This window comes from Platalea leucorodia, assembly GCF_965183815.1.
Source record: "Platalea leucorodia genome assembly, chromosome: W".
Lineage (NCBI taxonomy): Eukaryota > Metazoa > Chordata > Aves > Pelecaniformes > Threskiornithidae > Platalea > Platalea leucorodia.
In genome coordinates, this window is record NC_138859.1 from 33507715 (window position 1) to 33651893 (window position 144179).

The window sequence follows — 144179 nt, forward strand, 5'->3', positions numbered from 1 at the left end:
GCAAATCCATAGGGTTTAGTCAAAAAGGAATGGACTTTGCATAAAACAGACTTATACTGTATTTATTAGATCTGGTTTTGTATTCATTAGAATTTTGGAACATATTTTCACTTGACAAGTGACCAATGAATATATCTGAGAAAAAGACTAGTTAAATGTAGTTGCCTACTGGCTTGAATAAGCACGTGGAAGCTACCATTTTAAAAAAAGTTAATTATTGTCAAGCCCACTGAATTTCAGATTATTCAGTGGCAAGTTTCACACCATACTGAAAATGTTTCCTAAAGCTTTTGCACTAAAATTGTCACAACTGTATCTGTTTAAAATCAAAGTGCAAATGTGGTCAGCAAAGTGACCATGTAAAAACAGACTTCTAACAGACTTACTCCCAGTATGCACTGAGTCATAGCTGCTTTTCCTTCTTTTTTTTTTCCTGTGATTAAAAAATATTTCTTGCCACTTTTAATTCCCGATAGTTGTGCAGAATCAACAGAACTGTGGGAGATTAAGCTAGATACTTTTCCATTATTTTAAGATAAGCAGATTTATTAGCTAACTTCTGATTCTTTATGTCATATGGTGTGATTAGAAAAAAAAAAAACCAACACAAACAAAACAGCTTTACTTTTAGAGCACAGATTAGGTTTTCAGGACTGGCTGTATTGAAGCCCCTCAAAAGAACAAACGTGATACAGAAAAATCTAAGAGACACTGAAATACAGAAGCCTTCATTACATTATAGTTACAGTCACGCAAAAGCCATGTTTTAAGCATTTTCCCATGTAATGTCAGTTGAAAAATCAATAGCACTTGATAACTTGAGTGCTTGATTACTGCACTTATCTCAAATATATTTTTGATTAAATATACCAATAATATTTCATACATTCTTCTAGTTGCGCGACTTGTGTATAAAATCTCTGGGAAACAATGACCCAAGAAGAATGGAATTAAGTTTTCATTTTTCTAACCTTACAAGACTGGAAGGGTATGTCTTCTCTTTTGTGATTCCAATTTCTACTTGAGGAAAGGCAGATCGCTTATTGGAATATCCCAGATAATTTCAAAATATTCTGGAGAATTGATGTAGACATTAAGAGGGCTTGACTATATAAAACATTTAAGATAATCTAATCTACAAAGAGGAATGAATCAGTATTTTTGGCAGCCTTTTCAAGAAATACAACTCCAATTGATTTCAAATGTAACCAAAAAGGGACTGAGAATACTACCTATTAGGAGTTTACAAGATAAGAGTTGCTAAAAAAGGGCATTTGATTTATGAGGCAGGAATACCTTGAGCAAGTCTAAAGTCATCAGTGAAGAATGAAAATAAGAAAACTGGATGCAATTCTTTTCTGGAACCAATGACTAGCAATTTAGTTTTACATGTCTCAGTTTTACATTTCAAGAAGACCTGAGCAAAAACCCTGTGCTAATAGACACAGCTCTGACAAATGAAGTGATAACACCTGAATACCCAAGCAGACCTGCCAGACTATATACCATTAAATTACATCAGGGAAAATGAACATCCAGTTGACTGTGCTATACAAATAAAATGTCCTAGACTTGAACCCTTTGTGAAGAACATACAAGATTTGCACTGAAACAGACAGAGACTAAAAGAAGCAGAAATTAAGTCAATAATCCTGTTTAAATCCTGAATAGAGAGCAAAAAACTGTATCATACAAATAGGTTGAGACAGGATGATTGAAAAAATCGTGAGACTTGAGTAACGATTCCCCTTTGGTGATGATACTATATGCCAGTAACTTGGTTTCTGTTTCCAGCCCAGCTACTGTCCCAAATCATATAATGGACCAACTTCCCTGTCTGCAACTAGTATCTCTGTAGAGATATTAGTTCTTACCTTTGTAAAAAGCTTTTATACCTTCAGATGAAAAGTAGTGCAAATGATAGATAGCAAATCTGTTAGTTAAAGCACAGTGAATTAACCTACACATTGGCCAGGAGAGACAACTGCTAATCTTCAAACCACTTCTGCTTGCCTGCTTTGCGCTGTGTTATGTACAAGACACTCTTGAGTGTGTGTGCCTGTGAATATATGTGTGAGAGAGAGGGGAAAGAAAAATACAGAATGACTATGTGCATAATAGATCTCAATGAAAACAAAAGCTAAATCAGTCTAGGTTACCAAGAAACCTAATATTCTATTAATTATGATCAAAATAATGCCAAAAGAAACAGAGAGGTCAAGAAGCAGTAACAAAAAAATCATCATCAGTCAGGGTATGAAGATCAAAATAAAGTCTTAGGAGTGTTGTTTCACAGTGCAGAGGACAAGATCCACCCTGAGAGGAAACTGAGAGATCTTGCTTTGAAAAATATTGCCAAAGTTGCAATGTGTTACAATTACTAAAAAAAAGAATGAAGATTGAATATTAGATGGCAACATGCTGAATCTTCAATTGGTAATAGATTTTTTTTTTCTTAAATATTGGACCAATAGTTGTTTTACTTAATGGCATTATTAAAAAGTTGCCCACCGTCAAAGACAGATTAACAATGGGAGAACCCAGAGGGATTAGAGAATCAAGAAAAACTGTAACTATTTAGAGCAAAGATTTGGCAAAACATAATAGCGCTCTGAGGTGTTAGAGCATAAAAAGCCAAAAGTATTTGTAGCTTGAGAATGGTGACAGGCACAGGATTTGGAATTACAGAATTGTCAGTGTTGGCAGCTTTGTTAAAGGACACCTGACTCCCAATGATCTTAATTTTGCTCTCAAAGCAAGATGTGAACAGTTTACAAAGCTCTGTTGTTGGAGGAAGAGCCAGATTACAGAGTTTCCCTGCAATGTAAAGTTACAAGAGAGTAGGGTAGTCTGCCCATTCAGCAATTAAGTTGGAATGATAAGCAGATTTGGCTTGTTTCAAAACATCTGATCCTTATGGGATCCAACTTGAGATATTCTATGATTCTATGATCTCTGTACACATTTATACGGTCCAAACTTGTAAGTGTGCGTGCAGTTAAAAAGTAATAGTATCATAGAATCATTTAGGTTGGAAAAGACCCTTAAGATCATCAAGTCCAACCGTTAACCTAGCACTGCCAAGTCCACCACTAAACCATGTCCCTAAGCACCACGTCTACCTGTCTTTTAAATACCTCCAGGGATGGAGACTCAACCACTTCCCTGGGCAGCCTGTTCCAATGCTTGACAACCCTTTTGGTGAAGAAATTTTTCCTAATTCCCAATCTAAATCTCCCCTGGTGCAACTTGAGGCCTTTTCCTCTCGTCCTATCGCTTGCTACTTGGGAAGGAGACCGACCCCCACCTCACTACAACCTCCTTTCAGGTAGTTGTAGAGAGCGATAAGGTCTCCCCTCAGCCTCCTGTTCTCCAGGCTAAACAACCCCAGTTCCCTCAGCCACTCCTCATAAGACTTGTGCTCTAGACCCTTCACCAACTTTGTTGCCCTTCTCTGGACATGCTCCAGCACCTCAATGTCCTTCTTGTAGTGAGGGGCCCAAAAATGAACACAGTACTCGAGGTGTGGCCTCACCAGTGCCGAGTACAAGGGGACAACCACCTCCCTGGTCCTGCTGGCCACACTATTCTTGATACAAGCCAGGATGCCATTGGCCCTCTTGGCCACCTGAGCACACTGCTGGCTCATGTTCAGCCAGCTGTCCACCAACACCCCCAGGTCCTTTTCCACCAGGCAGCTCTCCAGCCACTCTTCCCCAAGCCTGTAGTGTTGCATGGGGTTGTTGTGAGCCAGGTGCTAGACCCTGCACTTAGCCTTGTTGAACCTCATACAGTTGGCCTCGGCCCATTGATCCAGCCTGTCCAGATCCCTCTGTAGGGCCTTCCTACCCTCCAGCAGATCAACACTCCTGCCCAGCTTGGTGTCGTCTGCAAACTTACTGAGGGTGCACTCGATCCCCTCATCCAGATCATCAATGAAGATATTAAACAGAGCTGGCCCCACTACTGAGCCCTGGGGAACACCACTTCTGACCGGCTGCCAACTGGATTTGACTCCATTCACCACAACTCTTTGGGCCCAGCCATCCAGCCAGTTTTTTACCCAGCAAATAGTACGCCCATCCAAGCCACGAGCAGCCAGTTTCTCCAGGAGAATGCTGTGGGAAATGGTGTCAAAGGCCTTACTAAAGTCCAGGTAGACAACATCCACAGCCTTTCCCTCATCCACTAAGCGGGTCACCTTGTCATAGAAGGAGATCAGGTTAGTGAAGCAGGACTTGCCTTTCACAAACCCATGCTGACTGGGCCTGATCCCCCGATTGTCCCATATGTGCCGCTTGATGGCACTCAGGATGATCTGCTCCATGACCTTCCCTGGCACCGAGGTCAGGCTAACAGGCCTGTAGTTCCCCGGATCCTCCTTCTGCCCCTTCTTGTAGATGGGCGCCACATTTGCTAACCTCCAGTCCACTGGGACCTCCCTGGTTAGCCAGGACTGCTGATAGATGATGGAAAGTGGTTTGGTGAGCACTTCCGCCAGCTCCCTCAGTGCCCTCAGGTGGATCCCATCTGGCCCCATAGACTTGTGTGTGTCTAAGTGGTGTAGCAGGTCGCTAACCATTTCCCCTTGGATTATGGGGGCTTCATTCTGCTCCCCGACCCTGTCTTCCAGCAAACAGTCCTCAAACTCCTTTTAACTTAATGGCAAAGAACCTTCACTTTTGAGTGCATCTGCCAAAGAGAAGTCTACAGAAGTGGTATGTCATTTAGGACATTATGAGGGTGGTTCAGCTATTATATATTTAAGAAAAAATAGGGAATTTCATGAGGTATTCAGTAATATAATAGAAAGCCTTATTTGTCTGGTAGATGACTCTATTCAGTTAAACCGAATAGAAAGGTATCAAAAACCTTATTTAGGTTTTACTCAGACTTTATTCCGCAAATATTTGGGGGGATTTGCCCAAGAATAAATGGTAGGAACAAGTAACAAGAAATAGTGGCAATTAGCACCTTTGTCACAATTTTTATCTACAAAACTGCTTGTGAACATCATTAACATTGCAGACAGCTGTCCTCCAGATGAAGAAACCAAGTCAGTGGAAGAAATAAGTCTTAATCCTACATGGAGTAAGTATGGGTTTAGACTTCATACATAAAAATATATTCTGTGAAATCAACGGAACAAATGTCACGTGCACTGCTAAACATATGTGCAGTATTTTGGGGACTTTTGTTATTTGTCCCAGGATACAAACACAATGACTATGAAACAGAATTAAGACACTGGAATCTTCCAACTCCTCTGCCTTTTACACCCAACCGCAAATAGAGATTGCACTGTCATGTTTCATTCCCAGCAGCTGAAGAAAAGATATCTTTATAAAGTGCTGAGCACAGCTCTGGCACTTTTGAGGTGACAACTTATGACAGAACAGCTTTATTTCATATTCTTTTCCTTCAAGCGGGCTGTCTCAGAGTTATTTAACTGATGTTAGAACAGTGTTAAACTTTAAAAAAAAAAAACAACAGAGATGAGAATTAAGAAGTACAAAGGTTTTTCAGGTTTACGTGGCAAGGTTTTGGTAGCAGGGGGCTGCAGGGGTGGCCTCTGTGAGAAGAAACCAGGGGCTGTTCCCATGTCGGACAGAGCCAGTTCCAGCTGGCTCCAAAATGGGCCCACTGCTGCCCAAAGCTGGTGCCTCTGTGATAACATATTTAAGATAGGGTAAAAAACGCTGTGCGGCAGTGTCGTGGTTTAACCCCAGCCAGCAACTAAGCACCACACAGCCACTCGCTCACTCCCCCTCCGGTGGGATGGGGGAGAGAATCAGAAGAGTAAAAGGGAGAAAACTCGTGGGTTCAGATAAAGAGAGTTTAATAGGGAAAGCAAAAGCCGCGCACGCAAGCAAAGCAAAGCAAAGCAAGGAATTCATTCACTACTTCCCATCGCCAGGCAGGTGTTCAGCCATCCCCAGGAAAGCAGGGCTCCATCATGCGTAACGGTTACTTGGGAAGACAAACACCATCACGCCGAACGTCCCCCCCTTCCTTCTTCTTCCCCCAGCTTATATACTGAGCATGATGTCATATGGTATGGAATAGCCCTTTGGCCAGTCTGGGTCAGCTGTTCTGGCTATGCTCCCTCCCAGCTACTTGTGCACCTGGCAGAGCATGGGAAGCTGAAAAGTCCTTGACTAGTGTAAGCACTATTTAGCAACTACTTACTTAGCAACAACTAAAACATCAGTGTGTTATCAAAATTCTCATACTAAATCCAAAACACAGCACTATACCAGCTACTAGGAAGAAAATTAACTCTATCCCAGTCGCAACCAGGACAGGTGATCACTCAGGACAGGAGAGGTGGTGTGTTGCATGGAGTTACTGAGCACCAAAACCAGCTCAGGTCGGGTCACTGCTGCACTTGCACTGCTTCTTGAGGTTCATCCTCCATTGGTTCGGGTGTTTTCTGCTGTAGTACTTCCTATAACATGCATCTCAAATCATGGGTTACAACAATGTAAAGGTATTTCTGTTATAATCTCAGCCCCTGGTCCCTTTGGAACAGGCCATAAGGTTTAACATTGCAATGAATTCCTCCCCTTACTTCTAGCCTGGCTAGTGGCAAGGGGTTCCTGCTATACTACCTTTGACATATGGCAGCCACAGCAGTGGTGACATACAGCATCATAAAACACTGGCATCATACAACTCAAATCACAGGTTATTTTCACCCAGGATTAAATCCCCTTGAGGTACACACTGGACTTCCCCATCCTTCTGCATTATCCACCAAGTGCACCCAGGTCCTTGAGCAAAAGCAATCCCACAAATGGGTTTGCCTTTTCCCGAGGAAGGAATAACCAAGACTGTTTTTCCCAGCCAGTTCCTTATATGTACTATGGGGACCTTATCTCCTTCCACAGTACGCAGGAGTTTTGACTGGGCAGGGCAGGTCGACTGTCAGATCCTCTAGTATTAACCAGCCAAGTGGCTTCTGTTAAATGTGTATCCCAATGTTTGAATGTCCCACCACCCATTGCTCTCAGTGTAGTCTTTAACAGTCCACTGTATTGTTGAACTTTCCCGGAGGCTAGTGCATGATAGGGGATGTTATACACCCACTCAATGCCATGCTCCTTGGCCCAGGTGTCTATGAGGTTGTTTCGGAAATGAGTCCCGTTGTCTGACTCAATTCTTTCTGGGGTGCCATGTCGCCATAGGACTTCTTTTTCAAGACCCAAGATAGCATTCCAGGCAGTGGCATGGGTCACAGGGTATGTTTCCAACCATCCAGTAGTCACTTCCACCATTGTAAGCACATGGTGCTTGCTGTGGCAGGTTCGTGGTAATGTGATAAAGCAATCTGCCAGGCTTCCCCATATTGATATTTCAGCCATCGTCCTCCATACCAAAAAGGCTTTAGCTGCTTGGCATGTTTGATTATGGCATATTTTTTGCAATCATGGATAACCTGTGCGATAGCATCAATAGTCAAGTCCACCCCTCAATCACAAGCCCTTCCCTTCCTAGATATATGTTGCATCTCTTCCTTGATGGCCTGAGGTGTCATGGGCCCACAGAGCTAGAAATAGTTCACCCTTATGTTGCCAGTCCAGATCCACCTGAGCCACTTCAATCTTAGCAGCCTGACCCAGCTGCTGGTTGTTTTGATGTTCTTCAGTGGCCTGACTCTTGGGTACGTGAGCATCTACATGATGTACTTTTACAACCAGGTTCTCTACCTGGGCAGCATTATCTTGCTACAATGCGACAGCCCAGATGGGTTTGCCTCTGCGCTGCCAGTTGCTCTGCTTCCATTGCTGTAACCACCCCCACAGGGCATTTGCCTCCATCCACGAGTCAGTATAGAGACAAATTACTGGCCATTTTTCTTTTTCAGCAATATCCAAAGCCAGCTGGATGACTTTCACCTCTGCAAACTGACTCGATTCACCTTCGCCTTCAGCAGTTTCTGCAACTTGTCGTACAGGATTCCAGACAGCAGCTATCCACCTCTGATGTTTTCCCACAATATGACAAGACCCATCTTTAAACAGGGCATATTGCTTCTCATTTTCTGGTAATTTATTATACAGCAGGACCTCTTCAGCACAAGTCACCTCCTCAGGTGACACTCAAGTTTTGGCCTTCTGGCCAGTCCATGACCACTTCCAGGATTCCCGGGCAATCGAGGTTTCCTATTCGAGCCCAATGCGTGATCAGCACGGCCCACTTACTCCACGTAGCATCAGTTGCAGGATGTGTAGAGGGGACCCTCCCTTTGAACATTACTTGATTTTTGTAACTGCAAACCAGAAGTCACTTCATCAGGGTCAGAAGTAAGATCAGCCCTTCTACTCTGCCCAATAGAAACTAGAGCAGTAATTCTCCTGTATGGACGCCTTTTGGCTGTTATGGGCAAAACAGACTCGACTTGAGGAATTTAACTTAAACATTTAATTACTGATTTGGGTATTGGGGAAAAAAAGAAGGCAAACACTTAAGGAAAACACTTTTCTTCTCCCTTTGCCAGGCTCAACTTCAGTCCAGACACCTCTCATCCCTCCTTCATAGTCTCTACTCCCCTTGTTATCGGTGCATCTTACACTCAGTCCCTTCACAGTGAGGCCACAGGTGGTGCAGGAGGTTGGGGTCAGGACACAGCAGTTTCTTTCTGCCACTCCTTGTTCCTTACTCTTATCTTCCGCTGCTCTTTCCTTTTACTTGTTTCCTCTGCCCCGGCATGGGTTCCTCCACAGTCTGCAGTCCCTTCAGGGGTGTACCTCCTCCGGCGTGGCGTTCCCCTACTGCTCTGGCCTTGTTTCTTTTTTCTCTTGATATTTACCACTCTTTCTTAAATATGTTTTCATAGAGGCACCACAAACTTCTCTGTCTCAGCTTTGGCCTGTGGTGGGTCCATTGTTAAGCTGGCTGGAACCAGCTGTGACCGGCATAGGGTGACGGGTGCACTTGTCCTGTTTGAACTAACTGAACTTTGGTCCAGGCAGATGCTCAACAAGTAGGCCTAACCAAACTTAATCCTATTGTGCAAGGCTATCGGCAAGAACCCAGCACCAAAACCACAAAAATGGTTTGGCTAGAGACTGGGCTATAAATATCTGCATCCATCAGGGTCCATTGAGCTCTCCCTCCATAGCAGCTGGCTGCATGGCGGTGATCTCTCCTTGATTAGGGATGCCTTTCAAGGTTACCCCTCGAGGCTGAGAGATCCCTTACCCGGCATCTGATGTCTACAGTGAAGTAAGCGACATTTTTTACACATCGAACTATAGCTTAATTATTAGATGTGTAGTAAGTAGTAGAGTGCTTGACTGCCATTTAATCATCATTTAATCATTGCTTAATAAAACCTTTTGGTTAACCCCACGATGATGACTTGTCTCAACAATTCTCCTGCAACAGTGCCCCAGGCTAATGCATGGAGGACCCCAATAAAAAGGAAACCGGGGTTTCTATATGTAACAATATAGTTGTGTAGACCAATCAAATTGTTCATGTTAAGGGGTGGGCTAATCAGTTACTATTGCTTGCATAATCTGTATGTACTTGTCCCATGCAGGTGGCATGGACATATGGTCAGTGGTGTGTTCATCTTCATTGTTCTAAACAGATGTCCTGTGCAGGTGTGGAGGGGTTTATCCTGGCTTCTGGTCGAGTACAGTTTTGGCCATGGTTATATGTCTGGTTTCATTGAAGGGTAAATCTTCTGTTGTTTTATTGTTGGTATGGGGTGTTCTCAGCCAGTGAGAGCTGGCTTAGGTTGGGTCTTTCGGTCACATTGACCCTGAGGTAAAAGCTCATAGTCTCAGGTAGTGTTCATTCTTCTAAGCAAGTCATATTGCAGTTAGTGCCTTGCCTTTCACAGCTTTTTACTTTATTCTGCTTCTGTAGCATAGTCGGTGTGACAGATGACTACTTAAAGGTATTTCAGAGAGTCAATTTATAGTCTAGCCATATGAACATTAGAGATGGGTGTGAATCTTGATGAAGTCAAAAAACTAGTCAGTCTAGTGGAAAACCATTAAACACCTAAGTGCTATGCTAAATTAGTACACTTGCCAGAAATTTAAAGAATATAGTATATATTATTTGATCTTCCTAATCACAGCAACTAAAATTATGATGAGATATTTTAATGGTTTAATGTCAAAGGGTACACAATTATTCCCAAAGTGGTTGAATCATAATTTCTAGATAAAATTTTATGTGCCAGTTATTTGAGAAGCTTCCAGAAACAGAATAGCAAAACAGGAATACTACAAAAAATTAGAAAGTCAGTAAGGATGTAACGATAGAGCCATCCACAAAAACCATAGAGGCCAGAGAACTATGCTTCTGGATGAAAAATGTTTGTGTATTTGGAATAGATTATTTCAGTTTCTTAGTCTACATTTTTACATCTTAAAAAGAACTCTGAAAATTATTTAGAGATATAATAAAGAGCAATGGGTTGAGTTTAAGAACAGAGTAAAAATGAGAATAGAGTATAATTCATCGCATATCTACACAACCTAAGCGTCACTACTATTTTTATTTTGTGAAGAAAAAGGAAACATGGATATGCTGGAAAATGTCCCATTCCCAAGAAACTTAAAAATACTATCACATCTGATAAATGAGAAGCAAGCTATTAGATCTTACAGTAACAGTGTTATTGTAGCTATGTTGGTCTCAAGATACATCTTTTATTAGAGTAGTGGACAACTTTTTCAGACCTGATGAAATACCCAAAAGCTTGCCTGTTCCTTTTCCATCTACATTTATTAGTCTAAGAAGAGATATTGTCCCTTTTGTTAGAACTTTTGATGTCATAAATCTTTTTTTATTTGAAAACTTCTTTGTTATTTACAATTGGTAATCAGGGTTCCAAAACACAAATTTAGTGAGTGGCAGATTTGTAAGGTCTCACTCAATGACCTCCTGCCAAGAAATGAGGCCTGAAACTTCCTTAGATGTCAGCAGGAACGAGAGACATTCTTTCTAAACTGAGCAGTCAGAATCTCCAAGGAGAGAACTCTCCACAACAACTTCTTATATCTCAAGCTTGAGCAGTACAGATAAAATTATGCATAACATTTCCATGGTTTCAAGATGACACAGATTTCTATTGATATATTTATGACTTTCTCATGATGGAAAGAGGCTGAAAGAAAACAGTATGTATGACTGTATCCTTTCTTTTTAGTCTTTATTAGGCACTTTGCAAATGCTGGAGAGATGCAGCCTTTGCCCCAAAGAGCTCGCAGTCTGTAGAACAAGACTCATTCTTCCTATTCTCCATTGGACAAAGTTTAGAAATTAACTTTAATACAGCAAATATTAACAAAGTCCTCACAAAGTGCTGAGTGGATGAATGCTGTACTTTGACCAAATTGAAACTCAAAAGATACTTTTAAAAACTTGTCTTCAATATAACAGAAACAACAATAACAGTTCAAATGAAGTATAGGTATATTAGCTAATGCTTACTATCTAGACACTAATGACATCTGACTTTTTGGAAGAATTTAAGAATTTGTGAGCTAAGTCACAGAGAGAAAAAGAAAAGCAATTTAGAAATAGTAATATAGGGAGATGGCCTGCAAATACTTTACTTACATGAGAAATACTGCTTTAGTGATTGTGAATACTACTGCACTTGGTTAAATGACTGGTCTGCAAGAATAGGGCATAATACTTCTAATCCTCACTCCCTGAGAAAGATCTTATCTTAAACCACGTAAGCAGCTGCGCTTTATCCATTTGAGTTCTGTTGAAAGAAATGAGATTACTCAGGATAATGTTAGGAAAATCTCATTCCCTAACTATTGTACCAATTAGTCTTTATAGTATGGAATTGTACAAACTTTCTTAAGATATATATATATAGTTTACATTGTATACTGCACAGTCACGGTTAAGTAAGCATGACTAAAGAACCCCAGCTCATTGCAAAGAGGAGGACAGCCCTCACCCTGAAGAATAAAGGATACCCCTGGACTACCAAGAGAGAACGCCAGCATCTTAGCCCCTCTAATGCCTCTGTGAAACCCTCCCATTATCTGGCATCATAGATAAGTAACCATAGCAAGACCAACTCCAGGGATGTTTAGATCAAGAAAGAAGCAGATGGATGATGATGCTATAGAATTATAGTTGCTTTGCAAAACAGCAGTATGTGTGTTAAGTAGTGATTGGTCAAATCACGTTGTACCTGAATGCTTGAAATATATAAGGACCATATGTAAAACCACATTCGGGGGGCCCCAATGGAATGGGACACCTCATGCACACAAATAAAAGAATTACTCTTGTAATTCTATACTTTGTGTCCTAGCCTCTCTCTCCTCAGTTAGCACAGGCCAGTTTCAAAATTTTTGTGACAATAACAACCATATATAAATATATCAATGAGATACCTGAAATACAAATATTTTGGAACACAGACTTTGTGTTTTATGAGAAGGAAGACTTTGTTGGATTTAAACAAAAATGACCAGCCTTATTAAACTATTTTATCACAGTAACAATTTCAAATCACAGCTACCAGCAAACATCCAGATTCTCAACTTATCTAGATGCCCTAACATGGTGCACCTACAGCTGTCTCCTTTCATAGGAAGGGGAGGGGAGGGAAACCAAAAGCTGGGCAAGTTGCGTGTAGTGATGTACTGTTAATGATGCCACCCAAATGATGGAGGAATTTACATCTACAGGTTTGCTCATACCAGGCAAGTCAATCCCAGCCAGGCCTAGGCAGGTACACAGCCACCCCCGTACTTCCACAGAGCCCACCCTGGGCAAGGTCGAAAGGTTGCTCCTCCCAAGGGCAGGCAGCCTTCGGTGGGCGCTGGCACTCGCGGCATCGCAACCCTCACCCTCTCCCTCTCGTTCTCCGTTCCCGTCTTGCCCTACGAGGAGAGACCGCGGGGGAGGGGCAAACACACACAACCTCGACAATGCGAGAGATTAGCACCACCCCAGTTTAACTACAGCGATACTCACCCGCAGCAGGAAAAAAGCGAGCTGCAGCGATGCGCGCGCGCGCGTACTACCCCTTTTCCCCCCGCCTCCCTTCCTAGCTCTTCCAATCACGTGGCGCGAGGAGGCGAGGGTCGGGGTATCACGTGAGAGCAGGAGGCTGGGACTGGTGACCCAGACTGGAGGGGAAGATGGCGGCGGAGAGAGAGCCTCCGCTATTGGCGGATATACAGCCCGCTGACTTCGAGGTGCTGGAGGATAGCAAGAACGTCTTTGCTAACCCTGTGTTCATCTTGGAGGTGAGAGTCCGCCCGCCCTGCAGCCGCCCTCTCTCCTTCCCTGGTGCACTCTGTTACAGCCGTTGCCCAGACCCCTGCGGTAGAGTGTAACGGTGCCGGTGCCCATCGGGCCCTTACTGACTACCAGGGGTCCCTTCCCACCCCTATCTCGTCCTTGAGCTGCGGCACTCGCCGCTCTCGTCTTCTCTAGGAGCGGCGGCTCCTTGGCCTTTGCCTTTTGGTGGGGAGAGGGGCCCTCGCCAGGGCCTCGCCCCCTCGCCAGGGGCCCTCCGGGGCCCTCAGCCCCGCGCGGACTCAGTCGTTCCCCTGAAGTCTTTCTCATGTCAAAAAAACCTACGGAAAAGTCTTTCTCCAAGTATCACACCTGCAGTTGTTCAGAAAAATCAAGAGTCGGAAAGATCTAAAAATGTGTGGTGAATACATCTATAAACTACTCTTGCTTTCCATGTCAGGAGTCTAATAAAAAAACCCCACTACAACTGAATGTGTAAATACTTCCTAGTTTTGAAAAATGCTCATGTATTCATTAAAGTGGGAACTTTTTTCTTAGTTGTGACCATGTTTTACCTGTGCTAGTCTCTTATGGAAAAACTTTGTTCTCCCTGTACACAGTTATCCGTTTAAAAAGAAAATTGTTTATGGTCCTCTTTTGCTGAAGTTTCCTGTCCCTGACTTTTACAGTAATAGGGTCAGTGCGTATTTCTTTGTTTTGTTCTGACTGTTGCCTGTCCTTAAAAAGGTCAGTAAGTAAAGAGGCTCTTAAATGTGTTTTTTTAAAGACACTTGCCTTATATGAAGTAGCTTAAAAAGTTTTGTTTATTTTTTTCTTTTTATATATAATCTGTGCAATGCTACAAAAAAAAATTGTGGAAAATACTGTGAAGGAATAACAAATGATGTGATTTGTGAACCTGCAGTTGTCAAGAACTATTTTAATAGACCTCTGTACATCTGTGTGTGGTACAGTGTGTATTATTGGAGTTTTGTTTTGTACTTTCAGAAAAACTGCAATAAAACATAAATAATTTCTTTATTGATGTGCTCTAGAATTAAACCTCCAAGAGGTGTGATAGAATTAATGCCTAAAACACAGTCTAACAATGAAAAGTCCTCATCTTAATGATTAAAAATAGTTACTGAAAACTTGTATAGCTGGAAAAACTGGTGAAGAAATGCACTTTCTCTGTATTGAGTGGTTTGGTTGACAGTTCTGTTGTGCTGCTTTGTTTTTGTAGTCAGTTTATTTGGAAGAAAGTAGTTAAGTAGCAAAGGGAAGCCTCATTACTTAAAGAGAAACTTTGAAGACAAAGCTTTTTTTTTTTTTTTTTTTTTTTTTTTTTACTTTTAATCAACTAGAGTGCTTAGGAAAGAACCCTGCTCTTGTGAATTTCTAGCAAATTTGGAAGGAAGAGATCACAAAAATTGAGTTTGAACTTCTCCCTAGCTTAAAGCTAGATTGTTTAAGTGTACAGGACACCTTAGTCCACAGAAGAATGATTATGTCATGGTGTGGGTCTAATTAAACTTATGTATTTGAGTGTTGTTGTAGTGATGTTGTAGTCCTATAATATTCATGAAGTAGCCGTTTCTAAATGGCAATGGCAGCTCTATTAAAATAAAAACAGCTGACTTAATCCTGATCATGTTTGTTTGCTGATTAACTAGAGAGGAGAGCATGGCAGGTGACAGTGAGATCCAAAGCCAGTTTATGTGAAGGTTATGGTGCTTTGAGAGGGTTCCTAACTGTTTTAATCTTGGAGCTGTCTCCCTGCTTTTTGTGTGATTAATTTCTGTTCTTGCCTCCCTCCTTTTTTTTTTTTTTTCCCCCCCACTATTTTTTCTTGCTTTCATTCTTTTTGCATCTCACAGAAGACATGCTGTTCTGTTTTTACCTATAATTTGGCTAAGCTAAGCAGTGGAAAAGCTGTAAGATTGCTAATAATTCTTCCAAATAGCTTCAGTGTTAGCATTTCTTTTATAAGAGGAGATTTTGTTAACTCACCTAACTTTGTTCCAACAAAATATAAATTTCATGTATATTATGAACAGTAAAAATAAATGAAACTTTGAAATTTCTTATGGCTGCAAGCAGCTGTGTATTGTTTGAATGGAGTTAACTTGTTCTCTTAATCTCTGAAAAACTGGTATGGAGTGCTTGGAGACTTTTTTTCTACATAGAAAAAATTACTAAACAAAATCTAAATATAAGCCTTTCCAAAAGGACCTTCATAATCAAACTACATTCAGAATGCTAACAAACTTATTCTAAATATTTCTGTAGCAGTTTTTCATTAAACTTGAGGAAATGGGTATTTTTTTTTTTTTTTTCTGACAGAAATGAAAAGAGCTGCTGACTAGTTTGTATCCTTTGTTCATTGTTATCCCACTAGGAGTAGGAAATGGAAATAGCTGACTGGGCTTCCTTTCTGTACATCTTGCTTTGTTTCTTTGCAATGAAAGAACGTTTATTGCAATACTTATATACTGATATGAGACAACTGCTTCTTTGCTATTTCACTTTTTTTTTTTTTTTTAAAAAAACAAACAAACAAACAAAAAACAGTCAAGTCCTCCATCTCCAGAGCCAGCAAGTCTTCCTGCAGAAGACCTCAGCACAAATTCTAATGGTCCAAAGCCAGCAGAAGTCATGCCAGCTGATGATAGAGAAGACCTCTTTGCTGGTAACTGCTTTTTTTTTTTTCTAATGTGGCTTCATAGATTCTTTTCCTCCTGAACTTAAAAGGGTGTGCTTTTGTGAGGAGGAGGAGGAGGAAAACCTTTTTATGCTGTAAAAGATAATTTCCATGTCTGTAAGGAAATATGAAGCAGTACCCTTGCAATGGAAACTGATTTTAAGCTTAAGCAATTTAATATTGTTGTAAATCTTAACCATTGTTCAACCTGTTGAAGATATACTTTCTGGAAAATTCATTAAGTAACATTTTCCTTTGGATATTAGGAGTATCACTAGTCTTTGTCGATCATTCTTTATTGGATTCAATGATCACCTGTTTAATTGAAGTCCTATGATCTTCTGCAATATACTGTCAAATTTATGAACTTGAAATAATTTGCAAGAAAAGTGACACACTATAAAAGGAAAAACAGCTGAAGTTCTTTGCGCAAAGTTTGTTCTACTGTTAACACATCTAGCTACTGTTTGAATGTTATTGTATAACTGTTTTGAAGTGTAGCCTTTTCTTTTTGAACTGCAAGTAGAAGACTTAATCTTGCTTATTAGCGAAAATAAAGTGATATGTGACTTCTCTTTAGGGGTAGATGAGTCTTGTTTAAATTTCAATAGTAAATTAAAATTGGGGATTTTTTTCACCAAATTTGTGTGTTGTTGTCTCAGAAGTAAACGCTTTATTACACTCACTCTTGACAATACATATTTTTGTAACGGAACTGTTAAGAATTACATACTGAAGTAATGGCACTTTGAGAAGCTTATTTGATAGAAAAGTTAAATTTAAATGTCTTAAGAGCTTGACAGTGATGTACAGGATTTTTTCTTGTGGGACTCTACTTAAGTTTGATTACTAAATACAGGTTTCTCTGTGATATGTACTATCACTGCATAGTGTAGTAGTGTTAGCTAGTTAATAACTTGTTCTGCTGATGGTAATACAGCATGTCTTGTTATGTAATAATATTCAACTTTGTGTGTGTAAAAACATGAGGCAAGTTAAAGCTTGTTTTCTACTGTATAACCATTTATAGCTGTCCCAGTCCTTTTTTCCAATTATGAAGACTGATAATTCAGATCACATTGCAAGCTGGAGGGTATTTCTACTTATTAAAAGACCTTTATTATAATAAAAAGGTGAGAAACTGACATATGGGATCAGTCCTAGCATTTCACTAGTGTAAGATTTGGTTTCTAATATTTGACAGTACTGGATGTTTTAGAGAGAGATGTATGAAAGTTTTGGTAAGTAATCAGTCAATGACACTTATTTTTAATCCTTGGTCAGTCACTACTTTGATGTTGGTTAATTACAGGTGTAGGAGCATTTACTAATCAAGAAAGCAGATGTAATGTTTAGAATATATTGTGTGTCAAAAGATGGTTCTAAATGCTTCTTCTCAATGCTAACACTTTTCCTATTAGTGAGTCAGTTGTCAGTCTGCTTTGAATACACTCCTAATCTTATCTTTGTTTGTACCCTGATGTAATCATTTTTAAATAAAGTTTATAGCATTTATTTCTGGGCTGTTTTATATAGATAAGTGTACACATGTGCCCATTACCTTTGTTCTCAACTTATCAAACTTATATTTGCATATATTTGAACTTACATTCTAACAGTGTCATAAGCAAATGTATCGATTAGTTTGCAAACTCTCTGAAACAGTCTTAAGAGAAATGAAGAATAATTAAGAATTCGGTGATAATCCTAGTAGTTTTGTATTTATATTACCTGATCTTATGACCTACAAAGACTGAGAACACTTTACTAGTACAAGAAAGCTTTATTTTTAATTTGGTTATATAGCTTCGGTATATAAAGCCAGCTTTTTGTAGCTGTAGGGCCATCTGGAATAGATATTTTAGGAAAGCAGATTATCCTTTGACTGGAAAATATTAAATTAAGAAAAAAGGTGGCTGGACTAAATATTGATGGGATCCAGACAGAAGTAACATGTTAGCAGACAGACTGTTGCAAGTGAATGGAACACTGAGAAAAGACAGAGAAATGATTTATTGAGTTTCAGTTTTACTATGGAAGACATTTTTTTAAATGCAAGCAGCATTCAGCTGTGAAAGCATCTGATGTGCTTCAGGTCTAATACAACTAAAAGTGATTTTTAAAAGGTCAGTTCATATACAGACTAAGGCTAGTACAAACTCTCAAATGGGGGAGAAAAAAGACTGATTTATAGAGCGTAACACAACTTGCAGAAACATGACAACTTTAACAGTAGCCTGTTCTAAACAGGAATTTTGCATAATACAGTTCTGTCCTAGTGGTGAACTTCTAACTTTGTATCACTGTCAGCATATGTGTTCTCAAAAACAATGTCTAATTTGTGTTCCAGTGCTATGTACTCATGAGGATAACTTTTTTTTTCCTTAGCACTGTTTTGCTAGACAGTGATGGTCATCCAGCCTTTCTGACACTGATTTGCGATGAACAGAAACAGTGTGAGGCGGCTACATGAGATATCTATTTCCTTGCTTTCAGCTTGATTGCGTAAGCCTTGTTTTCTATGAAAGCAAGACTCAAGTTTTAAAAAAATAAAAATTGAATGCAACTTTTTTTCCCAATATGCTGAAATTCCAAATAAATCTTATCTTTACAAAGATTATAGGGACATTTAACTGGAGGGGAAGAGAATGAAGTTTCACAACTTTCTAGCTTGTGTTGGTCCTTCACGTTGAATTATTAGACACTATAAAACTCGGGTAAAAGGAAGTCCTATGAATGGCTCCTGAAAGGAGGGACTCTGACTTTGGGGGGGGCATTAAAAAAATGTGGTTTTCTAGGCTTATTTGTAAAAACGTGATGATATTCCTCTCTAGCTACTGTAGGCTTGATAAATCTTTTTCATTGTTCATCTAATAATGCAACCTAATGAAAAAGGAAGTGAGGGAGAACAAATTAGAAAATGTCCTGTACTGTCTTAATGCAGTTCAGAATCTGGAATTTTTGTAGGCTTTATTGACTATACTTAAAAACTCTTTGCTGCTGTGTTTTTAGGACTGCTATAAGGTATATCTGCAATAAATTGTTTTTAGATATTCCTTACCTCATCTCTGATGAATCATAAGTGCTTTGACTGAACTGTTAAAGCTGAGTTGTGAAGGTGGAAGAAAATGAGATTTTTTCCATCTGTTACTGGAGACCTGTAAACTTTGCTGTTCGATTTATTAGTGTTGTGATTCTCAGTTCTGCAACTAAGAAAACTATCTTGATAAAACCATTTAAGAACTTTTTCCCTTAGGATAAAAGTAAAAATGTTGATCATTTTGGCCAATAAAAGCTTAGCTTTGCTTAGCTTGCTCCAAATCATGTAGTATTAAGAGTATCTTGGAGGACTTTGGTGGCGTGTATTTTATGGTGGTTGTTGAGGGGGGAGCGCATGAGTGCGCACACAGGTTTGGATATCAGTAAGGCAGGCCCAACGACAAATGGCTTAATAAAATAGCCGTTTTAATAAGACAGAATAAGAAGAGTAAATCTTATGTCCCTTCAGATGGTGGGAACCCCACGATCATGCAGCATCAGACGGACCCCAGATGGGTTTCTCCCACGGCATGCTGCGCAGATTCTGTCCGTGGAGGGAAGCTCCTCCTTTTTGGTCATTCGAGCTATTATATAATTTTCTTAGAAGAAAATAACTCTGTTCCTAAAGGATGTTCTCATGAGAACTTCTTGCTGCACCCTTAGATAAAGGCAAGGCCATGCAGGTGGCATAATCACCAGTACCAAGGGGGAGCTGCCTGCATGCTCCTCTGTTACAATGAGCTGCTGAGTTTATCCTGCGGCCAAGGGATTTGTGCAGCACAACACAGGCCAGAAGGCCAAGCTGGATGTGCAGCCCAGCACAGGCCTGGGCCTCCTCAAGTTAACTGTTATGTGGATCACCGACTCCTCAGTGTGCAATGGTCTCCCGGTCAGGATCACTACATTCCACCCCTTGATCCACATACAGTTCACCTTTCCCAAAGATATATTTTAAGTTACAGATTATATTAATAACATACAGGCTTCTCAAGACCTAAGTATGAGGCCCAATAGAGTAGATATGGCCTGTTCTAGATCACTAACTCCTTGAATACAATGTCTTCTGCAAAGCTCCCAATGCGGGGGGGGATGATAATGTTGGGTTTTTGTTTGTGGTTTTTTTGGTCAAGAGAATACTGTAGGAACATCTGTTCAGATGATTGCTATCTTAAAACCTGGTCATCCATAAACTTCTTATATAGGGTTAAGAACTAAATCTTGAATGACTGTTCTAAAATGTTGGCCTAAAGTTCAATGTATAGCTGAAGCTGAAGAAATGTGTGTCATGGACTGCCTGTGCAGGACATAGCTATGCCTTCTGCTTCTAATGCTCATAGGTGGTGAGAGTAAGGCTGTGAAATTTTATCAGTGCTCTGTCACCTTTTTCAGAAAAATAACAATTTATTCCAATTCTCTAGTCTGGTAAAAGATGATTGCTTTTTATGTGTTTTAGGAATGGATCCTCTCATGCAAGCTTCTAGCTTCTGGGGAAAAGTAAACATGTTTTTGTTGTTGTTGTTTTTGATTTTTTTTAGCTTCAGATCCAGATGGATTTGTTTTAGGCCTTTATTTCTCAGAGTTCATACAGAAAAGATTATGCTAATTCTGTGGAGCTGTCCTGGTTTCAGCTGGGATAGAGTTGATTTTTTTCTTCCTAGTAGCTGGTATAGTGCTGTGTTTTGGATTTAGTATGAGAATAATGTTGATAACACACTGATGTTTTAGTTGTTGCTAAGTAGTGCTTACACCAGTCAAGGACTTTTTAGCTTCCCATGCTCTGCCAGGTGCACAAGAAGCTGGGAGGGAGCATAGCCAGAACAGCTGACCCAAACTGGCCAAAGGGCTATTCCATACCATATGATGTCATGCTCAGTATATAAACTGGGGGGAGTTGGCTGGGGGGCAGCGATCGCTGCTCGGGAACGGGCTGGGCATCGGTCGGTGGGTGGTGAGCGATTGCATCGTGTATCGCTTGCTTTGTATATTATTATTGTATTATATTATTACTACTACTACTACTATTCTATTTTGTTTTACTTCAATTATTAAACTGTTCTTATCTCAACCCACGAGTTTTCTCACTTTCACCCTTCCAATTCTCTCCCCCATCCCACTGCAGGGGGAGTGAGTGAGCGGCTGTGTGGTGCTTTGTTGCCAGCTGGGGTTAAACCACGACAGGAGCAAACAAAACATGTACTTGAAGTCCAGTTGAACAGCAAAAGTTCTAGCTGATAGTGTCTGTCAGGCTGTTGTCATGTGAAATGTCTAATCAGAGTAGTTGTGTAGATGCTTGGCTGCTTTTTAGAAGCTGGTTAATCAGTTCCAGGTTTGTTCTGGAAGAAAGAAAAACACAAAGGGATTTGAACCTACAGTTTTGAAGTCAGAAGAAAGCCTTATTGGTGGCTGTCCTGTTAATACTATTTATGTTTTAATTAAGATTATTCTTAGCCCTCCTATTATAATGGTAAGTGTCATGGGTTCTGACTTGGGCATAGTAGTTCTCTCAGTTCTGTTAGGATATCTGTCTCTAAAATAGCACTAAACACTGCCTTTTTTAGTAACTTGTCCTCTCTTCTGGACAACAGTTTATACTTCAGTTTACTTCCAAATTTGTGTGATAATCTTAGTAAACTTTGAGCAATAATAAGCCATTTTAAATACTCAAGTGATGTCAGGATGTTAGAGGTCTATGACATTTAGAAGTGTGATAAGTAAAAATAACTTATTCAGCTGAAGTGACGCTGCTTGTGAGGAATTGCAAACTTGTACTTTCTAAGATGATGATGTTTGGCGAATACTAGTGGTGAGCTGTAAAGAAACAATAGGTATCTAATGCTGAAATTGAGTTCCAAGCTTAAGTGCTGAAGAGTGCTGATAGAAACTTGGTACAGTTTCCTGTGGAATGTTAATTAAGCATAAATAGTCATCTTCTGCAGCAGGCTGAGAGGTTTTCATGTTCTGTTGGAATTGAGCATCGTGACAGTGATCTTCTATCAAAGACTGTTTATGGATTGTAAAGTAGGTATTATTGTATACAAGTCTTATGGCATTAGATTGGTGGGAGTGCTTAATGTGCTGATAACTGCCATGACTGATGTGACTGTTGGTTTTGATGGTTTTTTTTTCTCCTAAAAGTTGGACAAAGCAGCTGCATCTCTTTATGCAAGAAGACCTTGTGCTTTTGAGCACTTTCCAGGAAAGCAGGAGAACTAGATTTAATTTTTCATGTAAATATTAATACAGAGTTTAAAAAAAAGCCTTAAAAACACAAAAAAAAAACCCCAACCAACCAACCAAATACTTAAATTTTCATTGGAAAATCTAAACCGAATAACTTAAGCAAATGTTTCTGAAAATACCATAGTTCCTACTCTGAAACCTACCAAATTCATCTTTCCATGAAAAAGCAAAAGAATTGTCAACGGAACTTCTTAATCTGTAACATGCCATCTGATTTCTTAAAGTGAAAGTAGAGTATGTAAGAAACATAAATGTCAATGTTCTTTGGAAAAAAGACTTTCTTGGGAAATAGATTCTCAGATTATTTACTACTTTAAGACTTCATTTTTGAGGGGAAAATAATACCTAGACAGATGTATTGGGTTTGCGTGGCAAGGTTTTGGTAGTGGGGGGGCTACAGGGGTAGCCTCTGTGAGAAGATGCCGGAAGCTTCCCCTACGTCTGATAGAGCCAATGCCAGCTGGCTCCAAGACGGACCTGCCGCTGGCCAAAGCTGAGCCAATCAGCAGCGGTGGTAGCGCCTCTGTGATAACATATTTAAGAAGGGGAAAGAAAAAAACCTGCTGCACAACAGCAGCCAGAAGAGAGGAGTGAGAATATGTGAGAGGAACAACCCTGCAGAGTCCAAGGTCAAGTGAAGAAGGAGGGGGAGGAGGTGCTCCAGGTGCCAGAGCAGAGATTCCCCTGCAACCTGTGAAGATGACCATGGTGAGGCAGGTTGTCCCCCTGCAGCCCATGGAGGTCCACAGTGGAGCAGATATCCACACTGCAGCCTGTGGAGGACCCCATGCAGGAGCAGGTGGATGCCTGCAGGAGGCTGTGACCCTGTGGGAAGCCCGTGCTGGAGCAGGTTTGCTGGCAGGACTTGTGACCCTTTAGGGGACCCACACTGGAGCAGTCTGTTCCTGAAGGATTGCACCCCATGGGAAGGACCCATGCTGGAGCAGTTTGTGAAGAACTGCAGCCCGTGGGAAGGACTCACGTTGGAGAAGTTTGTGAAGAACTGTCTCCCGTGGGAGAGACCCCACCCTGGAGCAGGGGAAGAGAGTGAAGAGTCCTCCCCCTGAGGAGGAAGAAGCGGCAGAGACAATGTGTGATGAACTGACCGCAACCCCAATTCCCCGTCCCCCTGCGCCACTTGGGGGGAGGAGGTAGAGAAAAATCAGGAGTGAAGTTAAGCCCGGGAAGAAGGGAGGGGTGGGGGGAAGGTGTTTTAAGATTTGGTTTTACTTCTCATTACCCTACTCTGATTTCGATTAGTAATAAACTAATTTCCCTGAGTCAAGTCTGTTTTGCCCGTGACGGTAATTGGTGAGTGATCTCTCCTTGTCCTTATCTCGAGCCATGAGCCTTTCGTTATATTTTTCTCCCCCTGTCCAGTTGAGGAGGGGGAGTGATAGAGTGGCTTGGTGGGCACCTGGTGTCCAGCCAGGGTCAACCCACCACAACAGTGCAGTAGCCTTCAGTTTTTATTATAGAGCTAGTACAGACTTCTTTTCCCCTTTAGAATCTGAGTCTTGAATGATAATAGCCTACTTCTGAAAATAAGTTTTAATGCTTTGATTCTAAACAAAAAGTATAACATCCTTTTCTCTTTCCCCTTACCCCTTTCCACTGTCTCTTCTGTTTCACTCATCTAGATTTATTTAATGTGTTGGATGCATGCAAACTTGTGAGTGAGAGGTAAGAGGAGGGAGGATGGCATAAATTACCCTTTATTCTCTCCTAAAATAACTGAACTGCTGCTATCAATCAGAAACAATTAATGTTTCCCTGGTTAGTATAAACTGTCTGTAGTCATTTATCTCCTCTAGTTAGGAAACTGGAAAAGGAGGGTTAGTAGGCAGCAGCTTTAAAAATTTGGTAATGCCCAAAGAACCTGGGGTCACGCAGCTTGAGAAATATTGGTTCAGATGAAGTCTAATGTTATGTCAGTTGTAATCCTGAAGTTGCAAGTTGGTATTCCTGCTGAAAGGAAGCCGCCTTCTATTTTCATCTGCTTGTTCCTGCCTCTTTGTCTCTTGCAGAAGTAATGCACCAGCATAGTTTCAGCCATCTGCTGAACAGCAGCAGGTAGCTGATCCTTTTTGGAGTTCATGTCAAAAATAACCTAGATCAGGTCATGGTATTAATCCATGTGTGGATACAGGTCTGAAAAGGAGGAATGGTGGGAGAGAGTGTGCTACTGTTTCATCTTATAGTGCGGGTTTGTTACTTTGAATTCATGCTGTTTTTATGAGGCCGTACTTTCACAGTAATGGGAATTTTTCTCAACTGAAGGTGGGAAATATGTGTGGTCTGAACAGTTTCATGACTTGTATTAAGCCTGTCTAAAATTTGAAGATATAGCAAATTGCTGAATGGTGATTAATGGTTTGTTTCCCAAATGTGTGCAGGAAAATAGCTATGACAGAAAAAGAAATAATTTGAGTGGCTTTATATGTATTTTTTTCTTTCTGTGAAATAGTTGTATAGCTTCTCTCATTTGGTGGCTAACAGCAATAAGGACTACCTCTTTTCTATATCTAAATATTGTTCTTCTAAGATCTCAGTCTAAAAGCTTCTTTACGACTCTCTTGTCATGTCTTCCCACCTGATCTGAAATTTTTAATTAAACTTTATTGGTCTAAGATGCAGTATCCTTCCTGTGGCATTTGAGAGTAGGAAGCCATCAGTAGGATCCTTCAAAAAGATGTAGCAGTAAAAGTAAAGCAATGGTAAGAAAATAAATCTTTTTCAGAGAAAGCTTTTTAGATAATCTTTGATCATATTAAAAAATGAAGAATAAAAAGCTGATTGCTTTTAAGCTGATTTTGCAAATACTATGGAAATTTCTAATCTGAAATTAGGAAGAGCATTGTCAGCAGGTTGAGGGAGGTGACTGTACTCTACTCAGCCCTGGCAAGACACATCAGTAGTGCTGAGTCTAGTTCTGGGCTCCCCAGTACAAGAGAAGAGAAGGCTGGAGGGGGGGAATCTTATCTATTTATATAAATACCTGACTGGGGGGGGGGGGGGGGGGGTAAAGAAGACTGAGCCAGACTCTTCTCAGTAGTATCCAGTGACAGGATAAGAGGCAGTGGGCACAAACTGAAATACAAGAATTTCCATGTAAACATAAGGGAAAACTTTCTTACAGTGAGGGTGGTCAGGCACTGGCACAGGTTGCCCAGTGAGGTTGTAGAGTCTTCCTCCTTGGAGATACTCAAAACCTGACTGGATACAGTCCTGGGTAACCTGCTCTAGTTGACCTTGCTTGAACATGGGGGTTGGACTAGATAATCTCAAGAGGCCCCTTCCAACCTCAGCAATTCTGTGGTTTTATGAAATACCCCAAAACAAAGTAGTGACATGTACTGGTTTTGGCTGGGATAGAGTTAATTTTATTCACAGTAGCTCATATGGCGCTATGTTTTGGTTTTGTGATGAAAACAGTGTTGATACACACACTGATGTTTTAGTTGTTGTTGACAGTGCTTACACAGAGTCAAGGCCTTTTCTGCTTCTCACACTGCCCCGACAGCAAGTAGGCTGGGGGTTCACAAGAAGTTGGGAGGGGACACAGCTGGGACATCTGACCCCAACTGACCAAAGGGATATTCCATACCATATGACATCGTGCTCAGCAATAAAAGCTGCGGGGAGGAAGGGGGGGATGTTTGGAGTTATGGCATTTGTCTTTCCAAGTAACTGTTTAAGTGTGATGAATCATAGAATGGTTTGGGTTGGAAGGGACCTTTTAAAATCATCTAGTCCAACCCCTCTGCCATGGACAGGGGCATCTTTCACTAGATCAGGTTGCTCAAAGCCCCATTCAACCTGACCTTGAACACTTCTGAAGTCCTGCTTTCCTGGAAGCCCTGCTTTCCTGGAAATGGCTGAACACCTGCCTGCCAATGGGAAGTAGTGAATGAATTCCTTACTTTGCTTTGCTTGCGCACGCAGCTTTGCTTTATCTATTAAACTGTCTTCATCTTGACCCATGAGTTTTCTCACTTCTACCCTTCTGATTTTCTTCCCCATCCCACTGCAGGGGGAGAGAGCTAGCGGCTGTGTGGTGCTTAGCTGCCTACTGGGGTTAACCCACAACATGACAGCAAGCTTGCAAAGACTTGCAATCTTTTGCATCCCTGAAATAGAGAAGGGTGGTTTTGTTCATTTATGAAAAAATTAAGGATTGGCAAAAAGTGTTATGGAAGAATGGAAAACATAATTGACTAGCAGAATGTCTCTAAGTAGCAGCAGGGGTGAAGTTGTGTGGTTTTGATTGATTATGAAAGATCATAATATCACTTTTTTGTGGTAATAATTGATTGGATTCACTTGCTCAGGAGGCTTTTTCCAGTTCTGTTTTTTAGACTGCTAATAGGTTGCAAGTTGTTCTGGAGAGGTACACAGTGCTGTGGGGCATAAAAATGAGACTTTTTTTTTTTTTTTAACAGTGGAACTATTCTCACAAATTTTAAAATAGATCTGGTCTTTAAAGTTGAATAAGGGTTTTTTATGTTCATTATATATGCTGAACTTTAAAAAGGTTGGAAGCTGGCTTATTTTGCTTTGAAAATTAAACTGTTCATCTAGACAGAAGGTGCAAGAACAGCTCTTCTCAAAATTACATGGTAAACTATTTTGGTAATTTTGTGTAAGTTGGAGTAGATCTGCATTAGTGCCTGAAGCTATGTTTGGTTAAGTACTTGGAACTTGCCACAGGAAGTCTAGTTTGTAACAAGTCTTGTAATCAGTTGTGACATCAGTTTACATATCAAATGAATGTTCTGTGGTCAATATTATCTTTGAAGAACTAAAGTTCTTTAAAACGCACATTTAGTGAGAACCACAGCATTAGTTACTTAAACTAGAACAGAAACTTCTGTATACCCAGGAAATTGCAATGGACGCCACACGAGGGATACACGTGGACAAGTAGAGGCTTGTCTGAACAGGGGGTGTTCCCGGAGCAACTGACCCTGGACCCGCTGATTGGAAGAGACAGCAAGGGGCGGAGCCTGCACCCGGCAGCGCAGGAGATTTAAGCAGGCAAAACCAATCAGCTCAGCCGATTGCAACGGGCGAGTGTATATATTCCCAGCGGGCAGGTGCGCAGCAGCATGGTGACCACCCGGCAAAAAGCAGTCCTCTGCTTCTCCTCAGCTTCTAGCACCTGGTAGAACCAATACAGCCACACAGACAGAGCTTCTGTTCAAGCATGCAACCACCCAGGTTTCTGGCTGTGGGATGTATGAAGGGATATTCCTAGAGGTGGAAAGTGATTGCAAGCAAGCCTGTGGGAGGTGTGACCAGATTGATGAACTGCTCTGCTTGGTGGCCGAGCTGCAGGAGAAGGAGAGCAGACTGAGGAGTATTCGAGAGTCTGAGAGGGGGATTGATCAATGGAGATGTACTCTGCCATCTATGATGCATAGAAGCCAACTCAGCATGGCCACTACAGAGGCAGGTCCTGGATCTGCTTTGTGCCAGAAGGAAGGCAGCATCACAAGGGATAAGGAGGGGTGGAAGAAGGTTACAGCATGAAGTGGTAAAAGATACCCCTCCTTACCCTCCAAGATACCCTTACAGAACAGGTATGTGGCCCTGGGTACATTAGATGAAGTGCATAATGAGAAAGAGGAGGAACCTGCGGAAGCAGTCTTGCCAAGATCAGAGACTGACCCCTTGCAACAGACTGACCCCTCGACCAGCACCGTGCAGAATAGAAGCACCCGTTTGCAGACCAGACACGCTTTTCGGGGAAGCTGGCTCCCTCCCTGGGGCCTGAATTAGGGACGTCACCACAAGACTGAAGAGCCTAGTACAACCTTCAGACTACTAGCCATTCCTGCTCTTTCACGTGGGTACAAATGATGTCACAACAAAAAGTCTGAGGTCAATCAAAAGAGACTTCAGAGCCCTGGGAAGAATGCTAAAAAATTCAGGAGCACAGGTAGTGTTTTCCTCAATCCTCCCAGTAATGGCGGGAGAGTTTGGAAGAAACAGGCAAGCCCAGGATATCAATACCTGGCTCCAGGACTGGTGCCTCCACCAAAACTTTAGGTTTCTAAACCATGGAGGAGCCTTTGAGAGACAAGGTATGCTGGGGCCTGACAGGATCCACCTGTCCCAACGGGGAAAATGTGTCTTTGGGTTTAAGCTGATTGAAAGCTTTAAACTAGAATCAATGGGGGAAGGGGATACCAACAGGATTGCAGTAGGTAAGCCAAGGGTTGGCATGGCATCTCCTGAGGGTGGCAATGCTAGTGGGAATATTTACATTGCTCCTGGGAGCACGGAGGGCTCAGGAATGTATCTGAAATGCATGTGCACCAATGCACACAGTATGAGAAATAAACACGATGAACTAGAAGTGTTGGTCAGTTCCCAGAGCTACGATATCATTGGTATTAGTGAGACTTGGTGGAATGAGTCCCATGATTGGAGTGCTGGGATGGAGGGCTACAGGCTGTTCAGGAGGGATAGGCAGGCCAGGCAGGGTGGAGGTGTCACACTATACATAAGGGAGAGGTTTGATTGTACAGCCCTTACAGTTAGGGATGATGTGGTTGAGAGCCTCTAGGTGATGATTAGGGGGATGGAAAACAAAGGAGATGTTGTAGTGGGTGTCTACTACCGATTGCCCAGCCAGGATGTAAGCACCAATGAGTTATTCTATAGGCAATTAGGAGAGATCTCTAGATCAGTAGCCCTTGTCCTCATGGGAGATTTCAACTTCCCAGACATCAACTGGGAATATCATACTGCTGTGATGAGCAGGTCTTGGAAATTCTTGAAGTTTGTGGAAGATAACTTCTTGTCACAGTTACTCAGTGAGCCAACAAGGAAAGATGCTGTATTGGGTTTGCGTGGCAAGGTTTTGGTAGTGGGGGGGCTACAGGGGTGGCCTCTGTGAGAAGATGCCAGAAGCTTCCCCTATGTCCAGTAGAGCCAATGCCAGCCGGCTCCAAGACGGACCCATCACTGGCCAAAGCTGAGCCAATCGGTGATGGTGGTAGTGCTTCTGCAGTAACATATTTAAGAAGGGGGAAAAAAGTTCTGCACAACGGCAACTGCATCCGGAGAGAGGAGTGAGAATATGCGAGAGGAACAACTCTGCAGACAGCAAGGTCAGTGAAGAAGAAGAGGGAAGAGGTGCTCCAGGCGCCAGAGCAGAGATTCCCCTGAAGCCCATGGTGAAGACCATGGTGAGGCAGGTTGTCCCCCTGCAGCCCATGGAGGTCCACAGTGGAGCAGATATCCACCTGCAGCCCCTGGAGGACCCCACACCAGAGCAGGTAGATGTGCCCGAAGGAGGCTGTGACCCCGTGGGAAGCCTGTGCTGGAGCAGGTTTGCTGGCAGGACTTGTGGCCCTGTGGGGGACCCATGCTGGAGCAGTCTGTTCCTGAAGGACTGCACCCTATGGAAAGGACCCATGCTGGAGCAGTTTGTGAAGAACTGCAGCCCGTGGGAAGGACCCACATTGGAGAAGCTTGTGGAGGACTGTCTCCCGTGGGAGGGACCCCACCCTGGAGCAGGGGAAGAGTGTGAGGAGTCCTTCCCCTGAGGATGAAGGAGCGGCAGAGACAATGTGTGATGAACTGACTGCAACCCCCATTTCCTGTCCCCCTGTGCTGCTCAGGGGGAGGAGGTAGAGAACTCGGGAGTAAAGTTAAGCCCGGGAAGAAGGGAGGGGTAGGGGGAAGGTGTTTTAAGATTTAGTTTTTATTTTCTCAGTAACTTACTCTGATTTGATTGGTAATAAATTAAACTAATTTCCCCAAGTTGAGTCTGTTTTGCCTGTGACAATAATTGGTGAATGATGTCTCCCTGTCCTTATCTCGACCCACGAGCCTTTTGTTATATTTTCTCTCCCCTGTCCAGCTGAGGAGGGGGAGTAATAGAGCAGCTTTGGTGGGCACCTGGTGTCCAGCCAGGATCAACCCACCACAGATGCTCTCCTAGACTTGCTATTTGTGAATAGAGAAGGACTTGTGGGGAATGTGATGGTAGGTGGCTGTCTTGGCCACAGTGATCATGAAATGGTTGAGTTTAAAATTTTCAGTGTAATGAGAATAAAGGACAGCAGAGTTGCTACCCTGGACTTCAGGAGAGCAAACTTTAAGCTACTCAGGGAGCTATTTAGCAGAGTACCCCTGGGAATCTGCTTTTGAGGGCTTAGGAGTCCACGAGTGCTGGTCAGTCTTTAAGAAGCACCTTTTAGACGCACAGGAGCAGGCATACCCATTGTGTCGCAAGTCAAGCAAGCAGGGCAGAAGGCCAGCTTGGCTGAACAGGGAATGCCTCATGGAGCTCAAGAGGAAAAAGAAATTGTATGATCTCTGGAAGCAAGATCAGGCTTCACAGGAAGATTACAGAGATGTGGTTCATAGAATCATAGAATTGTTAAGGTTGGAAAAGACCGTTAAGATCATCGAGTCCAACTGTTAACCTAGCACTGCCAAGTCTACCACTAAACCATGTCCCTAAGCACCACGTCTACCTGTCTTTTAAATACCTCCAGGGATGGAGACTCAACCACTTCCCTGGGCAGCCTGTTCCAGTGCCTGACTACCCTTTCAGTGAAGAAATTTTTCCTAATATCCAACCTAAACCTCCCCTGGTGCAGCTTGAGGCCGTTTCCTCTTGTCCTGTCACTTGGGAGAAGAGACTGACCCGCACCTCGCTACAACCTCCTTTCAGGTAGTTGTAGAGAGCAATAAGGTCTCCCCTCAGCCTCCTGTTCTCCAGGCTAAACAACCCCAGTTCCCTCAGCCGCTCCTCATAAGACTTGTGCTCTAGACCTTTCACCAACTTCGTTGCCCTTCTTTGGACACTCTCCAGCACCTCAATGTCCTTCTTGTAGTGAGGGGCCCAAAAATGAACACAGTATTCGAGGTGCGGCCCCACCAGTGCCGAGTACAGGGGCACTGTCACCTCCCTGGTCCTGCTGGCCACGCTATTTCTGATACAGGCCAGGATGCCATTGGCCCTCTTGGCCACCTGAGCACACTGCTGGCTCATGTTCAGCCAGCTGTCCACCAACACCCCCAGGTCCTTTTCTGCCAGGCAGCTCTCCAGCCACTCCTCCCCAAGCCTGTAGCGTTGCATGGGGTTGTTGTGACCCAAGTGCAGGACCCGGCACTTGGCCTTATTGAATCTCATCCATTTGGCCCCAGCCCAATGATCCAGCCTGTCCAGGTCCCTCTGTAGGGCCTTCCTGCCCTCCAGCAGATCAACACTTCCACCCAACTTGGTGTCATCTGCAAACTTTCTGAGGGTGCACTCAATCCCCTCATCCAGATCATCAATGAAGATATTGAACAGGACCGGCCCCAGTACTGAGCCCTGGGGAACACCACTCGTGACTGTCTGCCAACTGGATTTGACTCCATTCACTACCACTCTCTGGGCTTGGCCATCCAGCCAGTTTTTAACCCAGTGGAGAGTGCACTTATCCAAGCCATGAGCAGTCAGTTTCTCCAGGAGAATGCTGTGGGAAACTGTGTGAAAAGCTTTACTAAAGTCCAGGTAGACAACATCCACAGCCTTCCCCTCATCCACTAAGCGGGTCACCTTGTCATAGAAGGAGATCAGGTTGGTCAAGCAGGATCTTCCCTTCATTAACCCATGCTGGCTGGGCCTGATCCCCTGGTTGTCCTGCACATGCCACGTAATGGCACTCAAGATGATCTGCTCCATGACCTTCCCCGGCACCGAGGTCAGGCTGACAGGCCTGTAGTTCCCGGGATCCTCCTTCTGACCCTTCTTGTAGAGGGGCATCACATTAGCTAACTTCCAGTCCACTGGGACCTCCCTGGTTGACCAGGACTGCTGATAAATGATGGAGAGTGACTTGGCAAGCTCCTCTGCCAGCTCCCTCAGTATCCTCGGGTGGATCCCATCTGGCCCCAGAGACTTGTGGGCATCCAGGTGGAGGAGCAGGTCGCTGACTGTTACCTCTTTGATAATTGGGGCTTCATTCTGCATCCTATCTCCATCTCCCAGCTCAGGGGCCTGAATACCCTGAGGATAACCAGTTATTAGCTATTAAAGACTGAGGCAAAGAAGGCATTAAGTACCTCAGCCTTCTCCTCATCCTTTGTGGCAATGTTTCCCTTTGCATCCAACAAAGGATGGAGATTCTCCTTGGCCCTCTTTGGTTCATATATGCAGGGAGAAGACACAAAAGGCCAAAGCTCACCTAGAGCTGAAACTGGCCAGTTTTGTATCAGATAACAAGAAGGGCTTTTTTAAGTACATTAATAGCAAGAGGAGGTCTAAAGAAAACATTGGTCCGATACTTGTTGAAGATGGTCACCTGACAAATAGGGATGAAGAAAAAGCGGAAGCATTCAATGTTTTTTGCTTCAGTCTTTAATATCAGTGATAGACCTTGGGCTGCTGTCACATCCCACCTGGGGAGGAGGTGGGAGGAGTGACTAAGATTTGCAAATCCTCTCGGTGTGGATTAAGGTGGGCCAACACTCAAGTTCTGTACTCAAACACCAGCTTTAATAGAAAGCTTCTATAGAGACAAATAGTGAGTACAAATATTTGATACCCGCCAACCCTCTCACGGTTATATCCACCCCAGCTGTGTGGCTTTATGGAAAGTCAAGGTAGGCCATGCAGTACTTGACTACAGTTTAACAACTTTAACAACTTAATCACCTTAGGAAAAGTGAAAGAGAGAGAGAGAAGGAAAAGAGAATCACCAGTCCTGGATCCAGCGTTGGTCCTGCCAACAAGGGTATTTGGTGAGGAAAGAAGGAGAAGAGTGAGGAGAAGTGAAGGTTCTTATAGAGGGGTTGATTCTGCGCAGCGTGCTCGGTGATGATAATTCCACAAATCACGCACACACAAGCACGCACAAGCATGAGCACCGTCATACAAACTACAGCACATTTATCAGGCTACATGATTAGTATAAACCTGCCTAAATTTACACTTATTGGTTAGTGATTAACATTTCATACACTATTGGTTTACTGTATTTAAATTAGCCTCGCTTGCTATGTAAATTAGCACGCATGCTCCTTTCAGGTGGGGGGGGGGGGCAAGTCTTTTTGGTCCTGATTTGAGTCGGTGGTCGTGATCTCCCCTCGCCACATTTACCTTTCACCTACTTTCTGCAGTTTTATCTTCTCTGGCCACCGTCCAGTCTTTGGTGCCAAGATGTTCACTTTTATCGGCTTGTTAGCTCTTCTTCAAGGTTAGAGCTGTTAGTTTTCCACAGTTTGTTATCTTTTAGCTCCCTCCCAAATTCCTTTCCCAAGGCACAAGTGGTTAGTAGTTTTGCTAATTGAAAAATTACATCAGCGACCAGTCAAACCAAGAGAAATAATACCAGGACTGTCCCCCAGGCAGTAGGTGTGGGGAGGGGGGAATAAGACGCTTCACAGACCGCGGGGAACTGGGCCGAGGCAAGGCCGCCCTGTCTCCACAGGGCTCCCTCCCTCACCCTCGCTCCAGGGTACTGTCCGGTCCTGGGTCCTAGCGACTGTCGCTCTGCATTGTGGTTTTAGCACCCAGGCTGTTTGAGACATCTTGTTGTTTTACACTAGCAGTTCTCTACAGCTTCCCAGTCCCCTGAGTCAGAGGACCATGACTGTGGGAACAGTGACTTTCCATTTGTGAACACTGATATTGTAAGGAAGGGACCAGCTGTATCAGCTGGATGTTCACAAGTCCATGAAGCCTGATGGGATTCATCCCAGAGTACTGAAGGAGCTAGCAGATGTTATGGCAGGACCCCTCTTGATCATCTACCAAAGGTCTTGGGAGTCTGGGGAGGTCCCTGCTGACTGGAAGCTAGCCAACGTTATTCCAATTTACAAGAAGGGTGTGAGGGAAGACCCAGGGAACTACAGACCTGTTAGTCTAACCTCAGTTCCTGGGAAAATTATGGAGAAGATCATACTGGGTACTACTGAAAGACATTTAAAGGACAATGCAATCCTCAGGCACAGTCAACATGGGTTCACAAAGGGAAAATCCTGTTTAGCTAATTTGATATCCTTCTATGATAAGGTCGCCCACCTAGTGGATGAAGGGAAGGTGATGGATGTAGTTTTTCTGGACTTTAGTAAGGCTTTTGATACTGTCCCTCACAGCATCCTTCTGGACAAGTTGTCCAACTGTGGGATGAGCGAGTTCACAGTGCGCTGGGTGAAGAACTGGCTGAAGGGTAGGTCTCAAAGGGTTGTAGTGAATGGGGCTACATCTGGCTGGTGACCGGTCACCAGCTGTGTTCCTCAGGGTTCAATTCTAGGGCCAGTTCTGTTCAATATATTGATCAATGATCTGGATGCAGGAGTTGAATGCACCCTTAGCAAGTTTGCTGATGGTACCAAACTGGGAGGTGCTGTTGACTCTCTTGAGGGACTGGAGGCCTTGCAGAGGGATCTAGATAGATTGGAACATTGGGCAATCAATAATGGCATGAAATTTAACAAGACAAAATGCCGGATTCTGCACCTAGGATGGAGTAACACTGGGCACAAGTATAGATTGGGAGAGGAGTGGCTGGAGAGCAGCCCTGCAGAAAGGGATCTGGGGGTGCTGGTTGACAGCAGGCTCAATAGGAGTCAGCAGTGTGCCCTGGCAGCCAAGAGGGCACACTGCATTCTGGGGTGCATCAAACACAGTATAACCAGCCAGTCAAGAGAGGTGATGATCCCTCTGTATTCAGCGTTGGTGCAGCCTCACCTTGAGTATTCTGTGCAGTTCTGGTCCCCAGAATTTAAGAAGGATGTGAAGGTCCTTGAATGCGTCCAGAGGAGGGTAACAAAGCTGGTGAAAGGGCTGGAAGGCACGTCCTATGAGGAGCGGCTAAGGACTTTGGGCTTGTCTAGTTTGGAGAAAAGGAGGCTGAGGGGCGACCTCATTGCTCTCTACAGCTTCCTGAGGAGGGGAAGTGGAGCGGGAGGTGCTGATCTCTTCTCCCTGGTATCCAGTGACAGGACGCGTGGGAATGGTTCAAAGCTGCGCCAGGGGAGGTTTAGACTGGACATTTGGAAGCATTTCTTTACCAAGATGGTGGTCAAACACTGGAACAGACTTCTTCGAGAGGTGGTTGATGCCCCAAGCCTGTCAGTGTTTAAGAGGCATTTGGACAATGCCCTTAATAACATGCTTTAACTTGGTCATCCCTGAAGTGGTCAGGCAGTTGGACTAGATGATCGTTGTAGGTCCCTTCCAACTGAAATAGTCTATTCTAAATGTATGGTTTGCTGGTGGTCAAAATCAATTAGTAGAGGAAAGAAAGCATGAAGGGTTTGCAGAGCAGAGATATACATCCTCTTTAAATATAGATGAACTATATACAGTCTGAAGAAAGTAAAAATAAGTAGTTAGTCTTACTGGTCAGAATGCCTCATTTACTAATATTTGTTTTTTATGAGTTGTGGGCTTTTGGTAGGGGGTGTATGTATATAACTTCTCTTGGTATGCTCAGTTATCATCCTGTATGACTTAATCAGCTGTTGTTCAGAGTGCAAAAACTACATTTGGCATAGGCGCTGAAAAAGAGCAGTCTGTGGTGGAAAAAAAAAGTCATTAGTTTTCATGATGTATAGAAATGAATGATTTAGCAGCTTTGTGACTACTTTAAAAGACTTTACCTGGCGGCATAAAAAAAAAAAATTGCATACTTAATTTTACTTTAAGCTGTTATTCACTAGAAACTCGGATGTCACCTCTAGTTTTACTGACATATTTAGAGAAATTATCTGAGAGACAAATGGATGTTATTTATAGATGTTCTTATTAAACTTATGTATTATCACTTTTTAATGTGCATGCTTGGTATCTTTTGTGGTGCACATCTATATTGTACAAAAACTTTTTTTGTGAACTCAAAATCTTTATCTAGAAGCCACAGAAGAAGTTTCATTGGACAGTCCAGAAAGGGATTCAGTACTTTCAGCAGAACCTACTCCTTCCATCACTTCTGTAACACCTACTACATCAGTAGCTCCCAGAATGGAATCGAAAAGTGTAACAGCCCCTGTGATTTTTGATAGATCCGGAAAAGAGGTACTGAGAAAATTTTTAAGTTATATTTTTACAACTATGGAAATGTCTTGTTGGGGGGGTGTGGTGTGGTGTAGTGCGTGTTTGTTATTTTTGGTTTTGTGTTTTTTTTTTTTTAATGCAGTTCCTAAATTACTCACAGGATCATTCTTTGGTAAAAGGAAGTATGCAAGAGAACAATTGTTCTGTTTATTTTGTGTTTAATATGTATTTGACTCAATATCATGAGTATTCATTGCTTAGGTGATGAGAGATCTGTAGCGTGAGGAGTAACATGCTCCATTCCTACAGGACAGGTATTGTAAAAGGGTGTGAAGGGAGCAATTGTTGAGCTAGATGGAGGAGAAATGTTTAAGATGTGTATTAATTCATACTAGCATGTTACAGGTTTTAACTTGGATTTCTGAAGGTGGTGTTAATGAGGAAATGGAGGAAACAGTTGTTAGCACTATTCTGTATACTAACAAACAGCTGAGGCTGGTCATAGTTTTACCATTTAATTTGCTATTTACATTTGGCATTCCATTCAAAGTCTGTGCATTGGCAAATACCATTCATTCTAGAATACGCTCCTAGAAAATGTCACTGGTGAATGAGGTTTGGCAAACAAGACTTGCCTGGAACTCGATGATGGCTGCTTCCCCAGATGTCCTAAGCTGACATTTCATTCTGATTTTCTTCCTCTTCAACCTTGGCACACTGTCTGTTCTGCCATGGTGTTTCTTAACTACTTCTGTTCTATCAAACTTATGTATATTGCATGAAAGATTAGGAAATTCTGTGATCACAGAATTTCAAGTATCTGAAAATTCTATAGTTGTTGCTTTCCCTATCCCCAACTCTTCAACTACAGATACCATTAATAATGAGGAATATATCTGTCTTTTGATTAGAAGCTTATAGAAACATTGCAAGTGAGAGCATTTTTTAACCTCTGTGCCTGCTGGAATTGGAGGAGATAAAATGAGTATTTCCCCAAGATAAATGTTTACTAAAACTCTGAGGCCAACAAGTCTGAAGAAGAGGTTGCCACACTAAAAAAAAAATTCAGGAAGGCTCAAAATTAAAAACCAAGATGTGAAATTATGTCCACTTAAAATTGGATGGTGGGTCTAGAAGAGCTTTTTAGTCATTGAGACATACTGACTCTTCCTTCCCCTATATCCTTATCTTTGTACCCATACATAGTATGAATGCATATTAACTTGTTAAATATGGCATACGTTCTTTTCTAGATTGAAGAGGAAGCAAATGGAGATTTGCTTGATATAGAAATCAATGTATCAGACCCAGAGAAAGTTGGTAAGTTACTTGAACCTAATAAGTCATATGTTAGGCTGTCTTACCTCTTAGAGACTATTCTGAGATTTTAGTGTAATTCCTTATTCAGTTATCTTTTGATAGTTTTTAGTATGTAAATAAAAAGCTATTTAATGTGTATTTTGGAAAACAAAAAGTGTGTGGAGGGATTAAAGTAACTTGCCTTAGGATAAGTATTTTAATTTTCTTACAGGGGATGGCATGAATGCTTATATGGCATACAGAGTAACAACAAAGGTAACTAGTGCAACAAATACATTTACAAATAACTATATCACAGCTGAGGACATGTATCAGTAAGTCATAGCTAAAATGACTTTTTTTTTTTTAGACATCCCTTTCCATGTTTCACAAAAATGAATTCTCTGTTAAAAGAAGATTCAGTGATTTCCTTGGCTTGCACAGCAAATTAGCAACGAAGTACATGCATATTGGTTACATTGTGCCTCCTGCTCCAGAAAAAAGTATTGTAGGTAAGTCTACTTTCTGTAAGGTTGAATGTATGCATGTGATTTCAGTACTATAATATAAATTAAATATTTTAATACCAGTTCTGCTTGTAAAATAAATATACATGGAACTTGGTAAAATGGTGGGACTTACTGTTATGTAAGCAAGCTTTGGGTGTGACTTAAGGTCCTAGTGTAGAGACTTTCTTTGGCTACGGATAAGTTGGGAAAACTCACGGACCCTGTAGGACCTTTCTCCAAAGAGCACAAAGCTCCCACTTTAAACTTGAACTGCCTACCCTTCAGTGCTTGGGTGGTATTTAGTCCCATCTAAAAGCGTATAGTCCACATGCTTATAATTTTGGAGAGAAGAAGGAAAAATATAGTTTTCTAGGCTGAGGCATCTTAAAGCAGAGAAGTGGCAAAACAGCTGGAAGTAGATGACATGCATTTATACTACACACGTTTATTTTATTTTACTTTTTAAGTCTGAAGTCTTAATATGTAATGTCCTACTGTCATGGTTTAACCCTGGTAGGCAGCTAAGCATCACACAGCTGCTTGCTCGCTCCCCCTGCCGAGAGAATCAGAAGGGTAAGAGTGAGAAAACTTGTGGGTTGAGATGATAAAGACAATTTAATAAGAAAAAAAGAAAGGGGGGGGAACCCACAAAAAAACAACACATAAATAAAATCAAAACCAAGATAAACAAGTGATGCAAAAAAACCAAACGGCTCACCACCGACTGACCAGTGTCCAGCCAGTCCCTGAGCAATGGCAGCCCTGGCAACACACACTCCACCCCTGCCCCAGTTTTTATTGCTGAGCGTGATGTCATATGGTATGGAATATCCCTTTGGTCAGTTGGGGTCAGCTGTCCCAGCTGTGTTCCCTCCCAACTTGTTGTGTACTCCCAGCCTACTCGCTGGCAGGGCAGTGTGAGAAACAGAGAAGTCCTTGATGCTGAGTTAAGCACTGCTCAGCAATAACGAAAACATCAGTGTGTTATCAAGGCTGTTTCCAGCGCAAATCCAAAACATAGCACCATACTAGCTACTATGAAGAAAATTAACTCCATCCCAGCCAGACCCAGTACAATCTCCGCCCCTTATTCCATACCGTTTACATCATGCTCAGGTCTCACGCTATCCAATCCATCATTAACTACCACCACCCTTCCCATCCTTTGATATATACACAGATATCGTTCCCTTAGTCTATGGGCCATCCCTGTAAAATGTCCATAAAATGCCGATAAAAATTTCCGTTGAGTTCATTTACTCCATGACTTTGGGGTCCATCTGTTATGGTGGTCACTCAGGACAGGAGGGATGGTGTGTTGTGTTGGATTGTTGTCTAACAAATCCAGCTCAGGTTGCGTCACTGCTGCACTTGCCTGGTTCCTCACGAGATTCATTCTTCATTGGTTTGGGTGACTCCTGCTGTAATACCTTTGACATATGGCAGCCACAGCAGTGGTGACATACAGCATCATAAAACACTGGCATCATACAGCAAGCCCACAATGGAGGGATCTTCCGAGAGTCCAGGCAGAGTAGATAGCTGTTTAATCTTCTCCGTACTCAAGGTAGCTATACCAAAAGCCCACCTTGAAGTACCCTCTCCTGAGGTAGTCTATGCCAAGGATGCATCTGCCTTCCTGGCCAATCACAATAGGATGCTTTTGTCACTCATTCACAGGCTTACCTCAGCCTCCAACACAGACAGCTGTTTGGATCCCCCTGTCACTCCAGAAATACAGATGGGTTGTGTCCCTTTGTAACCTGATGGCATTACGGTACACTGTGCACTGGTGTCAACCGCAGACTTGTACTCCTTTGGGTCTGGTGTACCAGGCCATTGAACCCACACAGTCCAGTAAACCCGATTGTTGCTTTCCTCCACCTGGCCGGAGGCAGGGCCCATTTATTCCTGTTCAGAGGAATTCATTACTTGATTTTTGTAACTGCAAACCAGAAGTCCCTTCATCAGGGTCAGAAGTAAGATCAGCCCTTCTACTCTGCCCAATAGAAACTGATTTGGGTATTGGGAAAAAAAGAAGACAAACACTTAAGGAAAACACTTTTCTTCTCCCTTTGCCAGGCTCAACTTCAGTCCAGACACCTCTCATCCCTCCTTCATAGTCTCTACTCCCCTTGTTATCGGTGCATCTTACACTCAGTCCCTTCACAGTGAGGCCACAGGTGGTGCAGGAGGTTGGGGTCAGGACACAGCAGTTTCTTTCTGCCACTCCTTGTTCCTTACTCTTATCTTCCGCTGCTCTTTCCTTTTACTTGTTTCCTCTGCCCCGGCATGGGTTCCTCCACAGTCTGCAGTCCCTTCAGGGGTGTACCTCCTCCGGCGTGGCGTTCCCCTACTGCTCTGGCCTTGTTTCTTTTTTCTCTTGATATTTACCACCCTTTCTTAAATATGTTTTCATAGAGGCACCACAAACTTCTCTGTCTCAGCTTTGGCCTGTGGTGGGTCCATTGTTAAGTCGGCTGGAACCAGCTGTGACCAGCATAGGGTAGCCTCTGACCTCCTCCCACAGAGATCACCCCTGCAGGGACTTCCCCCCCCCAAACCTTGCCATTTATATCCAATATATTAATTAAAAAGAAAAAAACCCTAAAATCAACCCAAAACAAAAAAATCCCCCACACTTTCTTTAGAAATTAGAAAATACTAGAATAAAAGTATTACTTATGAGTATACCAAACAATAGAGTTATAAACTAAGATTTAATTTCTTCTTCTGCTTTATTAGAGTAACTGTTTTCTTCTGAACACAAGTGACCAGTAAGACTGTGACCTTTATTTAGATTGTCTTCATAAATGCAAATTCAACTAGTTTTTTAATAACTTTGATCACAATAGATGTATTACAGGAAATTGCACATTTCATGGATCTGTTTCCTACAAAAGTGCGCAGCATGCGGTGTTTGTGTTCTTTGTATTCTTCTGTGGCGCTTTTCATTGTAATTTGGCTTAAACTTAGCTGAGCTTAATCTTCTAATCATATCAGTTACGTTAATGATTTCTTTATGATAATGTAAAATCAATATGATGCCATTTTCTTCAAAGGCATGACCAAGGTTAAAGTAGGCAAGGAGGATTCTTCATCTGCTGAATTTGTAGAAAAAAGAAGAGCATCATTAGAAAGGTAATGTATGTATCTAACTAAAACTTGTTTAGCATCAAAATGAATTTTAATATACTACATGGGCTCTGTAACTGGGATCTGGACCATCTGTACTTAGGTGGATTCTGGAGTCTGTATACAGCTGCCCAATTTTTGTGTAGAAATGGAATAATTCCTGTTAATAATAGGAAATTTAGACTTATTCATAGGGAGAATTATAGTTACCTCTTTTCAAACAGGTCACTTCTCAAAATTGAGGTTGCAGAGATCCAGTAAGCAAAACTTTCTTCATCAGCTTACTTACACATTGTGATTTTAAGGCATTAAATCACTTCAGTGCAACTATTTCATATAAAATTGACTGTTGGGCAGGTGGAAGGATGAAAGAAACCTTTAGTCAGTTGAAACTATAACGGCCTTCTGATGACTTATAATGCATTAGTGTGACTAGCTGTATTTTGATGTAAGACATAGCAGATCTCTGTCACCCAGCACTGGCATACAACTAGTATTGTTCAAATACCTTTGCTATGGAAGGGGTTCACAGGAGAAGAGTCAGAGATCACTTTGATCTAGTAGTTAGTTTATTGAGTTCTAATCAGTAAATTTAGGTATGTAAAATATTTAATAAGTACAGATGGATTGGTGGTCAATACTCTACTACACTTAAAGTTAGTATGGGATACAAAGGTCATTGTGTAAACTTACTATATGTATCTAAATGTTACATGCATGCAAAAAATGTCACTTACCAACCCATCGATGCCTGGTGTCAGGTAAGGGATCTCTCAGTCTTGAGGGGTAACTTCGAGAGGCATCCTTACTCAAGGGGAGATTGCCGCACAGCCAGCTGCTATGGAGGGAGAGCTCAATGGACCCTGATGGATGCAGATATTTATAGTGTTAAGTGGTTGGCTTGTAGTCAGGTTTTCTGCTGTATTCATGCAATTTCTGCTGCTTATCAGCCCAGTCTCCAGCCAAACCATTTTTGTGGTTTTGGTGCTGGGTTCTTGCTGATAGCCTTGCACAATAGGATTAACCTTGGTTAGGCCTATTTGTTGAGCATCTGCCTGGACCAAAGTTCAGTTAGTTCAAACAGGACGAGTGCACCCATCACAAAGGGTACTGTCACTGATGTGCTGCATCATCCCTTCCTGTTGACATGGCTGGTAAAGCCTTTCAAAAGCAACTAGTAAAACTTCTATAACTTATGGTCACATACAGCTGAGTCAAGTATACAGACTTAATTTTGGTATGATTTTATAATATGCCCGTTGCTGTGATGTGATTCTATGTGATTATTACATCATATGAAAACAATACACCATTTAGCAGTTGCAGTTAAACTAGAAAATTAATAGAAATCAAAGGGTTTTGATTGTATATCAAAGACCATATCTAACATAATATATGAAGCTCTTGAGCTTTTGGAGTTCCAGAAACAATCTTAATTGGAAAAATATCTCTTCAGAATCTTGTTGCTACCATCCTTCCATTTCTTAACTAATAGAAGAACATCTGAACTGATATTGACCTTCAAAATACTGATAGGTTGTCCTGTCTTACAGCTGTCCATCACTAAAGATTGGTATACAGCTTAATGTTTGCTACTTAAAATTGCACCCTGAAGTTACTGATGTAGTTCTGTCACTTGGAGCAGAACTCTGAAACACATCCTGGCTATACAACAAGCCTGTTGCTGAAAGAGTGGTGTTATGAAGACTTGGAATAACAGCTGGGATTGGAGTAATTAGACTTAGACAACTGAACAACCACTTCCAGACAACTTTAGGTCTCTGTCTGTGATAGAGATGACTGGTTTCCTCCTTGGTTGGTCACTTGAACAACAGAACTCAGATTAGGAAAAGTTTAATTCACATATTTGTGTGCGTGCTTTAAGTGTTGCTTTTTCATTTATTTGTTAAAGGAGTTAAACTAGTATACCACTTTCAGTGGATGTTAAGCACTCTTCCCATACTGGGGAAGGGACTCCTCAGTACTTTTGACAGTGTTGGGAAGGCTTCACGGTATATTCCGTTTCTTTTTTCAGAAAGACCGTGAAAGTCTTATCTGGCAACGAGCAACTTTTTCATCATGTTCCTAAGCCAATTTTAGCTAGCTTTTCCATTCAGAACCAAAAAGTCACCTACCTACTGAGGTGTTCAAAAGGTGTTTAGAGGCAACGGTTATGTTGCTGTTTCCTGAAGCCGAGGAAAACATTAATGTGCCCCAGAAAGACCAAAGAAATCTGTTCTAGGTTGCTCTTTCTAGATTGCCCAGAGCTATAGGGAAAGTGGACAGGAAAGCAATGTGCCTTTTTTATTGAGTTCACTGAAGTTTATGCCTTAGAATAGTGAACTTAAGTACTACAAGTCTGACAGGTGCCTTCAAGCATACCTCTAGTTGTATCCAGTGAAGATGTTTGTTATCTCCCTTGGAGTAAGTGCTATTCTCTAGCAGCAAAGTTCTAAAGAAAAAGCTCTTTGCCGCGTCAACTTTAACTTGTACTTGCTATTGACTGTTAGAACAAGCAAGGAAAAGTTGAGCAATATCTAATGTATGAAATAGTTTCACTGCAACTCTTAGCTTATTTAGGAAGAAAAATAAGGATCTGGTGGCTATATCTAATGGAGGATGGAGAAAACACATTGTGTTTACAATATCAATGTATTCAAACTTTCAGTTAAGTCCCAGTCTATATAACTCTCTAGGACAGTTTCCAAGCAATTTGTGACTGTAATGGGGCAGTTCTGGTACTTTACAGCTGAGGCTTGAGCTAAACTAAAGCTTTGCAAAAAGTACAAATACTGTTAATGGTGTTCTGTTAGTACATCTTAATTGGCAATATTGCATACTTTCTCATGCTCCCATGATCTTTTGAGGTATTAAGTTTCTGTAAAGCATTCTTGTAAATATCAGACACTTTCCGTTAATGCATAATATTAAAATCAGTTATGACAAACTTGCAGCAGTTTTTAGTGAATGAGCACTGTAGAAATTTCCCTCTTCAACTCATATTTGTACAATCAATAGTTTTTTAGATCCAAACAGAAATGCAAAAAATTGCAAAAGGAAGGTGTTGCACTAATTTAACTTCTGGGTGGATGAGTCCTGTAGAACTAATATAGGTTGAAGGCTGTCTAGCTAGCAAATAAACAGTTCATATCCAGAACAAGATCAGCTCACTTCTCCAAGACTTCCTTTAATTCTAAAACAAGCCAGCCAGAATTAGCTGTAACAAAAAGCCTGTTCACTGCACTGTATGAGAATGTGTTTAAACAAGCCCATCTATTTTCTGGCTTAAATTGGTTGTTGTTAGAGCAGGAAGCCTTCACTGAGGTGTTAAAAATATCAAGTATATTATTTTAATTCTGTGCAACATAGATTTATGGCAAATTATGATACCTTAAGAAGTTTGATGTAAACAAACTAGGTTAGAAACCACTGCCAGCAACTTGTCTTTAGAGGTGACTTTACAAGTGTTCAAATCCCATTAGATAATGAAAAGCAGTTACATGTTGCCTGCATTGTACCCATTCTTTAGCTAAAGGACACTTTCCAATGCTGTCAGGCACATGAAATCTGTTTTGTTTTCTAATATTTTAACTTTTATAAATCATAGGTATCTACAAAGAACAGTAAAACACCCTACCTTGTTGCAGGATCCAGATTTAAGGCAGTTCTTGGAAAGTTCTGAGGTATTTACATTCTTTTAAGTTCCTTATTTGTTTCCAGATATGGTAATGTACAAAGTAATGTACTCTTTGTATTGAGACATAATCTCCTAAATTCATATAAAATCAAATTGGATTGTACCTATCATGGGACAGAGTGACAAAAGGCTACTTAGGTAATCATGTACAAAGTCTATTGCCTCTACCTCTGATAAATCTTAGGTTGGTAGTGACCAAAAGCTATCTGCTGTTCAATGACTTCTGCCAAGTGAGTTGGTCTGTCTGGTTCTGAGTGAAGCTCATCATACACAGAGTGAAAATCCATAATCAGTACTACTGAGGGTTAATTAAGATCATGAATTAAACTGGCTTGGAAACAGTTCTTGCCTTTAGGAGTCAACCTTGAGGTTTATTGGCATGATAATGTGAACAGACATGCAGTGCTGCTGGCTATACTAGATGTTTTGTGGATAGAGGACTTCAGTCACCAATGCTATCAATCTGGCACCTTTTACAAAATGAAATATATTGCAGAACATATTTTCTGTTATTTCTCAAAAAATATAAGTCTATAAATGTGCATAGTGGATTTGCTGTAATAGTGGATTGTCTTTTGGCCAATGTCAATATCTTAGCTATGCTAATAAGTCACAGAGGTCGCGATACTGACAAAAGCATCATTGATAGATAACTTAAAGTGTCAATGCTGCTGACACAAAGTATCAGATAAGAAGGGTAAATGGCCTGACATCGGGGCCACTTTGTACAGCATATTTAGACTAACGTTAACAAAGAATAATATCAGTTTAAAGTTTGTTAACTTACTTCTGAGGATTTCTAAGTACCTCAAAAATGCACAGTTCTCACAATACTCATGAGGTAGGTTTTGAAACCTGGCCTATATTTAAAAGCAAAAAGACATCAACTTTATATGATCTGTACACAGTGTGAATCTTGCATTATAATGAAGTGTTTTACAGAATTTCTGTATCTTATTGTAAATCTAAGCTTTTCTGTTTCTGTAGTGGCAGTTTGTTCTCTGTAGTATATAGGTGGCTAGTTAGGACCTTTGGCTAATTCATAGCTTCTGACAAGTAGGTTGTTTGTTCTATTTAAATGTAAAGGTGTAGAAGAAAAGTAAATACTCTGTATTGTTAAGTTTTCCTCTGAGAATGTAAAAATAGTAAAACTGAGAAATTAGATTCCACTATATTGTAACACATAGGAGTAAAGAAAATAGTCTATCCTTTTCTTTCCCCCTTGTACCCAGTTAAACCTCCAGCCTTTTAACCAGTCTGTTTGCCCTTATTTGTCATTCATTTCCAGCTGCCGAGAGCGGTTAACACCCAGGCTCTGAGTGGAGCAGGAATATTGAGGATGGTAAACAAGGCTGCTGATGCTGTCAACAAAATGACAATCAAGATGAATGAATCAGATGCAGTAAGAGCTGATTTTTTTTTACTTGTATAATGAGTCAAATTAATGAGGCTCAACAACTGCATTGTAAAGCTGTAGAAGTAGAAAATGAGATAGTAATTTGCTTATTGGCTTGGATTCTTAGCTGTATCAGTTGACCATCCTAGAAATAAATGGATAATTTGTTTCTTTAAAACAAGAAATGCTGTTGGTAATCTAAATTATAATGCTAGACTCTTTCCTCTTTTGTCAGTGGTTTGAAGAAAAACAGCAGCAATTTGAGAATCTGGATCAGCAACTTAGGAAACTTCATGCCAGTGTTGAAGCATTAGTGTGCCACAGAAAAGGTAACTTTACTTTTATGTGACTGCATGAGCTTAAGTGCTTAGAGCTTTAGAAAATGTTAATGAAACAGGAACTTAGTATGTATGTCAGAGCTCTTAACTAACAAATAGTTAGTTTTACAGTAAATTTTAATGCAAAAGTCTTCTAACTCTACCTTTTAGTTTAAACTGCTCTAGCATTTCTGGTATATCTGTTTTTAATCTTAATTTTATCCAGAATATATATCATTCCTTCTGTTGAACTTGAAAGTTACTATATTGATTAGCATGATTTTTTTTTCTTGCAGAGATTTAATACTATAACTAGCAAGTGATATGCTACAGTAGACATCTATAAATTTATCTAGATTTCATGGTGTCACCCGACACCAAGGGGACAGACAGGTTCTTTTTGGGATCCTTGGCAGAATGATGACGGCACTAAGTCGTAGTTACAATTAAATCTTTATTTTTCTTAACAGGATTTTATGATTAGTATAGCATAGAATTTATAATCAGAATAGCACAAGATTTCTATAAGCAGAATCAGTGTAGTACAATTTTATAAGTAGCATAGTACAGAATTTTATAGCACCACTTAGCTTATGGTTTCTAATCACCTGGACCCTCTGCAGATCAGGTCAAATCTTAATACTTGGTTTGCTGTATCAACATAACAATCATAATCTAGACTCGAAAAACATATAAAAGAATATGAGTCACTCAGTCCTCGGAGGAAGCAGACGACGGTGGAGGTGTCCCTGGCCACCGGGAGGTCACGGGTCTCACTGTCCAGCAGCAGTTCCAGTCCAAGTTCCCACCTAGGACTTGTAACTGCTTGATTTTATAGACAGTGCTCTGTGTCCTGTTACGCTTCCCTGTTCTGTGATGGGGTCATCAACCTGGTTGGCCGGGTGCCTGGAACCTTCAAGGCCAGTAAAGAAGGGAGTAGTCGGCCTGGCACCCAGGAATCCTGAGGCCTACAGGGAGGGGAAGAAGAAGAAATCTGTTTGATTTGTCTACTTGGTTCACAGGACCTTCAGGGCCTGATAATGAGGGAAAAGGGGACTAATACATGACCAGCTTGGTCACAGAGAATGGCTGTTTGCCTTATAAAATGGCATTAGTTATGTTAACCATATTACCAGGGGTCAGGAACAGGGGGTACCGGTCACACCCCACCCCCTGACACCATCACAAACAGGGAAGGACGCCAGTGGTGGTGGTACCATTAACTCTTGCTCACGGCCTACAGCTTAGTAATGGAGTCATAAGGAGGACTCCACGACAATAATGGGCTGCTTGTTGTCCGAAGGCTGTTCATCCAAGGAGGGAGGAGAGTATAAAACATTGATTTTTAGTAACTGATATGCATAAAGATTTAAAGCAAGATGTAACACAAAATAACGTAATTCCAACAGCCATAATAAGAGCTAATATTACCAAAATGTGACAGGCCCATGCTCTGAAGTCAGGTAACCAAGACCACAGCCAAAACCAGGCAGTTGACAGACCTTCTGACAAGGGTTGCTCGAGTTATTTGGTGGAAGGTACGAACTTGTCTTTGAATGATGTTTATATGATATTTGATTTGTTTAGATTTGTTAGCATAAAAAAAAGTGGTGTTTGACAGTACACATACACCTCCTCGTGACGCTAGAAGATAATCTATGGCCCAACAGTTTTGAATAGCTAATTGCGAAAGTGAACTAATTTCCGATTGCAAATTCTTTAAAGCATCTACAGTAGCACTTTGGACAATTTCAAGCATAGCAGAAATATTTACAATAGCTTTTTCCAATTCAATAATACCTAAACTTGGAAACAATGCACACATAAATAGATGGAATCTCGTTGTTCTTTTTACCAGGGGATCGATCACAAAATGCTTATGGCATACAGGGTAATGGTTGTGTAAAAAGGTAGTAGTTCAATTTTTGGTTTGAAATGCATAGGGAGAAAGATGTGCTATGGTACAAGTACTTCCCATTGTGGTGAAAGACTTTTATATGCATTTGTGCTACAGAGCCAGAACCATCTGGATGCTAGAATGGTAGGCCACCAATTTGATTTTGTAAGATTTCTAGGGAAATATTCCTCACACCATTGATAAGTCTCTTTTTCACTGTCAGGATGATCAAATTTGAGTAGGAAAGTGTGGCTCATTTGAATAGTGTGAAAAGGATTGGCATATATACAGCCGGTCATGTTATGCCAGTTACAGGTGGTCCAACTGTTGTTAGTACTTAATCAACCATTACTATGTAGAATGTAAAATGTAGAATTAGGACCAGTGAAATTATAGTATCTTTGGCAAAATGTACCATTAATATTCCATGTGAGATTCCAGAGTGGCGAAATATTTAAAACAGCAGTGTTTGTAATCACTGATTTGTTTTTACAGATCCATGTGGTTCTTAAATTGGATTCATTACAAACTCTGGTTCAATTACAGCATATCAGCTGAAACTGGGTTTGTGTCTGGTTGTAGAGCAGAGTATAGTCACAATGGTTTGTTTGTCCCACTCACATTGAATTTGTATGTTCAGGCATTGTAATACACCGTGGGGTTTTATCATACAAATGTGCCTTAAAAGGTTGGGTTTGATAAGCTGGAGGGTTGGGAAGTGAGTATGCCAATTTAGATTGGTACCAAGACATTTCAGGAACAGGTTCAGCTAACCACCTGGAATTAGTATCTGAAGATTGAGGATGGTGTAAACAATACCAGCAGTTTGATTCATTACCCTCTGAGAGATGAAGTTTGTGAACTGAATGACACGATTGTTGTTCCAGTCATGAAATAAGGAGGAACAGGGTACAAATAAGGATAAATACAATACAATGGGTGCTATGATCATCATTTTCCTGCAGTTGGAATTTCCACGAAGGTAAAGTGATGATTCCTTGGGTGCATTCCAGGTTTATTCAGGCCGAAGAATCCATCCAAGTATAGTTCATTACCTGAAGCGATAAGAAATTATCTGGTCTTGGAAATTATCCAAGCCTCAGTGATAGTTAGAGGGAGTCCTCATTTAGAAATGTTTTTCCATATGCCCTTTTCTCAGGGAGTTAGTAAAGTGGCAGATATTTTAACCATTGAAAGGTAGTTAATAAGAACAGTGTCACCCTGAGAAAACTGACAGGCTGACAGTGGGGGTTTTAAAGGTTTTGTTGGTTGGAGAGCAAAAAAATGAGCACATTCCACCGGGCATCTGGTGGGTGTCTGTCTGTTATTTAAGCGTTGGACAGCTTCAGGTAGGGCTTTACCCCATTTTCCTGTATATAAATTTTGCCCTAGAGTTCATTTTAGTAGACCATTCCGTCTCTCGACCATGCCATTACTTTGGGGTCTGTAGGGCAGGTGGAACACCCAGGCAACTCCGTTACGTTCACACCAATTTTTTAAATGAGAGCCATTGTCAGACTGCGCAGCAGAAGGCATGGGAGTGTCAGCAAACCATCCATTAAGTCCTGCCACATTGGTAAGACCATCAGCTTTCCTGCAAGGAAAAACTTTCCCTAAGCCTGATATTATTTCAACTCCAGTAAGGATATAATGCCACCCCTCGGGTGTTCAAGGGAGAGGTCCAACATAATCAATTTGCCAAGTGGACCAGGGAGACTTATTTCCTACCCCCTATCCATTTGGTCCTGAAAAAGGTAACCTCCTGACTGGGGCCCTGGCATTGTTTCTTCATCAATTGTTTCAAAAGCCCATTTAGTGTTGCCCTGTATCCAACTTTTGCCTCATAGAATATCCATGCACAATATATTTAGGTTTCCTAGTAGCATTTAGTATTCGGGGGGGGTGGGGGTGGGGGTGCAAAAGGGAAGTTCCAGTTTTACCTTAACAATTGAATAAGGAATCACTACTCCATTTACTCCATTTACTAATATTTTCTGATGTTTCAGAGGGATGGCTCCAGGACATGATTCTGCTTCAATCATGGATAATTGTGCTCCAGTATCTATGAGAAAATCAGTTTTTAATCATTTACTATGGCCTCTGCCAGTCCAAGTCCCTGGTCTAGTTTCCCCAATACTGCTTTCTGATAGGAGACAAATCAGGATATTTTTGTGGTTTGAAGGGGTTTCCCTGTATGGGAGGAGCACTAGGCAAAGGTGTAGATAACTTTTCCTCCTTTTCTCTTTCTTTCGCTAGCAATTTTAGTTTTTGAGAGAAGAAATGTCCATAAGCTTAATATTTTAATCACCTATGTAGCTGTTTTGTCAGGACTGCTTTCCATTTGATCATTTTTTTTAACATAAATTAAATAAATCAAAGTTTGATTTGTAGTACACAAAAGACCATAAATGTACTTTCTGACACAGATGCATTATGTTTAAGTATGGGGTCACCTTTCAACTCTGCCCTTTTAAAAGTACATGAATATGTCTTAAGTTGCTTTCTCATACCTCTACCAGGAATTATTCTCTGTAGAGGCAGATGTCTCTGAGATCAGATGTCCTCAAGGTTAAAGAGTATTTTAAGAAGTAATGAAAATGGGAATGTATCTGATTACTGCTGATTTGACACCTGCTCTTAGATTTCAAGAAATGCTTTTTTTAAAGAGTGGTATTTAAATTGTGATAGTTTTAAATATCTGAAGACTTTTCTTCTACAAATATTTCTGGTGTTCTGATGATTCTGCAAAAGCAGCACAGTTATAAACAAACCTGTGCTTTCAATCCTTAACTAAGCTGGATTACAGTGAGATTTTGTTCAAAGGTCCTTCATAGGAGTTAACATTGTACATAATGACTTAACATGAGGTTTGATAAGACAGTTGCCTAAGTGTTTGTTAATGAATAAGCTCAAAACTTCAGCTTCATAGATGCCAGCCACAAAGTCGCATGCCTTTATTTTTTTTTAAGGCATGTCAAAACATGACAATATATTACAGTATACAGAGTCTTGTTAAAGATACTTTAGTCAATAGAACAGTATAATGGAAGCAAATTCCACTCTGGTGTTGATGTTCTCATTGAATAATTCTCTTCCTCTTATTCCTCCCCCCCCCCCAACTGCATGGAAAAACTTCACTACAGACCAGTTAAGATTGTCTTGAATTTGCTGTATAGGTGACTTGACTTTTGTTTTGTGAGCTTGGACTCTTTCTGAACTAAGCAGTTGGATAATACCGAAGTGACAGTTTCTTCCATGTATTTTGCAAGACACAATAGACGTCACATAACAGGCTCAGCAAATCATTTACTGATGTTGGAGAGTTTTGGGTGCACTATGTTCTCCTAAATGTGGTTTCATTGTGATCTCCTTGTGTATTTTATCATGAGCTTTGGGAAATATAGTTTATATTTTTCAGTTGGTAAAGTTAGGGTTACTGTAGGGCAGAGGTCTGCTTAGTTGATCTATCTTGAAGAATAATATAAAAAATTAACTTCATTGTACTCGATGTCACTCCTGTATTTCAGAGCTTTCAGCCAACACAGCTGCCTTTGCTAAAAGTGCTGCCATGTTAGGTAATTCTGAGGACCATACTGCTCTATCTAGAGCTTTGTCTCAACTTGCAGAGGTTGAGGAGAAGATAGATCAGTTGCATCAAGAACAAGCTTTTTCTGATTTTTATGTGTTCTCAGAACTGCTTGGTGACTACATTCGTCTTATTGCTGCAGTAAAAGTAAGTACTGCTAGGAAAAATGCTTAATTTTTGTGCTTAGGGTCACACTTTGCAGTTTGTATATTTAAGGTAAATGGCCAGGTTGGATGGGGCTTTGAGCAACCTGATCTATGGAAGGTATCCCTGCCCATGGCAGGGGGGTTGGAACTAGATGATCTTTAAAGGTCCCTTCCAACCCAAACCGTTCTATGATTCTATGAATGTTTGTATGCATTTGCACACTTCATTACGCAGTTAAGACTTGCTGAGTTTTTACCTGAAATTCCAATCAAGTAAAATGAATGAATCCATGATCAATTATTCCCATGATAAAAAATTGTTGTGACAAAAAATGGGCATGGATGAATAGGATCCAGACAAAATTTAAATGGTGAACATCTTCTAATTAGAGCAATATTAATTGTGCAGAGTATTTAGGGACACCATGCTAGTTAGTATGCTGTACATGTTTCTTTCAGGTAACTGATTTTTACAGTATGCTCATAAAATGTTTTCAAGAACATAATTTGGCCATATTAGATAACCAATAATTTCAGTAAATAGGCAACAAATATCACTTGTGGATCTACATCTCATTAAAGAAAGTATTCAGTTTTGGTGTACGGAACGATTAGGTTTTGACATGGGGAGGGGTTGTATTGGGTTTATGTGGCAAGGTTTTGGTAGTGGGGGGGCTGCAGGGGTGGCCTCTGTGAGAAGAGGCAAACACAGCTGGTTCCAGACAGCTCCCCAATGGACCCACTGCTGGTCAAAGCTGAGCCAATCAGCAAAGCTGGTGGTGCCTCTGTGAAAACATATTTAAGAAAGGGCAAATTACTGCTCAGCAGAGTATGTGTGTGAGGGGGGAAGTATAAGAAACAACTTTGCAGACACCAAGGTCAGAGAAGAAGGAGGGGGAGGAGGTGCTCCAGGTGCTGGAATAGGTATTTCCTTGCAGGTCCCTGCAGGACCACACCCGAGCAAGTGGATATGCCCTGAAGGAAGCTGCAGTCCTGGAGAGCCTACACAGGAACAGGCTCCTGACAGGAACTGTGGCCTGTGGAGAGGAGCCCATGCAGGAGCAGTTCTTGAAGGACTGCAGCCTGGGGGAAGGACTCATGCTGGAGCAGGGGAAAAGTGTAAGGAGGAAGGAGCAGCAGAGAGGAACTGTAACTGACTGCACACGCCCCCCCCCCCCATCCCTCCTGTGCTGCTCAGGCAGAGGGGAGGTAGAGGAGTTGGGAATGAAGGAGTGAAGTTGAGCCTGGGAAGAAGGGGTGGGTGGAGGGAAGGTGTTTTAGGTTTTGTCTTTGTTTTTCACCATCCTACTCTGGTTTTAATTGTCAATAAAATAATCTTCCCCAAGTTGAGTCAGTTTTGCCTGTGATGGTAATTGGTAAGTGATCTCCCTGTCTTTATCCTGACCCATGAGCTCTTTTTCATCTTATTTTCTCCCCCTGTTCTGTTGAGGAGGGGGAATGAGAGAGCAGCTGTGGGTGGAGGTCTGGCAGCCAGACAAGGGTCAACCCATCACAGGAGTGTCTAAGAATTTTATCCAGAAATATCTTTGAACTTGTCAGGCTGTTGGGAATATATTTTTATATTTTTTTATATATACATATACACATAATATATTTAGTTATAGTCTATATGTTATTCTATATATTATATAGAATACATAATATATTTAAAAATGTATACTTTAACTCTACTACCTCCATCCATTGCTAACAAAAATGTACTGCCAGTTATGCGTATAGTCAATGGAAAAGTTTGCTAGAATCTGTATTTAGAGAAGCATTTGTGTAATATAGCACTTCGCAGTGGTCACTTTGGTAGTATTGTGATGGGACAAGGAACACAAAATGATTTGGAGCACCAAGGTGTCTGCTCTAAAGAGGCTTCTTGAATGCCCTCTGTTATTTTTAGATGGTATTTAGCTGTGCAAGCATGCTGTCAAATGAAATCCAAGACACAGTGAAGTTTCTTTTGAGTGCACTTGTTCCAGTTTTATCCAGAAATATCTTTTCCTAATGGGAATTTAGATAGCTTTAACAATTGCAATTGCTTAATGAACGCCCATACTTACAGGGTGTGTTTGATCATCGAATGAAATGCTGGCAGAAATGGCAAGATGCTCAGGTGACTTTACAAAAAAAATGTGAAGCTGAAGCAAAGCTCCAACTTGCCAACAGACCTGATAAACTGCAGCAAGCTAAAGATGATATAAAAGAGGTAATGTTGTAAAGTATTTATATTATTCTGGAGGCCAGACTTTTTGTACTGATTCATTCAGTCCCCATTAATGCACTATTTTATACAATTTTTGTTTATAAATCACGTATTTGCTATTTTCCATATTTACTGAAATTGTTAAAAGGAATTTATTTAAAATATGAGATGTGCACAATTGTTACCCATTCTGAGATATGTAAGGCAGTCAAATATTGTCTCTGGGAGATGGGAGGAGGGGAACATGAACAAGTTTAAAATGCTTTTAACTGTTGCAGATGACTTAGGTAGTCAGAAGAACATCTCTTGGCTTCTAAAGCTAAAATCTAGCTAAAAAGACTAATGGAGAACTGTTCTCATGTTTTGCTTAATGATCCAGCATATCTACTTTTTTTTCTTTTACTATATACATATATTATAATTTCAGTAAAAATCTAACATGTTGAAGTTTTATAAATTATACACTTTTTCTAACATGCTTCACTAAGGAAATTGAAGAGGTAGGACAGATTAATTATTTAACATTAATGCATTCTAGTTATGCGCCACTATTTTCTCATGAAATAATGGAGAACATCATTGCAGATTTCAAGCTCTTATGCACTTTATTTTGTTTGGCTGCCTCATTGGTCACTACCCCAAGCTGCTTTGTTTTTTCTGCACTTCAATATATTTTATGTACAGCGTTGAAGCTGCTCATTAACATGGCTTTCTTTTTTTCTTTAAAAAGGCCCTTGTTGACTGGGAAAAAAAGCGTCACTCTTTTGTGACCACATTCTTGCTGGTTGGTTCTCTTGATGTCATCCATCCACCATGCAACAAGTGAGCTGGAACTCATTGGCAAAACTAATTCCTGAGTGTCTGGAGTAGTAGGTGTTGTGGTTTAACCCCAGCTGGCAACTAAGCACCACGCAGCTGCTCGCTCACTCCCCCCACCCCAGTGGGATGGGGGAGAGAATTGGAAGGGTGAAAGTCAGAAAACTCGTGGGTTGAGATAAGAACAGTTTAATAATTGAAGTAAAACGAAATAGAATAGTAGTAGTAATAATAATGATAATATAATAATATACAAAGCAAGCGATACACGATGCAATTGCTTACCACCTGCCAACCGATGCCCAGCCTGTTCCTGAGCAGCGATCGCTGCCCCCCGGCCAACTCCCCCCAGTTTATATACTGAGCATGATGTCATATGGTATGGAATAGCCCTTTGGCCAGTCTGGGTCAGCTGTCCTGGCTGTGCCCCCTCCCAGCTTCTTGTGCACCTGGCAGAGCATGGGAAGCTAAAAAGTCCTTGACTTAGTGTAAGCACTACTTAGCAACAACTAAAACATCAGTGTGTTATCAACATTATTCTCATACTAAATCCAGAACACAGCACTATACCAGCTACTGGGAAGAAAAAAAATCAACTCTATCCCAGCTGAAACCAGGACAGTAGGAAATACTCAATGACCCTTTCTCATTCTTAATATAAAAATAATTAATGATGTTGTTCCTGAAGGTTTTCTTTTTCCTACTTTATCATGTGTTTAGAGAAGGTTGTTAGTAAACCCAGAATTTGAATATGCTGGCAGAAAATTATTGCTTCCACTGAAATATATTCAGAGTGGCTGAATTCTTTAATAGTAGTCCTTTTGACAGAGATATTGAAAAGTGGAAGCCTGTGCAACTTGAGCTTTATCTGTGACTCAGTTCCTTTGTGCAGATAAAAGGTAAAATAGTAGTCCTCAAAACACTATATTAAACAAGGGGAAGATTTTTCCTTGTCAGAAACTGTAAGATGGCAAATGTATCCAGTGATAATTCTTACAAACCCTGGTGTTTGGATATGATGAAACTTGGATGTGGGTTCCATAGGCCTATAGAGGCTTTCTCTGAAGTCTCAGGCACCTCTAAGCTTCTGTAATAGGAAGGCACAGGTTATTTCAAAGCAGTCTTCATCTCTCTCTTCCTGGACTGAATTTTATATTGTTTTAGTTATTAGCTAACTCTAGGTTGTGCACATATTAGTGTTTCCCTGAAGCACGTCCTGTTATGACATTGCATAGCTCCATAAGTGTACATCTGAAAAGACAATAAGGGAACTTTGAATAAATACAGACTAAAACCATAAATATCTCAAGATATTTTTTTGAATAGATGTTCATTACATATCACAACAGTAAGATGACACTGTACCACAAAGTGCTCTTGTGATTAAATAGCACTACTAGATTGCTAGCAGGAATATACTATATTGGTGTATGTTACTTCCTGGCTGTTTTTTTCTGAGGAAGATAACTGTTACCAGATCTATTAGCTCCCATAATTTAGTTAGTATGTTGAGATTAACAGATAGATACAGTTGCATTTTTAGAATGTCTGTTAGCATGCATATGTCTGAAGTGTCAGGGTGATACCTTTTTTCATAATATACTTACACAGATGGTTTAAATTTAGCAATATAATAGTTGCATAAAAGCAGGTCCAAAGGAAAGTCTAGTAATGATAAGGTAGTATAGCTGGTGATGCTTTCTTAATTGTGTAGCTGGATGTCTTTTGACATAAAATAAGGGTAAACATGACCAAGTGTTTTGTAGTATTGATGTTAATGCCTTGTTCCCAGTATGGCAAAACCCTACAAGCAGCTTCACTTCCTCTGAATTTTCCTTCTTTGCTCTTACCTGCAATTTTTTTTTCTTTTTATTCCTGCTGTTTCTTAAAACAGTCCCCACTGAGCAAGAGAGCTTGTGCTTTGGCTTGCCTAAATAACATACATTCTGACCAATAAACACATCTTCGTTAGCTTGTCATCTGCAGCAGAAATATGACAAAGAAAGATAAACATTTACTTGACCATAGGCAGAGATGAAGATTTAATAATTTCTTCTGTGAATAGGAAAGTACAGGCAACTATTTTTTGAGACTTTTTCACATTTGATTGAACAGGTAAGAATACTTAAAGATTTAGGTTCTTTTTATAGCAGTGTTTGTAAAGGGAATAGCTAATAAAGCTTTAGAGATCCTTTGTCTTTGCTAAAGAATCTTTAAATTTTATTTTACTAAATATTCATTAATAAAAATATTAAAATATTTTTATATTTGGTATACAGATAACATTACCTTAGAGATATCATTGTTTTAACTGATCTGATGACATCCTTCTCTATAAATTGTTGTTTTGAAATTACTGTACTGAGGCTTTCCCTTAAGTATGTCAAAAAACAAATAGGTGCTTTTCAACTCTTGAATGACTATCACTAATATACTAAAAAAAAGTTCAGATACCGATAGACTGAAGAGAGAACGCAGTCTTATCTCTCTCTGCATGTTTTTCCTTTGCCAGTGGGAGACAAAAGTTCAGCAAGGGGAAAAAGATTTTGAACAGATCTCCAAAACCATTCATGAGGAAGTGCAAAGATTTGAGGCACGTATAATTTTGTCCAAATAAATGACAGTTTTGCTTTAGATAATATTGATGTTCCAAGCAAACTTGGTTAAGAGGTTAATCTGCCATAATTATTTACTTTATTAACAGAGGGAACGAGTGAAAGACTTTAAAACTGTTATTATCAAGTACTTAGAATCGTTAGTGCAAACACAACAGCAGGTAAGAAATTTTAAAATTTTTGTACAAGTTAATACTTAATATGTTCCATATTAGGTTAGTTTAAAAGGCAGGCTTTAAGTATAGCAGTTCCTAAAACATAGAGAACTAACTCTAGTCTGTAATATATTGCAGGAGAACATAGTGATTGCTGTTTCCCAGCTATTACTGTTCTCACTTGCATAGCCCTAATTCAGGGGAGCAAGAGAGAAGCTTCATCAGGGAGGTGGGGGGAAGTGGAGGGTCTTGTGTATTCAAGTAATACTTGTAGATTGGAGTAAAATGCATTAAATATGTGCTTAGGCTTACTGAAGAGACTTGAATACTCAAATGCTTATCTGCTTTAAAAAAAATGTACTGAATATTGTACAGCAATAAAACAGCTTTCAGTGACTCAGAAGTAGGCCTGGTTCCCAAATGAGTGTCTGGAATCTTTCCTTTTTTCAATCTGGGAATATAACCCTCCAGCTTTGTTTAATAAAAATAAAATAAAATAATTAAAAACCAAACCAAAATACCTTTAGAGGTAAGAATGGCAAACTTACCGCGCAAACAAATTCTCTATAACTATATTCTGTGGTAATGTGCTCAGTGTGTAAGAATAACTCTGTTTGCATGAACAGATTTGTGTATTTATTACTTGTGTTTTTCTTGCATCATGTAATAATGTGAATGGACAATGGATAATGTGAATGGAAGCATCTGTGTTCTTTCTTTGTCCAGTGGAGACAAATTCAGTACAAGAGGAGGAAGGTGTATGTGTGTTCTTTTCCAACATTCAGTACTTAAAGTAAGGTGTTTTTTTTCCTTCTCTGCAAGCTAATAAAATACTGGGAGGCATTCCTACCTGAAGCCAAATCTATCGCCTAAAAGAAGACTGTTCCAAATAACAAGAGACTCTGGATGTTTGTCCTGGAAAAAAAATTAAATTCCACACTGAAATCACTTCAAAATCATCCAAATAAACCACTATATATTTTATTAATTAACACGCAGTGGTTTTATATACCACAACATTTTATTAACAAACTGCATGTCATGACCCTCTTTGAAGTGGACTGTGGCATGATGTTCTGCAATACATTGCTGAATTGAACACTATTGTGTCTTAATACTTGCACCAAAATGTGCACTGTAAGGCCAGAAATCAGATATTTCTGTTCTTTACAATACAGTGTTCTGTAGTATGTTTACCTGATCTTTGAAACAAATTTAATTGCATTGATTAATGTTCACTTACACATTCCTGTACAAAATCATGTTTCTGTGATTACGATAATAAAGAAGTGTATCTTGTGAAACATTAAACTCTTATTTTGTTTCTCTAGATATTTACAGGTGTTCTTAAAAGTAGCATTTATAACAGATTGAGATTATATCAAAGGCAGCAACACATAGAATCATAGAATAGTTTGGGTTAGAAGGGATCTTTTAGAGATCATCTAGTCCAGCCCCCTTGCAGTGCATCAGTTGTCATGCACTGAGCATGCCAGCTTCACACAATATCATTTGCTTGCAAATGGGCCTGGCCTCAGCACCCTGAGGCATATTCTTTGGTATCTGATTCTTGGCCTGTGATTTGTCCTCTAGTGCTATCAGCATAAAATAATTTTAATAGATTCTGATAGTTTGCTTGTGGAAGGTAAAGAATGCACTACAGATTGTGTCAGGTAGCTTTCTATGGCATGTTGTGGGAATAAATGAGATGATAGTGTTTTACTTTGACGAGATGCAGCTGTGCCCTTGAGGCTTGTTACAAACAGGTTCACAGGAATGCAGCTGTGGCCTTGAGGCTTGTTACAAACAAGTTTGTGAAACTTAGAGGCAGCAAAATAAGGATGAGATTGGATACATCCCTGAAAGAGCAATTTGCGTGCACCAGCTTGAAGAACCAATAAGTAACGCTGAAGAGACGCGTGGACGAAAGACAGTAGCCAATGAAATGGGTTTTGCTTGCTCGTGAACACTAGATCATATTATAAAAGGGATAGATTGTAAAAATAAAGTATCATCGTCATCGTTGTTATCATTGCCATTGTCATTGTCGTTGTCGTCGTCATCTTCGCTTGTCTTCGCCTAAACTCATACGCGGAGTCCGTGATTAATTGCCACAAATGGTGACCCCGACGTGATTCGGTCCTAAGAACCGTGGACGAGAGAGCGGCCGGTGGCAAGCCCAGCTGAACTTTATTGCAGCGGACCATAGAGCTGAATTTTATTGCAGCGGACCGTAGAGCTGAACTCTACTGCAGCGGACCAGAGAGCTGCTTGTCAACAATCAATCGCCTCGGGAAAAAGAGGTGAGCAGCTGGGGACGGGAAAATGGGGGCACAAATGTCCTCGGAAGAAAAATCTATTTTGTGTATATTTTTGAGAATCCTTGCAAAAAGGGGCATAAATTATGATGAAGGAAAGGTTCGGTTGTTGTTAACTTGGTTGCAAAGAAACGGGCAACAAGCGAACGCAGCGACCGCGTTCCAGGTGGAGACTTGGGAGGAGGCAGGAAAAGTGTTATGGGAAGCGGCCACCAGGGGGGGACAGTAATGCCGCAAGTGTGTTGACGACATGGCGTTTACTGAAAGGCTCTTTAGAACAATTATAGTCAGACCGAAAGGCTGCAGCTTCTGCTACCGCTCCGGAGCTAACCCCGCAGGGCACGCCAGAAACACCGCCATCGGGTTCGTCCTCCGACATGCCCTTGCTCGCGGGTGCTCAGGCTGCACAACCCTCCACCCCCCCCGCGCCGCCGCTACCCTCTGCGCCGTTTTCTTCTTCACCTGTTCCTATGGCTTCAACACCTCTGCTAGACCTTTCGATCCCTGCAATCAGTACCCCTCCACTTCTCCGCCCCCCCCCCGGCCTCTGCCGCGTTGGCACTCTTACCGCCTTTCTCTACTGCTTCTAATGCCGATACTCCACAAACCCATAATCAATTGCTGCCCGAGGAATGGGGGGCAGCAGCCGCTGCTGCGAGGTGGCAAAAGATTAGACACCAAGCATTGCAAGCGGGGGATACAGCTTTTTGTTCACCGGTAGCGTGTCCTGTCATACGCAGCAATGGAAATGTCCCCGATGAGCATGAACCTTTTGGCTGTAATGTTTTAAAAGATCTACGACAAACAGTTGCCGCGCATGGACTGGGTTCTCCTTTTACACAATCCCTGCTACGGGGAATATTTACAAATGAAATAGTACCATTTGATATATGCACGCTTACTAATCTTATATTTACCCCAACGCAAAAGATGATCTTTGAAAGCACCTGGCGTACCGCCTGTCAAAATGCCACAATTATCAATATGCAGCGACAACAAGGCGACCCTTTACAAGGGGCAGAACTCCCACAGCTTATGGGGGATCTGCCGTTAAATCACCCAACGTTACAGGCACGATTACGACCAGAGATATTAGCACAAGGCAGAGACCTTGCTTTACAGGCATTACTAAGAGTGCCGGATGCCGGAAGAGCGACAAAATCATTTACATTAATAAAGCAAGGGAGAGGAGAGGGATATATCTCATTCTTAGATCGTCTTAAAGAGGCTTTGGAAAAACAAGTCAAAAATGCAGAAGCAAGAGAGGTCCTACTCTTAAAATTAGCCTTTGAAAATGCGAATATGGACTGTAAAAAAGTGCTTTTGCCTCTAAAAAATCCCTCCTTAATGGACATGATAGAAGCTACCCAGAAGGTGGGGTCAATGTCCCATAATATGGAAACATTAGCTACAGCTTTTGCCGCCGCTATGAAAGTGCAGAAATCATGTTTCTCCTGTGGTAAAACTGGACATTTTAAAAGAGATTGCCCACAACTAAGAAAAAGAGATACGACGAGCTCTAAACAGATATGGACTTGAAATAGCCCCTGAAAAGGTGCAAAAAACTGAGCCTTGGAAATATCTGGGCTGGAAAACCTTGCAACAAACAATTGAACCTGCAAAAACAAAAAGGGGGAATGCCAGGAGCCACTCCAGCAGACAGACTAAGTAAAGCCGTGTATGTGTTAAACTACCTGAATATGTATGAAAATAATATTCCTGTTATTATCTCTCATTTTCTGTCTCTTCAATCAAAAGATTTAACAGCCACACCACAGAAGGCGCAGGTTTTTACAAAGTCGCTACAAACAGGGAATTGGGAAGGTCCTTTTGATCTACTAACCTGGGGCAGAGGGTATGCTTGTGTCTCAACAGATGTAGGACCTAAGTGGGTACCTGCAAGGTGCGTAAGACCGGCTCTTGCGTCGGATAACAAGAACGAGCAGTAGAAGACACTGAACTCCGAGAAGACTGATGGGGAATGACTTATCAGATAACCCCAAATTAATCCATAAAGCAATCAAAGATTTGAAGTTAGCAAATTACAAGTCAGTGATGGATTTGATTGGCTGAATCACTTACTAACAAGCTGGGGAATAATGTCTCTAATCAAAATGGGTTTTTTCTTGTTACTAATATTTTGCACTATAATAATGATAGTTTCTTGTCTAGTGTCTTGGGTACAGAAAATGCTATAGAATATGATTAAACAAGCTTTTGTGATGGAAAAACAAAAAGGGGGAATTGTGGGAATAAATGAGATGATAGTGTTTTACTTTGACGAGATGCAGCTGTGCCCTTGAGGCTTGTTACAAACAGGTTCACAGGAATGCAGCTGTGGCCTTGAGGCTTGTTACAAACAAGTTTGTGAAACTTAGAGGCAGCAAAATAAGGATGAGATTGGATACATCCCTGAAAGAGCAATTTGCGTGCACCAGCTTGAAGAACCAATAAGTAACGCTGAAGAGACGCGTGGACGAAAGACAGTAGCCAATGAAATGGGTTTTGCTTGCTCGTGAACACTAGATCATATTATAAAAGGGATAGATTGTAAAAATAAAGTATCATCGTCATCGTTGTTATCATTGCCATTGTCATTGTCGTTGTCGTCGTCATCTTCGCTTGTCTTCGCTTGTCTTCGCCTAAACTCATACGCGGAGTCCGTGATTAATTGCCACAGCATGTAACATGGTAGAGGCCCTCATGATGGTGATAGCCAAACAAAGAGTATGGAAAAATAAGAATCCTGTTTTGAGTGGTATTTAATTGCCCCCCTTCTCAACACCCTGCTGTGGGTATCTTTGCTAACTCAGCAGGTTCAAAAACTTAGCTGTTTAACAAAACAATGTTATTTGTGCTTAATAGTTGTTCACAGGTGGAATATATAGACAAAAAAACAGTGGCATTGTTTCTCCCTATTCAAAAAGAGAAATGCTCAAGAGATGTAAAAATATTAAGTTATCTCCAGGGACTAAACTGTATGTATTTGATTTTTTTTTCCCCTCAGTATTTAAGTTGGTGTATGTGGCAAGGTTTTGGTAGCAGGTAGGTCTGCAGGGGTGGCCTCTGGGAAGAAACCAGGGGCTGCCCCTGTGCTGGACACAGGTGGTTCCAGATGGCTCTGCAACAGACCCGCCACAGGCCAAAGCTGAGCCCATCAGCAAAGCTGGTGGTGCCTCTGAAAAGAAACTGTAGAAAAGGCCAGACAGGGAGAGGAGGAGGGAACACCGAGGTCGGAGAAGGAGGATGTGGTGCTCTATGGCAGAGCAGATATTCCCTGCAGCCTGTGGAGGACTCGTGATGGATCTGTTGTATATTCCAGAAGGAACTGCAGCCCATGGAGAACCTATGCCAGAGCAGATCAAAAGTGTGAGAAGAAAGGAGCAGCAGAGAGAAATTGTTATATACTGAGCAGACCCTCCCACACCCCTATTCCATCTGTACCACTAAGGGTCGTGAAGTTGAGCCAGGGAAAAGGGGGAGGAAAGGTGTTGGTTTAATGTTTGTCTTTTTGTTTCTGACTACCTCAATCAGTAATTAAATATCTATTTTAATTGGCAATAAATTAAGTTAATTTTCCCCAAGTTGAGTCTGGTTTGCCTGCGATGGTAATTGGTAAGCAATCTTTCCGTCTTTATCTTGACCCAAGAGCTTTCTTGTTCCTGTTCTTTCTATTTTCTCTCCCTACCCCCAGCCCTGCTGAAGGAGGGAGTGAGCAAGCTGCTGGGTAGGAGTTTGACTGTTAGCCAAGGCTAACCCACCACAGTTGGTGTTAATTATTTGGAGATTAAGTATTCCCTAAATTATGTTCTTTAACACAGTAAAAAAGAAAAAAGCTTGTATAATTCATACAGAAATTTATTTATATGCTCTAGAATATAGATTTGTGAAGTTACTTCATTAATTTTGATTACAATAGTTATTTGGGAATTATTGGATAACTAAATCTTTTGACTGTTTAGAATAGTGTACTTGCATTATGAAATAAGTATATGGCATATTTTTTACTCTTCCTTTGATACCACTGAGATGAGATTATTTTGCTATTGACAAGACTGATCTTTGCAATCATTTCTTTTCATCTGACTTCCTTAATTGATTACTGTTTGGTGTTGGAGCCTACAGAATAGCTCTTGAGAATTCTGCTGGCATCAATTGATTAATGTGAAGTTGTTAATGTTAGTGATTTCATCTAAGAAACATTCAAAACCATGTCAGAAATCTGTTCTTAAAAACTGCCAGATCATTGAACCTTGTTATTTTGAACGTTAACAAGGATTTCTCTGGAAAGCAAAAAATCTTTTAGTGAGTCCTGTGGGAAGATCAGATTTTTATTCAATTGTTGTACATTAGTATGGCATGCATGCCCATGCTTTAAATATTTTACTATTTTAAAAAATGTTCTTATTACTATTCATGGTATCTCTGAGGAATATGTAAAACTGCTTGAGCACAAACCATTTCATCTTAGTTTTACGTAGGGCATTTCTAACAGCAGTGTAACTGAGCACCCCACTAGCAAGTCTGTGCAAGTCTTGTTTTCTTACACACTTCACCTTCCATATTTGCTTGGCAGTTTTCCTTAACTAAGCAAAATTTTAAAATGAGCCTGCATTTTTCTTTCTGTTCTAAATATATTTTTAAAGTACTATTGTGTTATACAGTTTCTCAGAGGAATTCTGGGTTAGGATCAGAACTCACTGTCATTATTGTAAATGAAAAAAGAAAAGGAAAGTTGTGGGGCTTTTTTTGTTTCATTTTGTTTTTTAAGCTTGAGGTAGATCAACTGTTGGAAATATGTTTTGGTTTTCCTTCTTGGTGTTTTTTTTTGTGGGATGATTTCTTAAAAGTTAATGTAGATATTTGCAATGTGATAACTGATGTGTTATATGTGCATCAATAAAATGGCTCTGGCATATTTTCTAGTTAAAAAATGTCATCAGTTAGTTGAGGAAGGTACGAGTTAGTTGATTCCAGTGCAAATGCTATTTACACTTAGGAGTTTTGTTTGTATTGGAGGAAAGCTAAATGAGTTAGCACTCAGCAAGCACCAAAACCAACCAAGTACTCTGGTCAGCGTAATCTCCATATATTCAGATACGGGCAGAACGTAGATGTGCATGCACACATATATGTTTCTACATATGTGGGCACAGGTATGCAGAAGCACATGCATACATCAACAATGGAAGGATTTATTGGGTAGTATTGCAGAGGGGTCTGCTCAAGGTCCTGTATGAGTTGATGCTTTAATGACTTCAATGATGGAATAGAGAGTGTGTGCTTATTTAAATTAAATTTAAATTTGCCATCGACACCAAGGTGAAAGTGACTGTAAATGTTCTGAATTCAAGAGCAGAATTAATAATAAACTTGGTAAATTGGAAAGATTATTTAAAAAAGGAAAAATGGGGTGCAATTCAATAGGAACTGATGGCAAGTGCTGCATTTAGCAAAAATAATCAGCAGCCCAGAGTAAGATCCAACAGATTAGATAACGGTTCTTCCTGAAAGGATTTGGGGTTTATCATACATCGCAAACTGACTGTGGGTCACAAGCTGACCATGTCACTAATGTCATGCTGTTGTAAAAAAGGCAAAAACATGCTGGAGTTTTGAAAGATGAATATAGAGTGTAAGAAAGAGGGAGTCATCCTTAACAATGACAAGTGGAACGTATACTGAGCTGGAGTACCATGTCCAATTTTAGGTACTGCATTCTAAGAAAGATGCAAGTCAATGGGAGAGAGAGACCACAGGAGAAAGCAATGTAGGAGAAAATATGACTTATTACACTGCTTTCTAGATCTCTCATCAGTGAGAACAGAACACACTGGGAGTTGTTTACATCAAAAAAAAAAAAAAAGGGAATGCTGAGCAGGAACTTTGTAACAATCCTCAATAACATAAAAGGCTGTTGCAAAGAGAGAGGAAGCAAGCAATGTGTGGATTGGAGATACTGTGATCTTATGCCCTGCAATTTCTTGTCCTATCCACTAGAAGTAAGAAAGTTTCCTTAGGAAATGGTTTTGAATAATAAAGATACTGCAGCATGGGGATAACTTTCAGGAGTAGGGTATGGGAACTGTCTCATGGGGCTTAAATGTTTGTCAAGGGTAAAATATAGTTGATCCTGCCTTGAGACAGCAGAGTGAGTTAACTCACAGAAATATAGGACTAGAATAGACCTGAGAACTCTCAGTACTGGGAGAGAAAATAAACTGTAAAATATGCAAAAAACTTGTGTAAGCAAATTTTGTGGAAGTTCTGAAATCCAACTGACCATCTCCTAGCAAAGTCTTAAACCTTTCTTGTAAACCTCTTACCTTTTTTTGTAAGCCTCCTCTTATAACTCAGCAATTTGTTCTTTGTGTTATTTGAACAATTTTACTTCTGCTCATCCACTAATCTTTTCTCACTTATCAATTCTGCAGTGTCATGGATTAACCTCAGCCAGCAACTAAGCACCACACAGCTGCTCGCTCACCCTCCCCCGCCCTGGTGGGATGAGGGAGAGAATCAGAAGGGCAAAAGGGGAAAACAAGAACAGTTTAATGATTGAAATAAAAAAAATAAATAATAATAATAATAATAATAATAAATAAATTGTAGTGAAAAGGAAAACAACAACAAAAAAAAAGGGGAACAAAACCCAGGAAAAACAAGTGATGCAACTGCTCACCACCTGCCAACCGATGCCCAGCACGTCCCCGAGCAGCGATCGCTGCTCCCTGGCCAACTCCCCCCAGTTTATATACTGAGCATGATGTCATATGGTATGGAATAGCCCTTTGGCCAGTCTGGGTCAGCTGTCCTGGCTGTGCCCCCTCCCAGCTTCTTGTGCACCTGGCAGAGCATGGGAAGCTGAAAAGTCCTTGACTAGTATAAGCACTACTCAGCAAGAACCAAAACATCAGTGTGTTATCAACCTTATTCTCACACTAAATCCAGAACACAGCACTATACCAGCTACTAGGAAGAAAATTAACTCTATCCCAGCCGAAACTAGGACATGCAGCTTTGTAAAACTCTTGAGAGATCACCTAAAGTAGCTCTGTTCTCTTTGTTCCAGGGCTGTTTCTTGCTGCTGTTCCCCACCCTTGCTTTATAAAAAAATTAAACTAGGATCCTAGTTCCTTCTGAGTTGACAGTCCTTGTGTTTTTCTGTTGGTGTCTCATTACTGTCTAGATGGAAGACAAGGCAACAGTTAAGGACAAAGAACCTGAAACTACAAGGTAGGCAATGCAATGCTAGGCATTGCATTCTTTCATGTCTGGCCACTCTCTTGCACTGTAGAAATTATAATGCATGGCATATACTCAATCCAGTGCAATAAAGAGGGTTTTTCCCTCCTTGGAGAATCTCTTACTGAAAAGGTTGCTGAAACAATCATGAGCTCCTCCATCTCTACATTTCTGTAAAAAAAAAATCATAGAATCATAGAATGGTTTGGGTTGGAAGGGACCTTTAAAGATAATCCAGTCCAACTCCCGCCCTTCCATGGGCAAGGACATCTTCCACTAGATCAGGTTGCTCAAAGCCCCATCCAACCTGACCTTGAAACACTTCCAGGGGTGGGGCATCCACAATTTCTCTGGGAAACCTGTTCCAGTCTCTCAGTACCCTCATCATCAAAAAATTCATTGTAAACAAATTTCTTCCTTATGTCCAATCTAAATCTACCCTCTTTCAGTTTAAAACCGTTGCCCCTTGTCCTGTCACTACAGGCCCTGGTAAAAAATCTCTCTCTGTCTTTCTTAGAAGCCCCCTTTAAGTATTAATAAGGACCGCAATAAGGTCTCCCCGCAGCCTTCTCTTCTCCAGGCTGAACAACACCAACTCTCTCAGCCTTTCCTCATAGCAGAGGCGCTCCGTCCCTCTGATCATTTTTGTGGCTCTCCTCTGGACCCACTCCAACAGGTCCATGTCTTTCTCATACTGGGGGCCCCAGAGCTGGATGCAGTACTCCAGGTGGGGTCTCACCAGAGCAGAGTAGAGGGGCAGAATCACCTCCCTCGACCTGCTGGCCATGCTTCTTTTGATGCAGCCCAGGATACGATTGGCTTTCTGGGCTGCGAGCGCACATTGTCGCCTCATGTCCAATTTTTCATCCTCCAGTATCCCCAAGTCCTTCTCCACAGGGCTGCTCTGAAGCCATTCATCCCCCAGCCTGTACTGATACCGGGGATTGCCCTGACCCATGTGCAGGACCTTGCACTTGGCCTTGTTGAACCTCATGAGGTTCGCATGGACCCACTCCTCCAGCCTGTCAAGGTCCCTCTGGATGGCATCCCGTCCCTCAGGCGTGTCAACCACACCACTCAGCTTGGCATCGTCTGCAAATTTGCTGAGGGTGCACTCAATCCCACTGTTTATGTCATTGCTGATGATATAGTATAGGTCCCAGTACAGACCCTTGAGGGACACCACTTGTCACTGGTTTCCACTTGGACATTGAGCCGTTGACTGTAACTCTTTGGACGTGGCCATCCAGCCCATTCCTTATCCATCTAACAATCCATCCATCAAACCCATCTCTCTCCAGTTTAGAGGCAAGAATGTTGTGGGGGACCATGTCAAAAGCCTTACAGAAGTCCAGGTAAATTACATCTATAGCTCTTCCCTTGTCCACTGATGCAGTCGCTCCGTCATAGAAGGCCACCAGATTAGTCAGGCACGATTTGCCCTTGGTGAAGCCATGTTGGCTGTCTCTAATCTCTTCCCTGTCTTCCATATGTTTTGACATGTCTTCCAGGAGGACCTGCTCCATGATCTTACCGGGCACAGAGGTGAGGTTCATAGTTCCTAGGGTCCTCCTTTTTAAAAATGGGTATGATGTTTCCCTCTTTCCAGTCACTGGGGACTTCACCTGACTGCCACAACTTTTGAAATATGATGGAGAGCGACTTGGCAACTACATCATCCAATTCCCTCAGGACCCTGGGACGCATCTCATTGGGTCCCATGGACTTGTGTATGCTTAGGTTCCTCAGGTGGTCTTGAACCTGATATTTTCCTACGATGGGAGGGATTTCATTCCCCCAGTCCCTGCTTTGAGGTTCAGGGACTTGAGAGATATAGGAAGAGTGATTACCAGTGAAAACTGAGGCAAAAAAATTGTTGAGTACCTCAGCCTTCTCCATGTTGGTTGTCACTAGGTCTATCTTATTTATCAGGGATGGTAAATTTTCTTCAATCTTTCTTTTCTGATCATTGTACCTGTTGAAGCCCTTATTCTTCTTCGCATCCCTTGCCAAATTCAGCTCCAGCTGTGCCTTAGCTTTCCTGATCCCATCCCTACACACCAGGGCAGCATCCCTGTATTCTTCCCAGGATACACGTCCCTGCTTCTATTGCCTATGCATTTTCATCTTGCACTTCAGTTTGACCAGGAGGTCCTTACTCAGCCATGCTGGTCTCCTGCCTTCCTTGCCCGATTTCTTACACGTGGGAATCAAGAGCTCTTGCGCTCTAAGAAAAATGTCCTTAAAGAGCTGCCAGTTCTCTTCTGCTCCTTCATCCCTGAGGGCAGTTTCCCAGAGGGTCCCATTAACTAATTCCTTAAACAACTGAAAGTTTGCTCTCCTAAAATTCAGGGTCCTGACTCTACTCTTCACCTGGTCCATATCCCTCAAGATTGTGAATTCCACCAGGGCATGATCTTGGCAACCTGGGCATCTTGACATCTCTAATTAGTTCTTCCGTGTTGGTGAGCAACATGTCCAGTTATGCATCTCCTCTGGTCGAGCTGTCTATCACCTGGATTAAGAAATTATTCTCAATGCTCTCCAAGTCTCCTGGACCGCTTACAGCTTGCTGTGCTGCTTTTCCAGCAGATGTCAGGGCGATTGAAGTCCCCCAGCAGGATCAGAGCCTGTGAGCATGATGCTTCCTGTAGTTGAAGTAAGAATGCTTCATCAACAGGATCCCCTTGGTGGGCAGCCTGTAGTAAATACCAACCATGAGGTTTCCTTTGTTGGCTTGGCCTCTAATTTTCACCCATAAGTTCTTGACCTGTTCATTGCTCTTTTTCAAAGACAGCTCTGTGCAGTCAATCCATTATTTTAGATGAAGGGCAACCCCCCAGCTCCTCCTTCCTTGCCTGTCCCTTCTGAACAATTTATAGCCATCGATTGCAGTGCTCCAGTCGTGCAGTTCATCCCACCAAGTTTCAGTGATAGCAATTAGATCATAGCTTTCTGGCTGCACAGTGGCTTCCAGCTCCTTCTGCTTGTTACCCATGCTGCATGCATTGGGATAGAGGCACTTCAGCTGGGCTATTGACCATGTTACCTTTTTAGAGGAACATGCCCTAATTCCTTTAAGGCATTTCACAGGTGTTTCCCTGTTGGTTCCTAATACATCAGCAGCCCCTGGCTCTTCTCTGTTCCTCAAAACTCCACCCCCTTCCCCTGCTAAGTCTAAAGCTCTCCTTATAAGTCTGGCCAGCTTGTTTATTTAGATCAGGGGAGTGTTTTGCAAGGTCTTCCTGGGATGTGATCATTCTTTTCTGTTTCCAAGGAATTTTAAATTTTGAGGTCAGAGCAGTGCTTGGAACAGATTTGTGTCACATCAGATTTTTTTCCTTGTTTAAATGCTGCTAATGTTATTTAGTAAAGCATCTGTATTCAGTATGTATCTTGTCTAGTGCTTTACACTTAGAAACAGCAACAGTGCAGAACTGGACTGTTTGTATCTGTTTCTATAACTGTACATATACATAGCAATAAAGTCTGTAAGGAAGTTCAGATCATTGGGGAAAATTCCCCCTCTATAAGCCATACTAGAAACTACAAAAACTCAGTGCTACTGTTACCTCAGTATACTTCTAGCTATGTCTAATTTCTGCCATAAAATGCAAGCTCTTTATTTAAAGAGCTTGTTTAAATTGCTTTGTTTAAATTGCTAGATGGATGGCTTACTAAGAGGTGGCTAGATTGGCAGCTTACCTGTGAAGCAGAAAGCAGCACGGGGACAGGAATGACAGGAATGACAGGAATCCTGATCATAGTTCTGGTTCTCCAACCCTAGTCCAGCCCTGTGTCTTCATCTCTCTGTTACAAAAGGAGACAGATGTGTTTTTATAGGAGGGAATAGCCATGCAGCAGCCCTTTCCAGAGTTAACTGGAAAGCTTAAAAACTTAAAAAAAAAAAAAGCTTAAAAAAACCCTTAAAAGCACAGATATATTCCACTTGAATCCTGTCTCATCTGAAGAGGCATGAAGGTAGACTATATGAGCTTGGAAAGTTGGAAGGCTCTTCAGATTTACTAATGACAGAAATCACAGAACAAAAACAGTTTATGTCAGTTATTGCCAACTGTTTTCAGGAACTAATCAAAGAATTGTATTTTTAAAGAAGAAATGAATGTTTCAGGGAGATTTGTAGGTGTTGTGGTTTAACCCCAGCCAGCAACTAAGCACCACACAGCCACTCGCTCACTCCCCCCTGGTGGAATGGGGGAGAGAATCGGAAGAGTGAAAGTGAGAAAATTCATGGGTTGAGATGAAGACAGTTTAATAGGCAAAGCAAAAGCCGCGCACGCAAGCAAAGCAAAGCAAAGCAAGGAATTAATTTACTACTTCCCATCACCAGGCAGATGGTTAGCCATCTCCAGGAAAGCAGGGCTCCATCATGTGTAACAGTTACTTGGGAAGACAAACGCCATCACTCCGAATGTCCCTCCCTTTCTTCTTCTTCCCCCAGCTTTATATGCTGAATGTGACGTCATATGGTGTGGAATATCCCTTTGGTCAGTTGGGGTCAGCTGTCCTGGCTGTGTCCCCTCCCAACTTCTTGTGCACCCCCAGCCTACTCGCTGGTGGGGTGGTGGGGTGAGAAGCAGAAAAGGCCTTGACTCTGTGTAAGCACTGCTCAGCAATAATGAAAACATCCCTGTATTATCAACACTGTTTCCAGCACAAATCCAAATCATAGCCCTATACTAGCTACTATGAAGAAAATTAACTCTAGCCCAGCCAAAACCAGCACACTGACTCATGTCCAAGCCCCATGAGTGGCTTTTATCTGAGAGCTCAGTGCATGCACAGACTGTCCAGATGCTAGTGGAGGGCAATTTTGGACACTGTCAGAGATGAGGTGCTACAAGAGCCTGCTCGATGAAGGAGCTGAGTGTGAAATCCACAAGTCACACAAGTAGGCTCTTATATCCATGCAGTCACAGTGTGGCTTTGCACTGCTGTACAGAGATCAGGGTTTGAAAACACATATAGATATAAGGCAGTAGTTTGATCAGAGCAGCCTACTGACATAGTAATATTTCCGGTACTGGAGCTGGCTTGACAATAGCTTTGGCATCTCTGTGCTACTTCCTACTATTGTAGAAAGGGAATCAGTTTCCAATAGACTTAGGCCCCTTCACAGAATCACAGCATCACAGAATCACAGAATTGCAAAATGGTTGAGGTTAGAAGGGACCTCCAGAGGTCATCTGGTCCAAGCCCCTCCACTCAAGCAGAACCACCTAGAGCTGGTTGCCCAGGACCGTGTCCAGACAGCTTTTGAATATCTCCAAGGAGGGAGACTCCACAACCTCCCTGAGCAACCTGTTCCAGTGCTCAGTCACACTCACAGTGAAAAAGTGTTTTCTGATGTTCAGACAAAACCTCCTGTGTTTCAGTTTGTGCCATTGCTTCTTCTCCTGTCACTGGGCACCACTTAAAAGAGCCTTGCTCCCTCCTCTAAGCACTCTCCCTTCAGATATTTAGACACATCATTGATAAGATCCCCCCTGAGCCTTCTCTTCTCTAGGCTAAACAGTCCCAGCTCTCTCAGCCTTTCCTCATATCAGAGATGCTCCAGTCCCTTAATCATCTTTGTGGCCTTTCACTGGACTCTCTCCAATATGTCCATGTCTCTCATACCATTAGCCGTCTTTGCGGCAAGGGCACATTGCTGGCTCATGTTCAACTTGGTGTCCACCAGGACCCCCAGGGCCTTTTCTGCAGAGCTGCTTTCCAGCTGAGTGGCCCCCAGCATATATTGGTGCCTGGGGTTGTTCTCTTCCCTGTAGGAATAAATGAGATGATTGTGTTTTACTTTGACGAGTTGCAGCTGTGCCCTCGAGGCTTGTTACAAACAGGTTCGCAGGAATGCAGCTGTGGCCTTGAGGCTTGTTACAAACAAGTTTGTGAAACTTAGAGGCAGCAAAATAAGGATGAGATTGGATACATCCCTGAAAGAGCAATTTGCGTGCACCAGCTTGAAGAACCAATAAGTAACGCTGAAGAGACGCGTGGACGAAAGACAGTAGCCAATGAAATGGGTTTTGCTTGCTCGTGAACACTAGATCATATTATAAAAGGGATGATAGATTGTAAAAATAAAGGGTCTTCGCTTGTCTTCGCCTGAACTCATATGCGGAGTCTGTGTCTCATTCCCTTCAAATGGTGACCCCGACATGATCCGGAGGAGGCAGCACTGCAAGTAGCGTCCAGAGGGAACCCCAGCTGAACGACTCAAGCTGACGGCAGGACCGCGGCTTTAAAATCCCGGGACATCACCTTAAGAAACAGGTGAGCAGCTGGGCAGTAATCATGGGAGCTAACATATCAGCTGAAGAAGAAGCTATAGTTAAACTTTTAATGCAGCTATTAGCGAAATGAGGAGTGAAGTATGACGCATATAAAATAAAATTATTACTGAAGTTCTTGCAAAAGCAAGAGGCTCCTTCTACAGTCTCTGCAGTATTTGATGTGAAAACCTGGGAACAGGCAGGGCAGACGATTTGGGAGGCAGCATCCAGAGGGGACACTACCGCCACCGAAGTCATGACCACTTGGCGATTAGTGACTGAGACCTTGCGCTCATGACAAGCTGAAAAAAAAAAGAAAGAAAAAAAAAGAAAAAAAAAGAAAAAAAAGGTACAAAACGCAGTCGCTCAAGCGGCGCAGATAAGGAATGATGAACTGAGTGAAAGCAAGCCCCAAGACAAGGAAGCTCTTATAGACTCGGGGGAAAATGAAAAGAATGAGAACTTGGGTGAAACAAACAAGGGAACAGGACTCAGACCACCTCCCCCAAGTTCCATTCCAATGAAACCCACTCCGTCCTGTCCCCTGTGTCCGATGCAGCCGCCCATGCCGCAGGCTGTACCACAGCCTGAGTGAGCCTTCGACCCCCAGGATCGGCGGGAGCAGCTCCGTAGGGAAGCGCTGAAAGATGGAGAAACCGTGGGGTTCGCGTTTCCGGTGCGGGTACAAGATAATAGACCAAACGAATGGATCCCCTTTCAATGGGATCTGATTAAGGAATTAAGGAAAACCGTCACTGTGTACGGTTTAAACACGCCGTTTTCTCAATCACTGTTGGAAAATGTTATGACGGGACAGTTATTAACCCCATTTGACTCATGACAAGTGGCTGCAATGATCTTAACACCGACCCAGCGATTACTCTGGGAGCAAAAATGGAGGGAACTCTGTGAGGTAGCCGTCCTGAACAATCTAGCGCGACAGGATGGAGATCCCCTTGCCGGAGCAGGGATACCCCAGCTGATGGGTACTGACCCTTTGCTGGATCCCCGGTTGCAGGCTAGATTAGACCCAAATATCCTTCGACAATCCGCGGCGTTAGCTCTTCAGGCGATGTTGCGGCTGCCCAAAGTGGGAAAGCCAGAGCAATCGTTTACTAGTATTCGGCAGGGGACCCAAGAACCATATCTGCAATTCATTGATAGGTTAAGAGATGCATTGGATAAACAAATCGAAAATCGTGAGGCAAAAGAAGCCCTAATACTAAAGCTAGCAGTGGAAAATGCAAATACAGATTGTAAAAAATTACTGCAGGTGCTACCTGTAAATGCCACACTGGTGCAGATGATAGAGGCTTGTAATCGAGTCGGATCTATTGAACATCATACTGCCGCGTTGGCAGGAGTGTTTGCTGCAGCCCTCAACATTGGGAAGGGTGCCGACGGGGAACGGCGATGCTATCGTCGGTGTCATGCCACCGGACACCTAGCTGCTGATTGCCCACAGCGGGCCGGCCAAGTGCCGCTCCCAATCCTCCTACCTTATGTCCACGATGTGGAAAAGGGTGGCGCTGGGCTAACCAGTGCTGCTCGAAATATAATGTGGAAAGACAACCCCTGCCAGCACGGCAGGGAAACGGGAGGCGGAGCGTGGGGCGGAGCCGTGCGATGACACAAGCTCCACCGCCTCCCGGACTGAAAGGACGGCCAACGCCAGGTTTCCGGCCAAGGGCAATGCTGGCTGAGAGGCCGGTTTCTGCAACAGTGACGGCAACTTCACAGACATCGTCCCCGTGGGCACCCTCGCCGCCCAGACCAGAGGGAGTGCCGGACTGGATGTCGCCACAATAGCAGATCTTACCCTTTGGGGATCCCATGTGCAAAAAACCCCGCTAAACGTGAAAGGACCCATTGGACAAGGATATAGTGCGCTATTATTAGGTAGATCAAGCACCACCTTAACAGGCTGTTTTGTTTTGCCTGGAGTAATTGATGCCGACTATGAGGGGCAAATCCAAGCAATGGTTTGGACTCCTTCTCCCCCAGTATTTATACCTAAGGGAACCAGAATCGCTCAACTAATCCTGTTTAAAGCTACAGTTCCGCGAGCTGAAAATCGCACGTGGCACAACGCGGGATTCGGATCAACAGGGCCTCCTGCGATATTTTGGGCCACAGACATCGCCACTACAAGACCGACACTTACAGTTAGTTACATTACACAACCCACGCGCAACTCCTTCTTGTACCCAGCTATCAGTCTTAATGGATACTGGAGCTGATGTTACTGTCTTAGCTCTTAAGGACTGGCCACGTAGTTGGCCGTTAGCCACCCCCACAGAGGGCTTGATTGGAGTCGGCAGCCTTTCTCAAACCTTTCAAAGCACCCACCTGCTCAATATCAATACCCAAGAAGGGTCTACGTTTACTGTACGGCCATATGTGACAAATTTGCCCGTGAGCCTGTTGGGGCGAGACGTAATGTCCCATTGCGGCTTCACCTTAAATTGGCCTGAAAATTTTCAGTAGCGGCCACTGATGAGCGACCGACAATGAAACTTATTTGGAAAAAAGAAACACCCGTTTGGATAGATCAATGGCCGCTCCCCAAAGAAAAGGTCACTGCCCTTCAAAAACTGGTCAAAGAACAACTTCAACAAGGACATATCACTCCTACAACCAGCCCCTGGAATTCTCCTGTATTTGTTATAAAAAAGAAGAGTGGAAAATGGCGACTGCTACATGACTTGAGACAAATAAACGAAGCTATGGAAGAAATGGGAGCGCTCCAACCCGGCTTGCCCTCGCCAACAATGATACCCCGAAATTGGGACATAATCATAGTAGACTTAAAAGACTGCTTCTTTACTATCCCCCTACATCCTACGGATGCACCGCGTTTTGTGCTTTCGGTACCAAAAATTAACCGAGGCGAGCCAATGGATAGATACCGCTGGACTGTCCTGCCTCAAGGAATGAAGAATTCTCCAACGATCTGTCAAACATATGTGGCTAAAGCCATACGTCCTGTACGACTAAAATTCCCGGAAATGTATATCTATCACTATATGGACGACATTTTACTAGCAGGCCCCACGAACACCATGGTGCGTGAAGCACTACCTGTTTTAAAATATGCATTGCAAAGCAAAGGACTGCAAATCGCACCAGAAAAAATTCAAATGGAAGCACCATGGAAATATCTTGGGTGGAAAATCTTACAACAAAGTATCCAACCTCAAAATGTGATCATTTCAGCAGACATAAAAACCTTGAATGATGTACAAAAACTATTGGGAAACATAAATTGGATTAGAGCGCAGTGTGGTATTGATAACTACACATTAACACCCTTATTTGAGCCACTTAAAGGAGATACCGATATTAACGCACCACGCCAATGGACGACCGAAGCAAAAAACGCACTGAGAATCATAAATGAAAAACTCTCACTGCAACAATGTCACCGACGACTTGAAAATTTACCCATACCATTATATATCTGCAACCAAAACCAACAGCCTCTAGCAATCATCGGACAATGGGAGAACAAAGGAATAGACCCTCTCATAATGTTGGAATGGGTGTTTTTGCCACATCAACCTGCGAAAACCCTGGCTACTCGTATCGAAATGTTCGCCGCCTTGATAAAAAAGGGCAGAGAACGAATTGTAGGCTGGAGATGAGGCTGGAGAAGAGCCTCATCTCATTGTCCTTCCTGTCGTAAAGGACTACTTAGATTGGTGCTTACAAAATAGTCTAGAACTTCAAATGGCCTTAGCAGGGTTTAGTGGAAGAATTGATACTCATCACCCCCCTCATAAAATGTTCACCTTTTACAATAATGTAAAAATTGAAGAGGCGCCACTATACCAGTGGCAACCAGTTAAGGGTCAAACGGTGTTCACCGATGGCTCAGGGAAAACAGGAAAAGCAGTCATCACATGGAAAAAAGAAGGTCAATGGCAACACAAAATAGAACAAATTGAGGGTTCACCTCAATTAGTCGAGTTGCACGCCATTACCATGGCTTTTAGAGAATGGCCTCTAACTCCACTAAATATTGTATCAGACTCGCTATATGCTGTAGGAATTGTGCAACACATTGAAAGGGCACAACTAAAACATATACTGAAAGAAGCCTTGTTTTTGAAGTTTAAGGAGCTATTATTCTTAATAGAACAATGAAAACATCCCTATTGTGTAATCCACATTAGAAGCCATACAAACTTACCCGGGTTCTTTACAGAAGGAAATGCACGAGCCGATTACCTAACGAACATTGCATTACATACCCCAGTACCAAACACACTTTCTCAAGCTCAATTATCGCATCAATTTTTCCACCAATCTGCCAAAGCTCTTGTGAAACAATTTGCAATCTCTATGGGGGATGCAAAACTCGTTGTGCAAACATGTCCAGACTGTCAACAACAACCATCCTGCCCATTGTTTGCGACAAACCCTAGGGGACTCTCCTCCCTTCAGCTCTGGCAAACTGACGTGACTCATGTACCCGACTTTGGTCAGCAGAGATATGTTCACGTTTCCATAGATACCTACTCCCATGCAATCTGGGCCACTGCAATGACAGGTGAAACTAGCCGGCACGTACAAAGCCACTTCCGAGCTGCCTTTGCAGCGCTTGGTATTCCAAAAGAAATAAAACCAGATAATGGCCCTGCATATGTCAGCCATGCGACACAAAAATTTTTCCACACATGGGGTATCACTCATAAGACAGGGATACCCCATTCCCCCACAGGGCAAGCTATTATAGAACGTGCACACAGAACCTTAAAAACTCTATTGCAAAAACAAAAAGAGGGGGAAGCTCAGGAACCTCCCCAAAACAGATTAGGAAAAGCTATATATGTACTAAGCCATTTATCGCTGCCTTTTCAACATGAAGATGTCACACCCATAGTCAAACATTTTAAAGCTATGGAGTCGGGAATGGCACATATATCACAGGAGAAGGCGATGGTAATGATGAAAAATTTAAATACTGGGTGTTGGGAAGGGCCATATCGACTACTAACTTGGGGTCGAGGGTATGCTTGTGTCTCAACAGATGTAGGACCTAAGTGGGTACCTGCAAGGTGCGTAAGACCGGCTCTTGCATCGGATAACAAGAACGAGCAGCAGAAGACACTGAACTCCGAGAAGACTGATGGGGAATGACTTATTAGATAACTCCAAATTAATCCATAAAGCAATCAAAGATTTGAAGTTAGCAAATTACAAGTCAGTGATGGATTTGATTGGCTGAATCACTTACTAACAAGTTGGGGAATTGGCGGGTGGATAATGTCTCTAATCAAAATGGGTTTTTTCTTGTTACTAATATTTTGCACTATAATAATGATAGTTTCTTGTCTAGTGTCTTGGGTACAGAAAATGCTATAGAATATGATTAAACAAGCTTTTGTGATAGAAAAACAAAAAGGGGGAATTGTGGGAATAAATGAGATATTGTGTTTTACTTTGACGAGATGCAGCTGTGCCCTCGAGGCTTGTTACAAACAGGTTCGCAGGAATGCAGCTGTGGCCTTGAGGCTTGTTACAAACAAGTTTGTGAAACTTAGAGGCAGCAAAATAAGGATGAGATTGGATACATCCCTGAAAGAGGAATTTGCATGCACCAGCTTGAAGAACCAATAAGTAACGCTGAAGAGACGCGTGGACGAAAGACAGTAGCCAATGAAATGGGTTTTGCTTGCTCGTGAACACTAGATCATATTATAAAAGGGATAGATTGTAAAAATAAAGGGTCTTTGCTTGTCTTCGCCTGAACTCATATGCGGAGTCCGTGTCTCATTCCCTTCACTTCCCAGTTTTGTGTCATCTGAAAACTTGCTGAGGGTACATTCTGCCTCATCATCCAGATCATTAATGAAAATGTTGAACAGGATTGGACCCAATATTAACCTCTGGGGTACACCACTAGTTACTGACCTCCAACTAGACTTTGTGCCACTGTTCACCACCCTCTGGACCCGACCATTCAGCCATTTTTCAGTCCACCTCACTGCTCCTCCAGCCCATACTTCACCAGTTTCTCCATGGCGTTCTTATGGGAGACTGTTGAAAGCCTTCCTGAAGACCAGGTAGACAATATCTGCTGCTCTCCCCTCATCTACCGGGCCAGTCATTTCATCATCTTTTTCATTTCAAATACATTATTAACTTCTCTTATATTTAACAATATTAAAAAGATTAAACTGTTGTGAATGTTACTGCTTCTCCAGTTGATGAATCTGTTGCAAAATTCTGCAGTGGTTCGTGTTAATGTTATGTTTTTAAAATGACAGAAACTTAGATTATTAGTTTCAGTTATGTAATTCTAATAGCTATCATAGCACATGCTACTTAACATGACCTACATATGATTTATTCTTATGGTTAATGATAATTGATTAAGGATAATTGGGACACTAGTATATATTCTGTTGAAAATATATATTTGTTTAGGGCAAATGATTATTCTGTTAGTAGTTAATTATATTACTGTACTGGTTTTGGCTGGGATGGACAGAGTTAAATTTCTTCATAGTAGCTTGTATGGGGCTATGTTTTGGATTTGTGCTGAAAATATTGTTGATAACACACTGATGTTTTAGTTATTGCTGAGCAGTGCTTGCACAGCGTCAAGGCCTTTTCTGCTTCTCACACTGCCCTGCCTGCGAGTAGGCTGGGGGTGCACAAGAAGTTGGGAGGGGACACAGCCAGGACAGCTGACCCCTACTGATAAAAGGGATGTTCCAGACCATATGATGTCGTGCTCAGCAATAAAAAACTGGAGGGGTGGCAGTTGGCAGGGGCTGCCGTTGCTCGGGGGCCTGGCTGGGCATCAGTCAGTTGGTGGTGAGCAATTGTTTTCTTTTGCATCACTTGTTTTTCTTGGGTTTTATTTTCCTCTCTCTTTCTTGCACAAGCAGCTCTTGCTTTATCTATTAAACTGTCTTTATCTCATCTCACAAGTTTTCTCACTTTTACCCTTCCCATTCTCCCCCCCCATCCCACTGCGGGGTGTGAGCGAGTGGCTGTGTGGTGTTTAGTTGCCGGCCAGGGTTAAACCACGGCAATTACTTTTTGCAATTTTTCCTTAAAAAAAACTATCCATTCTAAGGTAGATTGAAATAAGGCATTCCATTGGAGTTTAGGGGTTTTGACATGCAATTGACAGTGTGACAAAATCTCAGCATTTCAGTGCTTTATTGATTGAAACAATGTTTGTGTGATTTTAAATTAATGTGGGGTTTTTTTCTTTGCACAATGGTTTTCTGCACAGTCATTATAAATTTTGATTATATTTAGGCTTTTTTCTTCAATCACAAGTTTAGCAATTTACTTTTTTTTAAATGAAATTTGATTTTCAGGTATATTTGTACACTCATCAATCATAACTTTAGAAAATTAAACATTATTTTAAAAAAAGAAAAACAATCCCCAGACCCAAACATTTAGTAATAAAATTGAGAGTTGACAGAACTGAGGCCACTTAGGCAAGGAGGAAAGACTTGTTATATCTTACAGTACTCAACCTCTTACTAATTTTATAGGTTATTACTTGTACACTGAACTGTGCATAGAAAACAAATTAGTAATTTTGCCAAGGATAAGACTAGGAAGAATGAAACTGGAGGAGAAAGCAAAAAGCAATCTGGAACTGCACGCCAGGACTTGTCATAGATGCTCTACCTGGAAGCTATGCATGGGACCATTCTTGATTATGTGCCTTCTGTGCAAAGATGGGCTCACACTGAAAGAGCCTTCCTATGAGACGTTTTCCAAGACAAAAATCCAAATATGTGATACAGGTTGTATTGTCTCATGCTTTGGGATTCAAGACACTGGACAAATCTGTAAATTATTATAAAATGGTAAATCACATTGTAAGTGTTTGTGACTACATGCACATGTTTTTCCTAGCCTTTTAGGATTCCTTTTAAAAATGTACTTGGTGTTTTGTAAATCTTTTATAAGACAACAGCCTATGGCACTGTCGTGGGTTGACCCCGTGCTCACTCCTCCCCATTGGGAAGGGGGAGAGAATCGCAAGAGCAAAAGTGAAAAAACTCATGGGTCAAGATAAAACAGTTTAATAAGGGGAAAAAAAAGAAAAAATATAAGTAATGCGAAGGCAATCACTCAACACCAGCAGAGCAATGCCCAGCCAACCTCTGAGCAATGGCTACTTTGGAAAAACTCCCCCCACCCCCGCAGTTTTATTGATGAGCATGACATTATATTGTATGGAATATCTCTTTGGTCAATTTGGGTTAGCTGTCCCAGCTGTGTCCCCTTCCAGCCTCTTGCCCACACCTAGCCTACTCACTGTGGGGGGGCAGACTGAGAAACAGAGAAAGCCTTGACCCTGTGCAAGCACTGTTCAGCAACAGCCAAAACATTGGTGTGTTATCAACACTGTTTTAGTCACAAATCTAAAAAACAGCACCATACCAGCTACTATGAAGAAAATTAACCCCATTCCCGTCAGACCCAGTACAATCTCCACCCCTTATTCCATACCATTTCCATCATGCTCAGTTCCTACAGTATTCAATATATTCTCCCCACCCCCCACTTCCCTGTCCTTTGACATATACACCCCATAGTTAATGGGCCATCTCCATTCAAATGTTCATTCAGTTCATTTAGTCCATGACTTGGGCTCCATCTGTTGCAGTTGTCATTCAGGACAGGAGAGAGGGCTTATGTTGGATTGTTAGGCACCAAAACCAGCTGTGGAAGCAAAATAGTTAATGTCTCATAGGCCATTTTAGGCCTCACTAGTTAAGAAACATTTGCAGCTAATACTCTTGCCAGTCAGCACGATTTAATTAGCATAGGAGTGGATTACTCCTAAAAGGAGTGGATTATTCCTAAATGGATATACTGTCTAGATCCTTCTTATCTAAAAGATCTCAGTTGGTATTTTATTTATTTATTTGTTTATTTACCATACGCTGCTTATCTCACACAGTTTTGATGAAGAACGGGTTGTATAACTTAAAGGTATATAAACTCTGTAACTGCCCCATTTGGGGAGAGTTCATAACAGGAGAGGCTGTCACTCTGCTGCTCTGTGTTCTCTCCTATAGCTATAGTAATAAACTGCTTCTGTTCTGACCTGATATAAATTCTAATTCTGGTTATTTCCATGACAGAATTTGATGCTGTGACTTGGATTCACACGTCCTGCTTTGCCTCGGATGACCACAGACTGCTCCCTGCTGAAACCCCTTGGCACCACTCAGAAAGATATGGGATCTTTTGAAATTGCTACTGGGGCTTTGGCCAAGGGTCATTGTGATGGGTTAACCTTGGCTGGCTGCCAGGTGCCAACCAAGCTTCTCTCTCATAAGAAAATAAGATGAAAAAGCTCTTGGGTCAAGATAAGGACAGGGAGATCACTCACCAGTTACCATCACAGGCAAAACAGACTTGACGTGGGGAAGATTAATTTAATTTATTGCCAATTAAAAATAGAGTAGGATAGTGAGAAACAAAAACAAAACTAAAACCGCCTTCCACCCACCCCATCCCTTCTTCCAAGGCTCAACTTCACTCATAACTGTTCTACCTCCTCCCCCCTGCCCCGAGTGACACAGGGGGGATGGGGAATGGGGGTTGCAGTCAGTTCATAAGCTTCATCTCTGCCACTCCTTCCTCCTCACATTTTTCCCCTGTTCCAGCATGGGGTCCCTCCCATATGTCACCGAAATCGGGAATAAACCTCTTAACACCAATGTAGCATTAAGAAGCAGACATTATCTTTATTGCAGTGCTGGATGCACGGGGGATAGTTCCACCTAACGTGCATGCCGTATGTTGCATCAGTCAAAGCTTATATCCCCCGTTACATACATACGCATTGGATTTCCCAGAATTACTATACATATTCATTCTATTTCCTGGAACTAATTATCATATTTGCATAGTCTTTACACATGCGGCCTGAGTCCCAAGGGCTTCCATGGGGGGTCTTCAATGGTCCCTGGTGGTTCCTAGTGGTTATTGAAGAGGTGTCTCTTAGTGTTCTTTTCATGAACTCTGAGTCTTTTCTTCCAGATGTGGTCTTGTCTTCTCAGGTTCCTTGTCTTGGTTTCAATGGGTTTATCTGCACTCCCCCAGGATATGCCAGTCACAGTTGGAAAGTCATGTCCTTGGGTGCATTCTTGTCTGAGGCCCCTGATAACACATAGGATACAATTCTTCACAAACTGCTCCAACGTGGGTCCCTCCCATGGGGTACAGTCCATTAGGAACAGACTGCTCCAGTGTGCGTTCCCCACAGGCCACAGTTCCTGACAGAAAACCTGCTCCTGTGTGGGCTCCTCTTCTCGGGCCACAGTTCCTGCCAGGAGCCTGCTCCAGCATGGACTCTCCATGGGCTGCAGCTTCCTTCAGGGCACATGCTTTGCTCTGACATGAGGTCCTCCACGGGCTGCAGTGTGGATATCTGCTCCTCCGTGGTCCTCCATGGGCTGCAGTGTGGATATCTGCTCCTCCGTGGTCCTCCATGGGCTACAGGGGGACAACCAGCGTCACCATGGTCTTCACCACAGGCTGCAGGGGAATCTCTGCTCTGGCACCTGGAGCACCTCCTCCCCCTCCTTCTTCACTGACCTTGGTGTCTGCAGGGTTGTTTCTCTCAAATTTTTTCTCACTCCTCTCTCTCACAGCTGCTGTGCAGCATTTTTTACCCTTTCTTACCAGCATTGCTGATTAGCTCAGCTTTGGGCAGCGGTGGGTCCATTTTGGAGCCAGCTGGAACTGGCTTTGTCTGACATGGGGGCAGCCCCTTGTCTCTTCTCACAGAAGCCACCCCTGCAGCCCCTTGTGATGGTGTACTTCCCCCCCCCCCCCCCCCCCCAACCTTTATCTCCCATAACCTTGCTCAGGCGATAATCACCAGCAATGGTCGTAATGGGTGCATCTGGTCATGACGGCTGCATTGGGAGACAGATAACACCATAATAGCCAAGGACTATTGTGCAATGCGCCCACCTAATCACAGTGAAGAAACTAAAATCTGTGGTTGGTATGCAAATATGACTGAGAGTCAATCATCTTACCCTCATAAATAGTGAGGAGCCCAAGAGCCCTTTGAGCTCTTCTGCAGAGCAGCAGGCTGCACGCCAGGATCTCCCCTTGAGTAAGGACGCCTCTCAAGGTTACTCCTCGAGGTTGAGAGATTCCTTGCCACAACAGATCCTCAGTAAGTGACTAATAGCATGCTAAACTTTGAAATCTTAGCTAAGTGATATAAAGGATTGATTGCGCATATATAATCCTTAGACATAAACCGTTGACCAAGTCTGGGACTAGGATTGGATCCAGCCACACCTAGACTCCTCTCTGAGAAGGAGTTTAGAAAGCAAGGGGGTCCTTTCTGAACCTCATGACTCAATGGGAGGGTCTCCCTGACAGTCTTGTCTGACCCTGTCCCCTATGCAGTAAATAATCCAGTGTACCTTGCCATCGAATCTTGTTAAACCACTGTCACATTTACCATTGAACCTTGTTAACTCACTGGTTTATATTACTAAAGTATATTTTAAAGCTCATTCTGGATGTCATCTCTAAGCATGTGGAGGAAAAGAAGGTTATCATCAGGAGTAGTCAACATGGATTCACCAAGGGGAAATCATGCTTGACCAATCTGATAACCTTCTATGATGCATGACTGGCTGGGTAGATGAGGGGGGAGCAGTGGATGTTGTCTACCTTGACTTCAGCAAGGCTTTTGACACTGTCTCCCATAACATCCTCATAGGTAAGCTCAGGAAGTGTGGGTTAGATGAGTGGACAGTGAGATGGATTGAGAACTGGCTGAATGGCAGAGCTCAGAGGGTTGTGATCAGCGGCACAGAGTCTAGTTGGAGGCCTGTAGCTAGCGGTGTTCCCCAGGGGTCAGTACTGGGTCCAGTCTTGTTCAACTTATTCATCAATGACCTCGATGAAGGGACAGAGTGTACCCTCAGCAAGTTTGCTGGTGATACAAAACTGGGAGGAGTGGCTGACACACCAGAAGGCTGTGCTGCCATTCAGCGAGACCTGGACAAGATAGAGAGTTGGGCGGAGAGGAACCTAATGAAGTTCAACAAAGGCAAGCGTAGGGTCCTGCACCTAGGGAATAATAATCCCATGCACCAGTACAGGTTAGGGGTTGACCTGCTGGAAAGCAGCTCTGCGGAGAAGGACCTGGGAGTCCTGGTGGACAACAAGTTAACCATGAGCCAGCAATGTGCCCTTGTGGCCAAGAAGGCCAATGATATCCTGGGGTGCATTAGGAAGAGTGTGGCCAGCAGGTCGAGGGAGGTTATCCTCCCCCTCTTCTCTGCCCTGGTGAGACCACATCTGCAGGACTGTGTCCAGGTCTGGGCTCCCCAGTTCAAGAAAGACAAGGAACTACTGGAGAGAGTCCAGCGGAGGGCTACAAAGATGATTAGGGGACTGGAGCATCTCTCTTATGAGGAAAGGCTGAGAGAGCTGGGTCTGTTTAGCCTGGAGAAGAGGAGACTAAGAGGGGATCTTATCAATGCTTACAAATATCTTAAGGGCTGGCGTCAGGAGGATGGGGCCAGACTCTTTTCAGTGGTGCCCAGTGACAGGATAAGGGGCAACGGGCACAAACTGAAACACAGGAAGTTCCATCTGAATATGAGGAAAAACTTCTTTACTTTGAGGGTGACAGAACACTGGAACAGGCTGCCCAGAGAGGTTGTAGATTCTTCTTCTCCGGAGATATTCAAAACCTGCCTGGATGTGATCCTGTGCAACCTGCTCTAGGTGAACCTGCTTTAGCAGGGGGGTTGGACTAGATGATCTCCAGAGGTCCCTTCCAACCCCAACTATTCTGTGATTCTGTGATTTTTGTTTCTCTTTCACTCCATCCATGACACCCCCTGATACCAAAACCCTGCCACGTAAACCCAATACAGTCTGTAGGCTCCTGCAGTGTTCTTGGACTGCTGAATTCCTACTTTTAATACAGGTTAGTCCAGAACCTAACTGTTGCTGGTGTTCTGGTAGGATTTAAGAGAGGTATGTCAGGAAAAGTCCGGGTTGGTTTCTGGTTTTAATATGGTATGAATGTAGAATGAAAGAACTGGGTTCAGGACAATGCTGAAGCCACATGCAGCCACCCTGAACTGCTCACGAGCTACGCTGGCAATGGCTGGAGTAACTCGAATGCAAGGGCATGTGGTGGAGGTTTGGTCCTTGTTTGCCAGTTATTCCCTTCCCTTTCCTGTGTCTGGTTCCAGTATGAGCCTCCTCAGGTTCCGATGTTAATGACCCCAACCGTGAAGAAGACAGTGGGTTCAGGCTAGACGTTATGACCAGGAGGACCCCTTGCGTGTCTTTTCTCTTTTCCTTTAAGAATACCAAACCAGAAGTTTGAGACTCTCAGGAAAAATTGAAAGATGAAGTAAAGCATCTTAAGGGACAGTTAGATAAAACACCCAGCAGCCGCTGAAACAGAATGTGGCTTACCATTTGCCTGAAAACATGAAATCTTGCAAATGTACATTGAAGTAGAGTAGAGTGGGACGAGTGCGAGTGTGTGTGTGTGTTTGGTGCATTAAGCTGGACCAGACAGTGAATAAAAGACCTGTGAAGCAGGTCAGAGGGCCTGGGATCCAGGCAGGGGTACCAAGAGGACAGAAGGGTCTGTGCCAGTCCTCGGTGGATCTGTGAATGTGCTTGTGCTTTTGAGTCTAGAGAGTGGCATGTGTGTGCTTTCACTAGTGAACTTCTATCTATCTCTATCAGCCGAAGAAGAAGAAGGGGACTTGGCTGTCTGTGTTTATGTTTTATGTGGCTGCTGTTGACGGCAGTACTTTGTCTATGGCTGTCAGTGTCCTGTGTGTGTCCACCCGCATGTGTGTCTGTGTGTGTGTGTCTCTGGGGTAGGTGCTCAGCTTCACTACTGGTTAAACGTGCAAACGAGAAAGTGGCAGCTGCATCCCTCAGCCTGGGCAGAGACCCCCAGGTCCCTGGGGCACACCAGACTGGTCTCCAGTGGCCAGACAGGAGGGGTCCTGGGCCAGAGCTGCTGAAAGAGGCAGCTGCTCCTAACATCCTTTAACAGGTTCATAGTAGGCAAGATCTGGTTGAGTTGCGAGTATTCCTGAGATTACATGTATATAATCTGTATGTGATGGGGGGACTGATCCTTTGCTAATGTGCTAATAAATTTGTAACCAAACTTCTAGAGCATTATTTGGACATGCAAACAGGACCTGTGCTAGTAAATTCTTGGGTAAATTGGAATAATTGGATTGGGGGGAAAAAAAAAGAGGTGTAAATGGCTCAAACTGCAGGCCTAATGACCTGAATTTGTAGTTTGGGGGATGAAAAGAGGCTTACCAAAGCATGTACAAGACTTCCTGTAAGTAACAGATCACTTCTACCTATCAAATTGATAAATGATATTGGATATAGAGCAGGAGGAAACATGAGAGAATCAGGCTAAAGCTGAGCTCACTACAATTTGAATTTTCAAATTTGTTTAGAATCAGGTAGAAAAAGGGAAATGCACAGTAGCAGAAGAGTCTCAGCTTACAGAGATTTAAACCTGATGGAGCCGAGTAGTAGACCTGAATAATACAGAGGAGATATTGGTGAATTATGGGGAAACGAACATCACGACTCTGCAAATAATGTACCTAGTAGAAATGTAAATCTCTTGTGGCTCCTGTCATTAGACAAATGCATACCATCCTACTTCTAAACAACAAGTGGCTGGACAGGTGTATTGGGTTTACGTGGCAAGGTTTTGGTATCAGCAGGGCTGCAAGGGTGGCTTCTGTGAGAAGACACCAGAAGCTGCCCCCATGTCAGACAGAGCCAATTCCAGCCGGCTCCAAGACATACCTGCCACTGGCCAAAGCTGAGCCAATCCGCAGTGTTGGTAGCACCTCTGTGATAACGCATTTAAGAAGGGGAAAAAAAACTGCTGTGCAACAGCAGCCAGGAGAGAGGAGTGAGAATATGTGAGAGAAACAGCCCTGCAGACACCAAGGTCAGTGAAGAAAGAGGGGGAGGAGGTGCTCCAGGCGCCAGAGCAGAGATCCCCTGCAGCCCATGGAGGTCCACGGTGGAGCAGATATCCACGCTGCAGCCCGTGGAGGACCCCATGCCAGAGCAGGAAGATGCCACCGAAGGAGGCTGTGAGCCTGTGGAGAGGAGCCCACACAGTCAGTGTCTTTCAAATGAAGAAATAGTCATCTTTTGGTTAAATATCTAGTGAGTCTGTAAACACAGAGATAAAGACAGAGAAAGAAAACATGGAAACGTAGCCTGCTAGTGGGGAATGGCAAAAGCCAGGCCCTGAACATCGCTGTACTTGGTCCCAGACAAGTCTAAAAATGTGAAAAGGAAATGTGATGCAGCAAAGATATGACTCCACTGTCATGAGAGAGAAGGGAAAAGTACAAAGGCTCAAAAGAAAGATAGAGAGTTTTAAATTCTTGATCATTAATCATTTCACAGAATCAGAAATGGTTTAGGTGGGAAAGGACCTCTGGAGGTCATCTGGTCCAATATTGAGGTGTGGCCTCACCACTGCTGAGCAGAGGGGAAGGATCACCTCTATGATCAATATTTGACCAGAATATCTTGATCACCTCCCTCGACCTGCTGGCAATACTCCGCCTAATGCAGCCCAGGACACTATTAGCCTTCTTTGTGGCAAGGGCCCACTGCTGGCTCATGTTCAACTTGGTGTCCACCAGGACCCCCAGGTCCTTTTCTGCAAAGCTGCTTTCCAGCTGGGCAGCCCCCACATATACTGGTGCCTGGGGTTGTTCCTCCCCAGATGCAGGACTTGGCACTTCTCCTTGTTGAACTGCATGAGATTCCTGTCCCATCATCCAGATCATTAATGAAGATGTTAAACAGGACTGGACCTAGTATTGACTGGTGGGTTAACCTTGGCTGGCTGCCAGGTGCCCACCAACTTGCTCTATCAGTGCCCTTCCTCAGCAAGACAGGGGGAGAAAATACAGTGAAAAAGCATGTGGGTTGAGATAAAGACAGGGAGATTACTCACCAATTACCATCACAGGCAAAACAGACTTGACTTGGGGAAGATTAATGTATTGCCAATTAAAAATAGAGTAGGATAGCAAGAAACAAAACCAAAACTAAAACCACTTTCCTCCCACCCCTCCCTTCTTCTCGGACTCAGCTTCATCCCTGACCCTGACCTTCTCCCCCCAAGCACCACAGAGGGGATGGGGAATGGGGGGTGCGGTCAGTTCATAACACTCCATCTCTGCTGCTCCTTCCTCCTCACACTTTTCCCCTGCTCTGGTGTTGGGTCCCTCCAACAGGATATAGTCCTTCATGAACCACCCAGCATGGGTCCTTTACACAGGGTAAAGTCTTTCAGGAACAGACTGCATGGGCTCCTCTCCACAGGCTCACAGCCTCCTTCGGTGGCATCTTCCTGCTCTGGCATGGGGTCCTCCATGGGCTGAGGCGTGGATATCTGCTCCACCGTGGACCTCCATGGGCTGCAGGGGAATCTCTGCTCTGGCGCCTGGAGCACCTCCTCCCCCTCTTTCTTCACTGACCTTGGTGTCTGCAGGGCTGTTTCTCTCACATATTCTCACTCCTCTCTCCTGGCTGCTGTTGTGCAGCAGTTTTTCCCTTTCTTAAATATGTTATCATAGAGGCACCACCAGCGTCACTGATTGGCCTCAGTTTTGGCCAGCAGCGGGTTGTTTTGGAGCCGGCTGGAACTGGCTTTGTCTGACATGGGGGCAGCTCCTCTTCTCACAGAAACCATCCCTGAAGCACATTTCCCCAAAAGCTTGCCACATAAACCCAATACAACCCCTGGGGTACACCACTAGTTACTGGCCTCCAACTAGACTTTGTGCTGCTGATCACCACCCTCTGGGCCTGGTCATTCATCCAGTTTTCAATCCATCTCAGTCCAACTCATATATGGAAAACTCACTGTTGAGCTTTGGGAAAAGCAGGGGTGGAGGGAAGGTGTTGTTTTAATTTGTCTTGGTTTCACACTATGACTGATCTGTAGACAACAGATCCACAATAAATATGCAAGCACACCCACAGAGTGCTGACTACAGCATTTGTTCTTTACATATAACCAACCAGTGCTTTCAAAATTGGTTCCTTCAATATATTTCCCCATAAATAATGTTTCAAGTAAACATCTAGATATGGTCTATGGGTTGTTCTCCACTATTGTTTTTTATGTCCCTGTTGCACAGAGATTGTTATTGAGAAAATAACGTGGTGATATAAAATGAGCAGAAATTCCACCTCATAAATCACTGGAGAAAGAAAAGAGATTATCAAACAAGTAAATAATGCAACCCACAGCAAATTATACCAGTAAATCATACAAATCAGTTTAAATTACTTAACACTGTCCATATACAATTACACTTGTTGGCTTCTGTGACAGCCTTTAAATGTGACACATTATTTGACATGTATGCAATTAGGGCTTTAAATAAATTTTTTTTTCTATTCAATTTAAAATAAAAAATGTACTGTTTCCAAATCAAATGCTACCTTTTTATTCAAGATGGAGAAGTGATATCAAGTTAGCAGCACCATCCCCGCAGTATAATGCAAACCAGTAAGGGCTGGTTTTCTTCGATATTATGGACAACCAAATCCCAGGGATTAATCATTACTGCACACTATTTACGTTCATTTATTATTCCTATTCAATTTTCCCAGGACCTTTTGTAAAACCAGGATCCAGCAAAAAGCAAAATAACATTGATGACATGGTAAATATCAAACAGGATTTAGCTCTTTCCAGGTAGACATGCACTATAACACATTTCTAGTGTGTGATCCTATGGGAAAGTGACTTAAGGAACAAACTGGTACAGTGCTGAGCACAGCACTGGGAGGAGGGACACTATTAACATGATACTTGAGGCTATGAGAGTCACATAATTATTTTGCTACTGTTCTTTCATTAGGAAATTCGGAATAATAATGCTTCCTTATTCAACGCAGAGAAGCATTAGAAGTGTTAACTAATTTCTATGAAAACTTGAACATTAAGGACACTAGAAATGTGTTGTTACACTCACTGGGTGAGAATTGTTAGCCTGAGTCCCAGCTTCCTTGTGCTTTTTGGCTATCCACTGGCACTTGAGGTTATCAAGCATCTCCAAGGCTCTAATCTGACAGTTGGCGCATCACAAAGCAGCCAAAATTTCAGAGAGGCACAGAGATGCAAGCCAATTATTTCGATTTCTCTCTCTGCCAGCCTCTAGCTTTTCCTTACTTCTACCTGTTAGAATAATAGAATCATTTAGGTTGGAAAAGACCTTTAAGATCATCAAGTCCAACCGTTGTCTCTCTCTCTAACCCTGCTGACTCTCCCCTAGTTCACAGTCTACTGTATGACCCTCCAAAAACCCTCATTCCCTTCCCCATGATGTTATTTTCAGGAATTCTCACCTGCTCCTCCTCCTGGTAATTCCACTTCTGCCACAACTGCTGTGATGCTCTCTGTAAGAGAGACAGATGTCACGCTTACAGAAGAAGGGAACTGACAATAGCTTGGGCAGATGAGAAACATGCAAAAATGAGGGATCTGCAAAGCAGTAACTCCTGTCCAGTCAACAGAACCAACCACACTGTAAAGGCTCTAAGTGTCATGAGCTGCAAGGGGCTGCAACTTCGCTTTCAGCTCTGAATCTCTAGAGAATTTGTTCCTTGGCATAGGAGGACATGAGGATGTGGTGGGTTGACCCCATCCAGCAGCTAAGCTCCACACAGCTGCTTGATCACTCCCCTCCTCCAGTGGGATGGGGGAGAAAATAGGAAGAGCAAAAGCAAGAAAATTCATGGGTCAAGATAAAGACAGTTTAATAAGTGAAGGAAAGAAGGAAAAAAAATATGTGATGCAAAAGCAATCACTCATCATCTCCCACAGGTAGACCAATGGCCAGCAAGTCTCTGAGCAATGGCTACCTCCCAGACCAACCCACCCTGCCACCTCAGTTTTTTATTGCTGAGCATGACATTATACAGCATGGAATATCCCTTTGGTCAATTTGGGTTAGCTGTCCAGGTTGTGTCCCGTCCCAACTTTTTGCCCACCTGTAGCCTACTCACTGGGGGGGGGGGGGGGCAGACTGAGAAGCAGAGAAGGCCTTGATGTTGTGCAAGCACTTGCTCAGCAATAGTCAAAACATTAGTGTGTTATCACCACCATTTTAGTCACAAATCCAAAACACAGCACTATATAGGCTGCTATGAAGAAAGTTAACTCCATCCCAGCCAGACCCAGGAATCCTCTGAGAGGCCTGACAAAGGGTATATCTATGCTGTGCTGTGAGGTACAGCATACAGATGCTCCAGATAGCTCTAAGCAAGCTTTCCTTGATGCTACCTTGTGATGCCTTCACTGACATGAACTTGCTGCATAACTGGAAAAAGATAGGTAGCTTCTGTCTCAAATTCTTGAGTTGTCTTCTGTTTTCTACCCTTTTCCCTCACTTTTCCTCTTTATCAGTCATTAAAAGTTAGTATCTTCCTGTTGAGTTCTCACTGTTTATCCAAAGTAGGTTGTTCTGATAGATAGACAGTCCTGATAATTCAAGAATTCCAACTGAATCACTATTACATGCCCAACACCTTTCTCTCTCCTCCATGTATTTGGCAAAGAAACAAAACCCTTCTGACCCCCAAAAGAACAAGATGAGAAAATTAACCACAAATATTTTTCTTAAAAACAATACAGATATTTTCCTTATACTTCAAAAATTATATTAATGAAGATCAGTTTCACAGTAACTTGGACAATTCCTGTGAATTTTCCTGTAGAGAAAAAAATGCTAGGAAATGCATGCTGAGCATAGCTTTTAAATAATAACATGATTATTTAAAAACTATGAAAAAGAAATGATCTTATCTTTTATACATAAAAACTCTAAACTGATATTAAAACAGGATTATCTAGCCTGGTGCTTTTAGCCCTTCTTTCCCCTCACTGTCTATCTGTTGTCCACACACTTTAAAAAAAGCAACAACAAAGTATTTTACAATTTCCACACAAATACTTTTCCAGGTCATCATGATTCTTCTTGCCCATTTGAGGAATGAAACATAGTTTATTACATTGTTCCTCAAGACAGAAAGCCCTAAGAAGTGAGACAGCTGTACATGGTAGATCCAGGAAAAAAAATCAACGTTACAAGTAAATGAAAATAGAATTTGTTGCTATTGCACTGTTCCTTTCCCTTCTGCTTCTGTCTTGTCTCTAAACTGTAGGCTGTTGGAGTGGGAACTGATTGCCTTTTATGCTAAGGCATACAGTTCTTGTTTAATGAACACCAATGGAATAAATGTGAATTATGCATGAAAATTCTTCACGCTCTTATTCCGGTACAGAACGTGAAACCTCAGGAAATAATAATTACTAAAGCAAACTTTTCTGCAGTGACAGCTGTTATCATGGTCATACTTTATGAAGATAGGGTGTCACAACCAGGTTCCATCACAAATACTTCAATGCATAATCCTGTTGGCATTAATGCAGAACTGTTGGATCAGGTCCAGAGATAAGCTGAATTCTGACAATGAGTGATAAATCTGTTCTTCACCTTTTAATACTTATTCTTTAATTCTACATGCAATTAAAAAATTGCTACCTTCTGTCGCAGGTGAATTATTGAGAGAAGTCATCATTCTGGAATTAACTAAAAGGTTTTATTAATGATTAAACTATGATCAAATGATAATTAATCGATGACTGATTGATAATGAAATTATAATTAAGTGATAATTGAATGGAAATTAAATGATGATTTAACAATTGTTTAATGATAATTAATTGATAATTAAGCAACAGTCAAACACTCTAATTACTACACTTCTAATAATTAAGCTATAGCTTGATATATATAAATGTTGCTAGCATACAATATACTGGTATAGCTAATGTAAAATGTTGCTTACCTTGCTGTAGATATCAGATGGCGGGTAAGGGATCTCTCAGTCTCGAGGGGTAACCTTGAGAGGCGTCCCTGCTCAAGGGGAGATCACCACTGTACAAGCTCAATTGCCTTGGGGGGGAGCTACAGATATCTATAGCGTAAAGAGATTGACTTGTAGTCAAACCCCCCTTGGGTGTATGTGCAGGTGTGCAGCCGTAGCAGTTTTAGTTTTGTCTGCTCCCAGCTCAGGCTGGTACTGTTAGCTCCTGATAAGACATGGCCTAGATTCCTCAAGGTTTGCACAGCAGGGCTGACTTCAGTCAGGCCTATTTGTCAGTGATGCCTGAACCAAAGTACTGTTAACTCAGAGTGGGTGCATCCATTACACCTTAGTAAAAATTCATTCTGTACTTTGTATTGGTTTCATCCTATATACTTGAGACAATAAGGTGGGAAGTTCTAATTTCATGGAATGTGATTTTTGACTCAGGAAGGATGCAAACATGTGCCATTCTAACTTAATTCCCCAGAAAATCAGATAGGGTTGAGAGCATGGCATCTTTTGTGGCTGATGTTCATAGCAATATAAGCTCTAATCAAGACATGAAAAGGAAGCATGAGTCTTCTTGGTTTACATGATACATACATACTCTTCTGAGTATTCTGCACAGTGAGATTTATGGGATGAAACCCTATGCCTCCATCTTGTACAGTGTCCTATATATGCTATTTTGCAGGTGATTGATTGTTCTTTGATCACAGTAGGATCAGAGTAGTTTAACTGTCAGAGCATGCAGAGACACAGTTAGGAAAGCCAAAGTCCGATGGAATTGAATCTGGCAAGGGATGACAAAAGCAACAAGAACAGCTTCTATAAGTACATAAGTAGCAAAAGAAAGACTAGGGAAAATGTGGGTCCATTGCTGAATGGGGCAGGGGACCCGGTGACACAGGCCATGGAAAAGGCTGAGGTACTGAATGCCTTCTTTGCCTCAGTCTTCACTAGCAAGACCAACCTTCAGGAATCTCAGGCCCTGGAAACTGGGGAGGAATGTGAAGAAAGGAAGATAAACCCTTGGTGGAAGAGGATCAGGTCAGGGAACATTTAAGCAAACTGGACGTTCATAAGCGCATGGGCCCTGGTGGGATGCACACACAAGTACTGAGGGAGCCAGCAGATGTCATTGCAAGGCCACTCTCAATAATCTTTGATCAATGGTGGCAACTGAGAAGTTCCCAAGAACTGGAGGAAAGCAAATGTCCTTCCTATCTTCAAGGAGGATCAAGGGAACTACAAGGCCTGTCAGCCTGACCTTGATCCCTGGGAGGGTGATGGAGCAGCTAATCCTGGAAACCATTTCCAGTCAAATGAAGGACAAGAATGTCATTGGGAGTAGTCAGCATAGCTTCACCAAGGGGTAGTCACGTTTGACCAACTTGATAAACTTCCATGATGAAATGACTAGCTTGGTAGATGAGGGGAGAGCAGTGGATATTGTCTACCTTGACTTCAGGAAGGCCTTTGACACTGTCTCCCGTAAGATCCCTATGGAGAAGCTGATAACTGTACTGGTTTTGGCTGAAGTATTTGTTTGGTATTCGAGGTATTTGGTATTCTAGACTCTTCACCAGCTTCGTTGCCCTTATCTGGACATGCTCCAGCATCTCAATTTCTGTCTTGTAGCAAGGGGCCCAAAAGTGAACACAGTATTCAAGGTGTGGCCACACTATTTCTGATACAAGCCAGGATGCTATTGGCCCTCTTGGCCACCTGAGCACACTGCTGGCTCATATTCAGCCAGCTGTCGACCAGCACCCCCAGGTCCTTTTCCGCCAGGCAGCTCTCCAGCCACTCTTCCCCAAGCCTGTAGCGTTGCGTGGGGTTGTTGTGACCCAAGTGCAGGACCCAGCACTTAGCCTTGTTGAACCTCATACAGTTGGCCTCGGCCCATTGATCCAGCCTGTCCAGATCCCTCTGTAGGGCCTTCCTACCCTCCAGCAGATCAACACTCCTGCCCAGCTTGGTGTCGTCTGCAAACTTACTGAGGGTGCACTCGATCCCCTCATCCAGATCATCAATGAAGATATTAGAGCTGGCCCCACTACTGAGCCCTGGGGAACACCACTTGTGACCAGCTGCTAACTGGATTTGACTCCATTCACCACCACTCTTTGGGCCCAGCCATCCAACCAGTTTTTAACCCAGCAAAGAGTATGCCCATCCAAGCCACGAGCAGTTAGTTTCTCCAGGAGAATGCTGTGGGAAATGGTGTCAAAGGCCTTACTAAAGTCCAGGTAGACAACATCCACAGCCTTTCCCTCATCCACTAAGCGGGTCACCTTGTCATAGAAGGAGATCAGGTTGGTCAAGCAGGACCTGCCTTTCACAAATCCATGCTGACTGGGCCTGATCCCCTGGTTGTCCTGTACATGCCGCGTATTGGCACTCAGGATGATCTGCTCCATGACCTTCCCCGGCACCGAGGTCAGGCTAACAGGCCTGTAGTTCCCTGGATCCTCCTTCCAGCCCTTCCTGTAGATGGGCATCACATTTGCTAACTTCCAGTCCACTGGGACCTCCCTGGTTGACCAGGACTGCTGGTAAATGATGGAAAGTGGCTTGGCAAGCTCCTCTGCCAGCTCCCTCAGTATCCTCGGGTGGATCCCATCTGGCCCCAGAGACTTGTGGGCATCCAGGTGGAGGAGCAGGTCGCTGACTGTTACCTCTTTGATAATTGGGGCTTCATTCTGCTTCCTATCTCCATCTCTCAGCTCAGGGGGCTGGGTACCCTGAGAACAATTGGTCTTAGAATTAAAGACTGAGGCAAAGAAGGCATTAAGGACCTCAGCCTTTGCCTTGTCCTCTGTCACTATGTTTCCCTTTGCATCCAACAAAGGATGGAGATTCTCCTTAGCCCTCCTTTTGTTGCTGCTGTATTTGTAGAATCATTTTTTGTTGTCTTTTATGGCAGTAGCCAGATTAAGTTCTAGCTGGGCTTTGGCCCTTCTAATCTTCTCCCTGCATAACCTCACGACATCCTTGTAGTCCTCCTGAGTCACCTGCCCCTTCTTCCAAAGGTGGTAAGCTCTCCTTTTTTTCTTGAGTTCTAGCCAAAGCTCTCTGTTCAGCCAGGCCGGTGTCGTGGTTTAACCCCAGCCAGCAACTAAGCACCACACAGCCACTCGCTCACTCCCCCCCGGTGGGATGGGGGAGAGAATCGGAAGAGTAAAAGTGAGAAAACTCATGGGTTGAGATGAAGACAGTTTAATAGGTAAAGCAAAAGCCGCACGCACAAGCAAAGCAAAGCAAGGAATTCATTCACTACTTCCCAGCGGCAGGCAGGTGTTCAGCCATCCCCAGGAAAGCAGGGCTCCATCACGCGTAACGGTTACTTGGGAAGACAAACGCCATCACTCCGAATGTCCCCCCCTTCCTTCTTCTTCCCCCAGCTTATATACTGAGCATGATGTCATATGGTATGGAATAGCCCTCTGGCCAGTGTGGGTCAGCTGTCCTGGCTATGCTCCCTCCCAGCTTCTTGTGCACCTGGCAGAGCACAAGAAGCTAAAAAGTCCTTGACTAGTGTAAACTCTACTCAGCAAGAACCAAAACATCAGTGTCTTATCAACATTATTCTCATCCTAAATCCAAAACACAGCACTCTACCAGCTACTAAGAAGAAAATTAACTCTATCCCAGCTGAAACCAGGACAATATCCACCCCTTATTCCATACCATTTACGTCATGCTCAGGTCCCACATTATCCAATACATCCTCATTAACCACCACCCCACTTATTCTATGGACCACTCCTGTGAAATGTCTGTAAAATGTCCATAAACATCCACAAATGTCCACATAATGTCCATTGAGTTCATTTAGTCCGTGACTTTGGGCTCCATCGGTGATGGTGGTCGCTCAGGACAGGAGAGGTGGTGTGTTGCATGGAGTTATTAGGCACCAAAGCCAGCTCAGGTCGGGTCACTGCTGCACTTGCACTGCTTCTTGTACAGCTGTTTCTCCATTGGTTCAGGTGGTTCCTGCTATGGTAATTCCTATAACATGCAACTCAGATCATGGGTTACAACAATTTAAAGGTATTTCCATTACAATCTCCACCCCTGGCCCCTTTGGGCCAGGATTAACATTGCAAGGAACTCCTCCCCTTGCTCCTAGCCTGGCTAGTAACAAGGGGTTCCTGCTATAGTAATTCTCATAACATGCAACTCAAATCCTGGGTTACAACAATTTAAAGGTATTTCCATTACAATCTCCACCCCTGGCCCCTTTGGACCAGACCATTGGGTTTAACACTGCAATGGACTCCTCCCCTTGCCCCTGCTTCGGCTTGGACTTATCCACAGACTGTGGTCCCTTAGGGGTTTACCTGCTCCAAGCGGAGCCTTATCTATGAGCCACAGTCTCTCCAGGGGTATACCTGCTGTGGCATGGATTTATCCACAGCCACAGTCACTTAGAGGTGCACCTGTTCCAGTGTGGCCTTCTCCATGGGCCACAATGCCTTCAGAGATATACCTGCTCCAGCGTGGCCTTACCCGCAGCCACAGTCTCTTCAGAAGTAAACTTGCTCCACCATGGCCTTACCCGCAGCCACAGTCTCTTCAGAAGTAAACTTGCTCCAGCATGGCCTTACCCATGGCCACACGCTTTGAGGTGCTCCAACATGACCTCATGCACAGCCACTGATGCTTCAAGGTGTACCTGCTGCAGCACGGACTTATCCACAGCCACAGATGCTTCGAGGTGTACCTTCTCCAGCGTGGACTTATCCTTGGGCCACAATCCCTTCAAGAAGTATACCTGCTGCGGCACAGACATAACCATGGCCACAGACTCTTCGAGACATACCTGCTCTGGTATGGGCTTATCCACATCCACAGGCGCTTCGGGGTGTCCTGCTCCCACATGGACTCATCCACAGGTCACAGTCCCTTTGACTCGAGTTCACACTGGAGTTCCAGCCTGTCCAGTACAGCAGCACAGAAACAGCAGCGATGTCCTGGCCATCTGCCAGCCCAGGGCATGGCCGTTGTTGTTATCATGTTCCCAGGCACAGCAGAGTAAGATGATAAGCAGTTCAGCAAGCAGCAAAAGCAAAAAGCAGCCACTAACGAGCACTAGACTCTAATATACAGTAAGGCAAGCAAGCCCCATGGCAAGTACAGAAGCCTGCTGATTAATACCTAAACAGCACTAACAGCTATAAATTCAATCTAGCACATTCCAATTAAATCTGTCATTATCTCGAACCCTTCGAGCCCCACGTTGGGCGCCAAAAAGGACTGTCGTGGTTTAACCCCAGCCAGCAACTAAGCACCACACAGCCGCTCGCTCACTCCCCCCCGGTGGGATGGGGGAGAGAATCGGAAGAGTAAAAGTGAGAAAACTCATGGGTTGAGATGAAGACAGTTTAATAGGTAAAGCAAAAGCTGCACGCACAAGCAAAGCAAAGCAAGGAATTCATTCACTACTTCCCAGCGGCAGGCAGGTGTTCAGCCATCCCCAGGAAAGCAGGGCTCCATCACGCGTAACGGTTACTTGGGAAGACAAACGCCATCACTCCGAATGTCCCCCCCTTCCTTCTTCTTCCCCCAGCTTATATACTGAGCATGATGTCACATGGTATGGAATAGCCTTTTGGCCAGTGTGGGTCAGCTGTCCTGGCTATGCTCCCTCCCAGCTTCTTGTGCACCTGGCAGAGCACAAGAAGCTAAAAAGTCCTTGACTAGTGTAAACTCTACTCAGCAAGAACCAAAACATCAGTGTCTTATCAACATTATTCTCATCCTAAATCCAAAACACAGCACTCTACCAGCTACTAAGAAGAAAATTAACTCTATCCCAGCTGAAACCAGGACAGCCGGTCTTCTCCCCTTCCAGCTCATCTTTCAGCACGTGGGGATGGCCTGCTCCTGCACCTTTAAGATTTCCTTCTTGAAGAACGTCCAGCCTTCCTGGACTCCTTTGCCCTTCAGGACTGCCTCCCAAGGGACTCTCTCAACCAGGCTCCTAAACAGGTCAAACTCTGCCCTCCAGAAGTCCAAGGTGGCAGTTCTGCTGACCCCCTCCTTAGTTCTCCAAGAATCGAAAACTCTATCATTTCATGATCACTATGCCCAAGATGGCCTCCAAGTGTCACATCACCCACCATCCTTCTCTGTTCGCAAACAAGAGGTCCAGTGGGGCGCCTTCCCTAGTTGGCTCCCTCACCAGCTGTCTGCCTGATAGGTCTGTCCCAGGGATGGTAGGGTGCAGTTCCAGTACTCTATCTCCTTATCAGACTCCCTGATACTCCTCAACCTACTCACCTCCTCCCAGAGCTCTGCCACTAAGCTGAGGAGTTCCTCTACCTGGGCACACCTCCCACAGGTGTACTCACTACTGCCATCCAGTACTGGCTTAAGAGTAGGGCACACCCTGCAGCCTGACATCTGGGTGGCAGTGTGTTCCTGTCAGAGCTCTGTCTGGGAAGCTGCATCAGTTGCGGCAGGTGCAGAGTTTAGAGAGGACATAACCTTCTGCCAGGTAGATACCATTGCTCGCTGTTCGAGCCGGCAGAGCTCCCTTCCTGTGTGCCCTTCTGTGTGAACTGATGTGCCACACCCTAAATGACGCACCAAGCCCTAGCTGACGCGCCACTCCTTGGTCGCTAGCATTGCTTCGGGGTTTCCTTTATAGGTGGGGTGGGTTTGGTCTTGGTTTTTCATCAGCTGCTGTTGTGTGAGCTGTGGGCTCCTGGTGTGTCTCTCCGCTCCCCTGAGTTTTCCCCGGTTCAGGAAACCCCCCTGTACACTGCGCTAGAGCACTCCGCTGCAGATCATGCCCGTACCAGAGCTGCTCGCCTCGGCGACTGTATAAATGTTCTGGGGGCCCAAAAATGTTCTTGGCAGCCTGAGCTCCAAGCAATTCAGTCTGTTTAAATTACTCTGTTTTTCAGCGTGCCTATGCTAGTCTAGTGTGGTTTGCCTCATATTTCTAGGGTGAGTGGCACTTTGAGAATAATTTCTGTGATGCTGACAAGGCATCTACTTAGCTCAGGATCTAAGGAATGAAAGGGTGAGAAGCAGGGATAGATGTCTTGTGGGGAGAGGAGGGGGGTCGATAGGTCTCTGGTGAACACTCCCCAGTGGACAGGCAGCCTGAGTCATATGATGGGAGAGTGGCTTCACCCACACTATGGTTATAGTCAATCCTGACAAAAGTACAAAGTGGCGCTTTTAGCTCAACTTTGTCTGCAACCCTGCTCAACTTCTGCAAAGTATGGTCTGGCCCAATCAGGCCACGGATGGAAAACCCAATTGGAAATAGAGCAAAATAAAGAAATTCTGGTGGCAGTCCAGCTGACAGGTCAGCCTTCTCTCTGACTAATTACTCAACAATTCTTTATCACCAGTTTTATGGCCATTTAGTGTGTCAGTGCAACTTGCGGTAAATAAATGTTAGCTGTTTTGCAGAGTTCTGCTGACATCTAGCTCATGGCTAAATTATAATCAGGATAACTTACATGCTTTTTACAGATTCAGCCACAATAAAAAAATGTATTACCATTATCAATGCTTGCCCACAGCTGGGGCAGCACATGTATGCATTGCAACACCATGTTAAGTTTTTTTTTTTTTTCAGGATTACATGGTACACAGCTAGAAACCATTACCAAAAATAACTACAATATCAATGTAGTTATCAATGCCTTGTTTTCACTTGGCAGCAGATGCAGTTTGTGAAACATAGGTTCAATTTCTCCCAAGTGGGTTGCCTGACCTGATACCAGCTCTAGCATCCAGTCTTCAGAAATATTTCTGGGTACAGTGGACTCTGGTAGTGATAAAGGCAAGGACAGAACAGCTCAAATTCATCAGGCAACTCAATGTAGGGTATAGTTATGAATTTCACATGTACTATGGTCAATGAAAAAAAGAAAGAAAAGAAAGCATACTTTCCCCCGATTCTGCCTATACTGCAGTCAGTGAGTACTTATGCAGCATAGACTGCATACTCCACACACAGATCCATGTGTTATATACACATATTAATAGCTGATCCTTTCTATCAGGTCTTAAAATGTTAATTTTTGAAAATCATTAAATGGTGCTCTGGTTCCAGTAGCATTCTTATTTTGCTGGTGTACTGGGTCTGGCTGGAATGGAGTTAATTTTCTTCATAGCAGCTCGTATGGTGCTGTGTTTTAGATTTGTGACCAAAACAATGCTGATAACACTAATGTTTTAGCTATTGCTGAATAGTGTTTGGACAGCGCCTTCTCTGTTTCTCACACTGCCCCCTGTCACAATCCACCCTGTGACTAAAGTCAATCCATCTTTCTCACAGAGTGGCAGTGTGGTCGCCTCTTGCCTCTGTGCCTATAAACAGAGTAATGTTATATTCCAATTATAATTTTGAGGGAATTTTTTGTTAGTTTCCTTGATTACTAGGATTTAGTTAAGTGTAGCTAAGCAATTTTATATGTACGAGGAGGTTTTTGTAATAATGCTATTTGTCTAACTATTCCTCACACCCTAGCATATAGGAAAATGTTCACTAACAAACATAGTATAACAAAAGTTAACTAAATCATGGTAGGGTGTAACATCTTGTTCAGTATCCTGGTTGCTGTTGGGGACCATCCCAATAAGGTATCCCACCAGTGATGCTCTCCATCCTTATTCACTCTTTTCAAGACACGGTGTATCTTCTCTGTATCATGATGGACAGTGATCAGGGTTCTTCGTCCATTGTCCCGAATTTGTTTCAGCAACTGACTCAGGTCCTCGTGTTGCAACAGTTCTTTTACCAATGTCAGATTCATTCCAATGGGGGCAGGCGATAAATCTTGATATGACATATATTTGGATTGCAGCAATTGATGGGTTGTGACAGGAGCTGAATAGTTGAAGTCACATCCTATGATTTTTGGTAAAATTACAAACACAGATATTTGAATGATTATATATATCTACAGTGGTGTTGTCTATAGATACAGAATCACAGAGGGTTCTCATGCAAACACATCCATTTCCAACATATACAAGTACGGTTTCAGGGGTTTCATTAGGATGTATTTCAAAATGACAAACACTTTGTTCAGTGTCAAGACAAATGTTGACAAATTTAGATTAGGTGTGGGTTTGTCGGAAAGGACGTACGCTTCATTCCACGGCCACCCCATTGTACACAAACCCCACATCTCGCACTTGGTAATCATGAAGTCAAACAATAGTTCGACACCATGTTTACCCCAAAGGCAGAATGCAAGTATGGGTTATGTGAAGGTGAAATTGTACCAACAATCTGGTTCTGGTATCCTATAGCAAGATTTTTCATTGCTTTTTTGGTTTAGAAAAATTGGTATAACCTATTTCAATTTCAGTGGGCTTTCTGTAGGTGGAGCCATTAATCGCTTGGCACCCTATTTTTACTTCTTCCCCTGGTGTGGCTTGAAGTGACAATATTTGGTGAATGCCATTGCTATTGTGAGATATTCCAATTCCTGTATTGTGTAATGTTTCCCATTCCCATTCCTCCTTTAGGTATGTCTCGTTTCCGTGCATAACTAAAGTAGCGAGGTTTAAGTAAGTTTGCTTTATCTTTTGGGGGAATTCCAGCACTTCCATCATAATTTATTAGTGCATGGTCCCAAGGGTCCTGTGTGTGAACTGTCCAAAGAAGTTGTGTCTGCACTGGAAAGATTATACTTATCCCAATTAGGAGTAAGAACAAATGGGGGTGCATTGCCATTACTGCTGTCGCCATTGATGTAGATTCATTGATGTGCTCTGCAAGAGAAAAGAGAGAAAAGTTTTGGTGGGGAAGGCCGAACGGGTTACCCCATTAGAAAGAAGGAAAAATCCATTGTGCACTAATTCTGTGTTTCGCACCACTGCTGTCAGTAGCCTCCCAGGCGAGCGGGCCGCGAGGTTTAATTAGAGTCATGGGTACAGTGCCAATTTGTGGTAAATTTACCATGACAGGTTGTCCTGGTTGCAATGTTACCATATGTTTTTCTTCACCTGGAGGTGGAGGTAGAACATCAAGTCTATCTTTTGCAAAGAATGCTCAGCTCACAGGGCTCCCAGTGGGCCCTGCATTTATAGGCATTTGAAACTTAGAAATTTTTGTATATCCTTCAGTCAATTGCATTTCTTCTGCTACTCCCGCTAAGTAAGCATACCACTTCCTGATGGTGGGTTTCTGTGCAATTCCTTCAGGAGGAGCAGATCCCTTTAAAACTGTTTCTAATAAGTTAAACGGACCTCTGCTTTGCACAGGCTGTCCCTGGTGTATCTTATCAACTTGTTTAACTGCTCGGACTAAAGACAAAAGTCCCTTTTCCCATTCAGAATATCTCTGTTCTGTCTCTTTAAATGCAGTCGAACTAAATATTAGCGGTCTCTTTGGTCCGTCAAGGCCAGTTTGAAATAAATTACAATAAGTACCATGCTCCGCAAAACCCCATTCCGCTATAACAGGATCGCGGGGGTATACTCGTCCCAGTGACTGGTATGTTTTTAATTCTTGTATCAGAGTCTTGACTGCCTCCGTATGCTCTGCATTACATTCCCATGATTTTCCTTTCCGTAAAAGTGAATACAGGGGACGAGCAAAATAGAAAATCCAGGTATGTGTTTTCTCCAATATCTCAAAGTACTGTCCTGGTTTCAGCTGGGATAGAGTTAATTTTCTTCCTAGTAGCTGATATAGTGCTGTGTTTTGGATTTAGGATGAGAATAATGTTGAGAACACACTGATGTTTTGGTTCTTGCTGAGTAGAGTTTACATTAGTCAAGGACTTTTCAGCTTCCCATGCTCTGCCAGGTGCATAAGAAGCTGGGAGAGGGCACAGCCAGGACAGCTGACCCAGACTAGCCAAAGGGCTATTCCATACCATATGACATCATGCTCAGTATATAAAGCTGGGGGAAGAAGAAGGAAGGGGGGGACGTTTGGAGTGATGGTGTTTGTCTTCCCAAGTAACCGTTACGCACGATGGAGCCCTGCTTTCCTGGGGATGGCTGAACACCTGCCTGCCGCTGGGAAGTAGTGAATGAATTCCTTGCTTTGCTTTGCTTGCGTGTGCGGCTTTTGCTTTACCTATTAAACTGTCTTCATCTCAACCCATGAGTTTTCTCACTTTTACTCTTCCTGTTCTCTCCCCCATCCCATTGTGGATGAGTGAGCGAGCGGCTGTGTGGTGCTTAGTTGCTGGCTGGGGTTAAACCACGACAGTGATTCTTCTATTTTATTTAGGGTGTCTGGCGGAATTGCTGCATTACCTGCAATCCACCAAGTACCTAAAAATTTTACTTCTGTGCTTGGTCCCTGACATTTTTCAGGTGGAATTTCAACTTCTGCTCTGTGTAATGCTTGCCACACTGCTGATGCTGCTTTCCCCACCTTTTCAGGGGAGGTCCCTCCAATTAGGATATCATCTATATATTGGTACGGTTTTACATCTTGAGGGAGTGAGACTGTTTGTAAAAGTTCAGCAAGTGCAGCATGAGCTGAGGTGAATGTTTATATCCATCCCTGTGGGAGTCTGTTAAAGGTGTATTGTACTCCTTCCCAAGTGAAAGCAAATTTTTCTTTGTCTTTTTCCTGTAAGGGGACCATAAAAACATATCTTTTATATCTAATGTTGCCATCCATGGGTGTGCAGCTGGTTGTAGTGTGACAGTTAAAGTTGCAATATTAGGAACTGCAGCTGTTAGTGGGGCTGTGTTTGCATTAAAATGCCGGTAATCGATTGTTAATCGCCATCTCCCATCCAGTTTTCTGACTGGCCAAACCGGTGAATTACATGGGGAGTGGGTTCTGGAAATAATTTGTCGCTTTTCCAAATCACTATTACTTCAGAAATTCCAGCTCGTGCCGCAGCAGAAATTGGATACTGTGGGATTTTAGTAATCTTTGAATCAGGGAGTGCTGGAGCTGCGTGGAGCAAATGCACTGTAGCTTCCCAATATTTGTTTGGGTTAGGATTAATATTTGTACTGAAGGACCACAGGCTGCCCTTGGTCTGTTTAAAACATCGAATTCTAAAATGTTTTCATTATGACCTTTAACTGCAAAGCAAATAGACAACATACGTTTCTCACCAGGGAGCCATAAATTAACCTTAGCAATTTGGCAAATAGCACTTGCTCTGTTTACTCCGGTAATTTTAACTCTTTGCCGTCCGGGTCGTATACCCAGCTTCTCAACATCCTGTTGTGTTAATGCTGAAATTTGTGCCCCTGTGTCTATTAGAAATTTTGTCAATTGTTGTTGAGATCCAACGGGGATTAAAATATATGGGCCATTATTATTGATCCATTGATAGGATTCCACTTGCCGGGTGGACAGACCCAGTTGTCGTCCAGGCGCTGTTCATTTTTTGATCTCAAATTTTGGGGAAGGAAAGGGTCATTATCTCCTTTCCGAGTTTGAGTGTTTGAAGTGTCAGCAATGTTTCGAATCACATGAAGTAGATTCTGGATAGCATTGGCAGATTGTCTTTGAAGCATACCTTTCAGGATGCCTCATGCTAGTGTTTGATAGTTCCCTCCACCTTGATTGGCAATCAGTGGGCTTTGATTCTTGTGAATTAGTTTGGGATAATTGTTTAATGTGTCTAATGTTACAGCTTGTATTTCTGGCTTCAACAGGAGGATTATCCCATCCTATCTCTCGCCCATGATTTATGATGTCGTGCATTAATGTTGCCCAGGTGGGGAGATCTCTGTGTGCCAGAGCGTCTTCCCATTCCTCAGCACCCAATAAGTCATTAAAATCTTTCTTTGTCTCTCCTAATTTCATCTCGTTTAGCCACAAGTTAGGGTTTAAGTGCAGCAGGAGCTCCTCTAATTAATGGTTTTATCATGTCAGGATTTACAGCTGCTGATATGGGGATATCAAGAGCACCACAGTCATGCATAGCCTGAATACAGGTAGCTTTTGTGATAGCTGTAGAGAGTTACTCCAAGGATTTAATAGGTATTGATAAGGGCTCTACTCTTTCCAATACATTTATACCACCAGCCCAGTATGCCACTCTACTTGTTAGCGAGTGAGGATCATTTGGGGGTTCTGGACTGGAATTTAAAAAGACACCAGGACCCCAGAATCCATTGGCTTCATTGCCACTTAATAGGATTCTGTCTCCTCTCGTTAAACACACTCACCACAAATATTCTGTTTCAGTTTCGCCAGGATAACGGTCATAACGTTCTTGTAAATTGGCCATCTGAAGTGGATCCAATGGAGTTGTTTTTTGGGTACGATCTCCTGGTCCACCCCGACGTCCAGTAGTTACCTCTGTTTTTATAATGGGTCTGGCTTGGTATTCAGGAAAATCTGGAGGAGGCAAATCATTTTCCCTTGGTTCGCTATTGTCAGGGTCACCCCATATGTCTCCATCCCATTCTTCAGGGGATAAAATTAATTTCCTAACCTGTGCGATGTTAGGGGGATTGGAAGCCTGCATTAGCATCATTTCAACCCTATCTGCCATCCTTTGTATTTCTTCCTGTCCTGGTTTCAGCTGGGATAATTTTCTTCTTAGTAGTCGGTATGGTGCTGTGTTTTGGGTTTATGATGAGAACAATGTCGATAACACACTGATGCTTTGGTTCGTGCTAAGTAGTGCTAAGTTGTTGCTAAGTTGTTGCTAAGTTGTTGCTAAGTAGTTGTTAAGTAGTGCTCACACTGGTCAAGGACTTTTCAGCTTCCCATGCTCTGCCAGGTACACAAGAAGCTGGGAGGGAGCACAGCCAGGACAGCTGACCCAGACTGGCCAAAGGACTATTCCATACCACATGACATCATGCTCAGTATATAAGCTGGGGGAGTTGGCCGGGGGGCAGTGATCGCTGCTCGGGGACGGGCTGGGCATCGGTCGGCAGGTGGTGAGCAATTGTACAGTGTATCACTTGCTTTGTATTACTATTGTATTATTATTGCTTGTTTTTATTATTATTGTTATTGTTACTATTACTACTGTTCTATTTTTATTTTACTTCAGTTATTAAACTGTCTTTATCTCAACCCACGAGTTTTCCCCTTTTACCCTTCCGATTCTCTCCCCCATCCCACCAGTGGGGGAGTGAGAGAGTGGCTGTGTGGTGCTTACTTGCCGGCTGGGGTTAAACCACGACATTCCCTAACCTGCCACACCTGGTTTTGTAGCTGTTCAATTTGCAGGGACAGTAATAACTCAGCTTTCTTTCTGCTTTCTGCTTCTTCTTTCAGATCTTGTTTCTCTTTATCAGTTTTTTTCCTATCCTGACAGGCAGCTTCTAAGCAGGTACCCAGCATTTTGCAAATAATTCCTTTTCCTTTACCGTCTTTTACATGAGCACTGGCCACCTGTAGTTGTTTTTCCACAGCTTCCCACTCATGCCAGTTATCACGAGCCCATTCATCTGAGAATTTAGGAAGTGGACTTATTCCATTTTTTTGTAAGTAAGTAATCAGTGACACTACTTGCCATCCTGCTGACTATACCAATTTGTCACGGATGAGTGGTTAGGCTGCTTAAAAAATCACCATCAAAGTTATTTGCAAATAATGATTTTAATAGAAATCTATAAAAGTGTGATTTAACAGAGTTCAATGGCAAGGTTCACTCTATTACTTATTAAATGAATGGAATATATATATATATATAAAAAGAGAAAGAAAGAGGAAATCGAGCCCGAAGAAAATACAAGGAGGAAAAGGGGAGCCCTCCCATTGAGTCAGGAGGTTCAGAATGGACCCCCTTGCTTTCTAAACTCCTTCTCAGAGAGGAGCCTAGGTGCGGCTGGATCCAATCCTAGTCTCAGACTTGGTCAACGGTTCATGTCTAAGGATTATATATGTTTAGCAGCAGTTTAAGGTTTGTTTACAGCAAGGAGAGAATCACAAAAATCTAGTAATAACTAATCATTAATTAATCTAGCATCTACAAAGTGATTAAATGAGGTTTACTATAATATTTGAATCTATTCACACACGCACAATAGGCCTAAATACTCATTACATGCGCAGTTAAAGACACCTATTGAAATATGCGCAGTTAAAGGCACCAATAAAAAATCCCCGCCAGGTTTAGCGGAATACTCACTTTAAATGACTGTCTCAACCAGTGAAAGTCGAACCTCGAGGAGCAAGGAGTGCCAGAGATCAGCTCATGCAAACTTAAGAGTTCGCAGCTCTGAGAAGCGTCCCACTCAGAGGGAGATTCTGGTGCAGCCCACTGCAGTCCAGGAGAGCTTGAAGGGTCTCACTTGGTACCGCTGTTTATAGGGTTGTGACATGATTGACTTCAGGCATCAGTAAATTTCCACTCTACTTTCACAACCCGTGTTGAAGATTACTGAAGTTCTCAAAAATTCCAGTGATGCTGGTACAGATCCTCCTGAGTTACAGCCTAGATAAGATAGGCCCCACAAGGCTGCCAGGTGGTGACTAGTACAGATGAAAAATATATTCCAAGGTTGTCAGGGCTGCCTCCCTGGTACAGACAGTGCTGCTCCCACCTCAGCCATGTAAGAGTTTTTGATACAGTCAAGGGACGCTTAACCACCAAACTCATTACACAAAGGCCAAGCTTTGACGGGAGTAACTGAGATTGTAAAGCATCTTTGCTTCCCATGCTCTGCCATGTGCACATGAAGAATGGGGGGGGATATGCACCACCACACCCCCTCAGTGAATAAAGATTGAGGCGTGCACAAGAGGTTGGGAAGGGACACAAGCAGGCAGATGACCTGAACTAACCAAAGATATATTCCATGCAATAATAACATTATGTTCAGCAATAAAAACTGAGAGGAGGGGGGGAGTTAGGTACGTTAGCCATCTTTTGCTCGAGAACTGGCTGGGCATCAGTCTACCCGTGGGAAGTGGTGAGTAATTGCCTTTGCATCACTTGTTTTCTTTCTTTCTTCTTCCACTTCTCCTTCACTTATCCCCATCCCTGGAGGTATTTAAAAGATGGGTAGACGTGGTGCTTAGGGACATGGTTTAGTGGTGGACTTGGCAGTGCTAGGTTAACGGTTGGACTTGATGATCTGAAGGGTCTTTTCCAACCTTAACGATTCTATGATTCTATTAAACTATTTTTATCTCGACTCATGAGTTTTCTCACTTTTATTTTTCCTTTCCTTTCCTCTTTCCCTGTCCCACTGGGGGTGGGGGATGGGGAGTGAGCAAGCAGCTGTGTGGTGCTTAGCTGCCTACCAGGGATAACCCACAAGAGCTGTATAGATGGTTCAGCTACTGTTCTTGTGTGCAAATTTGTCTCTGAGCTATGAGGACAGCTAGACCATATCCTGATCTTCTCCACTCCAATTCTCAGGCTAGTCATTAAAGGCAACCCTTCTCCTGTTCTCAATACAGTTCCTAGAGTTTCTGCGCCTTAACAAGCACAAGACCAAAATTATAATCACAGGATCCTGATACAAAAATTCACGGATGCTTCTCCTCACAGTCTGAATCTCCTCAAGGGAGAAACGGAGTATTCAGAGAGTCCCTGAAATGAAACTCAATAGCAACGAAGTTACTATTAAGCAGGTATTCTTTATTGCAGCGCTGGGCAGCACTGGGGATTCTCCACCATGAGTGCTCCACCGATTTGGTAGGCTTTCAGAGATTATATACTATAAAATCCTACATATTCACAGGATTTCCGAGAAATCATTTACATAAACATGAGATTTCCTGGAACTTATTAACATATGCAAATGTCCGATCCGCATGAGCAGTCGTCTCCCGTGGTGGTCTTCAGGTGGTCTTTGGGGGTCCTCAGATGAAGGCTCGTAGTCTTCTTCACTGTGTTCGCTGATTGACCTTTGCTTCTGCGCAAACTCAGTCCTAGGATCATGTAAACGGTGTCCTTCAAGGCTGTTGTCATTCTTTTGTGACCTCCTATCTTCCATGCATTTGTCCTCCCAAGGCCCAGTTGTCTGAGATGGGATTATCCTGGAGCCCCCTTATCTTACAACCATTCTAACTACTCCCTAAATCACAAAGGCCTTTCTTTTGTTTAGTTAAGTGACTAAGATATTTAAATATCCTCCTTGCCCCTAGGCTTTTCAGGAGGCATTTTGATGCAGTGGCTTTGTCTATCTTGGCTTTAACCCTTTCAATCCAGGCAACTGATTTTGGATTAATCTAAATGGGGAGACATCCTCTTAGACGCTGTAGTGATCCTGACCGGTAGACCATTGTACATCGAGGAGTTAGTGATCCACAATACAGTTAAGCTGAGTAGGCCCAGGTCACTGTTGTGCTGCGCTATGCTGCACATACAGCTTGGCCTCCAGGCCTGTGTTGTGCTGTACAAATCCCTTGGCCACAGGATAAACTCAGCAGCTCATTGTACCAGAGGAGCCTGCAGGCAGCTCTCCCTTGGTACTGGTGATTATGTCACCCGCGTGGCCTTGCCGTTATCTAACAGTGCAGCAAGAAGACGTCATGTGAACATCCTTTCTGTTTCACAGTGGAAATAATGAATAAATTGTTTTCTTGTAAGAAAAATCCTATAATACCTCGAATGACAAAAAGGGAAGAATCTCTTCTATGGACAGGGTCTTCCCAGCATGCTGTGCATGGATCAGAGGCCTGTTCAGTGCTACACCACCTGGGGTTCCCAGCATCTAAAGGGATGTAAGATTATCTATATTAGTGTTGTGGTTTAACCCTGGTAGGCAGCTAATCACCACACAGCTGCTTGGTCCCTCCCCCTGCAGTGGGATGGGAGAGAGAATCAGAAGAGTAAAAGGGAAAAAACTCATGGGTTGAGATAAAGACAGTTTAATAGGTAAAGCAAAAGCCTCGTGCCCAAGCAAAGCAAAATAAGGAATTCATTCACTGCTTCCCATTGGTAGGCAGATGTTTAGCCATCTTCAGGAAAGCAGGGCTTCATCACATATAACAGTTACTTGGGAAGACAAACACTATAACTCCAAACTCCCCCCCTTCCTCCTCCTTTCCCCAGCTTTTATTGCTGAGCATGACATCATATGGTATGGAACATCCCTTTGGTCAGTTGGGGTCAGCTGTCCCAGCTGTGTCCCCTCCCAACTTCTTGTGCACCCCCAGCCTACTTGCTGTGGGAGCAGCATGAGAAACAGAGAAGGCCTTGACGCTGTGCAAACACTGTTCAGCAATAGCTAAAATCAACATGAACTTGCTGAGGGTACCCTCGGCCCCATCATCCAGATGATGATCTTAAACAGGACTGGACCCAGGACCAACCCCTGGGGTACACTGCTAGTTACTGGCCTCCAACCAGACTTGGTGCCTCTGATCATCACCCTCTGGGCCCAGTCATTCAGCCAGTTTTCAGTCCACCTTACTGTCTGTTCATCCAGCCCATACTTGAACAGCTTGTCTATGAAGATCTTATGGGAGACAGTGTCAAAAGCTTTACTGAAGTCCAGGTAGACAATATCCACTGCTCTCCCCTCATCTACCAGGCCAGTCATTTCATCATAGAAGATTATAAAGTTAGTCATGCATGACTACCCCTTGGTGAATCCTTGCTGACTGTTCCTGATGACTTTCTTGTCCTTCATGTGCCTAGAGATGGTTTTCAGGATTAGCTGCTCCATCACCTTCTCAGGGATCAAGGTGAGGCTGACCAGCCTGTAGTTCCCTGGGTCCTCCTTCTTGCTCTTCTTGAAGATGGGGGTGGCATTTGCTTTCCTCCAGTCTTTGGGCACTTCTCTCAGTCTCCATTATTGATCAAAGATTATCGAGAGTGGCCTCTCAAAATGATGTCTGAAAGCTCCCTCAGCACTCATGGGTACGTACCACCAGGCCCCCTGCACTTATGAATATCCAGTTTGCTTAAGTGTTCCCTGACCTGATCCTCTTCCACCAAGTGTACTGTGGTGGGTTGAACTTGACTGGCTGCCAGGTGCCCACCAAGCTGCTCTATCCCTCCCCTTCCTACAACAAGATAGGAGGGAGAAAATATGACAAAAAGCTCGTGGGTCGAGATAAGGACAGGAAGATCATGCAGCAATTACCGTCATGAGCAAAACAGACATGACTTGGTGAAATTAAATTAATTTATTGGCAATTAATAACAGAGTAGGATAATGAGAAATAAGAACAAATCTAAAAACACCTTCCTCCCACCCCCTCCCTTCTTCCTGGGCTCAACTTCACTCCTGACTTCTCTATGTCCTCCCCCTGAGTGGTGCAGGGGGATGGGGAATGAGGGTTGCAGCCAGTTCATAATGCTTTGTCTCTGCTGCTCCTTCCTCCTCACACTTATCCCCTGCTCCAGCGTGGGGTCCCTCCCATGGGAGACAGTCCTTCATGACCTTCTCCAACATGGGTCCTTCCCACAAGTTGCAGTTCTTCATTAACTGCTCCAGCATGGGTGCTTTCCACAGGGTACAGTCCTTTAGGAGTGGAATGCTCCAGCATGGGTCCCCCACAGGGCCACAGGTCCTGCCAGAAAACCTGCTCCACGGGCTGCAGCTCCTGCCAGGAGCCTGCTCCAGTGTGGGCTCTCCACGGGGTCACAGCTTCCTTCAGGGCACATCCACCTGCTCCGGTGTGGGGTCCTCCACAGGCTGCAGGGTGGATATCTGCTCCACCGTTAACCTCCATGGGCTGCAGGGGGACAGCCTGCCTCACCATGGTCTTCTCCACAGGCTGCAGGGGAATCTCTGCTCTTGTGCCTGGAGCACCTCCTCCCCCTCCTTCTTCACTGACTTTGGTGTCTGCAAAGTTGTTTCTCTCACATATTATCCCAGCTGCTTTTGTGCAGCATTTTTTACCCTTTCTTAAATATGTTATCACAGAGGTGCTACCAGCATTGCTGATTGGCTCAGCTTTGGCCAGCGGTGGGTCTGTCTTAGAGCCAGCTGGAGCTGGCTCTATCCAACATGGGGGCAGCTTCTGGCATCTCCTCACAGAAGCCACCCCTGCAGCCCTATCCGCTACCAAAAACCTTGCCACGTAAAACCAATACAGGTGCGTCTTCCTTGCTCTACCCTTTCTCCCTCGTCTCTGGGGCCTGGGATTCCTGAAGGCCGGTCCTGCTAGAAAGACTGAGGCAAAGGCGGCATTCAGTACCTCAGCCTTTTCCATGTCCTGTGTCACCAGGGCCCCTGCCCCATTCAGCAGCGGGCCCACATTTTCCCTACTCTAGCTTTTGTCACCTATGTACTTGTAGAAGTCCTTCTTGTTGTTTTCGACACCCCTCAACAGAGTCAATTCTATTTGGGCTTTAGCTTTACTAATCTCATCCCTAGATGCTTGGACAGTATTTCTGTATTCCTCCCAGGTTACCTGTCCCTGCTTCCACTTTCTGTATACTTCCTTTTTGTGTTTGAGTCTTGCCAGGAGTTCCTTGTTCATCCACGCAGTCCTCCTGGCATTTTTGCCTCACTTCCTATTTGTTGGGATGGACTGTTCTTGAGCTTGGAGGAGATGATCCTTGAATATTAACCAGTTTTCTTGGGCCCCTCTTTCCTCCAGGGCCTTATCTCACAGGACAGTGTTAAAAGTCTTACTGAAGTCAAGGCAGACAATATCTACTGCTCATCCAAAAACAGTACACTATGCTACATCTTAAATTCTTTTGATATATACACATTTGAGAGAGAGAGAGATAAAGGAGGAGGTCTAAGTTGCAAGGGTAGAAATGAAAAAATCAATTACTGTTAGAAATGGAATTCTGCTATTTCCGGACTCCTTTTTCTCAACTCCTGTGCTCCCTCTGCTCTCAGAATAAATCCATCCTTTTCCCATATCTGCCTTAACAGTCTGAGAGATATTGACTTTCAGCAGCTTGAAAAGATGCTGTTACAGAAGCATGAATTGGCCTCAACTGCCAAGTACTTCTCTGAGAGATAGCAATAGAGATTCCTAAGAGGCTTACTTTCTTTGCTTTTAATCAACACCACATTCTCTTCTCCTTAGTCTGAGTATGGCCTGGTCCTTATTTTAAAGGCTCTTCAGAGCAGGTAACACCTCTCTTAAGCACACCCAATTTCTGGCCTAATAATTTTCTGTCAAAGTAGAGATCTCTCCTTTATTGTTTTTTACAAAGCTGGAATAGGCTAAATACCTCCCTAAAGATGCCTAGTATTTTTCCCCACAGTGTGGCAAATTTATTTATCCAAGGAAATCAGAAATTCTAAGAGATAGTATTACTAATTTTGTAATAGTGAAAAAAATGGACTTTTATAAACAAAGTTTCAGAATAAATTGGAGTATACGTAAGCATTTGTTCCCCATATGGATGTGTTGTCTTTTTAATGCTGCTTCATGAAATATGTGCATATTTTATGTTTGTTGTAAAGTATAATAAAAAGCAAAGGAGAATGCTTGTTTTTATTGCTACAGCATAAAAAGGAAATGCTTCCTGTTTCTTTAACTTTGTCGTCTGTTGCTCCAGTTATGCATCTGCTTAACTTTATTCATGTGAATACAGCAAAAGTTTCCAAGGTGGATGCTTACACTGCAATCTCTTTGGGAATTTTCTTTGTAGATGTTGTCTTTTAAGGCTTTGAAGTACATTTTAAATATCTACCTTTAGCACCCTCAGGTCTGTAAAGACATAGCAGACAGTTCTACTGAAAACTTGGGAATATTATCTCCAGTGCTGTCACCATGTTGATGGCAGTTTTCCATCACAGAATTAGTTACCCATGAATACAGTTGACTGTTCTCTAATTATTTCATAATATAGTGGGAAAATAACTTCAGAGAAGTTTAGGAAAGGATATTGGGGAACAGCCACTGACACATACAAGTGCCTTTTAGTTGAGAATAGTCAGTACTTTGCACCTAGCAGCACTTGCACTTTATTTAAAAGGAGTCCATTTAAAATGCTTTCCTATAAATGTATTCCCAGGAAAAATAAGGGATCCAGAAATTATAGACTATGGATTTTGAGGATATTTCTTCCTATTGTTAAGATTTTATGGAGTTAAAATACAGTTGTGAACTGTAATATCATCTATAAGAAATGCTCTAAAGGGTATTCTCATTATCAAGCATCTGAGAAAGCAATTTACATAAATATAGCTGCCTCAGCCATTCCCTTTACTTACTGTTTTGGGATGTAGATCTTCACTCTGAGATAAAGTTTATTGTCTCCTCTAGGAGTACTGTTAGGCATCATGCTCTAGAAAACAAAAGAACTTGGGTGATTCACCTGGTGATGCCCAGGTAAATAAAGGACCTGGAGAGAGACAGATGTAGCCAGCAATCTATTGGGTATTGCCAAGTGAGACCTTCTTGAGCAACATCAATTAATCAGCCCCTGACAGCAGCAAACAATGAGCAATGCAGCATGTGTGCCACAAAACAAGGTCCCAAGAGAGCTTGCAGTAACTCTAATGGATTTACCCAGTTGCATCTTACAAACATTTCCCTCTGAAAATCAGAAAAAAAGCCTATCAACAGCCTGTTTTACACATGTGCCTTCTGAGTGCAACTCTTATTTTCTACACATGCCTGGCTCAAATTATTGGTAAAGCACGCAACTGTGTAGGGCACCAGCCTACTGAGGACAGCAATGTAACTGTAGTCTTGCTGCTACTTTGTGGATGTCAGGGCAGTGGAAATGATAGTGGTTATTGCTAAGGTAGAGGCGGGAATGCTTAGGACAGCAGCTATTGCTGAGGATGCAGTTCTCCTGTCCTCTTTTCCTCCTAGGACCTGGCAGCAGCAGCAAGTCTGGCTTTCAAGAGCTCTTTGCCAATGCTCAGGCCCAGCGTTTTCACTTTCCTCTACCCTTTTCATGCTAAGAACCCTTTTTCACTGGGATGGCAAAATTAACTTTTTCCTGTATTGCTGGGAGAAGCCATATTTACCTTGTTGATATCCCCAGCTCACTTTTTTTTATGCATGTCTCCAGAAAGGGAAAGATTAAATCCACATTCCAGCAACAGGGAAGGGAACTGAGGGAAAGGGGTTAAATACAGAACCAGGATCACTCCCAGGATTGCCACTCTCTCAATGTGCACTTGTCCTAGTAGCTTGCTTGGGCAATGACTTCTCTTCACCAAAATGGGCAACTCTAGTTGCTGCTGGAGGCCCTCCCTTTTCACTAAATCTGGACCACTCTCAGGAAGTAATCTCTCTCCTCTTTTCTTCTGTACCATTACTGTGTGTGCAATGAAATTTGAGGATCCTGGAGAAGAACCTTTTTTTATGGTTTCGAAACTTGGCACCCAATGAAAATTGGACAGGCAGCCTTGTCCTGTGGAGAAGCAATCATTACCTGGTTTCTTAATGGACCAGAAATATATTTTAGAAGCTGTCATAATTCAGGCAGACATTTTCAAGGGAGCCTAAAGGAGTTGTGTGACCTATTAGATTCCTTAGAAAACCCATACATGGATATTATTTGATCAATGTTCTCAGATAAGAAATGCCATATCACAGAGCTCTGGCAAAATTGCTGGCTGTCTTGACAGTACTATAAAAGGCATGAGTTGTAAAGAATGTGGCAGTTTTCTCATCTCTTAAGCTGATTCTGCCACAATTGAATCACATACCCATTAAAAAAGAGCAATCTGAAAGGGATCTCAGGAGGTCATCTAAGTTCAACCACCTGCCCCATACCCCCCCATATCTGCTGGCGGGTAGGAAGGCCCTACAGAGGGACCTGGACAGGCTGGATCAATGGGCCGGGGCCAACTGCATGAGGTTCAACAAGGCTAAGTGCCGGGTCCTGCACTTGGGTCACAACAACCCCATGCAACACTACAGGCTTGGGGAGGAGTGGCTGGAGAGCTGCCTGGCAGAAAAGGACCTGGGGGTGTTGGTGGACAGCTGGCTGAACATGAGCCAGCAGTGTGCTCAGGTGGCCAAGAGGGCCAATGGCATCCTGGCTTGTATCAGGAATAGTGTGGCCAGCTGGACCAGGGAGGTGATAGTGCCCCTGTACTCGGCACTGGTGAGGCCACACCTTGAGTACTGTGTTCATTTTTGGGCCCCTCACTACAAGAAGGACATTGAGGTGCTGGAGCGTGTCCAGAGAAGGGCAACAAAGTTGGTGAAGGGTCTAGAGCACAAGTCTTATGAGGAGTGGCTGAGGGAACTGGGGTTGTTTAGCCTGGAGAAGAGGAGGCTGAGGGGAGACCTTATTGCTCTCTACAACTACCTGAAAGGAGGTTGTAGCGAGGTGGGGGTCGGTCTCTTCTCCCAAGTAATGAGTGATAGAACGAGAGGAAACAGCCTCAAGCTGCGCCAGGGGAGGTTTAGGTTAGATATTAGGAAAAACTTCTTCACTGAAAGGGTGGTCAAGCATTGGAACAGGCTGCCCAGGGAAGTGGTTGAGTCTCCATCTCTGGAGGTATTTAAAGAACGGATAGATACGGTGCTCGAAGACATGGTATAGATGGACTTGGCAGTGCTAGGTTAACGGTTGGACTCGATGATCTTAAGGGTCTTTTCCAACCTTAACGATTCTATGATTCTATGATTTCTGATGGTTGTTTATGGCATGTAATTTCTGAAAGCTGTTTCTGTGACCTGTTCTTTAAATCCTCCAATTATGAGCCTCTTATATCTTCCCCCAGGCTATTGATCCCAGTGCTATCATTACTTGTGGAAAGTTTTCCTAACACATAATATTCATTCCCTTTGCTACAGTTCCATATTCACTGCTTGTCCTACACACGGTAGACAATGTGTTGAGCAACAGAGAGGGGCAATTTATTCCTATCCTCCTTTTAGTTGCTTATGTATTGGGAGATAGTTATCTTGTTTTCCCCAATCTTCCCTTAAAAAAGTAAATAATTCAATTTTTCAGTGTTTCCTTAAGGCTTCACGCTTGTGCACATTTGTGCTTCATCGTTTAACATTTCTTGAAGTTTGCTGTCCATATCCACAGCTGAGAAGAAAAGCATGAAGATTATTGTTTTATCTTACTAATAACACTTCCATTTAGGCAACTAGTGTAGATACATGTGTACATGGCAGGGCCATAGCTTCTTGCATTGCAAAACCCCTGTGTTGGTCCCTATTCTGCAGTTTTTGGAGGTTCTGTGGATATCTACATGTAAGTTTATGTTTACATCTATATTTGAAGCAGGATAAACTCCTTTTAGGCCTCTTCCAGACTTACGTGATTTTATTTCGTCTTTTCTTGGAGCAGGATTACTGACTCTGACAAGATATATATAAAAGCTAGCTCTGTGTTCTAACAGATTCAGTTTCCCAAATATACCCAGAATAATTCTTTTCCTTCCTCCTGTATACTACTTGCTAGTAAGCACATTACCAAAACACCTAGCAGTTAATCATAGAATTTTTTAGGTTAGAAAAGAACTTTAAGATCATCAAGTCCAACCATTAACCTAGCACTGCCAAGTCCACCACTAAACCACATCCCTGAGCACCACGTCTACACGTCTTTTAAATACCTCCAGGGATGGAGACTCAACCACTTCCCTGGGGAGCCTGTTCCAGTACCTGACTACCTTTTCAGTGAAGAAGTTTTTCTTAATATTGAATCTAAACCTCCCCTGGTGCAACTTGAGGCCGTTTCCTCTTGTCCTATCACTTGTTACTTGGGAGAAGAGACCGACCCCCACCTCACTACAATATCCTTTCAGGTAGTTGTAGAAAGCAATAAGGTCTCCCCTCAGCCTCCTCTTCTCCAGGCTAAACAACCCTGGTTCCCTCAGCCACTCCACATATGACCTGTTCTCTAGACCCTTCACCAGCTTCGTTGCCCTTCTTTGGACACTCTCCAGCACCTCAATGTCCTTCTTGTAGTGAGGGGCCCAAAAATGAACACAGTATTCGAGGTGCGGCCTCACCAGTGCTGAGCACAAGGGGATGATCACTTCCCTGGTCCTGCTGGCCACACTTTTCCTGATGGAAGCCAGGATGCTATCAGCCGCTTTGGCCACATGGCTACACTGACGGCTCATGTTCAGCCGGCTGTCCACCAACACCCCCAGGTCCTTTTCTGCCAGGCAGCTCTCCAGCCACTCCTCCCCAAGCCTGTAGCGTTGCATGGGGTTGTTGTGACCCAAGTGCAGGACCCGGCACTTAGCCTTGTTGAACCTCATACAATTGGCCTCGGCCCATTGATCCAGCCTGTCCAGATCCCTCTGTAGGGCCTTCCTATCCTCCAGCAGATCAACACTCCTGCCCAACTTGGTGTCATCTGCAAACTTACTGAGGGTACATTTGATCCCCTCATCCAGATCACTGATAAAGATATTAAACAGGACTGGTCCCACTACTGAGCCCTGGGGAACACCACTTGTGACCAGCTGCTAACTGGATTTGACTCCATTCACCACCACTCTCTGGGCTTGGCCATCCAGCCAGTTTTCTACCCAGTGAAGAGTACGCCCGTCCAAGCCATGAACAGCCACTTAATATGTCAGCTTACCCAATAAGTTTTTGAAGCAGATCCAACAGCAGCTGGACTGCTGAGGCTTTTGTGCTTCCCAGTGTGATACAGGGGATGCCTGCACCATGATGGATGAAGAAGGATGAGCACTCTCACCATTGGCTAGGTAACTATTTTGCTCATAGAGTTACGAGTTCCAAGTTATGAATTAGAGAACTTGTGAGTCAGAAGCCTTGTGAATTAAGTGATGAATTGGCAAATTCCTGTGTTAGACTAGTCTGTACAAAGGGGCTTGAGCCCTTGCTTGTTGTGTTTGTTTATTTCCCTTATGAGCTCATAAAATAAAGTTTAATTTACAGAGTATGTTGTCCTGTAAATTTGAGAGATCCAAATGAACTGCAATACTGACTTTGATTCATGCCAAGAGGGGTCTGCCTGGAGGATTATAAACCAAACAGATGGAGTTATGGCACATGGATTCTCTAGCTACTAAATATATAAATATACAGGGTAACACACATCAGCTAGCTGAAGATCAGAGAATCAGCACTTCTCTAATAGGAATGACATTAGAGTGTTACCAAGTGTAGGCTTTGGGGCTCTAGGTAGGAGAGAAACTACAAATTGGTAACAATAAAATTAGCAGTTTAATACAATGTGTATTCATCTTCTCCAGAGATAAACCCCTCCAGACACTACTTTTCATGCTTGCATCAAGTTGACCTTTCTTTTGCATTAGCCATCTCTGAAACTACTTTCTGCCCCATTGTGCTCAGAACTAAATGAATGGTATGTGTAGCTCACTCAAAACACCCAGGTCTTTCCAGCTGTATTCTATCATCCAATTATCTGGGATGGGAGTCTTTGACACTACATTGATTACATAGGGGATATCTTTAACCACAAATCCTGAACATCTTCTGGCATTGCAATCCCAACTCATTTAGTAATCTCCTATTGCCCTACAGTACTTGTATAATTTGATTTACCATATCCTGTAAGAGAATACATTCTGCAAAAACTGCAGTGCATTGCTCTCCAGCAGAGAGCAGAGGTGACTTTTAATTTCCCAATCTCCTTGTCGTGGTTTAACCCCAGTTAGCAACTAAGCACCACACAGCTGCTCGCTCGCTCACTCACTCCCCCACCGGTGGGATGGGGGAAAGAATTGGAAGGGTAAAAGGGAGAAAACTCGTGGGTTGGGATAAGAACAGTTTAATAATTAAAGTAAAATAAAATAGAACAGTTAAATAGGTAAAGCAAAAGCTGCGCATGCAAACAAAGCAAAACAAGGAATTCATTCACTAGCTCCATCATGCGTGACAGTTACTTGGGAAAACAAACACCATCATACCAAATGTCCCCCCCCTTCCTTCTTCTTCCCCCAGCTTTATATACTGAGCATGATGTCATATGGTATGGAATAGCCCTTTGGCCAGTCTGGGTCAGCTGTCCTGGCTCTGCTCCCTCCCAGCTTCTTGTGCACCTGGCAGAGCACAGGAAACTGAAAAGTCCTTGACCAGTGTAAGCACTACTTAGCAAGAACCAAAGCATCAGTGTGTTATCGACATTGTTCTCATCCTAAACCCAAAACACAGCACTATATCAGCTACTAGGAAGAAAATTAACTCTATCCCAGCAGAAACCAGGACACTCCAGAACAGAGAATGTCTTTCTTCCAGGATTTGATAGTACTTAGACATTAGTCTGTTGCAAATCCTTTCACAGAAGTTCAGTTTTATCCCCTACTGCAGTTAGATATTACAGATGGCTACGGTGGGCTCTCCAGTCAGTCAAAATCACTGCACATGCTTTTACCTTTTTGTCAGCTCAGTGTCCTCTAGAATTCAAACTCTCCTTCAAGCCTTTGTCCGCTGTTCTCGCACAAGACAAAAATTTCAGTTCAGACATTTTAAGGGTGTAGTTAACAAGCTAGCAATAGCTGAGGGTTGAGACATTTTCAAACATTACATATTTGCTTTTTTAATTGACTATTTGTCCTTCACAAACCATTATATAACCCCTGCTTCTGTCGTTAACAAGATCAGTCAACAACACACTTCACATTCTCAAAACACAAATTACCAACTTGTTTTGAGCCTATCCACCAGACACAGGATCTGTCTTTTCTTATGCTTTCTCACTCAGTGCTCTGGCAATTACAGTATATGTTAGTAGTATAGGTACCGCTAATATACAAGATAAGAAGTGGCAGGTGCCCCACCCACCAGCTTCCAGCAACCTCAGGGGCCTCCCCTCTTCTGGTCATGTGCTCTGTTGTGATTGGCTGGCAGGACCCACCACCCCTTCCGGTTTACCCGGAAGTACATCAGACCCAGAAGGCCCTTCTCCTATATACACAGGGACTGCGATTTAGTTTTGCACGCTATTTTAGAACAGGGTGCCACTATTACAGCAGGGAGCTGCCATTTTGTTAAATGTCATACTGCTTTGTGACTGGCTAATGGCCATTTCTTGACACTGTCATACCCATGCATTCTCAGGCAGCCCTGTGATTGGCTGACAGGACTAGCTGCCCCTCCCAGTGCACCCAGAGGCACATCAGAAAAGGAAGCCCCTTGTCATTACATACAGGGAGGCTGTCACTTTTGACAGCATCATTCCCCACATTTTCATACTGCACTGATTGGCTGACAACCATTTCTTGACACCATCACACCCATGTGTTCTCAGCCCTGTGATTGGCTGCCCACTTCTTTTGGACCAGGAAGTGCTCAGATATAAAACCATATACATTTCTATGCAACATATACATACATAGAAATATATATATAAAGGAGTGTGCAATATGTATAAATGAAAATTTTATTTATACATAGGTGCACTATTTTATATATATACTGCTATATATGTGTGTGTATATGTATTTATATACATTTATAAAGCTATAGAAAATAAATAGGTATAAAATGGATAAAACATTCTTTAATAAGAGCTAACGGAATAAATAGTTAAAATTTAAATGTGAATAGAAAGTAATTAAAAATAAAAGGCCAGGTCGGCGTCCCCTAATTTACCAGGCTACAGAACAAGCCCTGACATGTCTGAAGTTTGGGGGGAACTTCAAGAGGGTGGAGGGGTGCCAAAAGCGGGGGGGGGCAGGGCATGTACAAGTTGGAATATGCCCAAGGGCTACAGACCCCTCCTAGGAAGCCCACCAAAGGGCCCCCAGCAGAAATAACGTCATGTGCAAAGAAGGGCCCAATCCTGTGAGCCAGACTCAGAGACCCCTACATCGGGGCCTGGCACAACAGGATGATCATGCAGGATTACTAGGGCAGACTTTGGACTTTGCACAGTGCTGCAAGACATAGGCAACGCTGTCTGCAAAAATGGAAAACCAGAACCAGATGCCAACTTCAGAAGAACATGTGCATGGGGACGATAAGGAAAAGACCCAAAGGGGATCCCAAAAAAGACCACACAAAACAGAAGAATCAGCCAATGGCCCCATGAACCACAAACTGGATTTTGAGGTCAGTGTCACACAGAGAGGGCAGGTGATGGTGGGGGAGCTCCCTTTGCCCATGGTTGTGGGGAATCTTACAGCTACTTGTAAGACCATTCTGGGGTGCAGGCTGGGGCTATTTGTGTTTCCTTGTCCTTAGGTCAATGCTGCAAATAAGAGACAGAAGACTGAACATGCAATCAAGACTGTCCTGTTAGATTGTCCTGATTACTGCAAAAGCAGCAAAATCCAGGCTTTGGGGCATAGACCGCAGCCCCATGTTCTTAGAGACCACCACAGCTACTGCAGAAAGAGCAAGCGGATCAGTAAGAGCAATGGGGCTGGTGCAGAGCTGATGTGAGCAGCCAGAAAGGTGGCCTTGTTAGAAGGGGAAAATTACTGAACAAAATAAAATGCCTGCCAGCCTGGGAGCTGTGAGCCTAGGAACTAGGCCTTGTAACCAGAAACATCCTTGAAAAGTGCAGCTGGCCTCTTTGAAGTACAGCTGGGGTACCTAGAAACTTGAGACATCTGCAGATGCCATTGATAAGCACAAAAACAAGGAACTGTAACAGCAAGTTATTGTTTGAAAAGGTGAAAAATAGTCTGGAAAAAGGGAAAAACATCCTGAGAAAGTAAGAATCAGTAACTGCCATTGGCTGTTCTAACTGCAAGAACAGGAAAACAGTCTGGAAAAATAAAAATTGGTCTGAAAGAACAGAAAACATCATCATCTATTAGTTGTTCAAGGCAAAAAATAGAAATTAACAGCATCTATTGGCTGCTCAAAGTGGTGGTGTCCTATGCCCTCTTATGTCTCCAGGATATAAGAAGGACAATTTTTATCCAAAATGGAGTTTCTCTCTCTGAGCACTTCCTGTGCTGCATGTACTTTTCCTAAACAGGTTGAATTCCGCACAAACTTTCTACGAGATCTTGGATTCTCACCAGGGATGCCTGGCTGACTCCAGACTCTGTGACATGGATCATCTTTGAAGTGGGACTCTGTTACTTTATTGGTCCCCCTCTGGGCCCACTTTTGGGGTCAGTTTGGTTTGTCCTCACCTCTTTTGGGGATGGTTGTGTCCCCCTCTGGGATCGGTTTGACCTGTTCTGAAATCTATTATCCATATAAGTAATCTTTCATAAGTATATCTGCTCTTATATTGTTGATAAGTTTGCTTCACTAATGATAAGTTTATAGTAACATGTAATAGTATACATCTACTTGGTTGTTACTGTTATTGGTTGTTGCTATAATATTGACTGCTGCCATACTATTGATTGATACTATATTATTGATTGCTGATAGTAATTTGTAATAGCTTGATACATATATATATATTCACTTTATTAATCATAGATATACTTGCTAGTGGTGATTTTTGTGGTATTTGTGGTAATCTGTAATAAATTAGAGAAATTTAGAGGATAAAAGCTTCCGTGTTAGGAACCCAAGGTCACGATCTTCTACACACCCACAGACCAGGTAACCCTTTAGGTCCTGAGAAGAGCTGAAAGACCGTGATTATTATCTGGTACCGAGGAGTAGCCAGCAGGATGCTGGTGATAAAAGGGCTGGTGATGGTGCTATGAGAGAGGCTGTCAGAAGTCAGGAATTGGTCATACAAGTGCTAGCTGTGCTGATAAGGCTGTGGCTATTGTTTATAGGACATTGAAGCAAAACACACAAACAAGGCCATTAATTAGTACAGCTAAACCAGTATTTTGGGGGTGCAACAGTAAGCAAATGCTTTTAGCACACAAAGACCATGATTATTTTCAAGCACAGAGGAACAGCAGGCAGGATGGTGGTGATAAAAGGGCTGGTGGGGCTGTTAGTTCTGAGGCCTTGGCTTGGAGGCTAGCAAAACAGAAAAAAAGTGTTAGAACAAAGACTCCTAATTAGGAAAGTTAAATGAATTTTGTGTTGCTGTAAGTGTCTTATTGGCAGGAGTTTATATAGAATCATAGAATCATAGAATCATTAAGGTTGGAAAAGACCCTTAAGATCATCAAGTCCAACCATTAACCTAGCATTGCCAAGTCCATCACTAAACCATGTCCCTAAGCACCACATCTACCTGTCTTTTAAATACCTCCAGGGATGAAGACTCAACCACTTCCCTGGGCAGCCTGTTCCAGTGCCTGACTACTCTTTCAGAGAAGAAGTTTTTCCTAATATCCAACCTAAACGTCCCCTGGGGCACCTTGAGGCCGTTTCCTCTTGTCCTATCGCTTGTTACTTGGGAGAAGAGACCAACCCCCACCTCGCTACAACCTCCTTTCAGGTAGTTGTAGAAAGCAATAAGGTCTCCCCTCAGCCTCCTCTTCTCCAGGCTAAACAACCCCGGTTCCCTCAGCCACTCCACATATGACCTGTTCTCTAGACCCTTCACCAGCCTCATTGCCCTTCTCTGGACACTCTCCAGCACCTCAATGTCCTTCTTGTAGTGAGGGGCCCAAAAATGAACATTCGAGGTGCGGCCTCACCAGTGCTGAGCACAAGGGGATGATCACTTCCCTGGTCCTGCTGGCCACACTTTTCCTGATGGAAGCCAGGATGCTATCAGCCGCCTTGGCCACATGGCTACACTGACGGCTCATGTTCAGCCGGCTGTCCACCAACACCCCCAGGTCCTTTTCTGCCAGGCAGCTCTCCAGCCACTCCTCCCCAAGCCTGTAGCGTTGCATGGGGTTGTTGTGAGCCAAGTGCAGGACCCGGCACTTAGCCTTGTTGAACCTCATACAATTGGCCTCGGCCTATCGATCCAGCCTGTCCAGATCCCTCTGTAGGGCCTTCCTACCCTCCAGCAGATCAACATTCCTGCCCAACTTGGTGTCATCTGCAAACTTACTGAGGGTACATTTGATCCCCTCATCCAGATCACTGATAAAGATATTAAACAGGACTGGTCCCACTACTGAGCCCTGGGGAACACCACTTGTGACCAGCTGCTAACTGGATTTGACTCCGTTTACCACCACTCTCTGGGCTTGGCCATCCAGCCAGTTTTTAACCCAGTGGAGAGTGCACTTATCCAAGCCATGAGCAGCCAGTTTCTCCAGGAGAATGCTGTGGGAGACAGTGTCAAAGGCCTTACTAAAGTCCAGGTAGACAACAGCCACAGCCTTCCCCTCATCCACTAAGCGGGTCACCTTGTCATAGAAGGAGATCAGGTTGGTCAAGCAGGATCTTCCCTTCATGAACCCATGCTGGCTGGACCTGATCCCCTGGTTGTCCCACACGTGCCGCGTAATGGCACTCAGGATGATCTGCTCCATGACCTTCCCCGGCACCGAGGTCAGGCTGACAGGCCTGTAGTTCCCCGGATCCTCCTTCCGACCCTTCTTGTAGAGGGGCATCACATTAGCTAACTTCCAGTCAGCTGGGACCTCCCCGGTTGACCAGGACTGCTGGTAAATGATGGAAAGTGGCTTGGCAAGCTCCTCTGCCAGCTCCCTCAGTATCCTCAGGTGGATCCCATCTGGCCCCAGAGACTTGTGGGCATCCAGGTGGAGGAGCAGGTCGCTGACTGTTACCTCTTTGATAATTGGGGCTTCATTCTGCATCCTATCTCCATCTCCCAGCTCAGGGGCCTGAATACCCTGAGGATAACCAGTTATTAGCTATTAAAGACTGAGGCAAAGAAGGCATTAAGTACCTCAGCCTTCTCCTCATCCTTTGTGGCAATGTTTCCCTTTGCATCCAACAAAGGATGGAGATTCTCCTTGGCCCTCCTTTTGTTGCTGATATATTTGTAAAAACATTTTTTGTTATCTTTAACGGTGGTGGCCAGTTTAGCTGGGCCATTGCCTTTCTAATCTTCTCCCTGCATAACCTAACAACATCCTTGTAGTCCTCCCTTATGGGGACCACAAGGGCCCTTAAATGCAAACTGTTTTTCTGACTGTGGTGGGCCACTGAACATGCCTCCCCGAGGGTAGAAGATGACCCGCCTGGAAGGAACTTCCCAGTTACTGCAGCCCCTTTATAGAGCAAGAGGCTGTCAAACACAATGAGGATGTTTCCCAGGGGAGGCCGTCTACTGCACTCCCAACTCCTGAGGGGCCATTTGAAAGCCCAGCTTTACCCTCATCCTCAAATGTAGCAGGAGTGGTGGAGGAGGCAGCAGACCTCCCCATGGCTTCCATGGAGCATGTTAGGCAGTGGGTCTGGCCAAACCAGAGGTTCGAAGCTAGACGATATGTAGAAGAATATAGATTTGTTAATTGCTGATGACACAAAACTGGGAGGTGTGGCTGATATGCCAGAGGGTCATGCTGCCGTCCAGAGGGACCTCGACAGGCTGGAGAATTCAGCTGACAGGAACTTCATGAAGTTCAACAAGGAGAAGTGCCAAGTCCTGCACCTGGGGAGGAACAACCCCAGGCACCAGTATATGTGAGGGCTCCCCAGCTGGAAAGCAACTTTGCAGAAAAGGACCTGGGAGTCCTGGTGGACACCAAGTTGAACATGAGCCAGCAGTGGGCCCTTGCCACAAAGAAGGCTAATAGTGTCCTGGGCTGCGTTAGGCAGAGTGTTGCCAACAGGTCAAGGGAGGTGATCCTTCCCCTCTGTTCAGCACTGGTGAGGCCACACCTGGAGCCCTGTATCCAGTTCTGAGCTCCCCAGTACAGGAGAGACATGGACATACTGGAGAGAGTCCAACGAAGAGTCATGAAGATGATTAAGGGACTGAAGCATCTCTCCTATGAGGAAAGGCTGAGAGAGATGGGACTGTTCAGCCTAGAGAAGAGAAGAGAAGGCTCATGGGGGGATCTTTTTGTTACATGTGGGATTCAGAAAAGAAGTTAACCACCAAGGACTGCTTCAAAATGTTAATCATCAAGGACTGCTTCGAAGACAGCTACCAAGGACAGAGTAGAGCTAGGAAGAAAGTTAATCACCAGCATGCTGGCAGAAACCAAGGACAGAGAGCCCTGTAAGATAAGAAGGAATCTCTGAATGAAAGAGTGAACTCAGAACAAAGATAATGGGGAGTCTGAACATAAAACAAGAAACTCCCTGAACATTGGGGAGTGTCAGCTGTGTTCTTAACAAAAGAGAACAGCCAAATCAGCATGATTAGGTGGAAAAAATCAATGAGGTCAACAAGTGGACAGCTCGAATTTGAGGATAACGACCATCAAGGACCCCTGAAAGAATCCCCCGAATTAAACAGCGCATGCTCCTGTGGGAGGGGAAATATGTTAATGATTTCTGGGAAATAATTGTAATATTAATGACTTTTCTCAGAAAATTAATGAATATGTATGTTTTAAGTTTGATAAATACCTTGCTGGTGTGACCTATGGCATGCATGATAGGTGGAGATATCCCCCATGCATCCAGTGCTGCAATAAAGTGCTTGAGCAGGGGGGTTGGACCAGATGACCTCTGGAGGTCCCTTACAATCTCAACCATTCTGTGGTTCTGTGAATTTAGATCTGGTATCACTACACGAAGCTTATGAAACATTTGTTTGGGGTGTAGAGCAAATTTTTGATCATTTATGGCAGCTGTTCAAACCTAATGATTACTCTCAGCTCTGTCTTGAAGCTGTCAGCATGCATGACTATATTCTCCCACTATTAATGTAAACAATATGAATGCTGTGACATTTTTAGACTGGGTCAGTACTCTCCTGCAAAGGAAGAGAACTGCATTTTGATCAGACTTTCTTCTTGACTGTCATTATTGTGAAAGCCATTTGGAGTGATGTATGCAGAACCCTGCAATCTATCCCCCATTCCAAAATTATAGACAAAAAGCAGTCCTATTTAATTGATCTAAATAACAGTGACAATAATATATGTATTACTGAGAGTCTCACAGCTCTTACAGCAGTGAGGGACCTGACAGATGCAGAATTGTTAAGGAGAGCAAAAGAACTACATGACAAACTGTGGTGATCTGTACATGGGAAGGTCATGCTGAGTGACATCCCCTTGTCTGAGGACCTGCTGCATGTTAATATATGCATCATCCTCCTATCTGAGGGGACTCAGTCATTTTCACAGTAGCATTCGATACACCCATGGAAAAAGCACCCATTAAATTCAAAAGCCGTCGGCACCCCATCAATGACTGCATAGCCATCCAAGAAGTAGGATCCTACTTGCTATTCACCATCTTGCAATGCTTGATGGATTTGAATAGTTTCCTTTTTTGGACATGTACATAAGCATTTGAATAGAGGGGGTTGAATATCTCTTTTTCCTCCGACAATAGCCATCTGGAAGGAGGAGTACTACTGTGTTTGGTTTAGGGAACATAAACTGATATGTGGACATGCAAGTAGAGGCCAGTGTAGTATACTGAAAGGGATCTATACAGTGATAAACCGTCACCTTTTTACTGTCCACTTTCTCATAGAATGTGCAACAGGTATTCACCATAATCTCATTCCTGTATGATAGGCAGGCCTCCCTCAAAATTTTTACATCTTGTTGGCAACAGTAACTCAGTTCTTTTTGCAAGTCAAAAATACCCAAAGCTTGGGGAAGGCTGCTTAGTTTCTTTCTGCTGCTCCTTCCCTCTCACACTTTTCCCCTGCTCTGGCATGGGCTCTCCCAACAGGCTGCAGTTCTTCAGGAAGAAAATCTGCTCCAATGTGGGTTCTCCATGAGCTGCAGTTCCTGTCAGGAAAAATCTACTCTCGCATGGGTCCTCCATGAGCTTCAAGGAATCTCTCCTCCAGCACCACGGAGCACCTCCTTCCCCTCCTTCTTCACTGATCTTGGTGTTGACACTACTGTTTCTCACACATTTTGTTCCCTCCTCCTCTCTCCATCCAGCATTTTTTGCCCTTTCTTAAATATGTTGTCACAGAGGCATCACAAAGTCCCTTGACTGAGTCTGCTTTGGCCTGCAGTTGGGCCATTGTGAAACCAGCTGGAACTGGCTGTGTCCAGCACAGGGCAGCCCCTGACCTCTTTCCAAAGAGGACAACCCGGCACTCCCCCTCTGTCGTGGTTTAACCCCAGCCAGCAACTAAGCACCACGCAGCCGCTCGCTCACTCCCCCCCAGTGGGATGGGGGAGAGAATCAGAAGGGTAAAAGGGAGAAAACTCGTGGGTTGAGATAAGAACAGTTTAATAATTGAAGTAAAATAAATTAGAACAGTTAAATAGGCAAAGCAAAAAAAACCGTGCACGCAAACAAAACAGAACAAGGAATTCATTCACTCCTTCCCATCGGCAGGCAGGTGTTCAGCCATCTCCAGGAAAGCAGGGCTCCATCACGCGTAACGGTTACTTGGGAAGACAAACGCCATCACTCCCAATGTCCCCCCTTCCTTCTTCTTCCCCCAGCTTATATACTGAGCATGATGTCATATGGTATGGAATAGCCCTTGGGCCAGTCTGGGTCAGCCCTCCCCCCGGCTGTGCCCCCTCCCAGCTTCTTGTGCACCCGGCAGAGCATGGGCAGTTGAAAAGTCCTTTACCACTGTGAGCGCCACTTAGCAACTACTTAGCAAGAACAAAACGTCAGTGTATCCTCGACATTGTTCTCATCCTAAACCCAAAACACAGCCCCATACCGGCTACCAAGACGAAAATTAACTCTATCCCAGCTGAAACCAGGACACCCTCAAATACCAAAACCTTGCCACGTACACCTAATACATTTAATTTATATAATTTCAGCATTGTAGTACATTTTCCTTGGGATAAAAAAAATTCTTTGGCAAACTTCCTATGACTTCCCTTTGTTTTATTAGAGCAGTTAGTAAAATAAATCCTCATGTATTAGGATCTTTCTCACCAAGCCATAGCAGTCTTCAAATGGAAACTGATCAGTATAATCAAAATAATTGATTACATATTTGGTTGTCGTGGTTTAAGCCCAGCCAGCAACTAAGCACCATACAGCCGCTCGCTCACCCTCCGGTGGGATGGGGGAGAGAATTGGAAGGGTAAAAGTGAGAAAACTCATGGGTTGAGATAAGAACAGTTTAATAATTGAAGTAAAATGAAGTAGAATAGTAATAATAGTAGTAGTAGCAGTAATAATAATAATACAATAATAATATACAAAGCAAGTGATGTATGATACAATTGCTCACCACCCGCCAACTGATGCCCAGCCCATCCCTGAGCAGCGATCGCTGCCCCCCGGCCAACTCCCCCCAGTTTATATACTGAGCATGATGTCATATGGTATGGAATATCCCTTTGGCGAGTCTGGGTCAGCTGTCCTGGCTATGCTCCCTCCCAGCTTCTTGTGCACCTGGCAGGGCAGGGGAAGCTGAAAAGTCCTTGACTAGTATAAACACTACTTAGCAACAACTAAAACATCAGTGTGTTATCAATCATCAACATTATTCTCATCCTAAATCCAAAACACAGCACTATACCAGCTATTAGGAAGAAAATTAACTCTATCCCAGCCGAAACCAGGGCATTGGTATAAATAAATATGTTAATTAAGGATTGCCTAGTCATCTGATTTTGGATGTTGTTCTGTATGACACACCTAACAGAACGTAATTATAGCTTACAAGAAATGGAGTGAATTCAATAAGAGACTGAAGGTTCTCTTTTTCCAAAAGGTCCAAGTGCATTTAATAAAAGGATCATGTCAACTTTGAGGGAATATGGACTGGGTCTTAATAGATCACTGGGTGATTTGAACAGCTCTGAACACATTACCAGTGTTTGGCAAAATAGCAATAAATGGTAATTTAAAATTGCATTTATGCATTTCTTGATTTCTTCATGTTTTAAAGCTGGAAAAGGACCATTAAACATTAAAGCAATTCTTTCCCCAAGTCAAGTCCTGGTGCTGGACATTGCCTCATTATCAAATAAACACCAAAAAGACCAATAAACCACTTACTTAAAACTGGAAAGATGGAAAAGTGAAGCATGAGAGGTATCTGCACTCAGTGTTTCACATTAACAGTCTTTATTTCCTTTATGCAAAAAATAGAAACAACAACAGAAAAAATATACTTGAAAAAAATCATTGCTTTTCATAGAATCGTAGAATGGTTTGGGTTGGAAGGGACCTTTAAAGATCATCTAGTTCCAACCCCCCTGCCATGGGCAGGGACATCTTTCACTAGATCAGGTTGCTCAAAGCCCCATACAACCTTACCTTCAACGCTTCCAGGGATGGTGCATCCACAACTTCTCTGGTCAACCAGTTCCAATGTCTCACTACTCTCATCATAAAGAATTTCTTCCTTATATCTTAAAGAATTTCTTCCTTATATCCAATCTAAATCTACCCTCTTTCGGTTTAATGCTGTTACTCCTTATCCTATCACTATAAGCCCTGGTAAAAAGTCTCTTGGTCTCACTGAGGAGATAAGCAGGCAGAGTCCTGCCTGAAACTTTTACAGTATATGTCATTGAGAAAGGGAAATAAAGAAAGAACTATGACAATATATCCATGCAATAGAAGAAGTACAAAATGTGTTCTGTAGCCCAATGAACATTCTGGAGGTTGCTTGTCTCATAATAATTTTCAAACTGTTACTTTTGCTCACCCATGCCTTTATATAGTACAGCTTGCAAACAAGTTACATATACACAAATATGATAAAAAAGTTTTGTATATGGTCTAACTGCTACAAATTAAGGCATCCTAACAGTTGCTGTTTTGCTGGTGAGGAGTATGTCTCATATTAGTGTTTTCCAAAAAGTTATATATCAGGCATTGCAAACAAAGTGAGAGATCATGGGATGTGGTTTAGAGGAAGAATTCTTGCAGCTCTGTCTCTTCAGTACATTTTGAATGTAAGATTTTTGTCTTTTGATGTCATCACGCCTGAAAAGAAAAAGAAGGAAATTACTCATGGTAACACTAAGAACATAGAGGGATTTGTCTTGTATTTTTTTATGTTGTTTTATCCAGTTTGGTAATTTTGAACTCTGAATTCATCTTTCTCTCTGAGCTTATTTCTCTAGACACGTACTACGCACAATATTTCCTAATACTGTGGATTCTTAATGACATTCTTTTATCTCCTATTCTGGAATCAAAACTGGAAATCAATGGAAAGACAAGAAGCTTTATAAGTCACAGCATGAATTAGGACACTGTCAAAATGTTCTGGTAATAATGGACAGAATGTCCAAAAATTCCTAGATCCTTTAATGAAAAGTACAATAGTGATAAAAAGATTCATTACAACTAACATCAGATATTTCCTGTCTGTTCCTGACTCTGCCTGTAAATTAATCATCTGGCCTACATTAATAATCAACAGAGAGAAATAAAAACTTTCAGAAGGTGATTCTTGGGACTTACTTTATGTGTTTGCTTAAGTAGAAGATGGTGGTACAGGCAGTAGGAAAAATGGCAAGCAGTAAATCTTTTTGAGGCAGGGCCTATATGTCTTTTAACTGCAATTTATGTAAAATCTCAATATAAATCATTAAGATTCTGTTAGATACAGAGATGAGGATCCTTTCTCTATAGTAGTAGTATCCATTTCCACGCTATGTAAAATTTTTTTCAAAACTATTTATTGTATATGTGAGCAAAATGTTAGCTTTCCAGTTAAAGATAAACTAAACACTGAACATTTGTTGCATCTAAGTTTCTACAGTTCCTTTCATATGCCCTTGTACTGAATCCCCCAACTTGTTCCTCCTTTCTTCAATTAATCTTTCAGCTGAAGGATTTTAGATTAAGCATCCAGCCCACAGCAACTTTCAAAGAGGTTAAAAGTCTCATTTTTATTTATTACTGCTCAGCAGTAAAACTCCTACAATACAATCATGACTAGTTGGTTTGTAGTTGCAAAGGAGAGATCCTGGAGGGAGGTTAAAAACCCACAGCACAGGGCAAAGGTATGTGTATAAAAAGTTTGCTCAAAACTCACATATTTGTGAGCCTGATTCTTGTAAACCAGAGTATTGCTCTAATTCATTCCAGTCTACAATCACCACAAAGAGCCAAATATCCCCAAAAGACTGATAATTAGTATGCTTAGATATACTTGTGGTTACTACAGGATTTAACAAAAGCTGACCTTCTCAGGGACCACAGTTGCAGGTCCTAATAAGAGGGCATGAGGGATCGTTTCATTTTAAAGTCCCCTCCATTACCTCAATTATTGTGGCTTGCACACCCAAAGTAAGAGCAAAAGACATAGAATTGAATTTGAGGAAGTAGAATTGGTAGGATTGAGTCTGAGGAGGCAAAACAGGAGCACTGAATTTTTTGCCATAACAACTTTTTGATACTTACCATGCATTAGTTATCAACACTATGTTTAGTGTTAAGCATGGAGCTATAGTAAAGTATGCTTTCTAAGGTTAAGACAATTTGCATCAATTAACTACTGTGTTAGCTTAGCTTTGCAGTGCTGACAGACATTTGGGTGAGTCCCCATAGCTCTGCCTATGTAGAGGCTGTTCTGCAGCTCTACAGTTGCACTATGATCTTTAAGAGGGTCATTTTTAGCTGGTGCAGCTATCTCTAGGTGATGATGCAGAACAGACATGCCCTTTACAATTGTCCCCTGTGCCTGTTGACCTGAGGGAAACATATTACTAATAATACTAATTACTAACCAAATTTCTAATATCTTCTGGTGCATGTGCCACCAGATAAATACTCAACAGCTCCTTATGCAACAGGCACTGATATATAATCATAGCAGTTCACAAGAGAGCTACTGCAAATTGTATGGGAGAAGGCCTAAATTATTTTTATATGGATTTTATACCATAGTAGTTTGAACCATTACAATTTTATTAGACATAAACAACCTTATTCTAGAGTGCATATTTGTACTAAAGTTGTAATTTATTCAGCACTAGATCTCGTAGTGGAAATTTCATTATATCAATCAATCAGACCCATTTACTATTTTAGAAGCATGCCCAGCTTACTATCTGACAGAACCCTGATGGTAGATTTTGCTGATTGACCCAGATGCATGAAGCATTTTAGCTGTTGTTAGCTCCAGCTAATACAGGGCTTTGTATTGGTAAGGTGAGTTAGTGCTTACTTTAATGTATTGCAAATCTTAAATGATTTAAAATGTGGGAAAGAACAGTTCATTGGCATACATGTAAGATGGAAATGACTACAAACATTTGCTTGGAATTGTAATACACAAGAAACTATCCAATCCTTCCAAAAAGGGAAAAAATGTCTCAACCCTTTCTCCACAGCTGAAATTTACTCTAGGATTTTAAGAAAAATAGGGTGCATCTAATTCTAAAAGGATACTGGAAAATTTAATATAATTCCCTACTACTAAGCTGTGACCAATTTGAAAACGTAAACTACAAAGCCTTGATGTAACTGAGTATTTTAAATGAGACAAATAAAAAAACCCAAAAGAAATAGAAGCTGAAAAAGTAGCTAGAAACTGGTGGACAAGAATGTCATTTGATTCCAGGTAGCTTTTATATGATTCTTTTACATTTCAGAACATGCTAATAAAATCCCCTATATAAGGGTCTAGAATTAAAATGTTTTGGGGACTGTGTCCAGTATGTCCTGGTTTCAGCTGGGATAGAGTTAATTTTCTTCTTAGTAGCTGGTAGAGCGCTGTGTTTTGGATTTAGGATGAGAATAATGTTGATAAGACACTGATGTTTTGGTTCTTGCTGAGTAGAGTTTACACTAGTCAAGGACTTTTTAGCTTCCCATGCTCTGCCAGGTGCATAAGAAGCTGGGAGGGAGCATAGCCAGGACAGCTGACCCACACTGGCCAAAAGGCTATTCCATACCATATGACATCATGCTCAGTATATAAGCTGGGGGAAGAAGAAGGAAGGGGGGGACGTTCGGAGTGATGGCGTTTGTCTTCCCAAGTAACCGTTACGCGTGATGGAGCCCTGCTTTCCTGGGGATGGCTGAACACCTGCCTGCCGCTGGGAAGTAGTGAATGAATTCCTTGCTTTGCTTTGCTTGTGCGTGCGGCTTTTGCTTTACCTATTAAACTGTCTTCATCTCAACCCATGAGTTTTCTCACTTTTACTCTTCCGATTCTCTCCCCCATCCCACCGGGGGGGGAGTGAGCGAGTGGCTGTGTGGTGCTTAGTTGCTGGCTGGGGTTAAACCACGACACAGTAATAAGACCCCTCAATATAGCCATCTACAAAGGTTTAAAACTTCAAAGATTGTACCATTTTCTTTTGCAAAGTAGCTCTGAAATTATAATTACAGTCTCCCCAGACAATCCAGAGAACATTTCAGACTTTGTCCAGGGACTTGTAGTGCACGTGATGGTGATGTTCTTCTAATATTTAAGTTTCACAGGCTACAGAGCAGCATGTAGTAGACAAATGACAGGCACCCATTTTGCCTATTCAAGAACCATAAACCAGACTTAAAGTACAGCATTCTGCCTCAGGTTCTCTGTACAATTAGAGAAGAAATGTGGTGGGTTTGTTTTCCTCATGAGAGGAAATTTAATTTCCATTCTCATCTGGTACTTGACTTCCATTTGATACCAAAGACTTACTTAAACAATTTAGTAAAAGATCAGGCCCCTTTTGTCCTTCTGTGTAAATTTTGTAAGATAAGCGAGTCTGCTAAAAGAACAGGCTCCTCTGGTGCAAACTTTGTAAGATAAAGGAGTCTACATGTCAAAGGTCTCAATAGTAGTATCTCCTGGGTTGTAAAGCCTGACAGACTGAAAGCAGGATGTGATAAGGAGGAACTGAAACAATGAGATGAGGAGGGAGGAATGATTACATGTCCGAAGGAATAGTTACATGTCTGCCTAAAACCAGTTTCAGACGGTTGAGGCTTTAGAAACTTGTCCATAATCTCATCATGCAAATTGCTAACCAATCATTGTAAAGAGAATGAGCTTTGCAGTTTTTGTGTATAAATATATCGTGGAAGTCCTGTTCGGTGTGCATGTTAGGAGGAGAGATCCCCCATGCACCCAGCACTGCAATAAACCAATGTCGGCTTTCTAAACTATCATTTGGTTTGGAGAGTTTTCTTGGTTACTATTTTCGGTAACACATTCAGCAAAGGCTGAATACTCACCCAATGTGAGCTAAAATCCCTGGTGGATTTATGAGTACAACTACTTTTTATACTTGCTTAGAACTGACATCTTGTAACCAGTTCACTGGTAACATCAGCAAAAATCCATCATAATTTTCTATTTTCCTAGGGATTTAAATGTTCATCTGTTCATCTATATTTCCCCTCTCGTTCATCAATCAATTAATCCTGTTTATGTCAGTTATGAGTAATTTTTGCAAACATGCAATTAGAGAAAACTAAACAACAGAGATGCTAAATATCACCATGCATAAGTGTAACTGTTCACTCAACTCCTGCTCAGGTTTTGGACCAACACACGGCTCATGCTAAGGCCTGATGCCTGCTGGGAGCATCGCCATTAGGACAAGAAAAACACATATGCAGGACACAATGGACAGGAAGAGATAAGGGCCATTCTGCAGCCATTATCACCTGCATCTTGCTAACCTCTGCAACCATCATCTTTGCAGAGTAACTGTCTGGCAGTTTCTTCAGAATCCACTAACTTACAGAAATGGTATAGACCAAATTTCCAAGCTGGAAGGTAAAAATACCTCAGCTTACCCAAAATGTGGATCCAACAGCAGCCGAACTGCTGAGGCTTTTGTGCTTCCCGGTGTGATACAGGGGACACCCACAGGGCGATGGAGGAGGAAGGATGAGCACTCTCACCATTGGCTAGGTAACTATTTTGCTCATAGGTGCACAAGTTACAGTCAATTGGGGTAGAGATACCAGAAGAAAAGAAACAAGAACCCAGCCAGGAAGTAACCTTTTTGGGAGTCAGATGGATAGGTGGGAGGAAAACAGTTCCTGCTGAGGTGCTACAAGAAATCTAACAGTTGCCCATCCCTGAGAATAAAAAGGAATTGCATGCTGTGCTAGGGACTTTAGGATTTTGGAGGGCACATATTCTGGGATTTAGTATAATAGCACAACCACTCTATAACTTACTAAAGAAAAATGCAATCTGGGAATGGACTCCACAACGTGAAGAGGCCCTGGAGCTTCTAAGGGAAAATGTGGATGTGTATCGATCATTTGGACCCATCCACCCTATGCGGCCCCTCTCACTACATATCCAGGTGGGAGAAAAGGGATATTGGTGGGGACTATGGCAACAAGGGTCTACTGGTTCCAAGGAACTCCCTATTACTTTTGGCTCCAAATCATGGCAGAATGCTCAGCACAATTACTTGACTTTTGAAAAGGTGCTATTAGCAGCTTATGAAGGGCTAGTAGCAACTGAACCTTTGACTCAGGGAAGAAACATAACATTACATGTGCCAATACCTATTCTTAAGCCTCTGTGGTAAACCGCTACCTTTAGATGTAGCACATAAGACCACTGTACAAAGGTGGGCACTGTATATCCACCATCATGTAACATAGGCCTGACTATGGAGAATAAAGTTACTGAAGTACTGGATCATATAGGAATGCCTACTGAATACATGGAGCCTCCATGCTCTCCTATCCAGGATGCTCCTGAATTCAACTCCTGTCAGCCAGATGGTGTCTGCTTTACTGACAGGAGCGCTCACAAAATACAGGGTAAACAGCAAGGAATGGCTGTTGCTGTATCTGTAGCTGATGAATATGTAGTAACTGAGCAAATAGAAGGTTCTGCTCAATTAGCAGAGCTCTATGCCATAGTATTAGCTCTTAGAAATGGCGCACAGGCCATATACATCGATTCCTATGCTGTATGGGCTGGTGCTACACAATGGCTAGGAAATTGGGCAAAACGCAACTGACAGGTAGGGAATCGAGATGTATGGGGAAAGGAACAAATATACCAGATTGCCAACTCCCGTCCTATTGTGATAGGGCATGTAGCTGCACACCAGAAAAATACTACTCAGGTGGCCAAATGGAACAACATGGCTGTCCTGGTTTCAACTGGGATAGAGTTAATTTTCTTCTTGGTAGCCGGAATGGGGCTGTGTTTTGGGTTTAGGATAAGAACAATGTCGATGATACACTGATGATGTTTTGGTTCTTCCTAAGTAGTGCTAAGCTGTTGCTAAATAGTTGCTAAGCGGCGCTCACACTGGTCAAGGACTTTTCAGCCTCCCTTGCTCTGCCGGGTGCACGGGGGAGGGGGAGGGGGGGGGCTGGGAGGGAGCACAGCCGGGGGGGGGGGGGCTGACCCAGACTGGCCAAAGGGTTATTCCATACCATATGACGTCATGCTCAGTATATAAGCTGGGGGAAGAAGAAGGAAGGGGGGGACATTGGGCGTGATGGCGTTTGTCTTCCCAAGTAACCGTTACGCATGATGGAGCCCTGCTTTCCTGGGGATGGCTGAACACCTGCCTGGCGATGGGAAGTAGTGAATGAAATCCTTGTTTTGCTTTGTTGGCATGCACAGCTTTTGCTTTGCCTATTTAACTGTTCTATTTTATTTTACTTCAATTATTAAACTGTTCTTATTTCAACCCATGAGTTTTCTCCCTTTTACCCTTCTGATTCTCTCCCCCATCCCACCGGTGGGGGAGTGAGCGAGCGGCTGCGTGGTGCTTAGTTGCCGGCTGGGGTTAAACCACGACAATGGCCGACCACCTAGCCAGTATCAGGATTTTCCTCTACCTTGAGTATTGAATGGTTAGGTAAATGGCTGCATGAATGTTTGGGACACACTGGTGCATATGACCTGTATCAGCATGCAGCAAGACAATGCTGGCCAATTTCTAAACAACAAGCAGTTCAACTAGTGACCACTTGTGGATTTTGTAATGATATGAGGGATTATCTTGTCAGAAGTCAACAACAAGCAGACCTTAGGGAAGGGCAAGTCCTTTGGGATACTTGGCAAGTAGACTATATCAGACCCATGACACATACCTCTGAAGGATGGAAATTCATTATGACTGGAGTTGAGAGAGATAGTGAGTGGTTTGGGTAATGTTTACTCTACACACACTGCATCTGGATTGGCAACTGTAGCAGGATTAAACTGATGGTTTGCTGTGCACCCAATGCCACAAGAGATACAGTCAGATAATGGTTCATCTTTTAAATATAAAATAACACAGGAATGGTGTCTTATGCATGGAGTTAAGTGGACTTTCCACTTGCCCTATTGACCTCAGAGTAATGGTATAGTAGAAAGATGGAATGGATTGCTTAAACAACAACTCAAATGGCGAAAAGGTAATGCTAATTGGGGGAGGAACTTATGGGAAGCTGTAGGAGCACTGAACTCACAGCAGGCTCCTACTGGTGATCCACTATATAGAGGTTTTGAACAATCCCCTGTGCTGAACCAACACCAGCAGGATGCTTTGAACACCTTGGTGTGGCATCCAGGAGTTCATGTGAGAATTCAACACCCATCAGATGACACCAAGTTGGGTGGAAGTGTAGATCTGCTGGAGGGTAGGAAGGCCCTGCAGAGGGACCTGGACAGGCTGGATCGATGGACCGAGGCCAGTTGTATGAGGTTCAACAAGGCTAAGTGCCGGGTCCTGCACTTGGGTCACAACAACCCCATGCAACACTACAGGCTTGGGGAGGAGTGGCTGGAGAGCTGCCTGGCAGAAAAGGACCTGGGGGTGTTGGTGGACAGCTGGCTGAACATGAGCCAGCAGTGTGCTCAGGTGGCCAAGAGGGCCAATGGCATCCTGGCTTGTATCAGGAATAGTGTGGCCAGCAGGACCAGGGAGGTGATAGTGCCCCTGTACTCAGCACTGGTGAGGCCGCACCTTGAATACTGTGTTCGGTTTTGGGCCCCTCACTACAAGAAGGACATTGAGGTGATAGAGTGCGTCCAAAGAAGGGAAATGAAGCTGGTGAAGGGTCTGGAGCACAAGTTTTATGAGGAGCAGCTGAGGGAACTGGGGTTGTTTAGTTTGGAGAAGAGGAGGCTGAGGGGCGACCTTATTGCTCTCTACAATTACCTGAAAGGAGATTGTAGCGAGGTGGGGGTCGGTCTCTTCTCCCAAGTAACAAGTGATAGGACAAGAGGGAACAGCCTCAAGCTGTGCCAGGGGAAGTTTAGGTTGGATATTAGGAAAAATTTCTTCACGGTAAGTGTGGTTAGGCATTGGAACAGACTGCCCAGGGAAGTGGTGCAATCACAGTCCCTGGAAGTGTTCAAAAAACATGTGGATGTGGTGCTTAGTGACATGGTTTAGAGGTGGACCAGGCAGTTAGGTTAACAGGTTGGACTCAATGATCTCAGAGGTCCTTTCCAACCTTAACGATTCTATGATTCTATGATCACTCAGAAAATGCTGGGTCGCTTTGCAGCACTTTCTAAGGAAAGCATTATGGGAAACTCTGGATACTTTGTGTGAAAGGCAAGGTGCTAACTGCCATACGACTTGCTAACTGCCATACAACTTGCTTAGAAGAATGAATGCTACCTGAGCCTATGAGCTTTTACCTCAGGGTCTATGTGTCCTGAAGACCCAACCTAAGCTGGTCCCCACCATCTGAGAACACCCCATACTGACGATAAAACAATAGAAGATTTGCCTTTCAAAAAAAAACAGGCATATAACCACAGCCAGAACAGCAATCGACCAGAATCCACTATAAAAGCACTCCACCTGCACAGGACATCGGTTTAGAACAATGAAGATGAACACACCACTGACCATACGTCTGCACCACCTGCACGGGACAAGTATGTACTGATTCTGCATAGGACAAGTACACGCTGATTACGTGAGCAATAGTAACTGATTAGCCAGTCCCTTAACATGAGTAATTTGATTGGTCTACACAACTGTATTGTAACATATATAAACCCTGCTTTCCTCTGTATTGGTGTCCTCCATGCATTAGGCTGGGGCACCGCTATGCTCTTAGCTAATATGAGAGAATAAATTCCCTTGGTAATTCTATGCTAAGCGTTCTTCTCTCCCTTCTTGGCCGGACAAGAACTGACTTTTACATGTGGGAGTGAAATTAATCATTACTGAGGCTTGGATACGATCCAAGACCTAAGTCTTCTTTCTCCCTCCCTAGGAGCTATTGACCTCCTGGATGAATAAGTGAAAGCCTTCATTCAACCTGCATACTACAGGAAGTATCCATCTAGAAAGTACACTAAGTATTCCCTGGAACTTTGTTATCACAGGAGAGAATGTTGGCAACATCTAAAAAGATAAGAACCTTCATGTATCAGACAATTCTAACCCTTGCATTGGGAAATCTGGCATACTATCACATAAATGTAGATGCACTATGCAATAATCAAGTAAACCCACAGAAGTTGGTAACCTCTGCTGTAACATGGACAGTGAGGCCCAACATATCCAAAACCCACCAGTGGGGTAGCAAGAACCAAGGCATCCACCTAACCACCCACACTAACCTTACCTTTTGCTTAAGTGTTAATAGTCTGTATCCAGGAATCTGGACTTGGGTCAGAGAGACTAATACTCGCATTCTAGATGGAGACGCTGCCCCACAATATGATCACGAAACCACTGAAGGACCTATTAAGTTTGTCCTCTTTCTTACACAATTGCATGCATGTAACAATATCAGATAATCCCAGCAAGGGATGGCAATGCCCGCTGGGAATGGAGCTGTTGGGATTCATTATGGGAGTCTGTGTGCCAATTAACTATCGAAGTCAAGGCTCATGCACCACAGTGGGCAGTATGAAATT

The 144179-nt window shown here is 42.9% G+C and overlaps 1 protein-coding gene across 2 annotated transcripts; it reads left to right on the top strand.

Annotated features, from left to right (window-relative positions):
• Positions 1-13139: 13139 nt before the first annotated feature.
• Positions 13140-58913, top strand: LOC309601663 (sorting nexin-2-like; the record flags this gene model as incomplete). Of its 2 annotated transcripts, none has more annotated exons than XM_082334826.1 (15): positions 13140-13247; positions 15811-15953; positions 36068-36248; positions 37481-37547; positions 37759-37802; positions 37897-38038; positions 41098-41176; positions 44778-44853; positions 46156-46269; positions 46499-46592; positions 52005-52210; positions 54281-54424; positions 57750-57830; positions 57942-58013; positions 58830-58913. In XM_082334826.1, the coding sequence occupies 15 exons, from the start codon at positions 13140-13142 to the stop codon at positions 58878-58880; spliced, it is 1602 nt and encodes a 533-aa protein (XP_082190952.1). In that variant the 3' UTR covers positions 58881-58913. The 2 variants fall into 2 exon arrangements, with proteins under 2 accessions (XP_082190952.1, XP_082190953.1); XM_082334827.1 differs by having other exon boundaries at positions 15811-15928; positions 36085-36248.
• Between the last annotated feature and the right edge of the window lie 85266 nt (positions 58914-144179).